The sequence below is a fragment of the Brugia malayi genome (genome assembly GCF_000002995.4).
Source record: "Brugia malayi strain FR3 genome assembly, contig: Bm_v4_ChrX_scaffold_001, whole genome shotgun sequence".
NCBI lineage: Eukaryota > Metazoa > Nematoda > Chromadorea > Rhabditida > Onchocercidae > Brugia > Brugia malayi.
Window position 1 is genome coordinate 7772362 of NW_025062479.1, and position 144179 is coordinate 7916540.

Here is a 144179-nt window from a genome sequence, read left to right on the forward strand (position 1 = left end):
CAAACCTAAGAATGCCTCATTCTCAGTCAAATTACTTTTTGGAATTAAGGATGAATGGTGGTATTCCATATTGGTTGTCATTGATGCAAATAAAATTGTTACTAACAAACGTCTTGTATATCATTTGGTTTTTGAATTCATTTTTAAAGTTATAAATTAATTTCATAAATATTCGGAATGGTAGATGGGAATCGTCGTAATCTGAGCATAACACATCAGTCGCATTAAGCTCCTCATTTTTTCATTGCGGTAGAAATATATTTATAGCGGAAATTCTTAGATGGCAGTGATTTGAAAGAAGGATGAAGTACTGTTGTTCTAGAAAAAAAATGATTGGATAAGAAAAGCTAAGTGAACATTGCAATGAATGTAGGTTGCTGTCCGGAAGAGAAGATGATTATGATGTGCTTAATGATTTATCACATTTCTATCCACTTGCAGACTTTTGTGAATTTTGTCATTTCATTGAATTAATGATTTAACGTATTTAAAAAAAAGTGATTCAGCGTTTTTTTTCACAACCAAAAGTTTTAATTTCCTGTTTCCTAATAGCATTAACTGACTGATCCAAAATTAAGCTTGGAATGCTGAGGAGTTATTATTTTTCATTTAACTGAACTTTTTTTTTCGAACATACCCTATCAGTTATCAAATAATTGTTCATTTTTTTTTTTTATCCCTGGATTACCAAGACCATGGAATTTCATTTTTTTTTTTTCCTCAAGAAAAAAAATCATTTATATGAACCTGAGGAGCAGTTATTTCAGTCATGTTTATCTTCAAATTACTAAATTTTCCACCTGAAATGCATACCATTTCTATTGAAGCTGATCCTACGATTATTTCTCTTGATGAACAAAATTTCCTATAAAGCGAGAATCGTATACCATGAAGAGAATTCAGAATTTTTTATAACAACCAATGGACAGGTATTCAAATTATTGTAAATTAAGATAATGACAACAGGAGAGCATGAATTGCAGTTAATCTGAAGACGACAAACTGTATTTACTAACATAGTTGATCCGGGTTATTTCAATGCTGTAATCTTCAGGGTATTTATCTTAAACAGACGGAAAAAATATCTTGCGGTACTTCAAGTGGACTTCAATACCAAAGCAAGTAAGTGCATGGTACTTCAACTTCTTGAGCAAATTTTCAAGAAATTGATTTTAACATAGTTTTCATAAGTATATTTGATTTTTAATACCGACCACCTTATCAAACATTAGGTCTGTTGTTGCTTTTGGGTTTATTAATTTTATGAAAAAAATGTTAAAATACATGGATATTGTGTTACAACTTTTGAATAATATTCAAATCAGGAAAAAAATTCTCAGTTCAAAATTATGTGTTTGAATTTCTATGTTTTCAAGGGCCCGAACGGTTTTCTCAAACGTTTATTCCTTCATTAAAATTTCTTGTGACATATATCATTAAACATTTCGTTTTTCTAATCTGAAAATTGTTAACAAACTGTATATTTTTAGAATTTAGTTAGAGTAACGTTTGAATTTCTTCAAAAATCAGTAAAACTAATAGATTCCCCAGAATTCTAATCAGTGTATTGATGGAACCAATTTCTTTCAGAAAGGTTCATAAATTTTTTGTTTGAAATGTTTTTTTCTTAGTTTTAGGATTATTTTTGACTCAAAGTGAATTAGTTCGAAATAAATGCTTTTGTTCTGTTCCTCTTTTTTAATTTCACACGTATAAAGAATTCCATCCGCTTTCTTTTTTGACCTATCTATCTATCTATCTATCTATCTATCTATCCTATCTATCCTATCTATCCTATCTATCCTATCTATCTATCTATCTATCTATCTATCTATCTATCTATCTAATCTATCTATTTATCTATCTATCTAACAATAGTAACTCGTATTATTCCTTAGATGAGAAAGAATTTGCCTGATTATCCAAAAACAAATTTTAATATTTCAAGCGCTTACTTGTTCATGTAAACATCTATTTGCTGAGATAACAGTAGATAGATGAACGAATCGAATTTCTCGTTGAAATAATCGGCTTAAAAATAAAGTGTTATAATACTTCCTATCTGTAATAGTAGTGGGTTAAATTTCATGGATTTCCAACAAATTGTGAAAGTAGCATGAAACGATTTACTGAGTGCTCCATTTCATACACTTTTTATCACTTCAAAGCATTATTTTTTCAAGCATTCAAAATTGGAAAAAAAAAAAAATTTAATGAATGCGGACTTAATCTCTGTTGTCTTTAATTGATTTTTCTAAAAAAATTTTGTTATATTTTTGGTTTCTAAATGTTTTGTTTTTTCTCATTTCGCCTTATTTTTTTATCCTTCGTTTTATACCATGATGATCTTAATAAGATTGAAAATCCTTATAAACTGTTTTCATAATATAAGAATTTATTTTGTTTAAAAACCGCAAAAAATAAAAAAAAATAGAATGAGTTCCACTAGTAGGCCTTTGAGTAGTAAAATTTTTTACGTTTTACCAGAAGGATTCAAGAACATTATATTCTATCAATGAAGAGAAACTGAAGAAGCCTAACTGCCGGATAAATTGTTTCATAATGTGTTTCTACTTAGGTTGACGTCACAAGGTTTCGACATCCACAAAATAATTCATGGCATATTTTCCGTTTTATTTGGATTCTAAGTTATCCGAATAAGAGCTGTAATGGTAGTGCCTATTTCTAATATTCCCTGTCTATAAAACAAGATGACGCATGGTATAAGCAGAGGGATGAAATGATTTCTCAAGAAACAACAGTAAGTCTGAGGAGATGAGGATGACAGGATCATCGTTTTGATTTTAGTTAACAATACATATGGAGAGTGAGAAATCGCAAATTTGAACGAGCGAAAAAAAAGTAGTTATATTTAGCAAAAGAAATTCGAATGCAAAGGTTGGACAGCTAAAAATTTGGAGAGAAAAACTGACTTTTAGTTTTGTCTGACCGTTCTCAATACTGATCAAGTGGAATTATGCAGACTATACTGCGATGTGTTACAGCTAATACTTTGTAAATCGCTATGGAAACATGCGGATTAATAAACATGGTACCGCTTCATAGCTGCTAGTTAAGAAATCAGTCGATGAAGCGGCACTTGGCATGTGCAAACTGAAAATGCCAAGTCGCTTTATTGTAGGCATGCAAAAAAATCGATCCGCGACTTTTATGGAATGAAAAGGTATTTTATAGTATACCTAAACAAGAGGAAGGAAGGAAGTAATACCATGATACGATGAAGACACTAATTCGATCACATGCTAAGAGTTAACCGGTAGAGAGACCTGACTCCTTTCTGGCCTTTTCTACCACCATCATTTCGATTTGAATTATTGCTCACTTAAGCTTGCATCGCAGTTTTAGTATTCCAGCTACTTCAAGCATCTTTCTTTTTGCACTCAGCCTTGTAAGATACTTTTATCTCTCCTTTCTCCTTTCCGTCTTACATTTCTCCTAGTGCACAGTGTATTTCACTGCTAATTTTTCATTATGAGACCTTTCCTATTTCACATGAATCTATTACTCTCTCTCTTTTCCATTTCAAAAAGTACTTGTATTTAGATGTCACGAGATTATCCTTTTAAAATCTTTAGGGATTTTAAGTTGTAAATTTAAGAGTATAGTATAACCATATTAAAAAGAAGAACCATGTTAGGAAATGTTCAAATTAGGCTATATCCGTAACACTTAAATATTCCGAAGTCCGTAACACTTAAATATCCCGATACAATGATACACCGAGTTCGCGTTTCTCTTCAAGAAGTGCTAAGTAACTGGTTGTGGGGCAGTAGTTCTAAAAGTGTTTCAAACCAAATTAAATAATAGCAAAAATGATCCCAGAAAAAAGTAAAGTCTCTGTTGCCAGCACAACCTAAGTGATCATGTGAGCCACAAAAAGTATATCTAAGATGAAGAATGACACTGATATTAATTTTATTTAAAAATGGTTAACTGCAAAACCTGGTAAGGGACCAGTAATCTTAATATTATCGAATAAAGTGGTCAGATAGGTGAAGCGTCTTTCCAACAACGGTCAGTTTTAAAATTTAGGTCGCAAAATTCAATTTCAAAGTAAGTTTTTTTTAACTATTTCATATTTTCAATGAAGCATTGCAAAACAAACAAAGTCCACAGAGCTTTTTTCACAATTTATTACTAATGAAGTACAACACCTTTTTTCAAGAATGATTAAGTTTTCTCCAGTACAAATAAACTTTCTGAATAACTTTTGTCATTTATTAATGCTATTTATGAATAAAACTGGTTGTTCTTGCGTTTTAAGCAAATTAGATGAATAGCATGATTTCTTAGAAATTTGAAAATCAAGTCTATAATAATGAAAAAGATCAACTAATCTATTTCAATTTATTTCGAGCTAAAATTAGAATTTGCCTGATGAACAAAAAAAAAAAAAAAAAAACAATAATTTAAAGACCGAAATTTAGGAAGTTCAGAAGTATAATATTTTATTTTAAATGGATGAATGCATTCAAAATAATTGAACTGAGCAATTCTTGCAGAAATTACTTCCAGAAAATGAAACAAGAAAAAAATCTTCCCGTACTAATCCTACAAAATTTCATATATCAGTCTTTTGAATAAGGTGGGAAGTAGTAAAACTAAAACTTGACATAAATGAAATTCTATATGATCATGCGATGATGGGAAACAAGCGGAAAACAATCATTATTTCTTTTTATTTTCCTTCATATTCTTTAAAGAGTGTTATGTTTTTCATTGCTCTGTTTGCTGCAATCAGTTCTTGCAAGAATTGTTCAGTTCAGTTATTTTGGATGCATTTCACGCATTTTCAATAAAATATTACACTTTTGAAAAAGCTCCATAATTTTTAATCTATTCAGAGTTCGTAATCCTGCAATTTATAAAATTTTTTTGCTTTGAAAGTAGTTATGAGAGGAAAAGAATGAATGTGTTTGAAGTGGTAAAGAAACAAATAAAATTGAACCATCAAGGAGAAAATTCACATCAGAATTTCGAATTATTTTATTTTTAGTGAAAATTCTCTTCACTCTAGCTCTTTCAATCGTTGCTATAAAAAAGATGAATATGCCTATACTACCATTCCACTATGTGAATTCTTTTAATGGCATGATGCTGATTGGGATTCCTTAACCACACTCTCTAGATTATACAAAAATTTGGATAATTTATGGAACGCCTTCAAGCAGTCTGTTTAAAAATTCATATTTGCTTTATTTCAATTAAATTTTATTTTTTCTCTGCACATATACCCGCAGTAAACGGCATTGCTGTTAAGGAATGACAGTGAAAATAACTGAGAATTAACAGTTAAAAGGAATGATAAAGAAACTGTCCATATCTAACCAGTAGCTCTTGGATTTTTAGGAAGTGGAGATGATTAATGATTGAATCAGAAATCGTTTAGCATTCAAAAAATGCACTATTTCTTTATTTAAAAAGCTCAAATGTAGAAGATTATATGATTTATATGAATTTCATGAAAATAGAAGTAAACTATAAATTAAAAAGTAATAAGACACCTATAATTAAACTGAACAGTAAAGAGGGAGGAGAATTTGCGAAATGAGGAAATGCTTATGTGTACATAATGTGGTATTACAAACCAAAAGATATTTTCAGTAGTTTAAAATATTCACTCCTTTTCAATTTACTTTTCCTGATACTATTTTTAACTGCTCAGTGTGCTATATTTCGCATACTTATTTTCCGAATATTTTCAATAGTTCATTTGCAACATCCCAACACTTTTCATTCCTACAGGAATAATAATTGCTGCATGCTATTTGCATTGAGAAAACTAGTACTTCAAACTCTCCTTTTTTTTTTTTTTTTTTCTATTTATTTTTTTTTTTCTGCAAGAAAATGCTTCTCGACGAAATTTACATCTGTTATACACACAATGATTCTTATTGATTTTTAAAATTCAGGGCACTTCTGATTTTTGCGTTCTTATAAACTTTTAGAAATGACAATTCCGGCAATAATGAAACTGTCATAGTAAAACTTGGTGATAGTGTTATCGGTCATGAAAAATAAAAGTGGTAATTTAGTGTTATAATAAGAGGTTTGATTGGCTCATATGAATTCTAATTTTTTTAAGTTTTGTTTTGTTATAGATTACATATATAGAGAAGGAAAAGATTTCTGTGGTGCTTTCAAAACGTTAACACAGCATACACAGAAGCATTTTTAAGTTCGGTCATTAAATATCATTTATAAAAAAAAAAATCGTTGATTGAGTACAAGAGGTGAAAATATCTTATAATGAACTGAAATTTCTTTATTCACTTGGTCAATTTATTATGTGCAAAATCGATACTTTAGTTAGTTGAAATTTGATTTTAGAATCTGCAAGTATTTAGTGATTTTAGACTTCTTTATTTTATAAACAGTATTTTTTTTTTCACTATCAGTGATATAACTATTGGCCACTATTTAGGTTAGTACATATTTGTTTATTTTTAATACTATACCAAATTATAGTTAAACATCATTAGAAATTATATTTATTCATAGAGTGAAGTACAAGCACATGCTTTCCCACTTATTTAGAGAAAATAGGTGCTGATCAACTTACTATAGCTTACGTAATAATCTGTTTATTCGATAAAAATATTTGGCTCTCTAAATGATTTCATTAAGTGGTAAAAAAATTCCTGATATCAAATTATGAATGCTTTTCGTCACTTTTTGAACTCATAAACTTTTAAATCTCAACTTTGGACAAGTATTTCATTCCTACGCTTTATTAGCCTTTCTGCTTTAACTATTTTTTAGACTAATCTCTTCTATTATATATTAGAAAACAGGAACTTAATTTCGTAGCATGTAAATGTTTTTAAAACCATAAATAAATGTGAATGCTTAATGATTCAGGAAGTTGTTCTCAATTCCTTGTCCTCGTCTTCTTTTTACTTATCTTTTTCCGTCTTTACTCCAACCCCTTCTCTTCTTTATTTCTTTTTAGACTTTTAAATTTCTTCAGGACTTTCATTTCTCAACTTCCATTTCTTCAGAAAGAAATTTTTTCTTCTTTCCCGTTTTCATTTTTTGCACTTATCTATTATTTTTTCCGACCTTCCCAATTTCTTTCTCTATCTAAAATCTCACTAGCTTCTGTTTAATCTTATTCAGTATTCTATGGGCAAACGTTTATGATATACATAAGTACTATTTCAAATCATAATCTAATTCCATCTGGTATTACTTGAAATACATACTCCTCGAAATGTTGAACTCGCTTTAAACAATGTGCCACCGAGTTATGGAGGCTACATGATACGTGCAAGTCATTTAATGAACATGACAACTAGACTAGTTTGTTGCTCAGTTGAAATTTTCTGAAAACATTTTTCTATCTCATGCTATGCCACTTATTCTTGATTATTTCTTTTTTTTTTTTGCTTTTGCTTTCAAAAATCTGAATCTGAACTTCGAAAACTTCGGCAAGTATAACATCATTCAACCTAGCTAAATATTTAAAAATTGAGGATGAAACAAGATAACATTTACTCCTCGTCAGTGCTGTTCAGATAGTGTTTGCAAGTAATGTGATCATAGTAAAGAGACTTAAGCAAGTGCTTAAGCTTTTGTTTTTGCTTTATACTTCTTAAAACGATATTGATGTAGAAATGTAATATAAATGACAGTATTGATATTTTTCAAATACAGAATGACTATCAATGTCTTAGTACCAGCGTGTTTCTTCATGTTAATTGTATCTCTGTAATATAACTAACTCTCAAAGTATTACATTTTAGAACAAGGCGATTTTCGCTATGATAATAAACAATTCTTTATTAAAATTATTAATTTTCACTTGACAACTTACGATCTAGCATCTTATTTTTTAAAATATAAAATTTTGTAAAACATTTACAAAATTGGTCTGGAATAAAATGAAGCCTCAGTTCACGGTTTTGTTGTTTAAAGTAGCTTTTGTTCACCTTCTCGTAAAATCTTACAACCTGCCTTATCTGCAGCAACAATTAATGAATTTAATTGTGCACTATGAATTAACCAACCATTACGAGATCGTTGTCCACTTACTGGGAAAATTACCAGTGAAGAAAAGCTTTGTTCATTGATTTGAAATGGATTTGTTGTTGGCAGGTTATGGAATATAAAAATAAATGTCTTTTCGATAGATCTCACTACTTTTCATCACTTAAATGTTATGTTAATGGATGATAATCTTTTCTGTTTCTATTTGTTTTTATGAAATTACAAGCAAGAATGGACAAACCAGTTGCCCTTTTTAAGAATCAAACGTTGTGTAGAACATGTAATTGGCTTCAGCAAAAATCGTGTTTGTTGGAAATCAGAAAGCATCTACTGGATGAGTGCTGCGTTAATGATATTTCAAATTCGTCATGCAAACTATCAATGGTTAGCACAGTAATTAGATGAATAACTTTATTTCAACTTACTATTTTCTTCTTCCCGGTATTTTTATCATTACTGTTATTGTTTATTATTGTTATAAATTATTACTAATTAAATATTAGTTATCATTATTACAACTAAAGTGTTGTGTGAAATGTTTTGGTTAACGTGGTACATATGCATAAGGATTAGAAAAAAAGCAAAAAAATTTTTAATGATGACATCAACCACTGTACTTGGCATTATAACAAAAATAACAGCAGTAACAACGACAATGACAACAGTAACGACGACAGTAACGGCAGCAGTAATCAGCAGTCTTAACATTTTGGATGATATAACTGTATCAAGCTCATTTGATAAAGCAGCGACTGTTGCAATTATTTGCTTATTAATTGGCATGATAATTGTTGCAACATTAGTTGGTAATTCATTAGTAATTATGGCCGTCTTATTGGTGCGAAAGTTGAAGATCCAGCCAGCAAACTATTTGTTTGTTTCAATGGCAGTTGCCGACTTCTGTGTCGGCTTATTTGTAATGCCCATTGCATTAATCGATTTGCTTACTGATCGCTGGATTCTTGGTGGAGTGGTAAGAGCTTTTTATTTTAGTTAAAGTTTTGGTCGATGGTACTTTAAGTAACGATTCTCTACTTTGTGCGGAAAATTTCATGAGTCAACGTAATTTCAATGCTGACGATAAATCATACCGCTGATCTGATGATCATTATCATCATCATACGGATTCCTAAGCATTGAGTGCACACAGCTTTTCATAAATGAAGCACTTAACGGATTTCTACTTCATCCATATGGAATTAACATTTCTTAAAAACGTTGAATCACCTAAATAATATCAGTTGCAGGTGTGCAGATTTTGGACATCAGCAGATTTAACTTTATGTACAGCTTCTATAGTAAATTTGTGCATGATAAGTGTCGACCGCTATTGCGCCGTTAGTCAACCGTTACGCTATGCCGCTCAGCGTACTCGTCAACGAATATTCTGTTACGTTATTATCGTATGGATTTTATCACTTATTGTCAGCATATCACCACTTGTTATTTGGCCAGCAAAAAATACTGAAGGGAAATGTCAAGTCAGCTTTTCTTCTTTTAATAATTAATCACATCAGATAGAAATTGACTCATATTCAATTGTAACAAATAATGAACTCGTAAGAAATTATTCAGTTCTTACTCCAAAAGAGTGTTCTACCATACTGCTATTTCCTATCATCTCTCCTAATTTATGCTCCATAAATATAAATGATTTTTTTTGAATGAACTAGGAATTGAATTCATGCTCATGAATTATGTATTATGGTTTTTATACTTCACACTGTTTTATCGTAGGAACTGTGAAGTCAAATAGCTGCAAGTGATCACGAACACTAAAAACTTTTTTTGGAGCATTTTTTGAAATACCAGAACATGAGGAGAACAGTGAAATTCAGTAAAAAGAAAATGCAGACCTTTAGAAGACAACTGCAGTAAAAAGTGAAATGCTTATTCTTAGAAAAAGTATCTCTTTGGTGGGAAAGAATGTGTGAAAAAAGAATAAATAAAATGGATTCGTAGGAGCATCATCTTTGGTTTAAAATGTTTTACTTCTTATATCAGATTTCAAATTGCTTCTTATTTTCATTTGTAAAATAAATGATGCAATAATCTATTTTTACCAGTCCATTTTTCTGAAAAGGCTTTTTTGTGTTCATCCTCATTCAGTGTGCTTGATGTCTTAGCTCCAAGAAATTAAAGAAGAAGCGGAAAATAAGCTTAGAGAAACCAATTTAAATCAAAGATGATGCTCCCACGAACCCAACAGATATGAGCGCTGTTAAGCTAGTTTAAAAAGCATGCTATAAATCACATTTTGATAAAAAAGAGCCGAGTTAGGGACGAGTTCTTCATTTCGAGATCTATGTGTTTTCACTTTTTGCTTCTCAAATTCTGTGCACTTGATTGTTTCACAAAGACGGTATATTAGAGACAGCCCCACAAAGGGAATTCTCGAAATATAGTTTGAAAATGTAAGTACAACTTTCATTTCAATCAAACTTCTGCATACATGTGAAACGCACCTTTGAATTACGAGCCATTTCATAAATTTTTAATTTAAAATCTTTAAAGAGAGAAAATCTTTCTAGTCCTGGGCACGAAATCTTAAAGTTACTTGTAACTGGCATTTAATCATCTTTTCGTTATTTATTAAGACATTTGGTAATTCATTCTTAAAGATCTTCAAAGGAAAGCTAAATTAAATCTAATCATTCCAAATTAAGATGGGATAGTACCGCTAAAACAGTTCAGCAGTTAATTAAACAGATATAACAGACTGTTAACTAAGTTTTAACAAATTTCTGAGACTACAACATATAGTGCATATCAGTGAGATGATCACAAGTCAATATCAGAGTTAATCGTCATTTGCTATAGCAATAGCAGTTACCTAAAGTGCATGCATAAATGTACTCTTTCAATTTTTAGGTCATTCAAAATCCAGTTTATCAAATCTATGCTACGATAATTGCATTTTATGGTCCTACATGTATTATGGTAATATTATATGCAAAAATGTGGTTGGCTGCTAAACGACTATCTGAACGTGATCGTCTTTTAATAGTTGGAACAAATCGAAGTGTTAATGGCACCATCCTTGCCAAGCCACATAGTCCAGCTAGCCTAAATGAGCCGTCAAGTCGGAGTAATAATAATAATAATGAGAATAATAATAATAGTACTGATAATAATAATAATAACAATAGTCGTCTTCATCATCACCATCATTATCATTATCGTCAACAGTATCATCATCATCGTCCCCCAGCCATTTTACAAAAAATACCAATGGTACTTTTTTATGTTTTAACTACTCTTTTCATATTTTTGACTAAAATAAGTAAAAGTGAAATAATAGATTTTAAGTTTTTAATTAAAGTTTCTGTTTCAGTAAAATTTTATTCTCAGCAAACAGTAACTAAACTTCATTTAACGTATAGCTTATCTGTTTCGCTAAATTCTAAAACAAACGAGATTAACACATTAGTTATTAACGATATCAGAATACGAGTTTCCCTTTAATAGGACTACAGAACTCAAAGTGCCATACACTATAAATCACAACTTTATTTGTCCGATGGCACGATGCCTAAGTCCGGTAAATGGAAACAATTCCAGTTCTTTTCCAGTACAGCTGAAGCTTCTTTTCTACAATTCCTCTCATGCGGTCAATTTCTTATTACAAAAAAAAAAAAAAAAAAACGAAATTCCCTTATTACAAAGCAGAAATAACGCAAGCCATTAAATATCTATTAACGCTATTTAGCATTGATCAGCATTTCATTGATCACGTTCTCAGCATATTTTACAGTCAGGTCACTGCCTGTCGAAATGTAGGATGTGCACATTTTCAAGGTTATCGTAAGGTTTTCCATCCATCAAAACGAAAGAAAAAGTACATTATGGATGTTTTTAAACGTCCTAAAACGTTTGCTGAGGAATACATTTAACTATGATCATTCTAATGTTTTGAATGCAACTTTTCCTCAACTTCATTTTTTCTCAAAAATTTATTGGCAGAGAAACTAATTTTTCTAGGTGCACATAAATAAATTTCATGAAAAAAGTGAAGGAAAGGCACGTAAGACGCTCGGTATAATGATGAGTGTTTTTGTGATATGTTGGCTACCATTCTTTCTATTGGCACTCTTGAAATCCCAGGGATTCCTGCCGCCAAATTGGTTGGATCATCTAGCACTTTGGCTTGGTTATTCGAACAGGTTTGTTGAGCGTTCTGTTTAGTACTTTATTAAAGGATTCACTGAATAAAAGAAACCACTTCTCTAATCCAATTAGTAAGCCTGAGAACTGAACGCTTAAAATTATCTTTCGTCTACGAATTATAATTGCACTATAAAAAAAGGAAACTTTAATGATCAGAAGAGGAAGGAAAACCACGAATATTCTTGAAATAATGAGATAAGGGACGAATTATGTGAAGACAGAGGTGGTCAGTTTATTTACCCTCTTTGTTCTATTTGTAACTTCAAATAAAATTTTCAGCCTAATGAATCCGCTGATTTATTGCAAACATAATCGTGAGTTTCGCATACCCATTCGCGAAATGCTGTGTTGTCGTTTTCGTACCTTGCATTCTGTAATGCGGAAAGAAAGTTTTACGAGTAAATATGGCCCTTCACGGTAATAATTCTTATTTAAAACAAGCCGAAATTCTTTTGCTTAATCAACAGACAGCACATGATTCTCACAAATAGCTACGTGGAAATTAAAACTACTAGTTTTTTAAAGACTTTCTTGTAGCATTTTAAAAGAATGGAACCACTCACTTTTTGTCTTCGAAAGTGATGGATTAACAAAAGTTCTAAAAAAACTATCACGAGACGAGTGTCTCGTCAATTGCTTATTTTACGAGAACTTGCACACATAGTATCAATTTTTAAAAAAAGAATAAGTCTAGCTGCTAAGCTAAACTTCGTTTCTACTTTCAAATAAGTAGTAGTTAATGGTATCCCTGAAGGCTACGTGAAGAAAAGACTTAAAGTCGTCAAGATTTGAAGTTAATATTGTGAATGGGTCAATATTTTCCAGAAAAGTAACGAGTAACCACTTCAGATTTCGAGCAGTACAAAGCACACCGATGATACTAAAAACATCTGCCATTTGAAAAAAAAAAAAAAAACAGTAATTATAAGCGAACTTAAAATTTCAAGAACTTAATTTAGTTATCTGTGTCTTACATAATCCCTACTATGCAAATTCTTCTTTAATTGTGCTAGTATTTGTGTTACCAGTTATGCCAGTATGACTTTGAATCAGATCTCAGCGAAGTGTATTTTATATAAAAATATTCAGTTTTTTTCTGGTTTCCAATAACACTCAAGAACGAAGACGCCGTTAAATATGAAATAGAAACTTCTTAGGAATCAGATTCACGATCCCCACAAATTCAGAACTAAACACCTTAACTTCATCAAAACGGCAAAAAGTCAAGAATTAGGCAGCAATAAAGGGAACAAATATTCCATAAGGTAAAATCGAAAACCATTCAACTACAAAACATTAATACAAAAATTAACATACAATAAGTCAGAGACAGCACAGCTTAGATTAGCTATGCGTGGTGAACAAAAAAAAAAAGTTTTGCGAACACCACCAACAATTTCCCTGTTAATTTTTTTTTTGGATTAATGCTCTGTGGTTGGATGGTTTTCGCTTTAGAATTTTTAGCTTTGAAATTTCTTAGAAGTTATGAATAAAATTTCGTAAACGTTTTAAAACATAGCAAAGAATCAGAGAATCCTTCTAAAATTATCTTATGCAGAACAACAAAAACATCTTTTTGTGACTTGCGCTAAATATTACTTTTGATTAAGTAATATCAGAAATACTAATAATACCTACAAATACTTCAAACAGTATTTGTTTGAAGAGTGACTAAAAAACGAATATTTTTTAAAATATTGCGGAAATAAATCGTCATTGTAAACTCATCCTCAGAGATTAAATAACCGCAGAATTTGATAAACTAATTAATAAAACAAAGAAATTAATTTTTATAAATGAAATGATGCCATGTCGTTATCATTAGAAACTATCCCCGTTACCAAGCTACCTCTCCAATATCTGCTCATAACTGGTAATTAAAAGTTGCTTGAAATTCAGCTTATTCCAAACCCACATCCATGCGAAAATTAAAAACCAGTGATGAGTTGCTATTCTGCTAGCGCAATAAATTAATATACAGATGAATAATTATTGACAGCAGCATGTGCAAGAAGTAACTCAGCAATAAAACGTGCTTCCAGATGTGTTCGAACATCATTTATCCAGCTACGTGCTACAAACCTTGCTGGGCCCGTCAAAAGCTGTAAAATCCGTACCGCCGAATTCAAATCCCCTTCTGCTACAAAACTTTTTGCTCTTGACAGTACTTCATAGGAATCCAATGTCATCGGATCAAATTTTGCCTGAAATATATAAGGCTTCGAATTTCATGCTCACAATCAACTAAATTTCATCTCGTGCGCAAATGAAAATGCAGTAACATACATTAAAAAGAGGTTAGCAGCTGCATCAGTATGAAACACATAGAGAAAAGTTCATGTTAAAGTCAGAGTTCGAAAAAGAACTTCGCTACCATTTTCGGAAATTTCCCAGGAGGATCGAAAGACATCGCATTCTGCAAGTATGATAAACCGTACTGGAATACCCCAACATTGCTTTCATCCATTTTGGCCACTCGGCGACAAATTTTATATAGCTGAAAGGATAAATGTAGAAAATGCATAGATATGTAATATAAGGTATAAAAATTAACTGCAAGAAATTTTAAACGACTACCTTAGTGAATCTTGCCTTCAAATCTTCTTCAGTATAAACACCATTATATATTGTTTCATCTGGAAGTGCATTAACCAGACACGCCACAAATTCATCATTACAGTCAGCTTCTCGAATCATTTGAAGCTACAAAATATTTTCTGATGAAAAAAGTGTACAGAAGCTTATTTATGAATGTAACTGGCTTATACTAAAAAAGTTGTAAAATAATTCAGCTACTTCAGTTGCTAATGGTTTACGGCGTGCATCATCATTAGTACCACTTCTTTCTCCATTTATCACAGAATCGATCAAATTATGAGCAGCTATCCATATTTGCTTAGCACGACGATTTTCGACATCCTTTAAATAATTTGTAATTGGAAAAGACAATTAACTGTCTTCGCAATTATTTTGTATTTCATTTCGTTTCTGGTATTGAATAATAAAGATCTTATGATAACAGTATTTTCTTACTGATATTACTGATAACAATCTAGTTCAAAGCACGATATTAAATGTTCCTTAGAACCATAAAGTTAATCAGAAACATAATGAACCTGATTAGCTAACCAAGTAAAACCAAATAAACAAAAAATTAGCAGTTTAAACAACGGTATGTGATTAAGAAACGGTTGCAATTAATTTCTTATAATTTACGAGGAAAAAACACCTGTGAAGTTCGTGATTTCAAAGCAGCTTCAATCCCCTCTAGCTTACCCTGTGCAGCTGCTAATTCCTTACTAAGTTCAGAACGCCATTCGATAATAGCTTCTTCAATCTAAAATATCAAAATGAAGCTTATATGTAAATGAAAAGAAAAAAAAATGATAACGAAAAAAACGGACCGAAATAATAGAAGACTCTACCAGCCAAATTTTTTTCCACTGATTTTCAAAATCACAAGTTTTTTTAAAGGCTAACCTTCTGCTTCTCTTCAATTTCAAAAAGATTTCTTTGCACACGTACAACTTCTTCAATATGATCAGAATGAGCAGCAGCTGCTTTTTGCAGTTTCTCTTCAAGTTCAGCTTCCCACTGTTCTCTTTGCATTGAAAGCTGAAAATAATAAAATCCAGAAACGATAACACCAAAAAACTATAAATTATAACACGAACCAATATGAAACCTTACCACTTTCTCAGCTTCTAACTGGATTTCTTCACGGGCTGCTTGTATCTTTAGATTTATTTCTTCCTCGGTTAGTCTACTTTGGGATTTTCTTTGTTCTTCTAAAGCACATGCGATATTCTGCTCTTCGCGAACCTAAAAATCCTTATTCTCCGGTCATAACTTCGGAAAAAAACTAAATTTTACGCGCTAAAATACTCACTGTAATGACGATGTCTGGCATTGCTAGAACATAACGAAATTTACTGATTACAAGTATGCAGTGGACGTGCGATAAGCACACAGCAGCAGACTGAGTCTGGATTTGCAAAAAACTAAAGGCAAATCACACTAATGAAGAAATTTTAATCGCGTAAACAATGTCTATAGCGAAAATATACCGTCCGAATGTAGACAAACCAGAAAAAAGCATACTTGCTGTTCTGCAAGTTGTTTCCTTAACTGATCCACTTTTAAATGTGCATGTGCAATTAGTGCATTCAATTCTTCTTCGTTCAATTTAGAATCTGTGATTGGAAAACCGTATGAAAATTATAAAAGTCGTGTTAAAAAAAAAAAAAAAAAATTAAAGATCACTTGATTCTAAAAATTCTGGGTACAGAAACGACCTGAATGTCTTAAATTTATCATCATAAATAAAATGAGTCACCGGCTACTCCATATTTGAATATTTCAAGTCATCTAATGAAATCCTTAAACTACCACAATTTTAATTTCGTCATTTAAATTCTGTTCCAAAGTGAAATTTAAAAAATTTTTTTTTGTTTAAATTGTCAAATAACTACGATAGGATGTGGGCAGATCCTATGCAACGCAAAGAAAAATGTTAATTAAATTCAAAATATATTTTTTTTGAATTGCAATTTTATAACCTCATTTTCACTTAAAACAAAATTACAATCCATTTCCTTGTTAGGAATTCACACAAACTGTAGGATTTTCATAAGAACCATTGTTTTTTTTTTTTTTTTTTTTAATAAAATGGTAAACTCGGTTTTCTAATCATTTTCGACAATCATCCAATATTTCTTTACTTTCCAAAAAAATAACCTTGCGCATGGATATCAACATTTGGAAGAACTGATTTCAACTCAGATGCAAACTGCTTCCGGCTCTTATCAATCAATTCTTTGTATTCATTGAGAATACGTCCTTCATTACGAGTTTTCCTGACTAACAAATTCATTTCATCAAGTTGTCGATCAAGCCTACTAATAGTCTCACGAGCATTTTGTAATAAAGGATTACTGCGAGTCGGTTCCGCTGCTTCTCCTTGTTCGATTATCTGCAGAACCTTCATACTGACATTCCAAAACAAAACGAAATAGCTTAACAAAATTTAGGGAAACTGCCAGATAAATAAAAATTCATTAAAAGCTGAGACGACCAACCTTCCTGACACTATCCAAATAATTTCTAGCATCATTCTCTTCTCTAGTATCATTATTAGCAGCTCTGTCAACTTTTTGGAGCGCACTTGTCACTCGCGTCCAATCTCCTTCCTAAAAAAATGCAATGACCATTAAAATACTATTAAAATAGAATAGTATTTTAATTATTCTCCATGCACGTAGAAAACTTGTGAATCAAAATCATAGCTAACTTCGCCTTCATCAATCGTTTGTTTCATCACACGCGTATGTTCATTTATAACATCGACCGTTTTATATTTTGCTTCTGTTGCTGAATGTACTTTTTCAGTAGCAGACTGCAAAGATGTCTTTAACATCTCTTCTATGGCTGAAAATTAGAACACTGAATGAAATTTTTATAGGTATTCTCAAGATCTCATTGTTTATATGCAAAAATGGAGGAAGAGGCGATCAGCACAAAAACTATGAACCAGAATCAAGCTGACTTATGCTCTTAACAACAAAGGCTTATAAATATTAACCAACAAAAGAATTTTGATGGCTAGCATTCGTTTTTAGCATATATTTCATAAATGCAAACTTCCATGCTGTATTGTTTGGGATATGGGTTTTTTTTCCAGGCTTACTGCTTCTTCAAGAATCTTAGATGTCGGTGCCGGTACTGCGGCTGTTTTGAGAAAAAAATCCGTCATGTGTCCACTTTTTTTCTTTCCGTTTTCAAAATACCTTGAAATAAAAAAAACTTTAAAAAAAAGAATGTTGCTGATCCGAAATCCAACAAAACAAAACCAGACATAAGGAAAGTCGAAAAACCAAGATCAGATTAGGAAAAAACGAAACTTTATAGAACTGTTTTCATACTTCTCGGCACCAAGCGAAGCAAAGGTCAACAGTTTAATAGTCGAACCTCATGTAAGCTTTTTCAGAATGTCTACATATGGCTGTCTCTCATCCTCGCGATTAGTTGTAGTGCACAACACAAAAGCAAACTAAATCTTGATGAAATGGATAATTAACCATACCAGTAATATGCAGCACCTCCACCAGAAATTACCGCCAGTAGTAGTATGACGATACCACTTCCACGTGGTTTCCGACCGGTATCGCTGAAAAGTAATAAAAAAAAATAAGCAGATGTACCGTTTTGAATCACAATTTTTGGCAGAAACAACTGTATGCTACAACAAAACTGATCTTTCATTTCTGTATTTTTCATTTAATTTACTTTTCTCTTTTAATATGTTTTTGTTACGAGAAAGACTCACTGTAAAGATCCTTTATTTCGGAGGGAATTTTGCCTACTGATTTCCACTCCATGAATGCGTAAAAAACTGGTGCTTAGGCCAGAGACTCTATAAGACTGACTAAAGCATTGTGAAGTCGTACAGAACGAGCTATAAGGTGGAAACATAAACCATAATGTTTGCTGAAATCTAGATGCCAAAGATTCCTGAAAATAATATTGGGCTGACCATATGAACTAAAAAGAAAAAAAAAAAAACTAAATATAAAATTCTGGTCCATAAATATATGCGATTGTTTGGTTCTTCAAGTGCAACTGGGGAGCACAATTCGAAATGATAATGGACTATAGTTTAGGGAATATGTACTAGAAGAAGAAGATTAATTAACATACGATGGATAGATGGGGCATAAGAAAGGGTTTCAAAATTTTTGTTTCAACTTTGGAGAAACTATCTGGCGAAATGAAACTAAATCAAAAGGTTAATATGTATATATTATAGGTCAACAAAGTAAAAGGTGGAAGAAAAATGCAGAATGAAATTGAAAGTTACTAATTATTAGTCCGTCTTTTATTAAGCGAATCTGATCATGAAGAAAAAACTAACTAAGAAGTCTGAATTTAGGAATTGTTGGAGAATAGTGAGGATCATAAAATGGTTGGGCTGAGCGAGCGTTTATAGACGAATCGCATTTCCCACAAAGCTACTTTCTCATCCAATTAGTCTGATGGAAATGATTAGGAATGTAATGCTTACGTTGTAAGATGTTTATTGTAAGAATCACGCTGATTTAAAATTTTGTACCTGTAGGATGCGAAGCATAAAGAAGATCAGATATGGGTGACAACCTGAAATGAAAGTCATGCTATATTGGCGGACAGACAAAAAATACAGGGAATGAAATCCCCGTCGTCATGTCCAAATTCATGATTATATCATTCAATGATTATGGCAATTTATATCCCAAAAGAAGGTCCGCTGGTAATAAGCTAACCCCGAAACATCCAGAAAAAAATGGCTCTGGAAATAATTGCTGGTAGCACAAGACAGATAATTTTAGGCAGTTGGAATAAAAGTTATGACTGATTAACAAATACCATCTGGAAACATGCCTACTACTGCAGATTAGCACACAGACGTTGAAGACCACCCACAGTGTATGTGAAGGGATTTCTAGTTTCACAGTGGCAATTTCATTTGGTGGTCGATGAGGTGTAGGAGCGTAGAAGTGGGACTCTGCAAGGTTTGTAGGGCAGTGATATAACTTTGTCATATAATTTTGTGAAATAGTCACATATCATTCATATAACTTTGTCATTTAGTAATCTTTCCATTTCCATAATTTCAGCGATTTGCTAAGAAAACATTACATTTCAAAAAGATCAAATGCCATTGGTTGTTGTGTGTGGGAAACCATCTTCTGGAAAGAGTACACTTGCTAAGTACTTGTGTAAATTTACTATGACAAGGAAATCTCGGCGAGTTGAAGTTGTATCCGATAACATAAATGCCTCATTTACAAGGTCGATATACAAGGATTCTCATGAGGTACTTTTTAAAACTTAACACTGCTTTTCCTTCTCCCATAGCTTGACTTCCGTCAATTTTTTGATTTCAACATTGTGGAATGCTTTAGTAATAGATCTTTGATATCGGTCGTTATGGAACAGCAAAAATAAGGTGAGGTGACTTGTCGAGAAGTTTATATGAAGTGTCTGCGTACCTTGTTTTAGGAACGAGAGCATCGTGCAGTGCTGAAATCAGAGGTGCAGCGCTTACTTTCAGAAGATTGTTTGGTTATTTGCGATTCGTTAAATTACATCAAAGGTAGGCTTCATTTGGAAAATACTCGTTGTATCACTTGCTTCATACTTATATGGAAAAATTGATGCAACAACATACTGTATTATATTTCAGCAATTTACAGGTTTCAGATATGAGTTGTTTTGTATAGCGAAATTGATGCGAACAACATACTGTGTTTTGTACTGTGATGCCAATGAGAATATTTGCCAACGGCTTAACCTAGAGAAAGAAAAAATTGAGAGGTAATTTTTATTGCTCATTAATAAACCTTTAATAAATAGGTGGAATATGTAATGCCTAGACCGACCGAAAATACATTGGAAATTAAAGGCTGTATTTGGTATTAAATATAGTTGATAAACTGGTTCGTGGACTGCAGTATGTGCAAACTTCAAATTCAAAATGGATTTCATAGTGAAGCTGAGAGAAGATGTGATAGCAAGTTTTGGGAGATTTCCCTCCTCATGATATCCTCCTAATGTAGGAATTTCTTTTTTTTTTGTGGCAAATTAGGCTGTTTTCATAGTTCTGATTTTTGTTGGTTCTGTCGCTATACACTTCTTGTTGCCAAGAGGCTTTTGATATATTATAAATAAGTTTCTTATAGATATAAAGCAGATGATATAACGGAATTGGCGATGCGTTTTGAAGAGCCTGCTACAACAAATCGGTGGGATTATCCGCTTTTTAAGGTTGAAATTAGAGCTGGTAGTGGAACTCATTGGAGATGTGATTCGAGTTTCGAACAGTGCTTTTGTTTGCTTAGACTGAGTGAAAAGAATTTACCTCTGGATGATATATATCTCTGGTTATTCGAGGTAAGATTAATTCAAGTCTGAACTTTCCAAGCATCCGCAATTACTCTGTTGCTACAATGTCTAGATTATATATCGGATTTTCAGGGTTATCTTTTCGTATTGCGTACTTCTTTTTGAAAAGATACATTTTTTATAGGGTAGAAGTTTGTCCGCTAATGAAAGTACTGAAAATGCGTCGCTTATGCCGGCAGATTTTCTACATGTTCTAGACCACGTAACTAAAGAAGTTGTAACTAGTGTTATGCAGCAACAGCGGACGGCCTTGCCAGGCGATACCTTCATTATACCAAATTGTATTTTGGACGACGACAAGGTTCAGTAATTTTATTGGTAGTGTGGACTCATGAAATATAAAATAAAACTGACTGTACTTGAAAAAAATTATTTCAGTTAATCTTGTTAAAACGTTTGGTTAAAAGGATTTTTTTGCGGAACTTTATGCTAAATTTTAAAAGTACGATTGTAGTAATCTATAACATAAGTGTTGTTCCCTCATTGCAACAGGCGGTTGAAAGTATTCATTCCTAGTAACTTAAAAAATATATTTTGAAGTGTGTATATTTTATATCGTTGTAAAGTTGAGTGTTTAGATATTGTTTACAAGACAGCGATCTTTTGCCGAACTCTCAGGACTGCGTCGACAATTCATCACTTATATGAAGATGCATCCATTGAATGACATGTCCAAATTTGCTTCGTTATTTATTAATTATCTCAATGCAAATCCCTAATTATTGTCTTAGTTTCACTTACTTTCAAAGATTAGAGCCCTTGAGATTTGCTTTACATACATAGGGATAAAGGTAGCGCATTACGCCATTGTGTGGTTGTACTGGGAAAAGCTGCGTAGTATTATCTATCTTACCCAAACGGTGATAACGAAATCTAATTTATTCTTTAGGTTTCAATAATTTTTTAGTTTCTTTGATAGGCATTATTTTTTTGACAATATTTTATTAACAGTAAGATGTTTTTGTTTTCATTGCTGTTAATTTGTACGTTGTGTTATTCATAATTTTTTTACGCTTGATTTTAATGTAAAAATTTGCTATTATATGTTTGCTTGTATGTATAGTTTACTTTGTTTATTGTAGTTTACCAATATTTTGTCGTCAGAAGCTTCAGTTTCTAGCCGAAAAAGTCGGATTTGGAGTATTTTTAGCATGTTTTTACCATCGAATATATTTAATTAATTAATTAGTTCATTATTTTAATCCATTATTATTATTTACTTATTACTTTGTTGTATTGTTATTCATTTTTTTTTTTTTCGCATTGCTGTTATTATTATATCATTATCAGTATTATTAGTTATTAACTAAGTTACTTATGTTGAAAACACCTTGTAGAGTGAAAGGGTGTGGAGGATAGTTTCTTTTGTGTTTTTTAAACCTGTGATATAATACGCTTGTTTTATAGTAAGTGAATAACTTTGTCATATTTACCGAATTATGTGTTTAAAAATTATATTCGATAATGAACTGAACACTAGTAATTTCTTGACAATTTTTATTGGTCAGTTTGCACCACGAAGCGCTCAATATTTCTGCGTAAAGGTAATAGGAGAAAGAGTTAATCTTTTTTGAAATATGTTGCGTTTATCAACAAAGTGATGCACTTTGTAAAGTTTCGTTTTTGTAGGCAGTCAAGAATTTAACTTTCGTAGTTCCTTAAAGTGTTATACGTTTCATTTTTTATTAAAGCGAAGTTTTTATGCTATGATAATTTTCTGTGTGGAGAGGGTATCGATCCAATTATCAAATTCACATAGTTTTAATTTCTTTTGGTCGGAAGTGTTTAAATCCAGTATATGGATTCGGTGTACTATTTTAATTTGTTTAAAACTTAGGTGGTTCGTGATTCAGACCACTTACCGTATTGTGGACGCTCGAGATTAGATTTTGTGAAATCATTAGCATTTGTTGAAGAACTTTGAATGGGAATGTAACTTACAAAAGTGTCGTCATGATTTGAAAGCTTGAATTGTGTAACTCGATTGGACCGGAAATTTCTTATGTCCGTCATGAATCACTTCTAGTGCTGTTCGATTTTTAGCTGAAGAAGCAATAATGGCGTTAAATATTGAAGTATAGATAATTTTCGAGTCTTAAAGATTTTTTCACCACACTTCTTTTCACTTTTCTTTATCGCTTTGTCGTTTAGTTTAACCTTACTCAACTGCTACAAATTAACATCAAGATTAAATGGGCGATGTTAATATGAAGGAGTCATTTGATTCTTCTTAATTCGAAATTGCTGCTTATAAGTCTAGGTTGGAGAGGCCAGGCTTCTAATCTATCAATATTTTGTTTGTTTAGATATCTAACTTATTTTTTTTCTAGGCAGTGGTGGCTATCACATTTCTGGGAATGAATCCGAACTTTCCATAATTCTAGTGAACCATGTCGCATGAAAGAAGCCGTGGAAACTTGTACGTTTTTTCAGGATATTCAAAGATTTCAAACTACTTTCATATTACATACACTGCAAGTTTTCTGTAATTCTATGTCGACCGATTTTATGAATTGTTTTCACTGTCGCTACTATATACAGAGTTGTCGCCTTACTACTTACTCTGGAAGCTGTTGTTTTCTATAGTACAGTAATTTCACATTCATGCTTTTTAACGATGTCTTATAAATTACACGAATTATTTAGGATATGAATTATTTCTTATCACATTTACGCCCGAATTTTGCTAAAAACTTTTTCATATTTACAGATCTCCAGTGTCCTATACTCTAGATACGACATCAAATTCAAGTTCACAGCTTTCTGAAGGAGGCGATCAGAATACGTTCTCTTCTTCTTCAAGCTCACCATCATTAACAGCAGCACTTCGTAATTTCGATATAGGCGGTACTAATTTGAACACAAACAGCAGTGCAGTAAGTTATAAAATGCAGAACAATCTCTAATGGCATGTAGGAGATATGTGCTGGATGTTTGCTTTATTAAAAGATTTCAGCCTTCCTCAGTTTACAATCAACATATGCTTTCAAATGATATGGAAAGTGAGATATGTAGAATATTATTCATTCCTAAAAATCATTAAGGGCAGCGAAGTCTTCAGGAATTGTAATCAAGGTTTTGTTCGCGAATTTATTCTTCAGGCAAGAGATCATACGAGAGATGTTTTCAGTTATCCTCAGGATGATTCATCCACACATATGGAATCTTATATGGAATATTTGTCCTTGCTTAATCATCGCCATGGTCAGTATTGTTTACTTTAACACTGGTTCTACAAGATTTTTAATGGTTTTCATTTACTGATAGTTTATTCTTGGGATCTTTTTATGAGGTCCACAAATACAACGACATTTCTTTATTTCAAAACGTTTGGATGTAAGAAATTAAATCTAATATTATATCAATAAGAGTAATACTTTTAAGCACAAGAACCGGTGAACGAAAGTAGCAGTACAGAAGGTTCTAATGCCGATGTAGTTACTAACGAATCGTTGTTCTTATTGACAAATACTACTAATTCATTATCATTTGGTGTGATATCGTCAATTAATGATGAAAACGGAGACCATAATGATGATGACAACAATCGCTTAAATGAATCAGAAAACAATAATGACGTCACTGATGGCTCATCAACTCAAGTGAATGAATTCAGTGATGTTGTTAGTTAACAGTTGTTTTTCATGTTAACTTAAAGCAAAGTATTTTCCATTTTAACGGTACTTACGAAAAAGGCGAATTAAATATTTTAGGAGTTGGTACTATTCCGGGACTTGTACTCACCATCAGCAAGTGACCGAAGTGCTTATAGCGAGCAAAGGGAAAGTGCACGTCAGTTTTCAGAAATTTTCATTCTCACTGTTTGCTTCTATCATGCCAGCCGTGCAAGTTTGTTTGTTATGTGAAAAAGAAAAAAAAAAAAAAGTAACACATAAAAAGAGACAACGCGTTCACAATATTATATTATTCTATTTACTCCAGTTATATCTAAAATATGGATGATGTATGTTATCTATGCTTGCTTAATGATTTTTTATCAAAGAATTATAAGCAAATTTTCCTAAAAAGAAAAAAATACTTCTGTTTGCTCCTTAGCCATGAAGTTGTAACAGTTGAAGAGGGGAGAATTTAAGCTCGTTGTGGGGCATATCTCAGCTGTTTTATTATTGAGATATGGAATGCAATAAAATGACTGAAAGGTACGATGATGATTACTGTAGAATGGGTATCTGTTTTTTTGTTTTTGTTTTTTTGTTTCCTAAAGATCGAAATTTCATTTTCACGTTCCAGAGAGTGAAGGTTTTGCGAATAGTTTGGGTGAAACAGTACAAGGCGGAAGTTTTCGTCTGTCACATCTTATGCAACGGGATTTGAATAGCAGTAATGTTAGTTTTTTCTGTTTTGTAGAGTGATATGATTTGATATGTGTCATCACTTCCATTTCTTGCGTACTTCTATTGTACCAAGAAGTTTTCTTTGTCCTTCTTTGTATTATATCTCTTCATTGCAGGACTTATGGTTATTTAGACATTTCATTTAGTAGACCGTGCATTTCTGAGATAATCGTTTCGCAGTCATGATGGGCTGTCAATTAGCATTAGTCATCAGTTGAAATTATATGAATGTATTTGTAGGAATCGGATATTATTGAGGGAAATAATGGCAGTTTCCAGAATCCTATTCATCATGATTCATCTTTATCCGCAAGGTTTCGTCCACAGCCATTGAAACTACCCTCATCAACTCGTTTGAAAATGACGGTGCTCAAGTGGAATGTATGTTTATGTAATTTTTTCTTTTTGCTATTACTGTTCGAAATCATTGAAAAATGTCTGAACGTTACTAAAATCAACCATTTCGTCTGTTCTTTCTAATTGGGCTGCTGGTGATTCAGATTATCTGGCCTTAAATAATTCCATATTCGTTCATGTGTTGTTGGATTCTTTGAGGCTGACTCTAATGAGACACATCGCATTCGGTCAGTATTTCAGCCAGTGCACTCCATATCTCGATAGGGATGTTCATTTCGGATTCCGCTAAGGTCTGTGCTCCAATATAAGAATACAGTTTGAGGATAGAGATGCGTACCAGAATTAACATCAGTTTAAAATGAAATCCATTCAACTCTATTAAGTAGAGTCAGGCCGCTAGTTACGCATTAGATGAAATCTAAATTATAAAGAAAAAATTTATTTTCCTTGTTAAATTCTAATGACATTTCTTGCTGAAAACTGAGCTGGTTGACCCTCACTGAAAAATTTACAGGTAATATCGATCTGCAGTTTTCTTTTTATATGTTGTGAAGTGGAGTAGAGAAGGGAGAAAAAGGCATCTAAATCCCGGTATTTTATTACATCAGTTTTTTAGGTAGCTGCATCATGGAAATGGATGGCGGGTGATGAAACTTGTGGGATCTGTCGAATGCCATTTGAGGCATGCTGCATTGAATGCAAAACACCTGGTGATGAGTGTCCTTTGGTATGTTTATTTAGTTTTCTTCCGTTGCAACTAACGAGTGTTGGAATAGCATTTTAATTTTTCACATATAACTCTTGGTGCAATTTTGTCAGGTATTTGAGCAAATGAGCGCTCTCATGTTTCATAGGAGATATTACAGATTTTGGGGAATATTTCTTAATATCTTTCATCATCTGTCCTGCTTAGCTACAGCATGAGGCTCTACTATGCGTTTTGTATTTCAGGCACTAGGGGAATGTAAGCATGCATTTCACATGCACTGCATTGTGAAGTGGACTGAAACTCAAAACGCAGCTCGACCGCAGTGCCCTTTATGTAGGCAGGAATGGAAATATGCACCCGGATAAATTTCTGGTTGTACATTGAGATTATGGCTTTTTGTCGATAGAATTTATATATTTAAAATAATTTTGTTACATATAGATTAAGCAGATTTACAATTAATTTCACCCTTTTTTTTCCAAAATACGAGCTGAATCTATTTTTATGGAACTATTCGAATCTATCTTACTACAAACTGAGCAGTATTTTGTTTTTGTTTCGGAATTGATGTGTTACATTACTTGTCGCATATTTATTTGGGTCTATGTCTGTACAGTGTTACCAGTCATTTTTGCCTTTCTCTGGCCTCATATTACTTCAGCGTATCATCCTTATTGCTCGCGGTGTTTCTCAAACATTTTCGAATTATGTTAGTGAACAAATTATCTTGCATTGGTATTCATATTCATGAATTTTAGCTGACAGAGTTCTTTTTTCTCTGGTGTCTCGAACTTGCCATATAAGCAAAACATTTGGTTCGAAATTCCAGTTTTGTCTGCAAAATTTAACCCATTGCACTTTTGCGAAGTAATTGGTTCGCATCACTTGTAAAAATCCCCAAATTACTGGTTCTTTTCATTCCTTTGTACTTCCGCTTCGTATATTTTGTTTTGGTTGCTCATTACATTGTTGAATGAGGCATAGAGTACAGTAAATATTGAAAGTGAATTACCAAATTTGTCTAGTAGTTACATTTTTTTTTGACTATGATCATATTGGTGAGCTGATTTATATGTATTTCTTGAGTTTTTAGTTTTTTAAACCAGAATTCTTTTTCACTTTCTAGAAGTAGGTATTGATTGATCCAAACTGATAAGCATTTTTCTGTTAAATATGAAAGGGAGAGTTTGGAAGCTTGCAGTGTTTTGTGATATCGGATCATGTTCTACAGTTTCGAATTCGAAAATAAATCATCACTTTCTTATGTTGGCGCTGGACATGTTACTTTCTTTTGCATATTTGCGATTTTTTTCACGAAGTTTACGTTCCGTCTCTTGCTATTGTACTTTTAGAAGAGTTTTTTGATAATCAGAAAATAGGTGGTAAAGAACGCGCATAATTTATCAAGCTGACTGAGTTTCCTTATTTTTACCTCCCTTAAGTTTTTATTGTGAAAAATACCTTCTCTGCAATGTTTCCATCTATCTTTACTGGTATGCAGGACTTGATTTTAAATTTTGATTGTAAATTACAAGTTGCAATCCTTTTTATTTTAGTAATGTCTGAAGTTCCTGATGTCTCAGAGAATCTGAGCGACGAACAAATTGGTGGATGTGCTGTTGTTCCACAAAACGGTGAAATTCGGTTGCTTTCAAAGATGTGTTACACTAGCATTTACCGAAGCTTCTAGCTAGTTTGCGTATTTTCACACTGAACCGAAATTTGTTGGAATGCGGAAGTTGGCCAAAATTTAATTTCAAAATAGTTTTGTTTTTTATTTCAGATGAAACTTTGTACATGGATACTGAAGATAGCCGTTCTACACCGTCATTTTCAATGCACGATTCTGCCAGTGTCAGCGATGTTCCATTCGTTGTCAGTATTTTCGAGTTCTCTAAAAGATAGTTTTGATTTACTTACTACTTTGTGGAATGGTGTAAAATGAAATTTATTTGGTAAAAATATTTGTTTTATGCTACATAGTTTTTGTTACTATTGTTAGGTTATATCTTTCAGTTCAATTTCCTTCTAGTAAAAGAGTAATTAAAGATTGTCTGGAAAAATTTATTACTATAAATACTATAAAAGTGTGATGTAGCCTACTAGTTCTTTGCTCGTTGGTATGAATCCTAATGTTAATTACTACAGTAATTCTTGGATTAAGTTTCTCATCTTGATGCTCTTTTTTCTGAATTTATGGAACTACTGGCTCTGCAGTGGTATCAGCTTTCAATTTCTTATCGTCATAAGTGGAAGAGATGCCAACTTTTATCAATTTCATTTTTTTTTTTTTCCTAATAGAGCCTGAAAAGATTGGAAGATTTAAAGAAGTAATCATTTTCCATTGTATGGTTTCTGTTAGTAGCAATTCTAGTCTTGTATTGTTTAGGAGCCTTCTGCTTTCGTTTCAAAATTGCGATCGTTCGAGCAGCGTGAAATTCAGCCCAACGAACGCGACGTTGATTTCGACTTTTTCTCACATTTATTGATATTTTACATGATTAAGGAAGATTGGCCAAAAGTTTATTTTTTTAACCTTGTTTTTAAAATCTGTAACATTAAGAACTAGTGACATCAGATTCCTAGAAACGGATGGGAGCATGGTTTGGTATAATAGGACATCTGCCATTTTACTAATTTCCACAATATTCTTACGTTAGGCACGCCAGTGCCGTCTCCGTGCTGAAGCAATTGCTGCAAATGACCATTTGAATACACTCATGCATATCTGTCGTCATCTGGAGAACGGTGATACTGGAACTGCTCTTCATTTGATCAAAAATTCGCACTTTGATGATCCGTTCAAGTATATTTTATTAACTTGGTCACATCCTCACTACTACTGTTTGTTGTAGAATTCAGTGGAGCAGAAATTCTTGAGAAACGTTCTACTAAATGAAGAGCTACTGAGGCTATGCTTGAGGAAAATTTGCTTCCTGATTTTTGGAATTGAAATTGCAGGAGAATAAAACAGATAGTTTCTTCGTTACTGCTTGGCCGGTCTTGTTTCTGCTGAATTTCCTCTATTATGTATTGGAATTTTGACATTGTTTTTTCAGAGATCTAATAATGGAAGTACATAAACGAATTACTTTGTCGGTGTTGCGAATGATTGAACATACGTACATTAATATTGAAGCAAATAAATTAGCTGAAATGCTTGATACTGAGTCGAATAACGAATTACAAAAGGTTGTTAATACAGGAGATATGCTTAAATTAATGAGATCATTGATTTATGCAACTCAGAATCTTTAAGATGCTGTTGTAAATTTCTTGGCGGAAAACTTTTCATAAATTACAGTAAAAGTTTCTGAAAGACCAAATGGTTCGATTCATCAAACATATAAACTTAGATAAACTGAATAGAACAGTGGTAGGGTATTGTCATATAAGTTGTCAGCAGCCATGAATGATCGGAGTTGGCATAACTTTAATACTTTGATCAGCCATAATATAGACACACAAGAAATAGCTTCTGATCCACTTCACCATGTTTTTAAAACGAAGGTAATCATTCCATGTTCTACTTTTCAGTTCTGTTTCATGTTACTTAAGGTTGCAGGTTCTGATTCGAGTAGGCTGGCAACTGGAAGATGCTTATGTGATACCGAAAATGACAGCGCAGTTAGAGCATAACATTAAAAAATTGGATGCTTCACCATATGGACCGATCCCTGAAATATCTGCTAAAATAACCTGTGGAGTGATGGGAGACTGTATTGATATTAATAAGCTCATTCAGTATGCTACATTTTTGGAAGTCAACACTTAAGTAATAACGTTGTTTGATAAGTTTTCTTTGCATTGGCTATCTTTTGGCCTATTTTATTTTTCTACATATTCAGAAGCTATTTTGGAATAAAACATTTAGAATTCAAGTCATTTTCTTGGCATAAAAATACATGGAGGAATATTGCGCCATATTTCAGTTTTCATTCGGAAATCACGTATGTGAACTATCATTTCATGTTCCTTGTAAGATAACTGAGTCTACGTATTATTCCATAGGAATTTGTACAGTTCTCTGCGCAACAAGTTTATGGAAATTGAAATACAATAATCGTTCTGCCAATCAAAATGAAAGCAGGAAAGTTCATTATGGAAATAAAATCAAAATTATTGAAATAGCAGAGTCAGCAATGGGAAGTAATCATGCAGGGTTTAAGTGATGTTTGGTGAATGAAACGATAAATTTATTTGGCCAGTCAGTTAAATCTTGGTAACTAATTGAATTTCGAGTCTGAAAGGTTTTTTGCAATCTTTGTGGATAGAAGTGAGACTTGTGTAGTGAAGATACTATGATTCAGTAATTGCCATCATTAAAATGTTGGAGAAGTGATTTCTGTTCACAGCGTTTTCATTTTACATGATTGAAATGCTACGTTGAACGTTTCAAATATATTAACATTTTGATATCAAAGAGCTAAATACGTCATAGAATGAACATATCTGGAATTCCGAAATCGGCAGATGTCGATTTAATAGTAATAGTTTACAGAACGGGAATATAGAACTTTACAGAACAATTAAATGGCATGTACTTCCTACTTTGCTATACGTACATGATATCAAATCCCTGAGGTATCGCTTGAAAATCGATCAAGGTGATATTTAGAAGATCAGGAAGCTATTTCAGATCTTTCACCCTCACGCACTCATTTGAGCTAACAGTCAGTGTCAGTGATTCACTACGGACATTGCTTTTGGGGATCCCTGTCTTTTATTGTTTCCCCGAATCTTCTCGATTCACGGTCAGTGTTTTTAAAATTCGTAACTTTTGGAATTGAAAATATGAAAATGTGAATAAACTTTTACTTTGAGTCTATATTTCTTAGTATTTTTATCTAACAAGAAGCAATACTAACTTCTCCTTCGAAGAAATCCGAAAGTTTCACATATCGATTAAAATTGCTACATAAGATTTCTAATCACGGAGCATTTAAAAAACAATTTTATATCGAATTTTTCGCGAATTATGTTATATACTTGATTTCAAACAAAAAGAGAAGGAAGCTGTAGATGAAATAGTTTTGAAGGTTTTTTTCTTTTTCTGACAGCAAAAGAAATATTTTTTCTTTGTTGCACTTCTTTCTGCAGTCTATGCTTTCTTTATCACATTTACTAGATCAATTCCCTTTATTGCTTCAACATTATATGTGTTTTTCGCTTAAATTTTATTGTAAATTTGTAAATTGAAGCAAAAACGGTATTTTAATTGAGCTTTAAAAATCACCTATTTTAATACTTACAGTAGAGAGAAAAAGTGAACGATTTATTCAATACAGCTTACTAATGAGCAGAATAGCTCTAAAGGCACATTCTCTGATTTGTGTTAAGCACACCTATGTGAACTTACATTCAATTACTTTAAGTTATTGATATATGAAACCTATGACTGACGCCTCAACCATGTACTAGGAAGCAAAAAGGTTACGGACAGGTTGTTGTTACTAATTATTCGGTTTATATTTGTTGTTTAATGTTTGACAAGTTAATTTTGCTCTATAGCAGTGTTTAAGATGGGATGAAGGACCAATTGGTTTGATGATGTCATTCGGTTATATGTTAATTTGGTTATATGTTTATTTAATGGGAGGATGCATGACCTGTACCTTACTCAATCTAATCAGTCAAAGTAATAGTTGCTCTTAAGAGACTTAAATGGTTCACTTAAATATTAAGTTGAGTTGTATGCCATGGTAAGACGATTTGATATTATTAGTGAATGTTTGTTCTTTCTTTGAGACCAACATTGATAAAGGCAAAGGAGAAGAAACCATTGGTATTTTAATGTTTTCATGTCGTATGTATGCTCCATTCAGAAACTACCAAAAATATTCAAATCACTTCAGATGTTAAAGCAGCACGTACCGTAACCACGCTGGCTACTTTTTGTCTTTGAAGAGCAGAAGTTGGGTAGTGCTTGGAATCAATTATTCCTTATCATTTGCCATATTAATATATTAAAATTGATCATTTGCATTGAATAAAACTCAACGAATAACATAAGAATTTGGAATATCGCTCCCAGATATTAAAAGATATCGAATTTCATTTCCTTCACATTCTTGAAATCCTCTTAATCGTTCTAGAAAGTGAGAATAAAAAATCTCATTATATTTCTCATGTTTACTTTCTGGAGCAACATTTAGACGGTGATATATTGTCTAATATGTTGTTCTACAATTGTTCTTTGAAAAGTCGTAGTACGTCAAAAAACGTCCAAACCCAAAATTGGGAATTTACAACAAGTAGAAGAAGTGCATAAACTAGGGTGATAAATTGTATTGTTCTGGAAATAATTATCATTCAAGAGATCAGTAGAAGTTGAGTCCTGCTAGTTTGCAATTAGTGAGCGTCGGCGATGTATGCCACTTTTGAATGAAGATGATTATTATCGAAATACGACAGCAGGGAGAGCGAAAACAATTGAAATGGGATAGATCAAACAAATTCGAAATTTTATTCTATTTGAATAAAATACAGGGATGACTCAATTCAGTAATAGCTGCCTTTCCCAGCGAGGACTTTCAGTTCTTAGGCAAATCGCATGTGTGTGTGTGTGTTTGTGTGAGCGCTTTTGTTTGTTTGCATGTCCAAATATTACTGAGGTGCAAATATCTCCGTTATGAAGCAGTGTTTTGTTCTGTTTATCATAATAAAGTGTCACGGAATATTGCCGAAGATTGATGTATTAATACGTTTTTACAATTCCCAGAATTTCCTGTGCGTATTCCTACGTAACTATTCCTACATATATATAGCTAAGCTATTCAAGATTTACTGCGGATTCAATTTCTTGAATAGTATAATAATTCTTCAAAATGAGCTTACACACACACATCTACTCTACTGAAAGACAATGAATTGACGACTTCGGTAACGGTCATACCACATTCAGCTGATGTCACTTGTTTCGTTATTTTTAAAATGATTTTAGTCTACCTTCATGACTAATCAAGTCTATTTATATGATAAAAAATGAAAGATCTGGAAAGACAAAGAGAAGGTGTTTTTTAAAACCAACAAATTTTTTGATTTGCTTTTACTCAAAAAAGCCGCAGTAAGTGATTGGAAATAACTTTGCATAGTTTCTAAGTAGTTTTTGTGTACCAAAATAACGCCATTGAAACATTAGCCGTTAGAAAAAAACCCAATTCATTCAAAAAGTTGACCGATCCTGCTTTAAAACTATCGACTCAGAGAGAATCGACTTCATTAAAGCCAGAGAATTGGTTGTTCAGTGTTGCACTGCACTAGGTAGATTAATAGATCACAAAAAATCAAGGGGCATTATTTGCGAATGAATACTGAACTTTGTGCTAAATTGATATCATTCCAAGCAGTCGTCTACCTTCATGGCTAATCAGGATTCACTGCATTTTGTAATCAATGAAATTTAAATTTACTTCCTTATCCATTTTACAAACTATTTCACTACAAGTGAAATTAGTTATATGCAAGAAAGTTTGCTCGGTTGAAGGAGGTTCATGATGAACAAGCTTCAATGACTATTGAAGCTATTTGAATTCGAAATAAATTACTTCTAAATTTGAAGAATTTAATGATCCAACAATGGATTTATAATCTGCTTATCAGAAAGCCTGCAATTAGATTGATTTGATATTCACCCGGCATGTTTGTTTGCTGCAGTGTATCAGAAATAAACAATAAGTCTTATCCAATATGCTCAATCATATTTTTCTTTTCTTCCCAGAGAATACGCTTGTAAACAGTAATAAAGCATACTTTATAGTTAGGTTCTTTTTCCAAGTAAGACCTGAAATTCTGTTTTGAGTAGAAATTTGCAAAAGTAAGAATTAGAATAGAGAGCTCTCAAAATCTTGCACAACTTTAGACTTAATATCTATCCCAACCATTATTTCCGGTGATCGGAACGATCGGTGTAATTACTATTTTAATCAATTCATTTCAATTTAGTTTACATTCGTGTTTATCAAATGGCCGATTCTCACACCCAGTACTTAACGAGACATTCAGTAAGGCAATGTCAAAACAGTAGATAGATCAACAGACCAGTGTAATTGTGTGAACGGGTTTTGTGAAGTAGTTCTGCAGGTCCTGTGTAATACCACTATTGGTGTCAGTGCGTGCATACACCGGGAAATATTATATCAATAGCAGTGCATTTTTCCAATCGTTTCGTTGTTTGCTTCCATAGTAAATTTACCAACTCATTTTGTAGGGATATCCATCTATGAACTTTTTCATTTCATTTCTTTGCATAACTTACTCATAATTTACTTAAACTGAGGAATGATATTAGCCTCATTTGTTGAACAATCTTTCTGCGCCCTTCTCCTCATTGTTTCTAATTTTCTTCATTGTGGGTTAAACTACTTCCAGAAAGTGGAACTTCAGTTAAATTAATATACAGTGCTAATCCTATAATTGCACTTCTAAATCTTATCTATTTCGAGATCTCAGAAATTATAGGAAAAACATGTAATTATGCATGGTGTAACAAATTTTAAGATCAAATTATTATTATTAATTAACCGAAGAGAGTTTTACATGACTGAAATGTTACTGATAATAAGCGATTTCATCGAGAATTTTAAGCCATACATTTTTTTAATCAAAAAAGTCACATTTTCAATCAAGAAAGTTTGATCAAGAATAAATTTCACTAAAGTATTTTCTAAATATTTATTGACATAGTGTCACTCCAACAACCACTAAATTCAAGTATATAGAGAGAGAAATGGTTTTGGTCTTTAAAAAAAGGATTAGAAAAATTTTTTTAAATTACCCATTTGTAAAAGTAACTTAAGTGATTCACAAAAGATAGAATGTGTCGTAAAAAATTTAGGATATTTTCATGATCATTTTCATGATTTAGGGTATATTTTCTACTATACACCTTTATCATTTCAATATTGGAATTTCCTTTCTGACTTTGTTTTTTTCAGATGATTTCATTTCTATATATTCTAACTTATTAGAAGCTGTATAAGCAGTTCCAATGCATCCATTCATACGTACTCCTGATTTTATCGTTCATATTACTATTAGACTAAGCTGTTTTCTATGTTGCTAGAAGAATCTTCTGTTTAAGCTCTTCTGTTTACTTAATGCTGTAATTACTAGCAAACTGCATGCCTTCACTTTTCTTTCGTCATTTATTTAGGAAATTTAGCAACGGAAAGGGAATGATACACAATCGGTTATATCCTTTTCTTTTTATCTTAGAATAAGCTTCCCTCAAATATGATTTATCCATTAGTCTGTCAATTTTCAAATGTCATATGCCTTCTGTATGTTGATAGAAATTTCTGAAAAAAAGGTCACATTTTCAATTTTTCATATAAGCAGTTAAAGAACCTAACAAGTCTAGGGAAATTTTCAAAATTTGCAAAATTCAATTCACTCAGGAAAAAGACTTTAAAGAAAATTAACCGGTGATGGCGTTTATTCTACTGTCGTTGCTACTGACTGTCATTGTCATTTTATATTCATCTTTGTTATGGTTAAATATGAAATTTGTATAGGTTACTAGGTGTTCCGCATCAGGAAAAAATTTCTCATTTTAAAACTCGGGAAAGTTCTAGTCACTTCATTATCATCAATCATTGGCCATCTATATCAATATTTTCAAAAATACGTTTAAGTGATATTGGACGGTCACAACTCCTTTGTCATTATTGATACAGCATAACTGAAGCTGAAAGTAGCTGCTTGCCCTTCTATGATGCTTAGATTGTTTTTAACACATTATCCATTTCCAGTAATGGCCAGTCCTGTAATTTAATCTTCCGCACACAGCATGACAATGTTAATTATTTTGATTTTAATCTACTTTTCGATCCTCTTCCAGTCAAATTCGTTGCTCATGTTTCCACAAGGTTAGCTTTTTATTTACTAAGTAATTTTATAAACGCATTTTGGCGATCTGGTCAAGATATCTTCGAAGCTGATGCTCTAAGCTTTGGTTAAGTAAGATTATTTTTAATGGTGATTTAACGGAATTGCATGACAGCTTTTCGAATTTTAAATTTATATGCCCGAAATTTCAGCTGAAACTTTAATGAAAATTTCGTAAAAAATAACTGAAATTTCGTCACTTAGATTCCTAAGAACTTTAGTGGAATTCCCAAGTGATTGTATGCGAGCAATGTGTGAAGCAGATTCAGGATGTGTTCCAAAAGGTTGCGACGAGGATATTCATGGAAGGTATGGATGCGGCTATTTTCGACTCAACATCTATCACTATAAAGTATGGGTGCTTGTCTCAAATGAAAAACTGTCATTTCCTTACTTAAAATATGGTGGTTTCTTTCTTTTAGTTTCATCGCTTTAGATTTAAGCAACACAAATGGGTCCCGCTACGTATTAATGCTAAGTGCCAATTTAATTTTAAAAAAACCAAGAGCATCTCGACACAGCTGCTTTTACATAATTTGTACATATGCATACTTTTCGGTTGCAGATTCATTATGATAAAATTTCTAGTTTTTGCTTCACTTACTTAATGCATCTCTGGGAACACTTGCCCTTTGTCAGAAAAAATCAAAAAAAAAAAAAAAAAAAAAATGCTCTGATCAGAACAACCTTTCCACAAAGAGGAATGTTATTGGAAATTGAAAGGACAGGCTAATAATTCGCATTATAGCAGTGTTATCAGCCGGGTAAAGAAGACGACCAGGACGAAGAGGAGGCATGGCTAACGTGCGCTGAAAATTATGAGTGTTCTCAGGAATGCTTACGGGTAATTCAATCTCCACCAAAGTTATTTAATCCCTTAACAGTTCTTTAAACAAGAATTCTTTAATCTCTGGACTTCTTAATCTTTCTGTTAAAATGATTGAAAGAATAATGGAGGGTAAAGTGCACCGCACTTGCATAGTAAGAAATACTATGAAGTTTCATTTTTTTCGCACATGATTACTAAGTTTTCCAAAAATTTTAGAAATGCCACATCCCTGGTCGGTTACTAGTTCGGTTTTGAACGTCTTCAGTTAAAAATAGGAATTTGGAACAGCTAGTTTTTTTTTTCTTTTTTCCAGCGACTAAGTAATCGCTATAAAGTGAAGTGTTATGGGAAAAGTGATTGCGAAACTCTAGCAAGAATTCATGATGGTGGTGCTAACGGTTGTCGATCCAAAGATACATTGCCCTATTGGAATATTGTGAAACAAAAATGTCCACAATGCTAAGTCTGTGAATTCTCTACAAATATATAATGGTATTTGTATTTTGAAAAAAGTTTTTTGCTTGCATATTGCTTCGATTTCTGATGTCTTTCTTTTTCAGTACTGCTAGAAACAAGCTTTACTAGTAGGCATCGTATCATCATTTCATTTTTAACAGTTTTGTTTATTTCTTCTGAACTTAACATATATTGGCAGGTACTTTTATCCTCAACGTTTCCCAATATTTCAGTGAATCTTGAGTGTGTCGTATAAAATATTTTTTCTATTTCAAAAGGTTTTTTTTTTTTTTGCTTTTCCACTTCTAATCAAATATAACTACAACGAAAGTAGATTACAAAGTTAGAAAGCAATTTAAATCTCAAGAAATAAAAACAACTGATGTTTTGTGATATGAATAATTTCCCTTGACACTCATAAATTTCATCCTGCCAATAAATTGTGGAGTTTAAAATCAGCTCACATGTCTTAACGCAAAAACCTCAACGACGCCCATAAATCCGTTTTCAGTAGTCTATATCAAACATTTTTATGCGATTCATGTGAGAAATTGCTCTTTTTCTAATTTCTAAGACATTAATAGATCAACTTGTAAATGAACTTAAACACGATTTGACCTAGCAGCCAAATTTTAACCAAAACTAAAAAAGTAATGAATACTCGAAATTCATCTATTCGCTTTTGATTTTGGGATACATCCATATTATAACAAACATATTCTCTGTCCCATCACAACTAATTGAAGTCTCTAGGTGTGACAAAAATAGGGTCGAGGGTCAGAAACCAAAACAGATTTTCACGGGATCTGGTACAAGAACATTAGCAACTTTTATGTCTTCAGAGTAAACATACTATAAAAATATTAAAGTAGACATCTTTAACTCAGTATAAAATAGTTATTAGAAAACGAAAAAATCTTCACAAAATCATTTCATAACTTTTCTTCAGGGATAATTTTTTTAAAAAAATAGCCAGAATCATTTCAAAAAAGCTAAATTCAATTCTTCATCCGTAAAAATTAGGATTACAATAGCATTCGGTTATGATTAACGCAAATTATGTAGAAGGAAATATAATATACCAATAATTCATAACATTTAGAATGTGAAGTATGCATTCCTTATAGTTCTCCAACTCTCAACAGAAGATACTGTTTTCCCATTTCAAATGGCAAAGCAGATAAACTCAAAAGGTAACTTATCGATAACATTCCTGAGAGTTTCCATGCTCATAGAAATTCTGAAAGATACTAATGATACAGTGTAAAAGTGAACTATGACGATAAATAGCGATTCAGAACTATGATTCAGAAAGCTACAGGCTAGATTTAAAAGAACAGAAAACATTCAGAAAAAAGCAGTGAAAAGAACCTCCATACAAAATACAATAGTCATCAAGGACTATACGTACTAACCATCAAACAATATTAACTTTTTGATTTGATTTTGAGCGATACGCATACCATAATTTTAGCAAAGAACATGCCATACCTGCTGAGGTTTAAGATGTGCTGTGTCAGATCCAATATACAACTACGTTAATATGTTGTTGAAACATTTGAAAAAAAAAAAAAAAAAATCGACAAAAAAAAGGATGAAAATAATAATACAATGAAAAAACATTAGTGGTGCAGACAATAGCAACAACACTCAAATTCCATCAGCCAAAAGTGTTAATGTCCCAAAAGATCCAAAGCACCATATTTTTTAAAAACTTTCTTTAGATTGTATATATGAATATTTAAGGAATTTGAAAAAGGGGCACAGCAAATTAAAATATAATGCCCCGACCCAGTCATATCAACTGTCTTAACATCTTACCTTAAATACACAATAACATTATAACACAACAGCTGCAGTATCACTACAACAAAGTAGAAAACTTGTTTCATTATTCAAAAAGAAAAAAATCTTATGATTAGAATAAAGTACATCGTACACATAAAAACAATGTCAAAAATTGCCAAAACAAAAAAGAAACAAACTTTAAAATAAAGGATTTAGTTCAGGCAAAACACTGCATACTCGAATGAAGCCAGTACACTGAATAACCATGATATAGAACATTAGTGTCAAACTATTTTAATTAAACTATCAGACTGGAAATTTAGTTGACAAATATTCAAGCATCAAGAACATCGACAATATGTTAAGAATGTGTTAAATTCACGGTAGATAGATACCGTTATTTCTTTCATAGCTGGAAATTTGGATGAAACTTACACTGAGAATTACTCAAGAGCTGATTTTTGAGAAATCGCACCTCATCCAATCTTTTCGTAATCTGTATTTATCACAAAGTTATGGGGATAGAATTGCAAAAATCTTAACATGTAAAGTGATATTTTGCCAGCTGAAAACATAAGTTACATAATAGAAAATGTATTATCAAAAATGCCTTAAAAATTACCTGGAAAGATTCATTGGACAAGGTGCATAAGTTCGCCTTAATTTTGCTTATTTTTGTATTAATATCATTCAAGCTGTCCGTCAGTGAACTTTCTTCTGCCACTAATGCCCACATTTTCCTTAGCTGCAACACATATAAAAAAAGTGTTATGTTACTGCCCAACTATCTTCACTAGGCATTTACATAAAAACGGAGTAAATGTAACAACCTTAGCATTATTGTTTGTCATATGAAAATCACAGCCCTCCTGAACACTACCACTGACACATTTCCTTAAAACCTGGAACACCATCTACTATTTTTATAGTTTAAAGATTTTTAAGAATCTCTACGTTATTAATCAAGACTTCTAAGTCAGCATCGACTACTTTATTGTTACTATTCTTCTCCAAATACCTTGTGAGCTGTTCAGCCAGCTTCGTCAATCTTTTGTTTTGACAGAACATCGTTAGAGTTTCAACCCTTTTTTAACAGTGAAAGTGAATGTTGGAGCACTTTGTGATTTTACCTAGCGATTATATGAGTGCTACAGAACGCTAAAAAATGATTTTGACAGGAAAAGTGATGTGGTTATTAAAAACTTTAAGACTAATTTTATAAAAAAAAATTATTAGTTGCTGAATTCACTGTTGACGGAAACAGAAGAAATAAAAAAAGCCAATAACCTGATTGGTACGAAAGTAGGAGCTTGCGGCTGTCTGAAGTAAAGCTTTTTCTACCAAAGATTCCACTTCTTTTGTTACTTCTATCTCTGTAGCTTCCTTAGTATGACTAATAAGGGACAATCCCTTTACTGCAAACAATAAGTTAATATGCATAAATAATACAATATCAATAATATAAACTCAATCAGTTGCTAAGTTAATTCCGAAACAAGGTTTAATATGAAAATGTTCTTTAACATATGGCATACTCAACCTGCATGAAGCATAAGAAAGCAAATAATCTAGTTGAAACCGAGTTTGAATTACCATACTAGATAGTCCTGCAGCAAAGAGAAAATACAAATGTTTTAAAATCCAAAATTTTAAAAATTACTACTTTCTCCTTATAAGATATATGTAAAAAACAAAGTCTAAGCTAATAAGCACGTAACCTAAATTTGGATAAGTAATTAACAACCTACCATTCATAACTTTACTACTATTCCCGTCGACTGCGGTAAGTGGTACACTTTTAATTAGAGAAGAGAATGGAATTTTTCTAAACCCCTGAAAAACTGAGCTTAACTTACATTTCTGACTTAGCACAGGACCATAATTTACAACAGTTTTCCATTTTTATCATCGATACTATATTATGATGAAAAATTGAAAATGCTTGTAATGAAATGATTCAGTACTTCAGTTTTTATAGTTTTTATATGACAGAATGTTTTAGTTTTCCGCTTTAAAACTAGATATTTCATTTTTTCTTTTTAGAATTCCGCTTGCTAAATTTAATCCCTATATACTGCATAAAAAAATTCTATTAAGTAAATTAATCTAAAGCAATGAACAGATGCGTATAAATGAGCTTGAATTAGCCCATATGAGGTCTCCAAAATCTTCATTCTGAGCTTTCTGCTTATAGATTCGCTGCGTCACATTCGGCAAGATTTTCTACGAATAAGTGCTTGTTTAAACAATGAATACAGATATCTCTATATATATCAGATAAATGAAAATACGGTCACTGAACATGACATCGAAATAAGTTTAAATCACCTGCATGTCAAGCTTTGAAATCCCATGATTCAAAATTCTTCTTGAAGGCATGTTTTTCTCCACCGAAGTCTCACTCTCATTACTTCCACATAAAATTCCGCTTTGTTTGACTTTATTTTTATTGAGATCACTGGAGAAGAGACAAAAAAAGTCTGAAAAGAAATGAATTTGACAATAAAATACGGAGTGTTGAAAAAAAAAAACAACAATAAGCAAGATAAATGAAAATCCAAGGAAATAAAGAGCGAGGCGGGAAAAAGTTCTATAGTATGTCAGAAGAAACAAAAGATTCTTAACAGATTTTTTATTTCATGATCATTTTATTTGCTTGGCAAAAAACGGTTATAAAAGATACGAAATTTGGAAAAAAAACAAGTCAATGAATACAAAGCCTCTTTCCAGAAACTTAACAATAATTTATTAACAAAAGAAGAAACTTCATCAAACTGGTAACCAATTAAATTAAAACTACCTTGATTAAATTCTCCTCTGTTTGTTAAATAGTGAGTTACTGGTGTTTGACTTGCTTCCTTTGCATCTGATTTTCCTTCGTAGTACATATGAGATTTCTGTTTTATTACACAGTACTTTTCCAAACGATCCTTTAGCATTTTCTGACTTCTCTGTTTCAAAAATATGGATCTACTCTTCAGTGCCAATTTTTCCCACCTAAATTATCTCTTTACTCTGTCAATCAAAACAAATGGCCGCATCCAAATGGTGGTTGTGTGGATGAGAATGACTAGTTAATTTTGACCAACTAGTGTGATTTGTAGATCCAATCCCATTTGGTTCTTGAGAAGAATAAAAAACCGCTATTTTCTCATTATAACTAAAACATGCCTCAACTGACATTTTAAAAAGTAATGAACAAAATATATTATTGCATACTCAGAGTTACGGTTTAACGCTGCGGAAAGACGCGATGAACAGATCGCTCCGGGGAAACATTTATTTCTATTTCTAGCGGCTCCTTCGTTTACAACAAGGGATGGTATCGCAGAAATCGTCTTTGCCAACACTACAATTTATACGCAAAAGAAAAAAATAGCCGAATAAACAGAAATAATCACGGATCCGCAGCAGGAAGTTAGGATTCACAGAAATCCTACAAGATAGAACCTCAGCGAATGTGTGACAATAGCAAGCAATTAGTTTGAAGAGATTTATTTTGCAAATTCTATGTCAGCTAAGGAGACGCGTTATTATTCTGCTTATCTCAATCTCGGGTTATTATCCCGTTAATAAATGAACCCCTCAATGGCCTAATGGTGGTTGATGAAATGATAGAACAAGTTCCTAACATCGAACATAGCACATTTAACATACCTGAGCATTATTAGGTCTAGGGTCGAATTAAGCTTCCACCGTCACAAGTTCTGCATAAGATAACGAAATATTGTCAATGATAAATACACAAGAACAGAACAGGACAGAACCAACCGGTCATTGATAAATATATGTGAACAGAATAGAACCAACCTTTTTTTTTCGAATCCACTTTCTCTTCCAACTTGGTAGGTGGTTCTGCATTACCTTCAACTTTCCTTTTTTTGGGATTCCATGAACAAGAGTTACGCAATTCAGACTTTAGAATGCATCCAGATGTATTTAAATGTTTCTCACTGAACGAACTCTGCGCTGAATTACTGCCATTCGATACCAAAGTTGTTTTCGTCGTTTCTAATACAGATTTTCCTAACATTTCCGATGAACTTCTACTTCGAACGATTATTCTGTAACTAAAAACCACTGCAAAAAGTATACCAAAATTTTCGCAGCTATTTAACATTCTGCAATACGTGACACTTTATAAAAATTGTCTGAAAGATAGCAGTGCTTGGAATTTAGTAGTAATGGCATTGCAAAACAACAATTACAAATCAAGTGGTAACCTGACAGGCGGCTTCAAATCTGTGTCACTGTAGTTTCTTTTCATCGAACTTACAATTAACTCGCCCTTCTTTATGTAACGCGCATTAGACACTTTGAACGAAAAACTGACATCCTGTTTATAGCTCCCAGCTTGTTTAAAGTGTTTAAAAAACATGGATAAGTTAAACTATACATACAGCGATTAGTGAAACTGTCAATTGAACCACTGAGAAAAATAATTTACGTTATGAAAGGATTTCAAGAAGTGATTTGGGTGCTAATACAAAATATTACCGCGGTGAAGTGAAGTAAAAATGAATACAATTTTATGAAAAAAAGAAGTTATAAAAGTCCCATGACTTACCTTATCAAAGGAAGGGTGTTCAAAATTGTAAAGCTCACTGATAGATGGCTCAAAACAACGCTTTTCTAAAGTCGTTTGTCGACTTAATAGCTCTGTAGAATCCACTCCACAGTAAGATCTCAGTTTTGGCCCTTCACTGCAAAAAAGTAGCTCCAAATAAGCCAAATTTCTTGACTTGCAAAAACTATGGTTAATTTCGTTAGAAAGAGAAAACCACAAATGATAAGCTTTATACCTAGAAATTGGTGCAACAGTAGATTTTGCAACTGCTGTTGCTGCTGCTTTTTTCGCTAAATCACGATTCCATGCACGTTTCCGTTCCAAAGCACTCATTTGTTTGTGTGCTTGAAAACGAACTGTAACAAGCAGCCAGTAATGCTAAATTAAAAATAAAGTTGTAGCTGCGAAACTACTCATGATACTAATTCAGCAACTACAAATATGCAAATTGGGTGTTTGATATTAGCACATCAACTACAGAAGCTTTTCAATTAACTTTCCTCACCAAACAATAGTTAGACATAACCAAAGAGACTCATTAAAGAAAATTATGTGAGGCATCGATTATAGTCTGTTTTCAAGATTTGTTACGTCTATTTAAATTTGCGAAATGCATGGATTAATCACTTGATTTGTTAAATGTTGGTAAAGCTAATGACTGTAATTTTAACAATCAATTACGCGTGCTAAGTAATAATACAAGTAAAAACTTTGCAGTGAACCTTTTAAAAACCATTCCACAACTTAAAGTTCTTGCCAATACAAGACCCACAACTCAACACTAAGAAATGACCAGATGCATCGGACTTCCCATTCTCGGGCGAGGTGCTTCTCAGCAACCTCCACAAGCTTGTATACCAGAGACACCAAACAACCTTATCACACCTGTTTTTACGGAAAAAGCCCTGCTGAACGCGGCCCCATTATGATCGTGGTTGTTGTCAAGATTATGGAGTGAAGCAGACTTTTGTAGCTTTACCTAATTTGAAAAACTCGGGAAATATTTGAAAGTGATTTTTCTGTCATTATTCATCTATTACTTTCTCTAATTCATTCTAAAAGTATCCTGGTTAAGCAATACTTGTTAGGTCATGTTCACCTTGAAACTTGACAGAGAATGTGCCATAATCGGTGGGAATTGCACCATTTGATATGGTGAAAAAAAAATTGACTTTTTATCATCGAAGGTATCTTTTCGTTCGAAAAGAATCAAGTTTTGAAATTAATGAGGTTTTTTATAAATCGAATAAAATGGACAAAAAAGATGATTTTCGAAGCCCTTTATGCTTTACATTTCAATGTTTTTCAATAAATGAAGAAAAAGATTCACCATCGGTTTTGCAATGATAGTATTAAGGTTTTTGTTGAAAACCTAGTTGCTTACTGCTTCCATATACGTCTAATTATTGAGTCTATACCAGACGGTACAAATTACCCTTTATCTGTTTTGAAAATTGTTGAGCTTTGAACAGTCTACAAACAACTGTCATTTTCGTTGAAAGAAGTTGAAGTAAAGCCTTTGGGAAGCAACATTTTTCTTTGTCTGAAAAGAGCCTTTTTTAAATATTTGTAAATGTGTTTAGTTCATTAAATTTGCATATAATATTGATTTAGTTTTAGCTGAAAAATTAAATTTGATTTCCTATGTTAGTAGAATTAAAAAAACGATCACTTTCAAGAATACAGATTTTAAATATCACGTTAACTTATGTCTACCATTCTCGTGTGCTGTAGGGCTTAAGGAGGTAAATTTTTGTAAAATCAATGTTCAGAACATTAGCAGGTCAGATAACACCATTAAATCCTCTTAACATATCTCTTATTTAATTTCATTTATCTGTCATGCCGTCTAGCGGTTGCTTATATCAATCTATTACTATTTTGATAAAAAGTCATGTATTGATAAGAATAGGTACAGGGTGACACTTGAAATTTGGTTCAATAGGACTTTCAAAAGAAGAAATCGGGTGAAGATGGGACGATACTTACGTGAATGATTATGACGATAGGTGAAGTGCGTTTTTACTTGTTTTAGGGAATGTCCAATGGAATCATTTCTGGTGGCTCCAGTTTTAAATTGTTGATGTAAAATATGCGATGTGCGCATTTTAGGTCTATTACAAAAGTCTTTTAGAATTCTAAAAAACATAAGCAAAAAATACACCTGCTATTTTAACTATGGAATCCCAATTGGATTATTATGTATTACTACCATAGTAAATCTCTTAACTGTGGTGTTTAAGATTGCTACAGATTTGAAAGAGCTATCGCCATTCGATGCGGAGTACGGATCATCGCTCTGATCAAGCGACCCCTGTCACGCGCTCAAAGGAAACATTTCCTGAAATTTCTCTTTGATATTGATAGATAATTTGAAACACCAACAAGTGTAATCAAATTTTGATCAACAGCAATCGTGCTCGAATCATCATCTATAGTGCTTTCTATGTTCAATGAACGTTTTACGATTTTGTATAGTTTACATTTTTTCTCCAATGATGAAAAAGTATCAGAAATATATGTAAACTTTTAATCTTCATTTATTTGGTTTCTAATTCTGTTGATTGAAATTTTCTTATAGGAGTTTCTCTTTTATATATTTTCGAGACTCCATTTTATTCAAGAAAGCAAAGAATTTTAGCTTTTAAAAGTAACAGCTTAATTTCAATTCGAGAAAATAATAATTGATGGTTTTTCTTAATTTTAATGCATTCAGTTATTCTTATATTTTACTATGTGGTTTCTTGACAGTCTTCTGTAGTGCCTGCCACTGTGGTTCTTTTTGATCGTAGAATCAATCTCTAGCTTTGTATAAACATGATAGCGCTGCTCCAGAAGAGTGTGTAAAACATATTACTCGTAATTCGGTGATATCTGTTTTGAGCTTTTACAGAAACAGTGTAGAAGCCAGAAAGAGGAAAGGAGAGGAAAAGAGACGGAAATTAACGGTAATGAGAAATGTGCTGAATACATTTTCAGCTCCAGCAGAAGTCCATTACATTTGTTCCTATGACTTTAATATAGCACTGAATACACCGCCAGTATGCTAAAAGTAATGATTGTTGTTGAATTTTGACACAAGGTAAAAAAGCTTTTATTATTATCCACGCTTAGACGTAAAAGCAACCTTGACTACGAATAATGCTTATTGAAACTTATATGATAATGGTAGATGCAAAGAGGAAGTGATAGTAAAAATGCAACATTGCTTAGGATTCATGTGTTTGCTTTCTTTATGTCTTCATTTTCAATACTCTTCATATTCCATCTCATAATTTTACATATTTCTCGCCATTTTCCTACTATTTGTCATGAAAACAAAGCCTTAATAAATGATTACGTTTTCAGTATTTCTTTTCTTTATAATTCGTATTAATGTGACACGAAGAGTACCATCCAAGAATGAAATGTTATGAGAATCTTATTACTTGAAAAATGAAGAAACAAACCATATCAACAGAACAGGATCCAAAGTCTTCTTGAAAATCCATTTCAGGAAAACAGTTTTAAGTTTCTATGCATAGCAGTTAAGTTGGTCGGAATGATGGATTCTGATTAACTAGATTGACAAATCGATTCCGAAAAGTTGAAAAAAAAAAAAAAAACTGAAGTGGGGAACCGATTTAAAATTGATTACGTTTCTGAAGTAAAAGAAAAAAGTCCAATTAAGACCTTTCAGGCAAAAATACCTATGAAGTACAGGAACCTATAGATGTCATCGAAACTGTAAATCAAGAAAAGTAGCCGTAGTTAAAAATTTTTTCTAATGAGAACAGTAGGCTCAAAATGTATTGAATAATGGAGAAAGTAAATGATACATAATTCTGACGATGTGCACCGAAATCAGTAAGTTCGACTTGCATACAACGAGAAAAAAAGTTAGTTTGAAATCTTATCACACACTTAGACTTTTTAGGATAATAAGTATATTCGTTTTAAGCGGTGTTGGTTTTAGTTTATGGAGATTTAAGTGTAAATTTGTATAACTAATTTTTGATTAGTAGGGTTTGAACGTTCTTTTTTATGTGTGGTATGATAATTTTTTAAGTCTGTGAAATTCATATTTATAGGTTTTATCATTTAGAAAAAATTTGACTTTTAGTCAGACAGTTTATTCTTTGTTTTTTTCTTGTCTTTTATTTTTGTATTTTTTTGTTTAAATGTTATTGAATTTTTATTTTATTGGGTATTGGATTTTTATTTTTTTTTTCACTTGTTTATGTTTTCTTTTTTTGATTCCATCTTATTTCTTTGTTTTTTGTTTTGGACTAATAGAGTTGTTGGTTTCATTATTATTACATAAGCTGTAGTATGGTAGAGAAAACTTGTCTGTGTGTTTTAAAAGTTTTAGTTTATTATAGAATCAAGAACCGTAAATTCCTTGAATTTTACTTTGTTTTTTTGTTTTTTTTTTTTATTTTATTGGAATTTTTATCATAATTTTTATTTTACAAGCTATTGCTTTTTTAGCTTTGCTAAGAGGTTGTTTTTTAAGAGAGTCGCAGTGTCATATTGGCCCCAATAAGATTATTTGTTCCGGCTTTTCTGATGGTGTAAAATTAAAAAAAGAACGACTTTTTCACTTTCTTCTTGGTTATCTTTTTTATTTTGTTTTAATAGTTTTTTTTTTTTTGATTTATTTTGATTTTTATATCCTTCGATTATCTTGATTTTGATTATTTTTTTTTGTTTTTTATAGGTGTTACTGTTTATTTATTATATGGTCTGGAATTTTTAGTGGTGGTAAGTATTCTTTTATTAGTAAAATACACGAACTTGTGCTCAGAATTATTCTTATGAGATTGCTTTTTCGGTGTATTATTTTTTTCACTTAATAAAAGTGTGTTTATCTTTTAGTCTTTGTTTTTTACCTTTTTTTTTGTTTAGTTTTGATTGATTTACATCGTGCCCCTTTCGATTTGTCTGAATGTGAGAGAGAGCTAGTTAGAGGTTTTAATGTTGAATATTCTAGTGTTGGTTTTGCCTCATTATTTTTGGGCGAATATGGCAATTTGTTATATTTTAGTTGTTTAACTTCTAGTTTGTTTTTTGGTATAAGATTTTTTTTTTTTTACGTTGTTGTTTGTTTGATTATTTTTTGTCGTAGTGCTTACCCTCGTTTTCGTTTTGAATATATTGACGTATATATTGTCGCGAAGCTGAAATAAATTTCTCGAACCTCGAAATAACTTACAAAAGATATTAAATAAAATTGAATTAACTCATAATACTAAAATTTTTCCTAATTGAACATTCTTTAAAGAAATATAAAACTGTTCCAAATTGCATCTCATCTAAGCAATCATTATTCCAAACTCTCCTCATTGTAGCTAAGCTTCTTCTGTTTGTCTAGGAATTTTCAACAGTTAGCAAAGGGCATGTGTATTGCTTGATATGTTAAAAATTACTCCTTTGTTCCAAGCCAAATTTGCTTGTAATGTTGAGATATTGTAAAAGTTTTCTAATCTAATAATCATTCTTATGAGCAACTGACAATACTAAAACCCATCTCTTACTATATAAAGAGTAAAAATCATTCGATAGCTCTTTATTCAGTGTAATCATGTATCTTTTACAAATCAATGCCTACTATACAAAGATTGAAGTCCTTTGTCTTATTGAATTTTTTGTACCAGCAAGTTATGGTTCGGCTACTCTTCCTCACTCATAGTTCATTTAATTTTTCTATGTTCCTCATCGACTTATTCATCTCCTTCATCTTATTCGTTGAACTCTAAGAAATTATCAGTGCACTGTTGCTATAGATTAATATCTATACATTGTGGTTGTTAACAAATAAAGTCGTTACAACAGACCTATCATTCAACGCATTCGTCTGTACCAACTACAATAACAAACAAGGAAGGCAAAACTTCAATTCAACTCTAAGCTACAAGTTATATTTAGACTGAACCCCAAACTTCACGGCATATTTTTTGGTTTTTCTTTCATTGCTTTTATGGTATGCTTATTTAGTTTCATTTTTAAATAATATTTTTATATATTTTTTAACGCAATTTTGTTTTTGTATATAGATTTTTTAGACAATTTTGTTATCATCTATTATTTGATTTTGGTTAGTGTTTCATTTGTTCATATAGAGTTGTCAAGGTTAGATTGTTTAAAAGTACTGAATTACTTTTTTGGGTTTTTGGTTAGTGGTTTTAGTCACCAGGGTATTCAGTTTAGATTTTTATTTAAAGTGTATTGGCTTTTTTTTTCCTTCTGTTTTTGGATACGTGGTTTGGTTTTTCTCTTGTTTAGTCCTTCAGCTATGTTCATATTTTTACTTTTTATTACTGTCTTGAATTTCGGAATTTTCGTTATATATTTTTTTTCGTTATGTTTTTTCTCATTGGTTAAGATTTTTGATGAGTGGTGTGGCTTTAACTTTGCGTATTAGTATTATTTTTTTGATTGATCATATCTTAATATTTATTGTTCAGACTTTTTTTATCGTTTATTATTTCCGTTGAACCGTTTTTCGCCTTTCAGAGTTATATTTCTTTCACTTCACTTTGTGGTTTTTTTTAGATATAATTTATTTTATTACAATAGTTAAAATTTTAGAATTTTATTTTGATGAGACAATAGTTCACTGTATTTTTTCTGGCTTTTTAGTATTTTTTAGGTATTTTTGTTTTCGAAACAAAGGAATTTTGAGCTAATCATTTATTTAGAAAATTACGTATTTTTTATTTCTTGCAATTCTTATGTATTTTGTTATTTTATTCATAATTATTATTCTTACCTTATTGTATTTTTGGTAAGGTTAGGTGTATATTTTTTGGGTAATTTTTTTAAGTTAAATTTAGAACGTGGGAATAGTTGAATAATTGCGTTAATTTTACAGATATTAGTTGTTAATTTTTTAGTTGTTATATCTGGTCTTGTTTTTTAATTAATTCATTGTCAGAGACGGATATTTCGTGAATCGGAGCTAACTTTAAAAGTTATTGGGCATCAATGATATTGAAATTATAAGCATGGAAATAATGGTGATTAAGTTTTGATTTTATCAATGATATTGAAATTATAAGCATGGAAATAATGGTGATTAAGTTTTGATTTTATCAATGATATTGAAATTATAAGCATGGAAATAATGGTGATTAAGTTTTGATTTTATCAATGATATTGAAATTATAAGCATGGAAATAATGGTGATTAAGTTTTGATTTTTTTATAAAACCTACAGATAATTATAGATGGTTCAAGTACAGGAGATTTTTGATTATTTGCTATTGATAATCGCTGTGTTTTTCTTTACCTATAGCAGTAAATGTTGGTGTTTATTCTACATCAACTGATTAACTCATTCTTTTGCTGTACCTAAGTGTTTTGTTAAGATGGATGCCTTGAATGGTTTATTGACTAAAATTACTTTTAATTTTTCTTGTTGTGGTTTGTTTTATGGCCAATGTTTTCAGATTTGTGATGTGAATCATAGGTTTATACTTATTGTTTTAGAATTAACTTCTTTAGAGTGTTGGAAGAGTTGGGTGGAAGTCAGTTTAATTTAAATATTTATGATTTAAAAGTTTTTGGAACTTTAATTATTCTTTGATTTTATTTTTTGGTATTACATATCAGTAAAGGTTTTTGTCACAATTAATGAATACTAGAAATGGGCCAACTATTTCAAATATGAAAATTTTTAACTTAATCACACGGTTGAATTCATTTTAATGCCATGATAAGCTCTCAAGCTTATTGACACTGATTTTTATGACTCCTCAATTTTGACTGTATGTGAAGGAACTGGACTCTTCAAATCTGAAATTTTAGTTACGTGTGCAAGAAGTGCTGGAAAATATGCAGAATTTATTTTCATTCAATACCGGCTTGTTATATGCGTAATAAAAACAATCTGCAATATTGTATCTGGTATATTCTGCAAGTAGAACGACTTGGTGGTATTCCGATGACGAATGAGGCCGTTCAAAACTATAATTCTACAGCTAAACTGTTCTAAATAAGAGTGACCCTAACTGACCTTAAAATGATACATATTATTTTATGAATCGCGAAATAATGACAGCGAATTGTATCCTTTGTTAACAAAGTTCATGATATCCAATTTCACAAAGTTCCTGGTTTTGTGAAAGTTTAGTAATGAGGATTACAAATGTGGTAGTTAACTATGGAATTGGAATTTCATTTCATAATGTTCTATTGATTTCAGGTCAGTGCAAGAACATCTTCGATTTCTAGCAAAAGCACTATTGTTGACTATCCCAGTAAATGCTATTTCCTTTATAGATTGCTATTTTGCATCATATCAATCTTACCTTAGTCCTATTAACCAAATTGGATGTTCAAGTCATGTTTCACTGAATATGTATGAACTATTTAAATTTGACATGCTATTTCCATAAACGTAGCTAAATTGGGTGAACACGAAGGAGTTCTGTGGTGCAATCGGTATGCCTCTAGTTTTGTTTGCTGATAAATATTCTGTTATCTAGATATATAAATGTGTACCGTTTCATTGATTGTTTACCACATGTAGTCTCAGAGATGTTTTTTGTAAGGTCGTATTAGTTGCGTAATTTTAGGCGGGTCAGCATAAGAACACGTTAAAATATCCATAAATCTGTGATGAGTGCAATAACTAGGAAGAAGAGTACTCTAAATTTTTGCACTTTTTTTTCACTTCTCTTCATAGGCTTTACTTCTAGAAAAGACAGAAAAGTTTTTTAAATTATCGGAAGCCTTTTTTTCAGAAAATAAGATATGTTTGCTAAGAACGGTAGCATACTTTTATTCACCATACAGTTTAACAGATCAGCAATATCGATTATTTTATTAGCCTATACTGATTACGTATCATTCGGACATGTGTTCATTTGTTGTTTACGTTTGTCTTCGATATCTTCATACTTCGGGAAACACAATTTACAGCGAAGATGGACATTCTTGAAGGAAAACTTTTTTAATAGCACAAAAGCACACTTTTTTGTTATGTGCTTCATTATCATTTACTTCTTTTTATATGATCAACAACTATTTTCATCTTGTTAACAAAAATCATGTCATATTCATGGAAGAATTTCTCTGCATTGTTTGTTAATGCACTTCAAGTACAACGAAAGATGCAAGTTGGAAATACTACTTAATATAATAATGTGCAATTTTGGAAACCCTGGAAGATTAATCACTTTTCTAAGAGTTGGAATTATTTGTAATGCTGAGAATATATAGTAAATGAATTCATATTTGATAACATAATTAGCAACAACTAGTAAGTGAGTCATTTTTTGGTAAATGCTATAGAGGCATATCCTTAAAAAATGCCTTATGTATCGTATTCTTTTTTGTCTATTGTCGTTATTCTTTATCTTTTTTTTTGATATTCGTTTTATTCAAATGACATTACACTTTCACAATTTCAAATTAGAATAAGGCGATGGATGTTGAAATGGTGTCAGAAAGATGGCAGAAAGTCGTTTTTTTACTTTACATCCGCCAAGCAGTGGCTGTAGCAATCTTTCTTTCACACTAATAAATCTGCACAGCGTATGTCGCATTAGCTTGCAGTCCTTATCTAATTTATCAAGAAACATTGTTTACTTTGTTGACCTTCCGATTCCCAATAATTACCATCCTATGTATAATGAAAAAAGGAAATGTGTCAATCCGTAGATGAAAACAAGATCGTTCAAACGTTATCCTTTTTAGAAATGTTCACATTTTGCGGTCTTATATTACTGCTCACATTTTGTAGTCTTTTATTGCTTATTATCTCATGCGGTTCTAACAAGTTCATTTCTATTATCCTAAAATGATAGGATTAAATGAAGTTATCTGGAGATCATATGTACTCTTGATAATTTAGATTTCCATTCCTTCAGTGAATTTTTTTTGTGTTTGAATGTTGTGTAAACTGTGGCTACGTTCTCTGATTGTACTATGTTTTACAAACTTTTCAGTCCTATAAGCTGATTGATTAGCTGCAGTAATTCATTTTCACTCTATATTTTCTGGTAATCTATTTCATGAGAATAAGCGACCTCGATACTGTGACTTTTTAAACAAAGAAATTATTTGCAAATATTTAGATTAGTATGCTTTTCTGTCCTTCTTTTTATGCTTTTATGCTTTGCTCAGTAGTTTACGTTTCTGCAGTTCATTTAAGCTGTTCTGTTGTTATTCACTGCAGTGACTCATAAATTACATTAAATCTCTTTTCCGAATATCAAAATAGCAGAGTTCCTTTCCTACAAATCAAATTGAATTTGAAATTTTGGTCAAATTAACAGTATATTTCTTATCTGAATATGATTTAAATTAAACTCTGAAAATTCTCATCTCCTGATGCATTAGTTATTTGGTGAATGAAATTTGTCACATTTTTAGATGGACATCAATTGGATCTATCAATGCCTGTAAACAGGAGCAAAAGTGATTAAAGAAACCAAATTTGCTTTGAAGTTTTCCAAAAGATTTGCGAAATCTTTTACTTGCTTATAAATAGGTTCCTGCGCAAATCTTAGAGAAATGACAAACTCAACTTATTTAGGTAACGTTATTTCATATTGTGGGTGCCAGTAAAAAAAAAGTTGAATGATATAAATGTGTGTGTTATTTAACAAGAAATGTTCTAGTATGAAAGGTAAATACCCCTCGTGTTCCCTTGTTCTCAGCCGAGCTCTCTAGCACGCGCATACCTTATTTCATAAGAAACAGTCACATCTTGTAATATATGAGGTAGCGATGATTGTGGAATGTACTTCATTTTCTCTTGATCATCAGTTTTCCTCCTGCTCTGATTTTACGAATCAGTTTGTTACTCAGATCATATTATAAAAGAGCAGCCATGAATATTGGAGAATTTATTTCGAATGATCTAGAATTCAATGAAAGATTACCCGAATACGACAAGGCTAATTCTAATAAAGGTAGTTTTCTTGGTATCAACAGGATTTATGAATTGGATGTAATTCATATAATACTTAAACCATGGAATGAAAAGAAAATACCTAAAAAAACTATCTTGCAATTTGTTGCTTCACATTATGACCCTCTAGGGTTTTTAGTCCCCTCAATGATTACACTCAATTTATTTCTTCAACTTTTATTTAGGATACAAAACAAGTGGAACCAGCCTTTAAGCTATCAAGAAGAAAAACAGTGGAAATCAATGATACAAAGTTGGCCAAAGAATATAATATGTAATATACCTACCTGTAATAAACCCATCAGATTAATTAGAAATACATGTATTTTCAGATGCTTCAAATAAAGCATACACAGCAGCAGTATATGTTCTCGACATCAAAAAATGTGGTAAAAATTCAACATTTCTCATTTATGCTAAATCACATATTGTCCCAATTAAACAAATTACCATACCTCGGTTGCAATTACTTTCAGTACTAATTGGAGTAAGAGCTACACAGTTTGCATTGAAGCAACTAGAATTAAAAAATATACCCTGCAACGCTTTGGTCTGATTCTAAATGCGCTCTATTTTGGATCAGAAATTATACGAGACTACTCCCTCGGTTTGTACAAAATCGAATAGAAGAGATACGAAGGGCACATTTCACCCTTCGATATACCCCAAGTGCGAACAATCCAGTGGAGGTTGCTACTAGAGGAATTTCACCAAGTAAACTTAAAAACTATCAACCGTGGTGGACAAGACCGCAGTGGCTAGAAAAGGAGAAAAGTAAATGGTCACAATGGGAATTCAAATATCAAGAAGACGATGAATCTAATAGAGAATTATGATGACTATTAGAAAGGTAAAGAAAACTTTTAAATTAGTAAAATTTCAATTCATAACTGAAAATTGGCTCGCATGTTAAAAGCAACAGTGTGGGCACTTCGGTTTATCAAATTTAGCTTCAAAACAGAACTACGTGGTTGGAAAAACTATCCACTCATAAAATTTACATGAATAAAGACGACTATGAGATAGCAGGAGGAACATTAATTTCACAAGCGCAGTCTGATGGATTAACTGAAGACCAAATTAGAATATGGAATTTATACTGTGATGAAACCGATAAATTATGGAAATCAACAAGCCTTCCTTTTAGAGAATGCGGAGTTAACAAATGAAAGTAAAATAATAAAATTTCTAATCTATTTACCAAGTCGTAATCATATTACTGAACTTATCATCAAAAAGAAACATGAAGAACCACATCATGCTGGAATTGCTCACACTCTCTGTGAATTAAAACCAAATTTTTGGATACCAAAGGGAAGATCAACAGTTAAACGGGTTATCAATGGATGCTTTGCTTGTCGAAGATGAAGAACTAAACCATATAAATTACCATCAGTGCCAAATCTGCCGGAAACGGGAGTTAAGAAATCAAAACCTTCTGGACAGGTTGGCCTTGATTATATGGGCCCAATTACTGTCGAAGATAACAATGGAAAAATAAAAGATGGGTAGCACTTTTTACATGTTTTACCACTAGAGCAATTCATCTCGAGCTTCGTCGATAACTTATCTGCAGAAATCTTGAAAGGAATGGTCTTGAAAAATATAATCCCGAAAGCACCGTGGAACGAAGGGGTTTATGAGAAAATGATTGGGCTAACCAAGAAAGCTCTCAGAAGAGCTATAGGAAGGAGATTATTATGGGAAAGAGAATTAATTACATTAATAGCAGAAATAGAATGTATATTTAAATTTTGATGATTACCTATCGATTTTATCTCTCCTAATGATCCATTAAATATACCAAATAATAATGATAGTGACCAAGAAGAATTTATACTCCATTATTAAATACTAGAGACAAACTAATTAATTATTGGTCGAATGCTCTCAAAACTGTAGATGTATTTTGGAAAAATTGGAAAAACGAATATCTTATTCGTTTGAGAGAACGTACCCAAAGGGAACTGGCTTCACCAAGACTAGTTCATAAGCATATTTTGCGTGTTGGAGAAATAGAACCAGATTTACAACCAGATATGTGGAAATTAGTAAGTACAGGAACACTTAAATTAGTTAGTGATTGAAGTATAGGAAAGGCAACTGTGAAAACTTCCAGCGGTAAACTTCTCAATAGACCAATTAATTTATTTTATCCCATGGAACTGAATGAAGAAGAAAGTGACGAAGTTCGAGCAATAAAACCAAGAGATGGAACTGGAGACGGACTAATAGCATCTCGTAGGAGTGGAAAGAAAACAGAAACTACAGCAAACAAATATCCCACAAAGGGCAAGTTGAGTGATGCTAATGGCCACCATTATTCTTTCAGTATTGCTACAAATTATTTATACTAATAGATGTAATTGGATCGCGGGTATTCCATTTAAACTCCCACAGAAATAGAATTGTAATGACCAATTTACACAGAACTACACTCACTGAAGTCGCTGTATATACAAGAACTCATGCATGAATACAAGCAATACAGTGTAGTAACATTACTCGAACGGTATGTACAAAGGCATCAGAATTCATACAAGAAGGAATGAACCAACTCACAGCAAATTGAAAGCTAGTTAGTCTTTTTATTTGTATTTTTGTTGTAATATCAATTCTAATTGTTGTTAATCTAAAACTAAAGATAATTTGTATACTTTTCAAATGTTTTAAGCGATCACAACAAAAGACGAGCCCTACTGAAATAGAACTAGTGCTTTGTTTAAAAGATGATCAAGATCAAAATTTATCATTACGACCAAATTCAAATCAAATAGATATCTTTAAACATATTCCTAAGAGCTCCTTTTTCCCTTGAGTAGAGAGTGTCGGAAAACCTTTATTACACGCTAAGTGTTTAGAATAATGCTAATGATCCATTACTACGAACCAATTCGTTATTCCTTTGTTATACTCCATTCTTTTTGAAACAATGAATTCTTTATGGAAACCTCAAATAGTAAATGTACATCTGTCTTCACTGTAAATGTTAATCCTCTAAGCTAAGTCCACTTCCTACATCTTTAAAATCTTCTCTAATCAGTTAATAAAAAAGAAAGGATCAGTGGCAGTCTTCTCTTCCTCCTCTTCAACAATACCATTTACTCCCTCGCTGTTTCAATTATTCGGTTGCATATTGTATCGATTCACTTTACAAAGAAAATAAAACATATTTGGGTCGATCTTGTTCGCAGATAAAAAGCAAAAGGTCAGTTCAAGTTCTACAAACTTAAAGTAAGTCAGGTGAACTTAACTATTCTAAATCATCTACTCTTTTGACCAAAAAGTTCTTCAAATTCACGACAAATCCTAAGCTAAATGCTTATTCCGGAAGACTAATTTCGATGAACTATTTTTCGGATATACCTAGGGTCAATACTACAGACATTCAGTTCAGTAACTTCTAGACAAAGTTCGGGAGTGGTTGAATACAAGGATAAGTTGGTTTCCTCAACCTTATTTTTATTAAATGCGGATTTGGATACATTACCATGTGTGCGCTTATTTCGCTACGTTATTTCCCCTTCCTTTGAAACATCTGACTGATAAATGGTACCTAAAGGCGTGCCAATATTTATTAACAAATATGAAAATTTTGCTTGAAATAGCGTCTGACTATTTTAACTGTTGCCAATTAAAGACTAGGAGACAGTAGGACAGCCAAGAACCAAGTTTTTGGCACCCATTGGCTACAGTAGATTAACCAAAAAATGAATGGATTGCTAAATCGCTGTAATATCAGTAATGCTTTTGATGACTTTTTAACTACATTGTAAACATGCAGTACTCGTTTATTCCTCAAACCTTATCTCATTTTATCAACAAGTTAAAAGAACCACAAACAGGATCAATATGCGAGCAACGTGCGGAGAAGCAAGTTGACTAGACGACAACTGCTATTTTAACTTTTCTACTGCTTTCACAAAAACAAAGACACTTTCTAGAGCTTACTAAGTCGCGACACGTGACAGATACTTGTCTATCACTGGTTCATAAATATTTTCCGTCTCATGTCCTTTTCTTTTTATTCTCATTATATCTCTTAACCTATGTCATGCCACTTTCGCTAATAAATTTTTAGTTTTCTTGGGGATAGGATGGCTAATAGGTGTGACGGTTGCGAAATTAAACTAAAGGATAGTGTTTCCAAACGTTGAATCACACTAGAGACATGATGGCATTATTCTCTTTGCTTCTGATGCCGTGAATTGACTTCCACAGGAGATACGTTCAGTACGCTTCGAGATTAAACGTTGGATAGTGTCAGATTTGTATGTTCAAGAAGGAAAAAAACTTTTCGAAACGAAAACTTATTATTCATTTGCTTTGAAATTGTGAATCTCGGTATTACAGAAACTACCTATTCCGTGCTAGTGAATTTTGTGATGCAGTCCAACACATCATGCTGTCACTACCGCGCCTAAAACTATCCAGTTGGCCATTACTGCACTTACTGACGCCGCTGACGAAAAAGGGAGAGGTTTTTTCTTCGTTTGTCACTCTTCCCAGTTCTCAGTCTTCCTTGCGACTCACATTTTATTGGTAGCTTCTGCATCACGAATCATAGTTCCAGATCCCTTCCCCCATCCCGCACTGCTCGGCTTTAATTTTCAGTGCAGCAGCACTTATTTGCTCTTCATGAGAGCACGCACCTCCCACTAACTCCTCTGCCAGTATTATCACTGTCATCATCCCAAGCAACAATATCAAAACCATGACCAGTTCCAATCAACATACTAAAGTAAAAGTTTCTGCTTAGTACTTCTTTTCCGTTTATATATTTTCTTTATGTGGCTTGAAATATTTAGTTAGGCTTGTCCACTTTTGAACTTCTAGTTTCTGAGAGTTTCCGGGTTCGTTTAGATGTTTTAATCCGAACAGTTAAGATGCACTCCTTATCAGCTTCTCTAATTTTACCATCCTACTAAGTGGTCCTCTATAAATTTTACCTTGGTAGAAGCAAATGTGAGGATGACTATGAATCTGAAATGCTTCATTCTTTATCTGTTATAGGGAATATTGAACATAAGATAAAAAAAAGGAGAAAGAGAATTCCTGAAATCGATCTTTGCTATTTCAAGCTGATGGGTGAGTAAATTAGTAAGAGGGCAACCAATGGTGATAGGTGACAGTTGCTTTGTAACAGAGAAGGAGCATAAACAGGTCAGTTTAGCTGCCCTTCTTTGATGTAGAGTCGTCTTTCATTCCTTTCTCCTTACCTCGTCTGCTTGTTCTTCCTTTCTTTCGCTTCTGTACTGAAGACATCATTTAGTGCTTGACCCTATTCTTTTCGCTTCTCCTTCCAAATTTTCAATGCTAATATTCGTTAACCAATTACAAGAATTTCCTTAGTCCAAAGTTGAAATATGTGAAGTAAAGGGGACTAATTCCTCATACCAAACTAGCAAATTGAATTTGTCGTGGCAGAATCTGATGATAAGCTTTGAAAGTTCCGGAAGATAGTACGTCATTAGCAATGAAGTAATGAATCCTCTTTGTCCGTTCAAGTTTGGAATGCATAATTTGCATGTAGGTTGGGTAAAAATTTTTAGACTACTGTATTTGTTTCCATGAGTAATTCTGCATCACTTCTGTGACTTAGTCATTTTGAAATATATGTATATCTGCTCTTTTCAGGACTGTTTCATCATGTTCTTATTCGGATTCACAAGAATGTCAGGAAAGTACTTGGGAATGTGTGGATTTCCAGAGTTTTCAGAATTATTGAGTGACCCTGCTTGACCCGATTGTTTGATTTTTTCTTCAAGTGTTGTCTTTGTTAAATAGACTTTGCTACCTTAGATTTCAAAATCTAACTTCCCAAGTCCATGCTAAGGAACAGTTAAAATCCTTACTCTCTACTTTGGAAAATGATTCGATATTTCAATTGCTTTCTTTGAGAGCTACATGCGTAACATTCTCCGCACAGAAATAGAAAGCTGGTAGCGCAAAATGTTACCGTAAGAAATGGTTAAGATTTTTGAGAGGGTCAGAATATTGCGAGCAGCTAATTTTGTCAGTAACCAAACCAAAAAACTATAAATCTCTTTTTCATAGCTTTTCAGAAATATAATACTTTTTTTCTGATTTCTGTCCTTAATTTTCATTTTTTCCCTTTATACAGTTGTTCAGCACGGATCACATTCAGTTGAGCTCAAATTTTAGGTTGCCATACCTGTGAGGCCCATAAAAGCGATTAGTTTTAAAGTGCACATTTATATATAGAGATATACACATGCAAATGTGTTTAGTAACTGATTATTGCATGATAAATATTACGCTTTGGTCAACATCTAATGTTTCTGCTTCCTTTATCGAAGTGGGAAAAGAATTGTTGGTTAAATCGTACGTTCATCAACTCATTCCCCACTCGACCATTCGTTTTCAACAAAATTGTCATTTGAAATTGCCGCATGGAATACACATCACTTCCTTCTGTTTACTGTTTACCCCGACTTCCGCTACTTCTGATTTCCATCATTATTTCGCTCACTCTTTTTTCTTTTTGTCCTTTTTTTTCTTGATGCAATATCAGTTCAAAGATTCATGGTAAATCTATTTATTTTTGACTTCTGCAGAAAGCGACTAGGCAAAGTGATTAGAATTTCAACTTCTGGATTATTTGATCAATTCGGTACTGATTAGCGCTGGAGAGATCAACCTAATACTGCATATCGCAATGTTGAACAAAAGTAAGTACCTGTATTATTGCGTGTATGATTACTATTTACTGAAATGTACTGCTAATGATATTCGCCAATAATATCGTGGTTGACTTTATTATCTTCCTGGAAATGATCTGTAGTAATAATTGATTTGATTCTATGACGATTTTCGAGTCATTAAGTTATACCGTTCGTGTGCTCTTGGCGAAATCATAAGATGTAGAAGAAGCATCCCGGAAGTTCCTCAAACCCCTGTGAGGTAATCGACTCGCGAGGTGTTCAAAACCGCTTTGTCCGAAACATGCTATGTTCCAGTCATCTTTATATCTTTGCGCCTCTTCTGATATTCGCCTGTACCTACGTCTTTCACTTCTTAAGCGTTTTTTCCGACCAAATCATTGCAACAGCCCTGCTACATTGGAAACATTGGAAAGGTAGTGAGAGAGAGGGTATTAACAGAGGGAAGAGGTGTATTTAGAGGTGGAAACATGGAAGGGCATGGAGAGGTGTGCATTACGTGTTATATCACAAAAGATGGAGCTGTCTGTGATGCTTGGATTGATGAGAAAGGGAAGGATGGGAATAAGAATGTTGAGACGATTGATTTATGGGAGAATAAGAGCGGGAGGAAGCACTAAAGGATTCATCATCCTGGACGGATGCATGCGTCCTTACAGGACGAGAATTGTTGAAGGAGTAATAGCGGTGTTGTTTGCGAAATGGGTAATTGTTCACATGTCCATCACTTGGATTGATAGTTGACTCATTTGTTTCATCTATCCAATTTGTGCTAATGAGCTCATAAGCAAACAGCCAGAGAGAAGAATCAAGGGTAGCACGCCAGCGATACTGCAAGGGGAAATGTTATGATGATATGTCTGTGTACGCGTATATGTATGAATGTATATATATATATATATATATGTGACATTAATTTTCATTAAAATATAGTTGGGGTTGCAGTTCATTTCATTTCACTTATTTTTTTAAATAAAACCGGATAAATTTTTGGAAATTGAAGGAACTGAATTACTTGCTGATAGCACAAATTACTTACAATATGTCCATAAATTTCAAAAACTGCATTTATCTTATGTTTCTGCATTCATCACTTTTGATCATCTGGGCATTATCGGGATGACTTCGATGTTGTGAATATACTATTTATTATTGTTCGTTCAGATAGTAAGTCGTTGGTGACGTGTGCATTCTGGGCTATTATTTCTGTTAAATATTTTATTCACAATTACTTTTAGGTATACGAACAAAAAAAAAGTTTCATCGTGCTTAATAGGAAGAAAAAGACGGATATAGCTTCACACTGTACAAAAGTCCTTCAGTTGAAACGGACATCTGACGTTTAAGCGTTTCAAGTACATGAGAGAACATAAGACTTCAGTAGTTAATTCTAAACCCGTTTTTGACGAACATTCTCACCTTTTTTATGTTATCTTGAAAGAGAGCATTAACAATAAGACAATTTTATTATATATCATATTATTTCATGCAGTGTGTGTATTATTTTGGACGGACTGCATGGAATAATGTTGGTACGAAAGCAGTACAATAGCTCTTTGCCCAGTTAATGGCTTCCAGAAAGCCTTACTTTGCTGGCAATTAAATTGTTCCATGTAATCTACTGAATGATTTGGTTTTAGATGGTTAACATTTCGCTTCTGTTTTGTTTTACGTACAGTTTTGATTGGTGTTAAATAGATTCAGCTTGAGTAATATGGATTTTACATCCAAAAAGAAAGCAGTTGTTGATTGAACTGGAACAAAAAAAAAAAAAAAAAATCGTATGCAATTGTAATAGGTGGTTGATTTGTTGCAGCTCAACTGCCAGATCGAAAATTGGAGTTGTAACAGTGATTGCTCTTGACAGGACCAGATCCATTGTTGTACATTGGCAGGCACCTTTTACTTAAGCAATCGATGTTTTGCTATTAGATTTTGATTAGTGCGCTATTTATTAACGAAGAGTGCACCTCACAAATTTGTGGGAAATTTTTTTTAGCAAGAATATATTCACGTCATGTATTTTGTCTAATGTAGTTTTAAATTTTATTTTCGGAGAAAGCAAAGATTACATTTATAAGAGCGAGCCATCGTCTCTAGCGTCAGGAATCATTTGCTCTGTTTAACAGCGTTCCATACTACGATCGCATAAGAACAATACTTTTTCAGCATATTGTCAACTTTCTGTACCATGCTTTTCATGACATAGCCAATAAAAATGAGAAAAAGGGAAATTTCAATTAACTGATGAAGTTTGCGATTAAGGCACGGAATAATTGATTATTTTTATATTATTTACAGGTAAAACTCATACGTCAGCTGCTATATTTATAATACCTCTTTTGTGTAAAAATGAACTCTTGAAGCCGGCGATATTTTCAAGATGAAGTTGGATATCACTTATAATCACGGATTCTAGTAAGTATTCCTTCTTTCATCGCGTCTTTTTGATGAAGCTTCCACCTCTCAACGTGTTTATAAAATCTGTTTATCACTGATTTAGAACGAAACACCAATTTTAGTTTGAAAAGAATGATTAAAGATGATGCTGTCTTATATAGTACCTCTCTGAACTTAAAATCCTTTATTGATCTTTGATGCTTTTTATTTCTCGCTATAAACATAAGCAGATCTTTTTATTAAATTCGTTCGCACCTAATTTTATATATGCTTTTACAATTTGTTCATTTTTGTTATTACTTTGTAATTATTTAAGTATTTTACAGTTTATCGAGAGATTAAAGATAGCCTGGTTTTTACCGATAGTAAAGTTATAAATTGTTGAATAAGACTTGCTTGGGTAATAATGACACGCGTTTTCAACGTAGTCGGCAGGCAGGAGATGGAAAAGAAAAGATAAAGTGAAGGGCGGAGAGGAAAAATGGGTGAATAATTTAAGGGATTGGTATGTTGAATTAGAGGAAAGTGGTGTATTACTGTCTTACTCGCATATATTATTTTAGAATTATTCCTTAAATTCAAATGATTTGATGACAAGAAGCTCAAGGTATGATAGTCAAGGGTCGGCAGTAATGATTCTAGAATAGGGAATGCTGGATTCACTGAAAAGAGGAAAGTTGAAATTTGAACTTTGATGATCAGAACTGGCGTACGTAAAAATAGATGGGTTAAATATAAGAAATGGCGTCCGACATTAGATCCTTTGTAATTTTCCGTAAAAGTGTTGGTTTTCATGTAAAACACATGTTTCTCTGCGTATCAAGCATGCGTGTGTGCGTGTTGTGTTTTCTCTGTGCAGTTTGATTTGTTGTTTACCGCTTTCGCTTCAAAATGTCCACAAAGGCTATGAGGAAGGAGAGTTTTGAATTAATCAAGGATTGAAAGACCATGGATATTTGTTCATATTCCAGATATAAAATTGATTGGTTTATTATGTGAACATGAGCAAAAAGAAGTTTGGCTAATTCATGAAGCATTTGATGAAAGATGCTTGATCTTTTCTCTGCGTATCAAGCATGCGTACTTTGGATACCAAAGTAGCTTTCGTCAAAACTGAGCACATTTAAAAACCTTGCATCATATGTGATATATATGTGTGCAAGAGTTTACTCAGTATCTTGGAGATTTAACATGTCATAAGCCTTCTTCATCCTCATGTCTGTTGCCATTCTTGAACTCTTCACTGCAATCACTGATTACCGCAGAGCTTGTTAAGTGATAGCAATTAGAGAGCAAGTGCAAGTGAAGGAAGCAAATCATAAATGTGGTACTTTCTTGCTGTCGTGTTGTTTGCCGCACTCTGAATTTTTTGATTACCGGATATGACACCTAAATGTTAAAAATTCATAGAACGACGGCCGATATACATTCGATATGAGAAAAATAAACAAATCAAAGAAGCACGTAATGTTTTAAAAAAGTTGCCAGTTGCGAATTCCTCTTTGCACTCAGGGAACTACATGGTATTGAAACTGAAGATTGCGAACTTTCCTGAGTGAAGATATTCTGAATAAGCCATAAGATCCGCTGTACACCTTGGATTGAGACGTTTTATAAACCCTAAGCTGAATGCTTATTCCGGAAAACCAATTTCGATGAACATATTTTTCGGATATCTGGGATCAGTAACTTTTTTTTTTTTTCGAGGATTCTCTAATATATGTACATTGTTGTTCAAAGACTGAACTTTTGAATAACTAAGTAACGTCAAATGTTTCGACATAGTTCATTTAGTGGCAGGTGTTATTCATTATTTACAATTAGTGATGTTATGCTACAAAAATGAAAGCTTTGTCGGTATTTCTTCAACTTTATTTATTTAGCTCCACTTGTAGTTTTCAAATTACTATTTAATAACAGTGCTTTTTCAACAAAAATTTTTGTTAAACAGGCTAAGGCAAAAAGAATATTTGTGATCCACAAAAAAATAGATTTTTTGATTTTCTGATGTGACATGTTTCTCCCGTAGAATCTGTCTTTTTTGTGTACAAAAATGTAATTTTGCTAGAACAGTTGGGAATTTCAGTTACTAATGTCATTATTTCATATGGAATAGGGCGAACGGCTTTATCAGGTTAACCTTCTTGCAGTCACTTATATATATATATATATATATATATATATATATATATATACATTTATATCTCTCAAAAGAATTGAGAGAATTTTATTATACAAGCAGTTTAATCAAATTTCGCAAGCAATTTTTATGGGAGAGACCATAAAATGTGTTACAATTTTATACTAATACTAGGAGCGATTGTGAGAATCAGTGAAAGATTTAACGAGAATCTCTTAATTTTGTTTCACATCTGGAATTGACATGATATTTCGGTATGACCGACAGCTGTTTATTTGACACAGCTCCTCCTTCTTAGACATAATTACACGCGAATCTTTTGATAATTTTGTCCAATAAGCCACTTTGTTTATGTTCTCACCGGTTATCTGTCATTAGTCTGCGCAACTAACCTTAATTGAGAAGACAAAGAAGTATAATTCTCAGATTGTCTCTAGCTTTGAGAAACATAGTATCCCTCTTGTTCTATGTATTAGGTGTACCCATTTGTTGTAATTATCGTACCGCATATAGAAAATTTCATTAAAAATTTCGAACAGTAATTTTTATGGGAGATAAAATAAAAAGTAAGTCTAAAATAGGAGAACAAAATCCTTACAAAGAGTATTCGTCGAATTATTTTTTGAATATGCTTAAAAGCGTTTTATTAAGAGCAATATGTCATTAGGATAGAAATTATCACTTTTTTGTTGTCTAGCATTTTCAAACGTTAGTAAAATACGTTGATCAACTCATTACCGAATCAAAGAGAGATATTAAAATGTAGATTTTCCACAGGAAAGTTTAGTCGAAAGCACAACATTAATAGAAATATTTTCAAAATTTCATTGCCAGGAGACCGTAAAGTTGAAGCCGCTTGCTAAGGACTGCTCAAAAATGGCCACTTCCGACTTGGTTTGTAATTTATTGCCTTTTATATTTATTCTAGTTTTCTAATTCAAAAAAAAAAAAAAAAAAAAGAAACTGCAAGGAGTAATTACATTGATGTCTATTATGTCGTTTATTTATTTTTCCACTTATTTGGCAGACTCATTTTCATATTCAAATTTTGCTTATCAGTGAGTTCTTTAGAACACTTCTGGTTTATTCCTTTAGAAAGAAATATTTTTTTTATTCAGGTAATTGAAGCAGACACCGGATTTGTGCGCGACATACGGTCTCCTGGCTCATCAGATCTCGTCATAAGGTTAACGGAAAGGAAATGAATAGATATAACGAAGAACGGGAAGAGAGTATGATTCGCGACTTTTTAGTTCCTTTTTTCTTTACCATAGACTCCAAGTTTTTCTACAAGATTAGTTATAAATTTAAAATGTACAAAATTTTCTATTTCGCTCTCGCCTCTTCAATTTAGCTTTGACAACTTACAGTTATGTTTCGCTATTTTCTTGGCTTTGGAAAGCTTTCCGTAACTGATACAAATGGACTGTGTTGTTAGGAAAATTATTATATATTAGTTTGGTGAATGTATTAGCTGTGAAAATTTGCAACGATTTATAGTGGCCGGAGAAGGCTTGTTCTCTTTCGATGAAGATATGCTGCCAGAAAAAGAAGCGGATAGTTTAAATGAGGGTTCTTCAGCTTTAGATCTGTTTTGCGATATTCAATCCGACGGTTTGTTTGTTCCTTTATATATATTTTCAAATTTAACATGCAAAAGTGTAAGTTTTCAGATGTAAATTTTCTTTCAGTTTTCTTGACTGTAGTTTAAAGAAATGACACAGCTTTTAAATTTTGGGTTTTCATCTTTCAATAGATACTATGTGCACCAAAAAATTTTCTTATTAGCGGTAAAGAGAATACTCTAAAAGAGCATTCACTGTAAAAGTCATACTTATAAAGCTATGATTTTCATGATACATGGTAGTCAATGGAATTTTCATGTATATATAACATTTATTTTTGAATACTTTTAATTTACAGATTCTGGTAATTTTGATATGTCTCAGGCGCATTTGACTTTTAGTGGAGGCAGTGCTGGTATAATTGGAAAAACAGGACATCCTGAAAATCCATGGGTCGAGGAGAAAGGTTTGGTTGACCTATTTTCTAATATAGTTTTGGAATTTAATGCTATTCAGTTCCGTTCATGTTCATGTGCTTTTGGTTTATTACCGATCGTTACTTCTACTGCTTCCAAGTCTTCAGTTCCAGGTTCATTTGGAATCTGGGGGGATCTGAACAAATTTACGTTTCAACTTCAGATTAAAGAAATGATATTTTTGTTATGCTCAGTTGTTTTCCAGATTAACCATAGATCTTGCCTGATTTGTAGATTTGCATACGAACTCAGTAGAAATGGAAGAAGATGTAGAAGCGGAAGCTATCAGAAAAACGGAATCTTTGGCATATGGCTGCTCACTTCCAATAACGATTCCTTCCGGTCGTTTTTGGCCACCGCGCAATGTTATTGATAGAAATGAAGGCAACGAGATGCTTGATTTTGATGAGAACTGTGAAGTGATTGACAAAACTGTAAGTTCTCGACACTTTCGCATAAATTCTTCCAAAAATGCTCGACTAAAAATTATACATAATGGTTCCGTTTTTTATTGAATTGTTCCATTATTAAAAATTTTTAACTCAACTTCAAGTTAAAAACTGTTGTTAAGTTGATGTTAACTGAATCTGGATTTTAGTTCTGGTATTTGCTGACTGTTAATATACCCTTATCAGACAATTAGCACTGAGAGCGAATTCAGGAAATTTTCTTCTAAAAATTGTTCCATAATACAATGCTCAGTTATTTCTAAATAATACTATGTGACGTTTTGATATTCTAAATAATACTGTGTCTAATTTTTGTAGGATGGTGTACTATGATCTATTTTTCTAGATTTTGCCTCAGCGCCCTCCAAAGGATCTCTTTAGCCAGATGCGTGCCCAGGCTCGTTCAATTCAGGCAATTGACAATCCGGAGCGTTTATTTGCCGAGCTTCCCTCACGACGTCGTTACGAAACGGGTCAGGGATGGTTTACATCTCAGGTGACTGCACCATTGCAAATATACCCTGAAAGTGCTACTGCTGCGGTAGATATGAAAGAACAAATGTCGTATTAATTTTTTTTTTTCTGATATTAAGTATTACTTTTTTTTTTCTATTATATTGTTTGCGAAGTGTTGAGATCACTAATTTTAATAATTTTATATTTTATTTATTTTCTTGCTCTTTAATTATGACAGGTGGAAGTTGTGCCTTTTGTAGAATATATCATCTTTTCTTGGGACTTCCTACATGGAAATGTAGAGTGGATATTCGTCGAAACTGGTAAGACTTCTTACATAATCTAAGTACTGTAAAATGATATAATAATTTTTATGAATCTAAATTTGTGTACAAGGAGTAGAGATGATATCATTATACATTAATGCATAGCCAGAAAATTTCAGGAGATATAAGCAAGTTCCAAGAACATACGGGTCCATAATTCATTGGCAGTGCTTCCATTACATTAGCCTTGTAACATTTCCTTGAATCATGCTGTAGTCATTGCACTAGGTTGAATATGTATTCTCATCAAAAAATATGTAGTTTACTTGTTGCTCAAAATAATGGTAATTACTTAGCTGTTCTTGTTCTAGCAAAAAATTGGTCAGGTTCACCTACTTTTTTCTTTCACAGGCTTCTGAAATGCTTATTTTTTTTTGGGAAATTATTTCTGCTTTTTCAGTACGATAAATTTTTATTTCTTCATTTGCTGTCTATTGTTTTAAGCACTATTTTATTTCAACTTGCAAATGTTCAGGTTTATTTAAAAAGATAAGTCAGTAATTTTGTTATACTTATATTTTTTCTTCAATTTTATTTTGATTGGTGTTGGGTTTTTTTTCTTATGTCAGTTTCTTACTTTTTTTTTTTTTTTGAAATTACTCGCAGTATGCTTTAAAGTAATATTATTACTTCCATAATTTGTTTCGTCCACAAATTCTTCCAGGAATAATTTTTGGACGTGTACTGTATCATCGCTGTATATGCATGCTAATGTATCCGTATGTGCATCTGCATGTGCCTGGATGTATGACGACTGGACTGTATTTACATCCACTCAGAGTTTTTGTAACTAATAGTCATTGCATTATTAATACCATATTTCCAAGAAATTAATTTCGTTTGTTACGATCATTTTTTTTCTCATTTCCAGTTATTATTATTGGTTCTGACTTGCCATCCACATTGACTAGTGCAATTGCCAAAACATTAAAATTATAACGGCTGCATTGTCCGCCCGAAATGATAACTTTACATCCTGTAATGTATCACTACTAGTTGCTATGCTTCTTATTCCATTTCGTAATATTTGCACATTTTGAATTTCCTGTGAAGAACCTGATTTATTCATGAAGAGAGTGTTGTAATATATCATCGTGGAACTTGAGTTGTTCTTTATTTTCTGACCTTAATACTTATGATATTTTTGAGTCATAAAAGCTCCTGATAAGTATCTTTGTTGTCAGTGGTAATTTTTTTTCATTGACATGATAAGTTTAGTATCAGGAGTAAAACGGTTCGTGGCAACAGTGATTGTATGTGAATGCGCGCTGAAAGCCTGAAAGTTACGTTAAATTTTTTCTTGCATATTAATGATTTAGTAGAGCAAGAGTGAATATTTTGTGCTTACGATAGTATTAGGAAGAATTATATCAATAAAAGATTGTGAACATCTTGACGGGAGAATTGTGGTGTTATGGTATTTATAATATTGGTTCGAGAATAAAGTTTTGGATTAGAACCTTAACTGGTTTATAAATTAACTAGTTGGAATTTACAGCGCAACATTCATTCCATTGTGACTTCTCAAACTAAATTCCTGTTGAAAATTTCGAGAAAGGCACAAACCTGAACAATGTGATTTTGTTAGACTTGCTAAAAAATTTGCTATGATAAAAGTCTTGCGGTAAAGTCGATTTCAAATTTTTATCCTTCAAATTTTAATATGAAGTGAAAGACTCCAATTTCAGTAATATTGGGTCAAGTACGGAATTATAATTTGCAAATAAATGGCTAGAAATTGTGATAGTGTTAAAGTCAGTTGTATAAATTCAGTCTTGGAGTTTTGGGAATGGCTAAGCAACTGGATGTCTTTTTAAGAAAAAATTTGAGAATTATTCAAAACTATAAGTTGAAGTATCTGATGAAGAGTTATTAATAAGCAGTCGTCCTCATCTATAGCAGGACTAAATGTTAAATGATTAAATTCGCATTCACAACCGTTTTCCAGTCTGAATTTTGTTAGAAGTAATATTTAAAAGAATGCAAATTTCAAGATCGATGGGGATTTTAAAAATAATTTCTTGATCACCATGAATGTTCATATGTGTTTTTGATTTAATGTATTCGACTTAAATTGATAGAAACTTATTTTAAATTCCAAGAGATGAAAGATCAGCTCGCAGAAAACGCAACTAATTTCATTTAAAAGAGCGAATAATTAGAATTTAAAGCCTGTGTTCTTATGTTCCAATTAATTACCGATGAGTGAACTTTTAAAAAATGGTACTTAAATCATCTTATATTTTCTGTAACCTATTTACTTATTATTACATATCAGCAGTAGTCATATTAACGATGTCTACCATATCTGGTATTCCCACCTCTATTCCAGTTATTAACCCAACGTGTACAATTTGAATGCAGCACTTGTTTCCTTCATCTTGCTTGACACTATATCCCAAAGTGTTACTCGTCACGCATGCTAAACCTTTCTTACTTCGCCACATTATTTAACTAACCAAGTATTTTTTCCAAGTGATACGTGATATTCATATTAATTAGAATATTTATCTGCGATGTGTACATAACTACAATTTCAAAAAAGTAGTAATGCAGAACAGCAGCCACGACCGCAACATGCAATACTTTCGTTGGCCAATTTCAATGAAATACTGGGAGACATAAGACAATGCGACAATGTCATCAAATGCATCAACAGAGTAAGAGACGTTGCCCATCATCTCTTCATTTCAAAAGATTGAAGATAACCTTAACCACTTCAATCACTACTTCCATTCTTCACATTTTTTCCCCTGCCTCTATTCGGCTATTTCCGTTATCCACATCGGTCTTCATCCATTCCACAGTTCGTCTCATAGATCGTCATGCGACATCTCGTTACAACCTTTTTGTCTTTTTTATGTCTCTTATTGCTTGTACTCTGCCCATTATCGATTCTCGTCAGTAGTTTCCACATACAACGCTGTCCATCATTGCTCTTGTCTTCCCAGTACGCAGACAGAAAAGGACCCGCATGGTAAACCGGAACGATCCGGTTCGAGCTGGCTCGCAAGCCGATCGAATCTGCCCAGCCATCCTTTGGAAGAGAAAGGCATAGAAACACACCATTAGTAGAGGAGGGATATGCATGTCTAAGAGCCGTATGGTGTGCTTGTGCACGACGTCCCTTCTTATATTGTGTTCGTTGAAGGAATATTCGTATGCACATTGTCTGTCCATCAACGTATGCAAACATGTGCATTTGCCTTTAACACACGGGGGTAGATGAATGTAGATAATCATCATAACGGGATAAGTTGATGTGGGTTAGTGTTGACCTTTTTATGTATCTTGAAGTTTCATCTACCAATGTCTATAAAACTCTTCTTATAACGGTCTCTTGTCGAATCTAGTCCCTGCAGTTATGGTTTACGCACTCTCATCCAGACTATGCACTTTTTGGATTGGTTCTATGATTAATCAGTACTTCTTCATTATAGAATGGCTTATTGACGTGATTTCAGCATTGTTAGTCCACTGTATAAATATGCTTAGGTCTGTTGTAATTACATGAATATATTTGATCAACTGCTTTGCAGATGGGAGAAGACTTTAACCGGTGTGATTTGTGTCGAGCCAAACTGTGTGGTTTCTCACCGCCTGCTGATTTAACTCCTGTGACAGCGCTACTCCCGTGTCTTCATGCATTTTGTCCGTCCTGTAAAACTAAATGTGAACAAGGTCTGATTTTTTATGTACAGCTCACTGCACTTTTTAATCTTTTCTGAAAACATAAAAAGCCAAGGAAAATGTTCATTTCATTACAGCATCAGTGAATCACCAGACGCTGATCTGCGAAGTTTGCCGTACGGAATGTCTTCGATCTCATGTACTTAATCTTCCAAATACAAGCGAATGTACCGTAAGGTTTGTTCCCTTGATTTTTGGACGAAGGCAATATATTTATTTTGTGTATTGATTTGTTTGTTGAATGAATTTATGAACGAGTTTTTATTAGTTCCTAAAAACTGAAGTTCACAAATAACTTTTGGTTGATTATTTGATTTTGTATTTCAGAAGGTGTGAATCTGCAGTTTGTCCAGATAGGCATCAGGCCACAACAAAATGTATTATTTGCAATGAGGCTTTATGTGCTGACTGCAGTTTAGCACATCAGCGGGTCACCGCAACATCTTCTCATTTTTTACAAACTGTTAGTTAATATTTCTTTTAAATTCAGTACATTGTAGGAAACTGCAGTCTTAAATAATCACTGCTCTTACTTCGGGACACGCGTCTAAATATTAATTTTTATGCCTTTTTCAAAAGATCTTTTTTTTTAAAAATTTTTTTAAATTGAAAACACAACTTTTAATTATTTTGGGCAAAGGTGATATGTTGAAGTTCTTTTTAAGTCTTTATGTTTACCAGTTTCAGTTATGTCCCGTGATTCCGAAGTGTGTCCGTTGTCCTCTCCACAGCAATATGAAAATTGTATCGTTATGTCAGTGTGGATCGGTAAGTGCTTGCTGTGTGGTGGTTTTACTTTTTCCGCAGTTATGTGGTATTACAGTTTTTTGAGAAATTATTTTACTGCTTATAAGTTTTCATCTGTTCTCTTCGTATTTACTGTCCTCATAAGATTGTACTTTGCAGTATGTGTGTATGACATGTGTTGCTAGTAGACTTCATGAGGGTCCTTCACATATGATAACACCCTTATCTCATCTACCAAACTCTCAAGTCGATGAAAGTAAAATTATGTCTTCAACAGCACGAGAAACAACACACATCGACTGCAGGTATGAATATTTTGCTTTTTAAATATTACAGTTAATGGACTTCCTGGAATTCGTCTACTTGTCAATTTTTATGGTTTTAACAGTTGTTATGTTTTGTTTTTAGTATCTCCTTCTTAATCTGTAAATATAGACCAAGGTTGATGTGGCTAGAAGTCATATATTGAGCGCTTCAAAAACCAATATTTTAATAATGCAAGCAAGTTTTCAGTTTATCAATGATACAAGTGCGTAAGAATGCTTTAAGTGAACGTGTTGCTAGTTTAAAGAAGGAAGTTGGAAATCAAGTTGTACATATTTGTCAAGCGGTAATTTTTGCTTTAAACGAACATTATATAAAGTCAATTCTGGTTGTAGAGTTAACCATATTTTCTTTTACTTCAGTTTTGCATTCATAAAATTTCTTCCTTCTGCGAAGAATAAAGACTGTCGCTTATTATTGTACGCTCCAAGTAAATTTTCATCGTCTGTTTTCAGAGTATTGGCAGTTCATGTTGAAAAGTCGTTCATTTAAAAATCGATTTAATCGATTTAGGGTTTACATTTGAGGCAGAGATAGGGATGAATACTAGTAGACATTTAAGTAAAATTTCAAAATAAATTACCCTTCCGATATAAATGCTCAGAAGTATCATTGTAGTTATTATTATTATTGTTATTATTATTTTCATTATTATCGTTATTGTCACTATTATTATTAATTATTATTTGTTATTTGTTACTGTTATTCACTATTACTTATTATTATTTTATTATTATTGTTATTGTTATTATTACTATATTATTACTATTGCTATTATTACTGCTACTACTATGCAAATTTTTATTTTATTTTTTTTTTTTGCAGGTGATGAGGAGGGGGAATGACCTGTTGCGAGCATTGGATGCCGTTCAGTTTTATAAAGGACAGGAGTATGACAAACTTCGTCATGAACTACTCTGGCAAAAGCGACGATTTAGTAGAGTAAGTGTCATTTATTTTAATGAATTGTACTGGAATTTCTCTTTTTTCTGTTTAGAGAATTATTCTAAACCTCAGTTCTGTCCTCAGCAAGTTTAGAGTTCGCAACAAACTTAAGAAATGATATGTTTTCAAAAATCTAGGTTGTAGATTAACTCATATGCGTTACACATCAAAGATTTTGACGATCTCAGTACGCTTGTGGTCATGCGACAGTTTTTGGAGAACTGTATCACAATTATTAAAGCAAAAAAAGTTAGCAGTGAGGTTTGTTGTGTTTAAGGTGTTTTTCAGCATCTTTTATATTTTTCAGAAAAATTTTACATAGATTGCTGATGAATTTATTCTACATATTCTCAAAGTTGTTTCAGAGAAGTTTGAATGGCCTTCAGCGTCCAGCGACGGTGCAATTTAAACCCGATACGGAACATATGCTAGCAAATATCAGCCAATGGGGGCGAATTTTTGCTGAAGTTGATGATTTGGGGACATTAAAAACTGTCAGTAGTGTTTAGCGTCCTTTCTATAAAAAGTAAAACTTTGGGATAGAATGACCGAAGTTGTTACCTTGAATATTTTTTCAGCATGAGTGAGGAAGTTATGATTATATATTTCTTTTTGCACTATCTTTGGGAATTCTTTAGGTGGAAGTTACACCAGCACCACTGTCTTCAAATCCCATAGATGTTCCATTGTTCAACACCGCGATGAATAGACCAAGAGGATCTTGTTCATCAGCAAATATTTGTACACAACGCTCGTGCTCTACTGGATCAGTTGGGCCAAATACCTCATATATTACCTTACGACCACCAGTGGCACAAGAGCATTCCCGGCTTTTACAGCAGCAGCAATTTCATGTCCAAGAAGTTGGTTTTTGTTCTCTATATAGAAGCAATTTTCAACATTCAGAAAATACAAGACTATAAGAAGTTTTAAATACCACTAATGTTGGGTTTGCATTTTATACTTACTGTAAGTTTTTAATGAACAGTAGTTGTGAGTGCATCTGTAATTTATTACAGTAATAAATTGCAGATGCACTCACAACTTTTATTTGTAGTTAGCAGCAAGACAAATGCAAAATGCTCGAAGACAAGGAATTCCGCAGTCTCAGTTTCTCGGTTCTTTGCTGACTGATAACACTCAACGTCCAAGATCTGTTCAGTTGCCAGGACCACGTTATTCACATCCATATGTTTGTAAGTTAATTTCTTTTTTTTTTTTTTTTTTTCATATACTCTAAGCACAGCATGTAAGACAATGTCATCAGTTTGCGAAATATGGGTTAACTGTTCTAAGATGTGATAATTATAAGGAATCTACATGCTGTTTTGAAAAAAATTGATGGACTAGAGTCCTGCCTTGTAAGGTGCCATATTTCTGAATTGGGGTTTTATCAGTGATTATTTATTTTATGCTTTGCTATTTTATGGCTCACTGCAGTCGAAATTCGATTTATAGCTGGACTGAATATGACCGAACGACCATGTATCTCTCCATATATTCCTGCTGGACAGATCCTCCCATATGCTTCTCAGCGAATGTTTTTGCCAGGTTCCATGCCAACTCAGCAACCATCAAATTTGATCGAAGGATATAACGGTGGGTTTTTTTTACAAAAAAAAAAAAAAAAAATAAGCATTTTAGAAATGCCATTATTGCATGCTTTTAAATAGTTTATGCTTAAAATTCGACAAAAATTAAAGAATGCTGTACACAGTTCGGCTGAACTTTACACTTTTGTTGCACTTAAACGCGTTTGTGGTTGACTGCTTCCCTGTTCTGTGGTTTATATATCTGCTAATAAAACAGTTGATTTTTAAAAAGCTTTTTCGCCATATAAATCAATTTCAATCACGACAAAGCGATGGTTTTGTTTTACATGTATTTTACATGTGTTAAATTTTATGAAATTGTTATGTTTGGACAGTTGATTGCTTTGCAGATATTCACCGAGTCTCGAATATTCAATTAACGAACTCACAAGCAGAAAGCAGCTTATCTGGAACTCCTTTCGCTCCAGGGACTCATGCAAGTTCGCTTCTCAGGCGATCTGGAGAATCATTGTATTGTTCATCTATAATATGAAATCATTTTTTTTTAGATTATAGGAAACCTAAGGCTTATCTTTGTATTTCTACTTCAGCTTTTAACAGATTACTTCCTCATTTATTGGTTCTAATTTAAATGATAACATTTTTTTCTCGAAATAAGAATTATGAAAGTTCCAGATCAATGAATATTATATTCATTCCTGGTTCTTGAGTCATTGGTTACAAAATTTATATAGATTTTTGGCGGAACTAATTACAATATCTTTTATAGGATGCAGACTAGTCGGCTTAATATGGCCAATCCTTTACCAGTTACGAGTTCAAATTCGGTTCCTACTTTCTCTTGTTCTTCTGCTGTGCAAACCATACCATCCAATGTAGTTACGGCAGATATCCAACGTGCAAACAGTTTAAACAACTCTATTGTGTGCACTCAAAATGATGGCACATCTGCACAACATGACAGATCTGGTGTATGCTTTAATTCGCCGGTCTTAAATCTCGGTGTAACACTTGCGACTCAACAAAAATGTGCACCTATCAGTTCTGAAGCATCAGTGAGTACATGGTAGGCTATTGTTGTGTTTTTTTTTTTTTTAGCGATGTTTGGCATATGTTATGCAGTCCTACCATTTTTGAGTATTCTAGTGAAATTTCTTGAGATTTCATCTGTAATTGCAGTATTAGCTCACCACCACCAAAAGACCCCGAACCAGCTCCACTGAAAATAACAGTTAGCATTAAAAAAAATAATGATGAGATTGCAAAAACGTCAAATATATCAAAAACTCAGTTGGATCAGATCAAAATGTCGAATTCAAAACAAATGAGAACTGGAAATGAGCAGCAGTTTCAAGGTTTATTTTGTAGTTTCTGTTAGTGAAGTTCAGTTTGATACTACATCTGTCTGCTGTAACATGCTGCCCTTTCAAAACATACTGTTACTAATACTTTTTTCTTGTCACGTTCATGAGGACCAGTGACTCTAAGGATTTGGATTCATTAGATGTTTAGCTGATAATCAGTACTTGTTCTACATTAATTTGTACCTGAAATGGATTTTCTGTAATAAATGGAGAAAAAAAAAAAATCATTTAAACAGATTTGGCAGATAATGATGAGTCAAGATGGGATGACTACTGCTATGTATGCCAGCAAGGCTGTGATGAAAAAACTGGTTCTCTTGGTTGCTGTGCACGTTGTCCACGAGTTTTTCATAATATTTGTCATATTCCAGCTATAAAAGAGCAGATGGAGAATTTACCGTATGTTTTTCTGGAAACTCTCTGATATTTTTCGTATGATGTCTGGTATTTTGTTTCAGTAATTATGTAATATTTCAGAGTACTGGAAATTTTTTTCCTGGTTTTTTGTGTACATTAATAGTAAATTCTGCAAAGTGACTGCAATTAAAACATGGAGCTCAGGTGTGTTGAGTAGACGTTTGACATAATGGACAGATCAGTCATTGTGCTTCGATTTTTTTTTTCGTAATCGTAATTGGTGCAGTTTATGTTTATTTGCCGAAATAAGCTGAACAGTTTTAGAGATGAGTGGGCATGTTCATTATGTATTGAGGCAGAACCACTGCACGAAAATTCGGTTACAATTGGACAACGCGAGAGACTGGTAAATGTTTAAAATTTGGTCGACTGTGAATGATATGTTTATATCTCTTTTAATCCAGTGACAAGTCGGTGACAGTTTTATTTTCTCAGATTTAGGGATTTGAGATAGTAATAAATATTAATTTTAGCTCTGCTCTAAGGTTTTGCTAAGTTGCTATGAAAAACATTTGGATGTGGAACCATTTTGTCAGCCTGTACCACGAACCGTCATTAGTTATCATGTGATCATCAAACAGCCCATGGATTTTTCAACCATTGCACGACGCTTGAGAGAAAAAGCAAAGGATGCATTCACGAACGTTGCACAGTTTATCCAATGCATGAACTTAGTTTTCGAGAATTGCTCTACCTTTAATGCAGTAAATGTTTTTCAGTGCCTTCATTCTTAATCTTATGAGGTATTTGGAAATGTAGAGGAGCTCGGTATGTCACTGCCACCGCATTAGGCTGAGTCCACTGTACAAAATTTTCCGTCCGTATGAATTTGTTTATCAGATTTCCGATGCACAGTAGATTATGTTAAACTAAAGATTTGCTTTGTAGAAAGTATCTACGTTCTTATTTAATTTCTACAGTCTTGAGAAAAAGGATAACCCGTAAGAAATTCATTGCGTATATGAACATGGAAGTCCTAAATGCTGTCTTCATAAATTATTCCGTTCTAATAGGAACTCAAACATAGGGAAATTCACTTGATTTTTGTTGTTATGAAATCGTGTATGGTTTACTTCGACTGAAGTAAACTGTTCACACTTTCAGCCAGGTGATGAAGTTGCAAAGGCGGGACGTTCAGTTTATCAGATATATAGTAGGGCTGTAAAAGAGTATCTTCCGTGTATGAAAAGTCAAGTGTGGTTATATGTGAATAGATATTCGGAAAATCGCCATGCAGGACTAATGCAAAAAGAGCAGGTAAATATTTGTATATCCGACTTATGTTGTCTACTTCAGTCAACCAGAATACTGGAATTGCACAGTATTTAAAAGCTGTAATTGATCTTTAAATTTCTTATCGATTATTGATAACATTTGAACTACATCGTGATACTTTTCTTGTATACGCTTATCTTTTTCGTTTCAAAAATTTTTGGAAATTATACATAATGAAAGTTTCCGTTTCTGGTTTACAGCAATATTCAGGAAATCACGGTTGTTATTGTAACGAGCAGATATTTGCAGAATGCTCAAGCCTCGTCTTCCACTGTACGAGTGCATGAAACATCGGAAGAACCTGTTGTTAAGAAGTTCCGCAAGGAAGTTAAAAGTGAATTCAGTGAAATTGCTACTTAATATTTTGCTACATATTTGTTCATTTTTTGTAAAAAACTTGAAGATAACATATACCTCTTATTGTAATTCCATGCTGAGTCTTGAATTATGCTGCAATAGAATAAAAGTAGAGGAGGTAAACCGAGGAAGTGATTGCGATGACGCCTGACATCATTTTTGTAAGTGATGGATTCACTGGCCTACTGAATCTTATTAATTTCTGAATAGTGTGTGATTAACTTCTAAATACAGTATGCTCATACGCGAATTGTTCTGTGAATAAAAGACGTGAGTAGATTCACTCAAAGCTGCACGCTGTAACCATTGATTTTCAAATTTACCATGGAAGTTCAGTGGAATTTCAAAACATGATTTAGGAATGTGGAGATTTTTTTCTCGGAGTTTGGAGATGTCTGTAAAGCTCTTCTTGCTCTCTTTGTCTTCATATTTTTGTATCGCCCGCTGAAGGCAAACATAACTACATCTTGCAAAGAATTATGCACATGTTGTATATTTGTTGAGCTTGGCCTGTAAAAAGTAACAGGAAGTGGGCTAACGAGTAGTTTGAATAATTACTATAGGAAGGTAACTCAGGAGCGCTATAAAGTTATAAAGGAACAGACGTCAGCGATACTATAATTTACGATTGAGGTAAAAAGTGAAGCATAGTTGGCCACTGACAGTGGGCTTTGTCGATGCTATTCAATGTTTGTGAAGTTTATTACTTCAATTGAAAAATGTTTCTGCTCGATGCCTATCCGATTAGAAAAATTCATTGTGAAAAGCGATGTAATATTTTATCAGAATATTTGATCTGATTTAAATGAAGTCATGTATTAGTAATAACGGTACTATCACTTGAATTGGTGGTGGTAGTGAGTGGCACAGTGAATGAACGTGCGGAAACACGTTCATAATGACCATCCAAAAGTGCACCACCTGACACACCACGTCGTAACTGTCGTACAACACCTTCCATCATTTCTGTTAATTCGAGGAATGTTGGCCGACGTTTCGGATCTTCCAACCAACATCGCCTCATAACGTAATGATATCTGCAACACGCATTTTCCCGAATAGTTCAAGTTTTTGAAAACTGATTTTACACCAAAGCAAGCTTCCAAACTTCTGTTTACGCTGTTTTTTAATACTCAGAAAGACATAATAATGATTTATATTAATACATAGTAATAATGCTTACGTAGTTTCAACAGTTAAGTCATTTAAAATGGATTATTATCAGAGCTCAGAGCTGTTGAAATGAAAGTTGTGAAATAGCTAACAAAAACTGATTCGAAAATGGTAACTAAAAAATACAGGTTATCAGGGCATCCTTTCGGTTTCATCAAACGATGTCCACTCTTTAGTAAACGAAGGATATCGATAAATTCAAGATCTGCATAAGGAATTAAACCGCGCGTAGCTAATTCCCATAGCACAATTCCATATGCCCATACATCTGCTTTAAATGTATACTGCAATATATTCCACCGACCATTCAAAATTATTTCTGTACAAAACAACATTTCTTTTATTTATAAAAAACAATTTGTTTGGATTGCTAATAAAATTTTAATTTCTCTTAGAATTAATATTAATTGAGATTCGTTAAACATTATACCAGACGAACACCGAAATGTATCTTGACTAAAACCAAAATCGACAATTTAAAAAACTTGCTACGCGTCTAGTCTTCAATAACTGCGAAATGAACCGAAAGTAGGGAGTATTAACGATGCGTAAGCACATATCATTTAATGTAGGCTAAGGAATAAGCTTGTAGATGAGCCCGGAATAACTTTCAGTGTTAGCAGTTCATCTGTTAAATGGTGTAGCTCATCAACATTAACTAGGTCAGTTCTTTGCTTTTCGTTCTTCATAAAACCTGAGTATGCTTGGTTATTTTGACGATAGAGAACTATCAAATTCTAAACTTCCTATAGTTAGCTTACATTCTCAAAAAGTTTTCTGACGTGAACAAATAGGAAAACCTGTTGTTCTTCAAGCGATTCAATAGGCATCCATCGAATTGGGATTCCGCGGTCTTTGTGTATAGCCTGATACATTCCACATCGTGATACATCCCGACTCAAACCAAAATCGGCAATTTTAACAACAAGGTACGCATCTAACCTTTAATGTATGCAGGATGAACCAAAAGTTCGGCTGTATTTTTCAAGCTATGATAGACTGAACGATGTCAAGACATGGACCATTTGATAAATATCTACAGATTTCAAGAAGTGCAGAAAATTTTTTTAACGAACATGCAATTTCGTGCAGCAAGATCTCGATGAATAAACTGTTTGTCATGCAAATAAGTCATTCCCTTTGCAATTTGAATGCCAAAATCAAGGAGACTACCAAATGTAAGTCTCTGTAAAACAAAGCATTAAAACAAAGAAGAGAACTGTATGGGAACAAAAGTACCTTCCACTGAATTATGATTAGAAAAAATAATTAGTGTTTCACAAGAATTTCAAACTTTGTTGAACCGTAAGGGAAAATAAAAGAGAAAGTACGTTTTCTGGATTAATAATATAATGTCGTAAATCTCCTCGAGCCATGAAATCAGTAACAATGATAGGGTAATTGTTGTTAGTTGAGGAAATGCCAATAAGTCGAGCAACATTTGGATGATCAAAATTAGCCATAATCAAGCCTTCTTGTAAAAATTCGCTAATGCCCATTATGACACCATTACTTTGTGAATCGATTGTTTTACATGCTACATTTACTAGTTGACCATCGGCGCTTCGATATAACGCCCGATAGACAACACCGAAATTTCCTACAATACACTCGTTGAAGTTGGCGATATACGGTAGTTCTTAATGAAAGAACATTAGGTAAAACTTACCTTTTCCAATTTCGCCACAAAATTCCAGATCCTTCAGAGGTATTTGCAATTTCGAATCGATTTCCATAAAAAGATTTTCATACGGATTAAATGTTTTTAATTCGTCAGCTTTCCTTTTAAGGTCATTGGTCACTAAAAAGAACTATTTAAAAAAGAAACATGTCCTTAAATGTGGAAAATATAATGTATAAACAAACAGAAATCAAAACAGATAATAAATAATAAGAAATCACTTTAGAATATAAAATGGACTAACCGAATGTAGCATAACTTGTATCAAGTGCTGTATGTGAGCCATTTGTGCGACATTGTTTCATTCGGTTTGGTTGACGCTGTAAGAAGAAAATCAACCGGGTATGAACACATTCTAAATACATTTCCGGATATGTCATCATAGGGTAATATCATTTCTTACAATAGTTCAAGGCTAACTTTATGGAACCGACGAAGAAGGCACAAAATAAATACGATGAGGAATGTGAGTACAGTCACTGCAAATATTGTTGCAACTGCTCTGATATGCCTTAAAATCAATATGAATAGTCAGCTTACACAAGCCAATTTTCAATTTTAGTAGGAAAGTGTTGACTACAGTCAACAATATTCTGCCCCTAATACTATCATCCTTTTATATAGGAAATGCGGATATAATGAACTTGAAACAAGTAACAGGAGTTTTTTTTTTTAAATAATGAGCTTAAAGTTTTAAAAATCTTTAGATATTCAGTTCTACGTAGCAAGGACTAATGAGAATTTGAAGTCCAGTTCAAAAACTACTTCGAATGTGAATGTGTGCTTGCCAAAATAATGTTTGTAATGTGAGAACTGCGCTTTTTCGGCAAATTAAAATTGATGCTAAATCGGCCAAATGATTTCAATTTCCCTTCGAGACAAAAAATGCAATCTTCCATAGCATCAATTGATATGTTCACAACACAAGATAGCCTAAAAACTTATCAACATGCTGAAATTCCACTAATAGAATTTCCACTGAAATAATCAAATCTTTTAAGAATACGCGGCAGAACAATTTTTTGTTAGTTTGATTTTCTATTTATATAACTAACTTTATTGATCCGAAATTTGAAATACTGCAGCTTTGATCGCATACTTTGGCAATAATATCTTGTAGTCTATCAAATTTCCTACCATATACTTCAAGCCAGGTGTAGTTAGAGAAATTTGACGATGGAATATTTACCTCAAATATTTTTATACTGTGAAGAGGCAGATTCGTTCTATTATATGAATTTTACTGGTAAACCAACATGTCTTAATTTTACACCTTATAAAACATCTTCTGTAACCTCTCCTTTTTGATTAGTCTATAAAAATTGGAGAAAAACAAGGCACAAACAAACAGGAAGGCCAATTACTATAACAGACCTAACTTATTCAAATCTAACAATTTTACATTGTGCTTCAATACGCTATAGTTTGATTGTATTAGAACAATGATAACTTACATGTTCAATGAATGGAACACAAAGATTGTCAACGGTGTAGAATGGACAACTATTGCCTTCTGATCGCGAAAATGCATAGCCGGAACCATTTTTCATAGCACACCAAAGGCACTGAAGCGGATCAGACCAATTTGACCGTTCCAGCGAGTCACAGCTGTCATAAAAATAGGAACATACCAGCTCTGCATAGCTTAACTAAAAATGGGAAGGAAAACGATTCTCAAAGCGGTAGAACGAATTTATTTTAAAGTTTCCATGTGGGCTTTTTGAGATTTAAAAGTCAAATTTGAAGAAATATACAATTTCAAAAAATCTTTTTTAAACTAGAATATCAAATCTAAAAAAAGTCACGAACTTCATTATCCTGAACGAAATAAATCCGATCACGTGACAGATCCGCAGCGATGTGATATTTAAGAGCACGAGGTTGTTCAGTGAACTGAGATTGTTGCAGTTGAAGTGACCACAGAAGTGACGATGCCACTTGAACTGTTTGGTAGGATACCTGAGCTTGCAGAGAATGCAGAAAAAATCTCAAAGCTTTCCATTTCTCTTAAAAAGAAAAAAAAAGTATAGCTTATGAACAACAGTAGAGCGTTTAAAAATAAATTAAATTACCCGATTTAAAATACCATTAGAATGAACAGTGAATAACGCGCCATCTTTATGAAAACGTTTCACTGACAAGATATCCTCGCCCGAACTAGGTAAACTATAACACATACGAATCTTTACTATAGCATATGGTGGACAAGGCGTAAGATATAAAAAAGATTAATGTAAGGAGATATCATAGTTCAAGCGTTTAAGCAATATGAACTTTGAAAATAAGGTTATCTATTAATTTCCATTATTTAAGATAATTTTTTTCAGATCACTTTCGTCAAGCACAAAAATTGGATATTATTTGTTTTTCTTTTTAGGTATTTTGAACAAAAATCGAAAAACTAGATTTATTTAACGTTAATCGCTCTTTTGAGAAATGTTCAGAGCTTTCATTAGATTATGCTATAAAATATTTACATATTTACTTCACAAGTAACTTCATACAATAAGTTACAATGAGACAAAGATTTGGACTTATTTGCTATTTATTTCATTTACGGTGAGTAATATGGGAATTACGCAAGAACGAGTATTTTCTGCATTATTAAATCAATTTCTTAATTTATGTCAACTTAGCTCTTCTTGAATTTCATATGGATTCAAAACAGAAACCATGGCGAGAAAAAAAAGTTTTCTATGATAGCTTACACAGCTATAAGTTGTCCTGAAAACGCATGGAACTGTTCTAACCATCCATAACGATATGCAAATGACGGGAACAATTCCAAATCACAATTATCTAACGGTTCCTTTATATAGTTCTGTAATATAAATATTAAGATGTATATGATCAGTGCTCAGCATAACTGTTCATATCATATTCAGAGAAATTCTACTTTTTTTTTTCCAATCGTAAAAGAGAATTAAAGTTACAAAATAATAAAAATGAACAGACTCACACCGCCAAATCTCGAACAAGTTCGCATGGTATGTCCGTCAGCACGCCGAGAAAATATAAAACAATGTGGAGGCAATTCTTCAGAGTTTTGAACTTTTTGACATTCCTGAAATTTTGATCACAACAGTTCAAATATCATTTAAAGAAATACCTAAAATTTCGTCTTGCGTCGACAATTTCAGCGAATTCTTAAAATCTAAACTAAATGAATCAGTGTGCAGTAGTATAGCTTTCAACAGAAATGTGAAAAGTTTCGGACATGAACAACAACTTGATCAAAAAATCAGGAAAATAGCTCATGAAAAATACAAAGAAAGAAAAAAACCAAAGAATTTCTTTGTACTACCAAAGAAACGAAAGTGAAGCTAAATTATATTTCAGAAATAAGCAAAATGAACTTTCTTCAAGTGATGACTTATAAGAAATGTTCTGACAGTTAATCCATATTTGATTGAACGCATTATTAACAAGATCCATTCTATATTTACACGCGGTGTTTCCAATTTTTTGAGAATTCTGGAACACAACAACCAACTCATCACTATTAGAATCGTATTCAGCTGCTAACGAAACAGCATTCGTCCATAAACCTAAAACACCAAAGCTGAAAACGCAAACTTTAAAAAACACTGAAGTCAGAAAAGATCAATAAGAAAAAACCCAACCCTTTCAATTAAATTTCAATTAAATCAAATAATCACGGCAGGATTTTAAACATTACAAGAAGAGAACTGTGAAAGTAGAGTTTTCGCTACAAAATTGACAATTTTCTTGTGAAAAGGAGTTAGAAAAAAAAAAAATAATTTTAATAATCATGATTAATCATCATTAAGGAACCTCAAGATGAACTACTCATTTAGGTGGCAAATAATAAATTTACTGAAATTTCCACAAGCAAGTGCCATATCAATGCGGGATTCCAGCTTTTCTGTACGATCTTTATCACACATTCGAGTTATTCGAACTGACATCACAATCATTTCTTCCATTCTGGCATTGATGTATGGTTCATAAGGTCGTCGTGCTGATCCCACAAAGAAAGTGTAACCATGTCTGTTGAATGCAGTTGCTAAACTATGCCTATCAATGATTCGTATGTCTTCCGCTGATTGTACGGATGTTAATTTGTCAGCCCTGCATAAGAAAATCATTGTTAAATACAAAATTATGAAGTAGAGATCCTTCAATCTTCTTCAGAAAGTTCCATATTTCAGTTTTGTAGATTTGCACAACATCCCATTACATTATGAACTCTGATAAAAATCGATTTACTTGCTAACAGCATAATATGGCGGGAATCTCAAGATGGCAGCTTGGTTAGCATTCTTAGTTACGACTCGTATGTTAACATTCTCGTTAGAATCCTTCACTGCTGTTGCATAAATCAATTCTTCAACTTTGTTTCCATTCAGTGCCAGCAGATATTCCATACATGATTTCTCCGGAGAAGTCAGTAAGCATAATCTAAAATACGGTTACATAATGCTTTTCTGAATTACTTGAATTCAGTCAATCCGAATAATTTATGTTGGCTGTTCAAATTTCAGATTTCATGGAGCAGAAGTGGCAAAGAATTGAAAAAGATGAAATAGTATTTCGAATATATTTTATGTTAAAAGTAGATGAACCTGCATGTTGAAGAGTCGCAATAAAGTAACATTTCATGACCAATAAATTTAAATTCCAGTAACTTCTTTCGGATTGACCTGGGTAGCTGCAAACTATGTACGCTCTCGATCCTTACAGAGGATGAAATATTATATACAACAATGATATTATCCAAAGCAGTTGCAAGAAGTTTTTCGTATACTGTAATACCATACACTGCGTTGCTATTTGCGTAATGTATCCTTGCTATCTGATTCGATTTATTAGTACCGATTAAGAATGTGCCACTATCAGTAAAGGAACTGTTTTTATAATCAGCATAAACCACATCAACAGTAAAATGAATGAATAGATCACTGATTAAAATTATTAAGGTTATTAGATACGCCCAGGTAATATGCATTCATGAAGAGCTCATCAACTAAAGCGAGTTCTTTCAGTTTATCTTTCAGTTACATCGATTCCTTTTCCTTAATGTTAATTTTAAGATGAAATACATTCTCTGGAAACATGTGTTACGCACAATAGCCTGAAACACGAAATGTTATGGTTTTAAAACGCAAAAAAAAAAATACTAAATTGTTATTGATGGATAAAGAATGTGTATACAAACCTAGATGACCATGCCTATATACATTATATGAGTTCCAAGTTCATTTTTTTCCAGATTTTGCATGAAGAAATCGAGAACTTAAATTCTATTCATGGATGAATGAAATGTGCACTAGAGGATCAACTGAAACAGCTGAAAAATATTAAGAGAAAAGGAATCATGACATTGTAACGAGGATCCTGTTAAAAGTGTTGTTTGAAAATAACCTGCAGTCTGCATGCATCAGATCGACTGAAGTGCACAAACATGACAAATCACATCCATAAGTGATTTAAAATGATCAACGACTTATAAAAGATATCTTCCAAATTCAGCATCGTAACTAGTAGTTTTGATAATTCAAGAAAATTAAATTTCTTAGTAAACTTTCAAAACGTATTACCAAAATAATTAACTGAAGTCGAAATATCTAAGTATTTCAGGAAGATGAATAAAAAGTAATCCCGTATAGCCCCTTACGTCATTTAAGTAATTAAAATTTCCTTTAAAAACGCTTATCACTAACTTAATAGTAGTTTAAGCAAATTTTTTCTTGCTTTAAGCAAAAAGAAAAAAATTTTTTTAAGCAAACTAGTTTAAGCAAATTAAAAACAACAGCGCTTAGACTCAGAAATATATCAGGTTTCTGCAGAACTGAGCATATTCGCACCGATTTGAAGGGAAGGGGGCACCACCTTTCGTTACTATCTAAACATTTCAGCTTTCATTAACATAATTTGTTACTATTCAAGAACTTCCCAAATAATTACCTAAAAGAATTAAAAGAAATGCATGCGAGAACTAAATTCAAGAATCGGAAAAAAGACTAAATGTACTTGGTATGACAAAGTGGTGATCACAGCTATCACAACACTGCTAAAATTTTCCCAACTAATCAAATACGAGCAGAAACCAACACTAACACTAACTCGATGCCAATATCAACAACATTCCCATATTCGTGCCTACGTACATAGCGAGTGTTTTATAGGTTGTTGGGTTGTTTGGTAGTGGACGATAGCCTTTGTATCGTTCCAGCAAGAAAACACTGTATCATCTATAAGTGAAGTGTTTTGTGCTGTAAAACAATTGAACTACTTATCAAAACTTCAAGTCTTCATAAAGAAATTTTATTCTCCCTATTATCGCCATTTTTTGATAAAAGAAAAATCTTTTCTTGCGAAATAAAAAAAAATGAAATCATAATCCACAAATTTCTGTCTCTGCTTGTGCACTAAAATGTAGATTCAAAATAATGTAGATTAGCTCTCCAATTCCCATACCTATCCCAAGAAGGGGGTAAATTTGAACAAGTACAAGAAAGTCCACTGGCTCAGTTTTGAAAAAAACAAGATCATTTCTTTTAAAGGCAAATGATGTTATATATATAATAACTGCAACTTTCTGCTATAGAAATTGTTCAGTTTAAATTAAATGGAGATATATACATTTTTGCAAGAATTTCAGAAATTTTGAGATAGATAAATACGATCGATCAGGCTAGTATATGCTCCTGTGTGTTCCAGACATCACTTTTCAAGGCGCGTGAACGATTTGAGATTTAGATTTTCTCATAAATTTGTAACATTACCGAAAAAGCTTTACCTTCTATTTCTCTACCTGCTTCTGAAGTTTTATCACAAGTCAAGAAGTTTACTAACAGTTGTATTATTTCGTCTCGCTATCTTTAAGACTTTGTAATTAACTCATTTTTAATGCATGAAATGGGAAACGTAAGTAATGATAGATGATCAGCAGTGTACAGATGTTTCATACAAAGAACTTTTTGGGCAAAGATCGCCGACATGAATAAAAAAATTCATGGGAAAAGCGAAGATAAACCAAGCAGGAGAGAGACCAAAGTTATTTAAAATGGGTATGGATGTGTCAGTGATTCAATCAATGGAATGGGCTGGTCTGTTAGTGATTTGGGCGTTTTAAAATATTGTAATGTTTGGATAACGTTTCGCAGCACTTCTTTTCAACGTCAATTCACATCACACACAGCATACTTCTGAGTGAGACTCAACTATTAGAACTAGTCACAAAAATTGTTTTCTTACAAGGTTACCAAAACATCTGGCACCAGACGATTGAAAACAATTGGAAAAGAAATGTCTTTCTATCCAATCTTGCATAGTGACATGGTTACAGCAGCAAATGTATTTAAAGTCAAGCTGAACGTCTTGTCATGTGAAAAGGTTTTTAATTTGTTTGTTTAGTTGAAAGTAAACCGCATAGCACCAATTTTAAAATGAGTAAGCAGTTCACTACCATAATTATTTGGCATCATATATGAAACAATATCAAGTCTCGTTTTTGTCCTTAATCTACTAGATAAATATTCAATATTCTGCAAAAGCATTGTAACATTTCGAAGGCTATATATGAAAGGCCACTTCAATAATCGTCACAGAAAATGTTTGGATTATAAAACATGTCATAATTACTGTCCTTCAAGTAAAATAAGCGTTCTGTTTTACCATTTGAAATTGCTTAATCTCTTTTCCTGCATATAGTCATATTCAGGAAAATCGCATATGTGAATTTATTTTAATGGAATTAAACACCTCATCAAAAACACGAATTAAAATTGATCTTGTTTTTAATAAATTTCAGACATTCAAATGTAGGAAGTCATAGCTATTAGCAAGAAGTTGTGGATGGAGGCGTGAAATTACTTATTAATATTCAAATTCATTGTTACAACTGAAATGATGCAGAGAGAAGCAATGGCGAAAAAGTCTGGAAGGCATAATTTTTTTGTGTTGCTTGTTCATCTTGGATTTATTAAGAATACTGATGTCTGAACAAGGTAATTTTGCTAAAAAGTTAATTTTTTAAAGAAATCATTTATATTCTGGTTCTACCGCAACACTACATGATAAAAACAGCAAGGCTTCAGAAACCTCAAATAAATCTAAGAAAATCTCTTACAGCTAGAAAGTTCAGCTGAACTTAAGCGCAAAGAAGTGCTGAGGAAGCATTCAATAATTTCGAAAAGCATTGAGGAATGCCAAAATGTAAACATTACGTTAAGCTTAAGGAAATGTGGTTCTAAATAGATAAATTAAGGTTAGTGCTAAGCCTAATGGTGGTATGGTGGTTGATCCTACGGGATTTCAATTAAAGGAAAAGACACGTAATGGAAGGTTGGAATCGACAAGGTTTATGGATTTCATGAGATGATAGATGAGGAATTCACCAAGCGGAATAAGACGTGAAATGTGTCAAGATAGGAATGTAAAGGTATGTAGATATCTGATATCACATCGCCGGCTTGTCAGCACTGCGAGACAATTGTTTCACGATAGTATGCTATTTAATCTGATGACATCTCATAGTAAGTATGAACAGTGGTAAAGAGGAGGATGGAAAAAGACTCGGCTCCTAAAAACACGAACGATATTACTGTTAATATCAGTGATTATTCCGCATGTCTGAAAATGCTACATTACAACTGAAACTGCAGTTTGTATTTGTATATCCATCCAAAGATTTTGGAATGCTAAAATTGAAAATAGAAAAAAATTGTTGTTCTGATTACAATTACCAAGGTTTCAACATTAGTAACCACATAAAAATCCAGTTAGTAATCTAAGCATTGATTCTGATCATAGAAGTCCAAAGCCTTTAAGTTGATTATAGGTCTAGCGAAATGCAAAAATCTGTTTGATTAGTAAAGGCGAAAAAACAAAACCGACTTGAATTTCATTTTTTAGAAATTTCATTGAAATGATCCCCATAAACAATAAAGAGGGTTTAAAAATCTTGGGATATATACTGATTGAAGCAACAAATATCACTTTTAGCTCAGATTTATAATAATTTTTTTTATTTTTCTTCATCTGAAAGTCAGAGGAAACGCATCATATTGAAGTTGCTCTAGTATTATTAAGAAAAGGAATTTAGAAAAGCCAATGAGTATAGGTTTGTGAAATCTCTCCATGGAAATTTGGAATAGGCACACATTAAAAGCCTTCATGGGGATCAAGCAAAAGAAAAGCTGACTGTTCCAGCGGCTTATTCTTTTGAGCAAAATACGTCGTCTTATCCATCATATACTACCGCTAAAGCAAAAAAATTTTTGAGGATAAAGAACAATGACATATATATTACTTCTTTTTTAAACTTAAAAAAATTTTTTAAACCAAAAATAGTTATTAGCCGGCAAATTCTATCCTGAAGTCTTAAAATCGTTTTTATATTAGTTGCTCTACTAAGCTTTAATTTCTCAAATTTAGTGGAAAATTTGCTTCCAATTCCGAAAAGAAAAGCGTTTGGTATTTTCTTCTGTTAACAAAACAGACTGAAAATCGAAAAAAGAAATGTTTTAAATCCTTTGAGACAACGTTTTTGCGTTAATACCCAATCTTAGGAATGCCTCACAGAACTGAATTAGTAAGAAGCAATACATACGAATTGATACTAGTTTCTACTGTAAATTAGTCAACATGTACTTCGACAAAATGGGTCAGCTAATATCATGTGTTGCCGTTCGCGAGTTGATGGATAATCCTTCTGAAAAAGTCAAGACTAACGTAAAGACGATATTTATGGAAAAGTAGGTAAAGGTTATAGACTAGTAGGCCTGTGCAGCTGTAATAAGTTTCAACAAGAATAAAGCGGTAAAGCAGAGATTCTTCCTTTTATTATCAAGACACTACCTAGTACATGGAAAGCAGTGCAGAAGGGACAATGGGATATTTGAAATTTCATAGAAAAACAGGAATGGAAGATTACAGTACTTACCAACTGAAATTAACCATATACTTCAATGATAAGCTTTCATTTCGGATTTATCAGTGCTTTTAAATTTTAAGTCTAAGAAAACAGCAGGTAGTTACTACCACTGTTTTATGCTCACGTGCAAGTAAATAAGAATTATGCTCATTAACGACTGACTGGGATACATGACATTCATTTGCTCAGTACTACCTTCATTATTCACAATCCCCTTGTTGTTGTCACTTACAGTTTATCTGTTAAGGACAATGGTATCATGTTAGTACAAATCCAGATATTTATCATTATTTAGTCGATATCTCCCATAAATTCTGTGATATATTAACTCGTTTAGTAAATTTTTAAAATTATATTTAATTTCCTTTGTAAAAAAACGCTGCCAGCGAAATATATTTCAGAAATAAAGACGAGCATAATATGAGCTGATTTTCGCTAATACCGCGGAAGAAAAAAGAACTGCAAAAGTTCAAAAAAATATGTATAATTTACCGTCAGTAATTTCGTGCATTGAGCTGCATCTACAATCATAATATCAAACTATTGTCGTCATTATCACTATGATCACTTCTTATCATTATAATCATCATCACTGCAGCAAGTTGTGAGTTATCATCATTATTATCACTGCAGCGATCACCTACACCAACAACATACCTTATATGGCAAATGATAATCGATCACCCGTCATTCAACTGCTTTTGGTAACAACTGCCTTTCATCCAAAATGACCAGACGAGCAGCCTTTTCCCTACTGTCATTTTGGCAAGACAAATTGCACAATACCTGGTCGAACAATAATCGCAATTTAGTGTCCATCCCTTTTATACTTCCGGCCCCTTCATAAGACACCTTGTCTTCCACTTTTCGTTCCACCTGCCTTTTCAATCCGATTGATAGGGGTGCCAATGTGGGCTGACCTCTTTGCTCCGTCAGTCTCGTCTTCTCATTTATCTTCCAATTACGAGCAACTCTTCGCACAGCATTCTTACCTTTTGGCTCGCCTACCACTAAGTTCTCGAATCTCTGACATTGATTTTACTGCACATTTTCTCTACACTATCTCATGCCATGTCACACTAACCACTAACGTACTAATGTGTCTCTCACATACACACTACTAATGATTCTGAATCCACAATACGGTTTTTCGAGCTCGTTCGATTTCACTTGGATTTTAATTCCTACTTCTTGTTCTCAGGTTCGCCATGAACGAAAAAATAAGTGCTTCACTGGAAGTTAAATCTCTTTTATTATGTATGGATAATAAACGAAACTAACCACTGCGGCATGCACATTTAGCAAAGTTGTGCTCCCATATCGGAATACCTTGTGTGCATGTTCATGTTACGATAGTCGATTTTCGAAGCTTAAGCTTTTAATAAAAATTGATAAAATAGCTGAAGCAAATGTGATGTCGAAATATGTTTAAAATTGAAGAGTTTTATTGCGGCAGAACAATTACCCTATATTCCTAAGTGAGATAGATTTCAATCAACGGAATGAAAGTCGAAATCTCTTTAAGAATGTAGATATATTTATCAAAACTCTCTTGCTCTATCTATTTAGCATACGTTATCAGAGTGAAGTTCTCCACCAACGCACCCTAATGATACTTCTTACACAAAATTCCTCGAAAATTATTTCGAAGAAGAAAGGAAACTTAACAATCCACTCATCATTTTCTGTTTTTGTGAAAATGGAGACGAGAAGAAAAATGGAGGAAGATGAATGGAAAAAAAAAGACGGAAGAGTCATTGCTATCACTGCCACACGATCACTGTCATCACTTTACAAAACTGCCATGCATATCTCTCTTCTCTTTTCTTTCGATCGAATAATGAGCGATGTTTTTGTACTCTTGTGCATTTCTTTTTTGCAAGTTTCTCTGTTTTCTGCGGGACAATTATGTTTTTATTCGTTTGAAATGTTTAGAAATTTAGATAGGAGAAGCAACATTCATACCATCAATCTGCTGATAAAAACTTTTTTTCGAATCATTTGGCAAAGTGTGTTGTTTCGATTAACAAAGAGTTACCGGTAAAAAGTTGTGGAAATTCATGTTGGAGAAGAATTGTCTCTGTTCTTAACGCTTTGGCAGTCTCCTTAATTAGTTTTTGATTATGCAGTCATGACTGTACAGAGCCATGTTTTCTTAATGGTTTACTTTGTACTTATTTGCACTAATTGTTTTCTTTCCTACAAGTGCTGTCAAGTATCTTGAAAGAGGTTTTTAAAAACTTCAGAGGCGACGGGAAGTCGATTTTCATTCTTGATTCCAATAGTTTTTGCAAGGGAAAAAATGTTGATTTGTGATAATTAAATTTTGAAAGTTGTTATCGCTTCGACACTGGAGAGTGAATCAGTCCAGTCTTTACTCCTTCACATTGTGATGAAGATTGAAAATTATGGATTATCCAAGAAAATTCTGTTTAACTGCATCCATTGTACGTATGGTTCGGAAGTCGTTTTAATAACAGTGGATTAGACTATGCAGTTAATTGAACTTACTTTAAGTGAACAATTCTATTTTTAATAGTGCTGCGATTGAATACTATTGAGTAAATCGATTGAGTAAAAATTAAATATAAAGTATACAAATAACATGAAATTGCTAAGCATGTTATTAGATGCTTGTAAACTGGAGTTCGATATATTATATTAAAATTTAGCTTGTGAGTTAATCTGTTGCATTTTTTAGGTTTTTTCCTATATTCTTTAATACAACTTTCTAGATAGTCACAAAAACTACACTAAGTCTAAAAATAGCTCAGACAATACGAAGTAAGGTGGAAGAATAATAAAAGAGGGAGTCATGATGGAATAAAAAGTAGCAAAATAAAGAAGTACGTTTGTTTACAAAATATATCTAATTGTTTTTTTCTATTTATAAATAGATGGTGGTATATGTGGATCAACGTCGATGTTGAAAATGCTTTAAAATTGCGCTCTAAATTCTTTCCATGTAATCTTTCTTAATTATTCCGTAGAAACTTCAGTAGATCGCGCCGTGCTTTTATCAAATCCTTCGCTATGGTCTTAATGCAGCTAAAGATTAAATAAGTGATCTTGTTTAGGGTTGTCAAGTTTACTGAATTACTAACATTCCGCAAATGAAGTTATCTGGATTTTTGCGGTACGTAGATATATAATAGATTTTGCATTATTTTAAGCTTTTACATTAGTCCTTTTTTCAGGACTTTATTCTTAAGCAAAGCTCGGTTTGATGTTTACTCACCTCTTTCTTGTTTCTCCACAGGAAATTTGTTCTTTCCTCACTGGAATTTATCTGTCAACATCAATCATAGAAATATAAAGAGCAGTTGGATAGCTTGCATTTTTTTTTTAAGTGTTTTCATACAAAATATTCGTAATGTTAGATGGTTGAGAACTTCAAGTTTATAATCCCAGAATATTTCCGAAAGGTTCTTTCCTTCTGAGCAAATTATTTCCTGTGGTTCAAAATTTGAAAAATCGAGGATAACTAAAAATCATGGTTATCTTTGCTAGGAATCAAATTTCTTTTTCTTTTCACAACCATCATTGCATGCACTTTAAGTTGTTTGGATACTCTAATCTACTTTCCACCGTTTGTCCATTTTCCGTTCCTCATATCTTTTTTCCTAAAGATATTTTAAAAACAGCCTTTTATTAGAATTAAGCGAGTATCTCTGTTAAAAAAAAAATAAAGAACAATTACATCGGATTAATGCGTTACAAATTAAGTGTTAGTTATCGCCAAGTCACGTAGTTATTTCTTGTTTTTTGTCTCTATTTTACTGTTTTTGTTAGACAAACGGGCAAATGCTTCGAAACTATTTAAAAAATTGCCAATAATTGAAATCAAAATATTTAGATTTTCAAGAAATCCACACTTTGCTGATTATTTTGATTCCTCCCAAATTTTTGTGTTAGAAATTTCAAAAAAATGCTTATTTAAAGAATTCGAATTTTCCTTATATGGTTAACTGTGATTTCGATACATGTACATCGTTGAATGTCATGAGGAGGGAAAAAAGAATTGATGGAGCTTTATATTACAGTAGAAGATCTCATCTCAAACCATGGGATAGCATTTCACCTTTTTACTGATCTTGAGTTTGTCCAGAGAAAAATAACGCATTACCTGAAAAATTTGCAACTGATATAATTCTAACAACTTCGAAATACTTTGAAAATTTCATGTTTTTAAGATTTCCTAACATGTTAATCTGATATTTTCGTGTGTATTCTTGCGTGTTCGAGTTATAAAATACTGATTATGAAGTTGATAGAGAGCTATGTAGCTAACGTATAAGTTATCAGCATAAAAACTGTGCAATTCAAATTTGAGCTATCTGATAAATCGTATCTTTGTGCATGAAACTCATCAAGACTACACATGCGGTCATTTCGCTGAATGTAAAAGCATGCAATTGAAAAAATGGCGATTTAGTGCTTCGAGTACTTAAAAATTGCTTGTTGAACTTTTCCCAAAACAAGTGGTCGAATTTACTTTTCAAAAGGTGTAGCTAGCGATATCTTAACGTTTTGATAGCCTGCTGAGACTGATATTCAGAATTTTACTGTCTATAAATTTGTAATGCATTTTGAGACAAACAGTCATGCTTGAATTTTCTCGCTATTACTCTTCTTAATTTCTGTACTATATGCAAAAGAACAATCGAGATAGTGTTATCCTAAATTCCCGTCTCGTCTTTGCATAGTAAATCTTTTGGATTCTTCATATAATATATAACATTTGTCTTAGTGAAATGGTAGCAATGGATATGTGTAGCAACCCACGAATAATAGTGCAATTTGCTTAGGTGTCAACAATTAGCAAGGGGATGATCTCTACATTGGTGAAAGGATTACATCCTTTACCAACAACGTCAGTCTTTCTACTCTTTTTTTAAAATATTAGTTTAAAACATTACTTACCTTTTATTGGGACCGTTTATTTTGTTTTGTCTGCATAGTCAAGAAAGGAAGTGAAGGTTAAGGAAAGGAGGAAAGTTATTTATTAGCTATTTGGACATTTTTTTGTCAGGCATGGAATGTTTTCCTTTTTTGTTTGAATCTTCAAAGCCTTCCCCCTCATTCAGTTGCTAGATATTTTTATCACATCTGGTTTTTCCTTGTTCGAGTTCGCATATTGATTGTCTGAGAATTCTTAATTGTCATTTTTCTTTTTCTTTGAAATGAAGTAGTAATGAAACATTGATTGCAAATCCACAACTTTTTCGACATTCCCTGGAATTTTTGGTCGGTTTAAAATGATTGCTCTAGTTGTTCAAGATTTATTGGCTGTTCAACATTAGCCTCTAATCTTCGATTTCTTTTATTAAGATTATCTATGCTACAAATGAATTTTTTTAGTGTTGCTTCATAGTTGTAATTTCGTTACTTTTCACATCCTTCTTCACTCTACCTTTTTATTGAGAAATAATTTCCAGGTTGATTTGAACTTCGGATTACATGTTTACAAAGCCCTGCGAATAGGATGGAAATTGTTCGCATGTTCATGTTATCACTTGTTACTTAGTAAAATGAGTTTAGATTTTCATGGAAGAAGCAGTTTGTTTCATTATTTATATTTATTATATTTCATTAAAAAAAAAAAAATTGACCTTTTGAAATTCATTGTGTTACAGTTTATGTTGAGAAAACGTTGATGAATAAACGCTAAATGAAATGCGATATTAAGATAATGTGATAAATGGTCTTGAAATAGGTAAAAAAGAGTATAATCTTTTACAGCCACCTGAATTTTTTTCACTTCATGCGTTTGGTGAATGCCATTTTTCCTTCTTTCCTAAAATGCCGAATGTTCTGGTGAATTGGAAGGAATTTCAGTTTCTATAATTGGGAAAGTGTTTTTCTTTCTGATTATTCAAACTACATTTGTAATTTATATTTGCAGCTAAGTGGAAGATATCAGACTACATTAATTTATGTTACTATGGATCTCTACATCATGATGCTTTATCATTTCGCCGGCTGCAGAAGTTGTTCTTTAGCTTCCTTTTGCATTTCGCGTTTTCAGCAGTCGGAAATTTGTTAAACAGATACACAGACTACCAGCGGTTCCTTTGATTTATGTTAAATTGTTTATCTTGTGTGGAAATGCTAATTTCGTTGATTAAAGTTGCTGGCTATGCTTATGAGCGCATTTTATAAACGCTATACTTTTTCTGGATGTTTCTGCTGGAATTTCACATTCGTTGAACTGTGTGCATTGAGAATGACTGTGCTCCATTCTACTGTTCCTTTCTTTTTTGTCCATTCCTGATATTTTTTAAAAATATTCTTTTTCTTGCTAGTGGATTAGCAGTTTGCCGGATTCTTATTTAGCTGTTAAATTTTGAATTTCATTACACTTAGTTATCGATCTCATTGACTAGATCAGTAAATTGGTCAGTTTATGAATGGTATGGCAACAGAAAAGCCGAAATGCAGAAGTTCATCCGCCTTTCATCGTCGAATCGGTTTGCTCCTCTTCTGTATAATAAATAGACACAGAATAATCGTTTTTTCAGTGCGCTGTAATGTAGAAAGTTTGACATACGATGGAAAGATGATATAAGACTTATTATTAAAATTGCAGTAAGAATTGGAAATAGACAAATATGAATTCATTTATCACGCAACAAGAAGTAACGAAACCAAGCAACAAATTATACTGTCCATAAATTCCAGTCCGTTTTATCTCTATTGCACCCCGTGCCTTTAGTATTTTAATTTGAATTAATGTACTGTCTGATGTACAAATATTGCTCAGTTATTCTGCTACTTATAAACCAGATGTTTCTTGCTTTTCCGGAAAATAGTAAGTTTGATTCTGTAAATTTTGTTATATAGACATTTCCTGGAGTTTACGGCTTTGAAGTGTAAAAAATAGTAAATCCAAATTGAATTCAAACTGAAACTAAAGTTCAGATTCGCATATTTGGTAAAAATGATATAGTTTGAGGCCATTTGAAACTATATTAAAAACTAAATACTCTTTTGATTATCTCTAACAAGGATTGTGGGAATGTGCAGCTTAACCTAAAATGATATCTTTATGGATTAGTGATAAACACAAATTTAATTGGTAAAAATATGTTATAAATTCATTTGAGAGCGATCACGTTTACAATTTAGGAATCTTCAAATTACCGCGACTAATACTTCATGCAGATCAGTACTATTTGGTTAAAAGTAAAGTTGTTGTTATGTCATGTCAGATAGAACCAGGTTGGCGTGGGGCAACAATGGCCGATGTACATTGGATCAAGGACGGTGTACCTATCGGCGAACTCGAAAATGAAAATATGCGCAACGAATTGCTTGTCGATGGACCTACGTAATTTTTTCGTTTCTGATTGGAATCGTATGCTTAAGTTGAGTGAAGTCAGTCTTAGAACTTGATAGAATAACATTGTAACAAGTTTAAGGACATTATGAAGCAAGTTCTTTGGCTGACGTTACAGTATTTATGGATTATTCTGAAATCGACTTCAACTTGTAGCTTGAAAATACAAAATGGAAAGCATCATACCGAAGGGGATTATCAGTGTTCGGCTTTAATACGGGGTGTGCGATTGTCTAATGGGAAGCATGTTGATACACATCTTGTGTCCGCACCAGTAAAATTTCGTCGTGCCAGGATTACCAAATTTGAAAAAGTTGCACCAGAGGTTTTATTATTTTAAGCTTCCATTAGATTCTTATTGTTATTTCACTAGTAATTGAAGGTAATTATCACTTTATTAATAATTAGAGACAAGTTGGTAATTGAAACAAACGTTTTGTTCAGAGTGTAGCTGCACTTCAAGGACAGATTGCTCGTTTACCGTGCTCTGGAATGCCTGATGTGGTTCCTGGCCCTCCGGAGATAACATTCGAGAAAGAAGGCTACGACGGACTCCTGGGAATACCGGGTAAACGGTTATCGAAATTTTGGTTTTGTGAATAATGGAACAAAACTTTTCTTATTCTTTCATAGAACTTACTTTTGATTAGCTCTCTCTCTCTCTCTCTCTAAAGACTAAATCTCTGAAGACATATTAATTTTTTTGGTATTTTTCGTCAAATTCTGTAATTGATGTTGAACGTTATTAGTGAGATTATCTGTCCCAGCAAAAATTTCAATCTGTTAAAAAAGCTGTAAAAACCGACACCAAAGAAAAATATAAATATATAATTCATTCCACAGGCGATGAAAGATATCTCTCGACATCATCCGGTATACAAATACCTTTGTCAAAGTTGTCAGATTCAGGCAATTATTATTGTGTCGTCCGTAACACTTTTACCAACCAAACCCGAAAATCACCACATTTTGTTAAATTAGAGGTGAGTTTTACAACTTTTTATTTTTTCTTAGAAATTTTCTAACTGTTACTTACTTGTATTCCCAAGCTGTTGGTGTTTTATTCGGTGTATGCTCGTGAGTCGTTTTGGTTCGATAATGTGTGTTATAATAAAGGAATAGGAAGAGTGGTGTTCAGAAAGATCATCTTTTCAATAAACTTGAAGTAGTGTATAGTAGTTGTATGTTTGAATTTGATATGTGTGCATGTATGGAATTAAGTTTTTAATTACTAATCCTATTTTTCATTATCTTATATATATATATATATATATATATATATATATTTTCATTATAATCTTATTTTTCATTATGCAGGTACTGACAAAAAGGTACAGTAGTATTGAACCTGCACTTGTTTATCCTGTAACATCATCCTCAATCAACGGACCCATAGTTGTTGATGTTGTCAAAGGGCAAACAGCGCTTCTGGAGTGCATCGTTACATCTACAAAGATTATTTGGACAAGAGTAACCTCTTCTACACTCTTCGTATTGAAAATGAGTAACTTTAAAGATAAAAGGAAAAAAAGAGTGATACTGAGGGATGATAGGTTCCTTGTGGAACACGAAACCTAGATAAAAAAGACTTATCGCGACTGCAAAGTTTTATGTTTAGTATTTTTTGAATCAATCTACAGCTATATCCGGGAGAAACAGCAATATCAGTAAGTAGCGAAAAAGCACGATTGCGTCAAATTTGGGGCAATTTACAAATTCAGCAAGTGAATGAAGCAGACACTGGTATTTATATTTGCGAAAGTATGGCGCTGTTTTCTCCTCCTACGGTTAAATTTCCTAAAGTTTACTACAATTTACGAGTACATGCACCAACTGATGTACAGCTTATGTTGGGACAACTTGCTACAGATAAGAGTTGGAAGGTGAACAAGATTTCTGTCTGGAATTTTATCGTTTTCAAACGTTCTCCTTTACCTATCGTCTTTCTGGAATTTAATGTAGTTTCAAGAAAGTTCTTAACGTAAAATGATTCTGGATTGGGTTATTCTGCTTTAGATCCATTGTTCATATTTCAATTGAATTTGGTTTTTTTGGGATTAATGATTGCTTTAGGTATAGTAATCATAAGCTATTTTTCAATATTCATAATTTTGAGCCAAAACTACTTGGTCAAAGATTTTTCAATTTCAGCTGAGCTGTTTGGCATTAAATTTGCATTATGAGATTCCTATGGTGTATATGAATGGATTGGCACTGATTGATGCAATGGTTAAGCTCGGTGTTCCACCACATACTAATTTTTTTACGAATCCGATAAATGCAACATTAACTTCTAGTGTTGCATTGTCAGGCAGTGTACAGGTACGTTCATACTTTTTTGTTATCAACTGTAAAACGACCCAGCTATCATATTACAGTGTATTTCACGTCCAGCAATGGATGAAGCAGAGGTATACGGAAATGGCTTGGAACGCGGTCGAGCGATGAATTTATATGTTGATAATCGAATCAGTCAGCAGGTTAATTTAATTTTACAAGGACCAGAAAATTCTACCAAGATAGTTGGTGAAACAGCGCAGATGGTTTGTTTGGTGGTACCACGAACGACGAAGACCATTTGGACCAAAGGTTTTGTGAATTCCAAGTATTTATAATAGTTGAAATTAAGTGCTTTTATATATCAATGCTTCAAATTCAAATGTGCTTTGCTTTTAAGATCTCCCCAACCTACATTTTTTCAAATTTACTAAATTCAGATGGTAAACGTATGGCATTAATTGGAAAAAAACGTATCCGATTGGTTGGGACAGCCAGTTTGCAAATTTCCGATGTACAACTGGAAGATGAAGGGTGGTACACTTGTGAAGTGACTGATAACACAAATCATGTGACACGTTCCAGTTCCTATTTGAAAATCATTCGTAATCATTATTTAAATTAACTATTTAGTCGAAATCTTTTTAGATCTTTATTCCTTTAGATTTGTAAAACCTCCTCAAATTCTAAGAACTATAAAAAGAAAAATTTTCAGCGAAGGAAGTGTTTTTACAAAATGAGAAAGACAGTGGGATGAAAAATCAAGATATAAAGAACATCATGTCTAAGAACGCTGCTACCCAGTATCAAGAAAAAGTGGTTCATTTTGTTAAATTATGGCTTAAAATATTTAAATACTCAGCAAACCAATTTAATATAAAAATCCATTGATACTTAAAATGCTTGTACTTTGAAGTTTACATGACAATGCACATGAACAGCAAGCAATTTTTTGTGCATTCATTTGTCATGCAGTAATGATAGTAACCTACAGTTTCTGTTCATTCTCTTTTTATTTCTGTCTTTTTGATTTGGACTTCTTGATTTTTAAATGAATTTGTTTTGATTCCCTTAATTTCAAATGAAAAATTAAACTGCAAGTTTTTGAGGGAGAGGGAAAACTGCAGTCAACAACGAGTGGATTGAGGGAACCTTTAATGGATGTGCCACGAGCATTCATTTCCGGAAGAAATGTGCAAGTGCTTTGGTCACTACCCAAGAATTATGCATTTCCAAACAAAATTACTTCATTTCAAATTGAATTTCGAGCTGAAAGCAATAAAAAATGGATCATGGGTGAACTGGTAGACGGGCATGTACGCGCTGTTACCATCAAAGCATTGCTTCCTGGAAATAGGTTGGATTATTTTACTTCTTTCAAGTACAGAAGACTACAACTAAGTGTAAATTCCTTCACTGACCACCGATATGGACAGTGGTCTCAAATATGAAAGAAAAAACATTGGAAATTTTGAAGATTAAAATTATGGAATAACGAGGCCTTAAAAAATTTCAAGTAAAACTTCGCTTTTGGTTTCCGGTTTTTGTCAGATAGTCATGCTATCTATATCTAATAAAAATCTCTAAGCTGTTAAATAAGCAGTATTTTGATGGTTTGCAGAATTTCAAATATCTCACAAAGTTTTAGCATCAGTTCTGAATATTCACACTTCAGGTACCAATTTCGGGTTTTAGCGAAAATGCTGGATCAGAGTATTGTACCAACTCAGCCTACGAATTGGCTGAAGATTGAGCAGGTGCCCGAAAGTAACGAAATCAATGCACAAATCAATATTACCTTCTTTTCTCCAGTTTCGGATACTGTTCTTCAGCTGCGTTGGAATTACACTGCTTCGAACTACATAAAATCTCCCGAAACTTTTCTCGTTTCATATGCTACTGTTTCTGATAAAAACTATACCCATACGGTAATTTCACATTAGATTAGACAACGTCTCAAAAACTTGAAATAGTTTGAAATCATGAAACACATCACTGTTTCAGATACGATTGAACAGTTCATTTTCGATGACTAATTTAAGTAATTTATTACCTTCTACGGAATATCGAGCCATTGTTGAAGTTGAATTTGCTGACAAAACGAGTCAAAGAAGCGAACCATCTGTGGCACGGACTTTAGGTTGCACTTTTATCCAGTGTAACGAATTTTTTATCCTGACTTTGCAAAAAATATTTAATTTTCTATGATTTTAATTTATTTCCGTAATTCTTGTACTTTTCTGTTATCTATACAGATAGAAGGTCACAAAATTTGACGGCCAACAGTTCCGCAAGTCTTCTGACACTATTTAACCACCCTTTCTCATATGTGACGTCAAGTTGGAATACTCAAAGCATCATCCTTTTCCTCATTACCTCATTTCTTTCATCAGTCGTTTTCATCATTTTTGGCTTACTGTTATACAGTCTTAAGCAGCGATATACAAGAAAAATTAGTAGAGGTAAGTTGCCTTTTACGTAATTTCGCTTTAACAGATTGATATAACCAGTCATATGTTTCTGATTCTGAAATGTCTTGAAATGGAGGGGGAAATGTTTTCTCCTTCCTGGGTGGCTCTATTATTATTTAAAACTTCTGTTTTTTAATAAAGGTAGTCTGTTTTTATTTCAAGATGCTCGTGATAAATTCATGGATGCATCTCATAGAATATTCAATGAACAACGAGTTCAAAAATCACATCTTTACTGCAAGGCAACAGTAGCAATGTCGGCCATGAGTGATGTGAATGAATTTACTCTCCTGAAGATGAAGGTTAACAATAAGAATTTTGACCGGATTTTCTTTTGTTGACCAGAAAAAAAAAACTTCTAAGCACATTTTGAACAATAAAGAGATAATAATTTGATTGGGTAACAGCATGTTGGAGATGAAAAAATTGAATAAAGAAATTGTTTTTAGTGAAATTATACGCGAAAAGCTTTGTCTATAGTATGTGAGATATCTGCATATAAATCAATTACGCATCCGTTTTCAATCAAAAAGAATGGAAGAGATTTGTTTTTCAGTCTAGTGAAGACCAACCACGCTCTGTTGTATCTTTGAAAAGTTTCTCATTCAGTAAAGATTACGGCATCATGCCCAACTTGTATGGTGAAGAGGATAACTTTTTGGAGGAGAAAAATACTCTTACTTCATTCAAAGGTTTAGAAACTTTGTCGAAATATTTCAGCATATATTTGGTTTGATTGATCTTGATGCTAATGGACGGATGACTGTACAAGATTTGATTTTTATCTTATTTCGTTGTGAAAGCCATCTCCAAAATTTTATTTATTCAGACACACCGTGGACTAATGGAAAAATATATGAAAATGTCATCTCAGAAGCTAGTGATATTCAGGAGCCAGTACAAAAAGCTTTACGAACCAATGATAGCCATGAAGAATCTTTTTGGTTAAAAGGTTAATCTTTCATCATTACGTTTTTCCACTCTAATCATACTTCTGGGAAATACTGTATCCTTCTGTGAGTTCACCGTCACTAACGCTGCTGACTACTTTTCCAATGAATGATATGATTGACAGTAGCAAGTCTCTTTCAAGTTTCAGTACCGTGGAACAAATGCTAATGCTCATGAAGCTTCTTTTAGTATTTATAGCATTGATATCCAGCAGAATAGCTGTATCTCAGAAAATGGAACTCTCATAAATCAACTAATGTTCTTCTGAAATAAATTATTTCTGAAATCCCAGTTAACGCTAGAGCTTACAGGAATCATGAATAACGGCCAAATGATGCAGCCAAATGATGCCCTAGTTATACCTCTTGGAATACAATTGTTAGCACCAAGACGGTAGATGAAGTTCTTTTCTTTAATTTGAATGTTTTATATAATCTTCTGAAATACTTCGCTTTCTTTTGAGATAAGGAATATTCATACTCCTCTTCATCTTGCCAATAATTAGCAGTGTTTACAGATTACTATATTTCTGGTTAATAAGAATGATTATTTTAAAATCATAAAGTTTTAAATTTAAGATCACGAAATATTGAACCCTTTGAAAGCACGAACAAAAGTTGGTTGCTTCTAAATTTTATTGCTTTAATTCAAATTTTTTCAGTACGGAAAACAGCACACAGTATACTGCACTGCCTGCGCTGTCTGGGGCAAAACGAACAGCTGACGTCTCCTTGAGGAACAGTCAGATATCTTTCTCGGCAGATGGTTGTTACTTGCATACATTTAAATCACAAGCCTCAAACCCATAGAATAAATGGAGAACAAAGGCAAACTATTGTCCGTCATTCCATGAAATGAGACCCATTGTTAATCATAAGAATTCTACTTCATAAAAAACTGATAATAGTGGTTAAATTTCTCGATCTTTCATTCATATCAATAACAAGTGGGATGTGATGCGTTTCTATTTAATCGAATAATAGAAGATGTCACGATGACTTAGACGGCATACTTAGCGTAGCTTCATTTGGTTTCACGTCTAGATTTCAAAAGTGGATTTGTCAAATTTTTCTCTGAGGAAAGATAAAGCATAGAGTAGCAGACAAATAATGATACTTTTTTTTTTCAGGGTTTTCATTTATAATACACTCTTAGTAAAGGATACTGTACAATAAAAAGTTCTCATGATTTATAAAGTTTGTCATCTCACTGTGCTCTACTTTACTGCTAATCTTAATAAGGTTGCCAAAATAAAATGTGTAAGAACTTCCAAGTAGCATGATTTCGTTATATCTCCAGTTGTTTTGGAAAAGCCTTCTGTGTTTTGCTCAGCTTTGTTTTAATCTTTCAATTTTTATTTGTTATACATTATTTTGATCCTTAAGCTGGAACAAAAATATCTAATCTCTTAGTCTGCCTGAAAACATAAAAACCATACAGGAAAGTCCCAATTTTAATTTCACGGCAGTCAGAATAAATAATTTAGGTGCCTCCAAGTCAAAAATTATTCTGCTCAACTGGATTCATAATACTTCTTACTGCAATTCCGGCAAATAGTATATTCCATTCTACGGATGGACTCCATTCGTCAGATAATGCAAGCTGTTAGACCTCATCCCACTGTGGAAACCTGAATTCCGGAAGCCTCAACACTACTAGCAGTCTGAAAAAAGGGTACTAAAGGAAGCCGACCCAGGCCGGCAGTATTTCTCCTTTCATAATAGATCTAATAGAATCTTACATTACATCTGCAAGGAAAAGATTCTCGATTTTTATATGGATCAAATTACTAACAGCATTCTATCGAAAGACGCCGTAATCACACATCAATGAAAATAAACGGTGACAGTGAATTTAAACCTTCACAAATGAACCTAATGGCTCTCCTCCAATATAAATTTGAATATTTTGTAATTCCCAGTAAGTGTTCAAAACTTAGACACTCGAAAAATAGTGGAAAATGGATGAAACAGTGAATTCTCAAAATGATTAAACTGAGTACATTTGAAAGAAACCGAACATACAATCACTGTAATTTGCAATTTTGCAAATGAGCACATTACTCAAACATGTATTACAAAACACAAATACAGAACAAGTAGCAATTGATCTTTCCTACCAAAGAATATATCCACTGAGCTGTTATAGCAGGGTTTTACTCGCAAATAGATCAGTATTCAAACGTCATTCCATGTACCACCCGAATAATACACTGCAATTGACTGCTTCAAAAGATTTTTAGAATCCAGTTAGTATTTCGAACCATTTGGGATGCGCGACAATAAAAGTTCCCATTTCTACTGCATCAGTCAAGGAATACTTCTACCAAAATCGTTACAAACTAGTACAACCATAACCATTCTAATATTCTACGACAACTTTATTAAACCGATTTACCACCAATCCGACCCACTTTTGAAGCACTATCTTCAGGAACTGCAACCACATTCTGCGCCTAAAAGTATCATTTCTGCATTATAAATATGCCATTAAACTTCTTTAAATTAATTGAAATGTCTGATGTAACCGCATTAAAAATGTTGCATTGTTGAGTAGTGAGAAGCGAGAATTTTATGTCATAGCGACAAAAACTGAGCATATCATTAGAAATTCTTAAAATTCACCGCTTCGACCCAATTCGAAACTAGGAAAGAACAATCGAAGTATCCCAAAATGCAATATGATAGACCCACAAGCAAGAATAGAAAAAATGTTACCTCGCAATCCTCGTGAATTATTTTTGGGAAATGCGCTTTAATCCAGTCTTCTGAAGAAATTGCAGTTTTAGTTTCATGAGCTTCGCTACCGAAAATGCAGTCAATTTACCATGAGTGCATATATAAACATTGAAAGTTCTAAAGAATTTTAGATAAGGACTTACTCCACAACAGAAAGCCCATATCATTCTTTGCATGAGGTGCACCAAATGTTGAATGATAAATCCATTGTTGCCCGTTCCAATCAACATCAACAACAATGTTGTCCTTAACGAAATCTTCCGCTTCTTTTGCATCCATCGCAAATTGCACGTACTCCGTAAGAGGATAAGGTGGACAGCGTATATAGCGATAAATGCGTGATGGACGACCCATATCTACTCTTCCTAAACCATAAAAATTTAAATAGTTTCAACTTAGTCCTTTCAACTTTATACACATGACAAACCCGCAGATCAAGAACAACTAATATTCCTGGTACAACGGAAAACCCAAATCATTCTTTCTATAAGGCCAAATGTTGAATGATAAATCCACTGCTGCCCGTTACGATCCACATCAGCAACAATTTGTCCTTAAAGAAATCTATCGCTTCCTTTGTGTCCATCGCAAACTACATTACCGATCATTGGGATCTTTTCAATGGATAGTCGCTGTAGTTCTGTTTTATTCGAAAAAAAAAAAAAAAACTAACTAGGGTATATTAATGATTTTAACTTTACGTACAATTACTTTTTTTTACACTTGGAGCAGTAAAATCTAACAATATAATGGAACTAACCAACAACAGGACGTGGAGGTAAGATAAGAGCATAAAAATTTCCATTAGTATAGCCGAGTAACAAAGGTGGGCACAATCGGTAATTGTTCAAACCAGGCAATTGTGGGTAAAACCCTTCAACCGGATGTTTCCAACCACCAGGACGTCCATCTCGAGCGGGAAATGGGTTTAATTTTGACGATTCAATAGGAAATACAATGATTGGACGATTCAATACTTGTGCCAGAACGAGTACATGAATCTGAAACATTACTCAGATATAGACACCTGACTTAGACAAGTGTAACCAAGTCTTGCAAACATTCCCTTCAATTTCGCTATAACAATTAATAGTAATAATAATAACATATAAACATATAAAAAAATTGCAAATACCTGCTCTAACGGGAAACCAGGGTCACTACACTCAATAATGCTTGACCAATGACGTTGCATCATCCAAATATCAAAATTTAATCCAAGTTTCATTAAAGAAGCTGCCCACCGACCACGAAAGCTAAAAATTTGATGGAAGAACGAAGGCGCTATTTCATATTTCTATTTCAGTTTAAAAGGTAAGTGTACCTCCTGATGGAATTAGAATTAGTCAATGAAATTAAAAAGTGGAAAAGGAGTAAAATTTAGTTTAAATAAACTTACTTGGTTTCCATTGCATATAACGTGTGGTATAGTGCATCACGAAGCGTATTGCTCTTGTCAATTACACCCCACAATGCCTGAAAGAAAATAAGCAATAAACTTTTAAGAAGTTTCATTAGCTCTTTACATCACTTTTATTAGTTTGTTCCAACAGATATCTTGGCTTAGATATTAACAAAATTATATACAGATAAACCTGTGAAACCGCATCCACGAGACTATGTCCTCCTCCACGATTTCGTAACAGTACTGGTGCATAAGTTTGACAGCTTGTTGGTCCTGACAAAGAGTACGCATCCATACAACACACTGTATCAAGAACTTCTAAAATTGAAACCACAGGTACATTACAAGGTGTACCAGATTTTCGTCCTAAGTACTTTCCTTTTTCATTTTTTAACTCCGAGATACTAGTAGTAAAAACAATAATTCTCATGATGAACTCAAGACTTTGAAAAAAATTATAGAATAATGCTTACTGTAGCAGATTCATTTGTAAAAAACAATCATAATATTCAAAATCTTACGACGATCGTCGAGATCCATGAGGACGCGTAAGTTACTTTCACCAGAAACTACCCAAGGTCGCAAATCATAAATCGCTGAAAAAATTTTTGGGAAAAAGTCTTTCACGTTCAAGGTAAATCAGCTTAGTACGAATTTAACCCAGACCGTCCAAAATAATGATACCGATCTATCGGCTGCGATAATAACTGTTTCCAACTAAATAGTTTGATATGCATCACAGGTAATGGTGATGTATCAGCAACAGGCAGAATACTGACATTTTCATTAATAAAAAAATACCATTCGGTAAAGTAAACAAGGCATTATTGTTGGCGACACGTGTCATATCATAATCTTCATACATACTTTCGCGTATTTTCTTGTGGATTTCATCAGAACAATCACCACTTGCTCCAAAAAATAAATAGTACGATAATTATAAGAATGTAATAATTGCAGTGCAATTCATTATTAATTTTCTTTTTAAAAGTAAGAAGAGCATTCTTAATCACAACCCACAAAGCAAACGTTTGTCAAGAAAAATCAGAATAATAAAGGAAATAACAAGTTAAAGGAAAAAATTTACTTAATATAAGGTAATCTATATTTTCAAAAAAAAAAAAACTCAAAACGTAGGTGGTAGGTTCTACTTATAAAAGCCAATGTTTGGTTTACCAGATGGAAAAGAAACCGATGAATACCTAGTCCTGGGATTGCAACTGTGCAAGATAAGGAATCAGTGAAAAATCTTGGCACACTTGCCAAAGTCCTGCTGTTCTTGCTTCGAATGATATCAATAATTGAGCGATTGACAACTGTTAATGCACTTTCCTCATCAATATCGTTCAACAACATCGTCTGAAAATGCAGTGATTAAAAAAAAAAAACCCTAAAATAGTATTTTAGTACGTATCGTAAGAAACAAAGCAGAACTCTATATACAGCAAAAAGATTCGCACAGAAAAATTCTCATAAACTTCATATATCACTTTTTTTTTCGAGTAAAGAGTGGACAGTAACACGAGGAATACGTCTCAGAATATCAAAAGTTCCAGTTAGTGCAATTTAAAACAATTACATGTTGGTTACATGTAATTTTAGAAGTCTTATGCAACTAATGGACAAAGTAGTAAAAACGCATTACGACAGGAATTGCTTCATAAGCATTGCTTTGTTCTGTCTTTATATGCAAATGTACTTCTATGACTACAGTCAGGGAATATGATAAATCAAGAATCCTGGTAGTTGTGATTCTGTTGATAAATAGCATAAACGTATTCAGTTTTGGCCATACAGTACATGTGCAACAGAAACAGCAGAGAATGCGTTAGACTAAATGTTGGAGACCATTAAAAATTAACCTCAAAGCCATTAATTCTTCGATTGCCTTCGCCATAATGATAAATGTAATGAATAAGTTTAGCTTCAGCATCACTACTTTGTCGGAGGATTTCAGCACATGTTTCCAAAAATGATGCACAACCCGTATCAACCTGCATGTTATTTCAGCTAATATGATAATGATGAAATAAAAGCAATCAGTCAGAAAACAGACATACTATAAAACTGAAAACTTCATAACTTACTGATTTATTTAGATGACAAAGGTACATATCGAGAAAGGTAATTCGTTTATTTAAATTTACATTAATTGCGTTTCCAACCCCATGATGGTCATCACCCTCTACTCCAGCAAAATCTAAAATACTGTCAGTTATGGAAATTGTAATGGTCTTGGACAAAGGACAACATGAATTTTATTTTCTCGGCAAACTTGATAGAATGAATTGTTATGGGTAAAGCACTCATGTCATATGGTCGGAAAATTATGCACATAAAATATATGGTAGGATTCATTATCCTACAGTAATACTTTCACAAAGACTGGATTGTGTAAGAGTGCTTATGCTAGAAAAGGAAAAAAAAGAATCATCAATTAAAAACCTTTTGTAGTTTTTTCCGCATATTCTGGTAGGTTATCAGTTTCTTTCCTGATTAAGGAACGACATGCTGCAATATCGCTTTCTCCTCAAAAAAAAAAAAAAAAAAAGAAACTTCCAACTATCTCATATGGGTGAGCAAAAGTATTTTTTACACAAGTATTCAGTTTTCCTAATTCTATTTGATATCACAGCTTACGTGAAAAAATAAAAAATGAAATCTTTTTAGAATGAAATATGTGTAAAACTAGGTGAACTGAATAAAGTTTGAGTTTGGGAAGTACCACTACATAAAACTTGAATAAAGTTACACTACATATAACGTAAATAAAGCAAACCATAAGAATCCTGACCAATGATGTCGCTTCCAATCCCCACAGATACATAATCCTTTGGTGTACCACACATCGTGCAGTGTTTAACGTTTGGCCAGTTTTTGTAAGTACATTGCGAACAATCCCATTTATGCAGAGCTTTTCCTAACTTTTCAACTTGTTCAAAATCGATTGAACATTCATCTGACATTTTATAATTGAAGCTGGATAAAATGACAAGAGAAATTAAAGAAAGAAAAAAAAAAAAAACACTGCCCCCAAAGAGTTATTGGGAAATAATATGAAAATCACTTTATTTTTCAAAACTTGTGACCTTTGCAGGCAAATTCTTTCTCATCTTCAGCATCAAAAACAGCAGGGCGTCTACACATACACACCGCACAATGACGAGATTTCAGAACATTCATGTATGTGCAGTCCGGACAAGGCCATCGTTGTTCACTTTCTTCACCACCACAAACAGCACTGGAAGTACAGGGTGGCTCAGTAATAAAAACTGAATGTCGTGGAGTGCGACACATCGTACATGCCCTTGCCGTTTGAAAATTCGCGTAAGTACACTGTGAACAGGCCCACTTTTCTGTTACATCACTTGCCATTTTGTCCTGCAAAAAACCTTAAGTTTGGGAAAGTTTTTTTCGTCTCATCATCATTAATTTCTATCAGCACAGTTAACAGATATAATAGCAGTAATGAAGTGAGTGAGCTTCCAGATGACCAGCGATGCATGCTTCAGTTCATTGAATATTAAATGTTTCATATCATAATTTTAGAAATTAAATGAAACATGCTTCATAGACGATAATGCTCTTTCATATAACCACCTCCATTTTAGTATCTATCACCGAATTTCGTCTAAACACTAGTAAACATAATAAGCAGAGAACATATAAATATTTCCTTCTACAGAGTCCAGTTTTTTTAGAGAAAACATAAGGGGGGAATAATAAGTCAGTTTGGTGAATAGCAAAAATCTGAAACGTCCTCGTCAGAAAATTTCCTTTTACAAATTAAAAACATAGACAAATAAAAAAAAACTCTCTAAATGCCAAAAGAATACATTACACTGACAAAATAAAAAATTTATGCCTCAGAGCAACTCAACAGACAGCTAACTATCACCACACTGAAATCCAAAAACAAGGAGTCAGTATTAAATCGAGACCTTGTGCATATTCATACGAATGGACAATGCGCATTGTATTTCATATCTTTAAAAGCATTCTAGAAGTGCTACACGTCAAATATATATTGCTCTAAGTACATTTTTACCTTCCAATCATGTTCAGTTCCCATTTATTATTTTGTACCTTCTACTAGAAATTTAATCCATATAACTTCTGCGTACATGAATCAGTTTAGCTCAGGAATGCAAGATATGTGCGAAACTGCTTCCAAAGAAATGTAAATCATGTTTTCTTTGGAACAGGCACAGTCAGTATGTTATTCCTCTAAATCTGCTCTGAAAACAGTTTCAGTCCACATAAGCGCAAAATGCGCTGAAGATAAAAAATGCAAGTACGATCATTCATAGTTAAAGCTGCGAAGTGGAAAACTATTCCTAAATATATTTACGCCTTTACCGATCGATTTCATGCCTCACTCCATGATATTATCGCACGTATCAATCACGATCTTTAATGGAACTTTATAAATGATTTCCTAATGACCACACCATGATAATTTTGCAATATCATCGGAACCCAAAACCTTCCAACAAGTCCGTTCACAAACAACGACTAACTAGAATTAACACAGGTATAATATTTAACGCGGCCCCGTAGTAAAGGAACAGCTTATAAAGGCGGATGATGGGTGGTTGATTGGAGGGTGCCTTCATAAGTGGCATAGGTTGGAAGTGGTAAATGTTTTGTGTGAGGATGAAGGTTTGTATCTCTCAAAAAGTTGTAGTGGCAAGTGCATCGGCGACGCTGATATTAGCTTTATATAATTAGTCTTTTTGCAGTTGTCACCAGTACCTTCGAAACCACCAAAGTCATTGTAAGCATTTTCACTGTATCACGATTTTTTAATCATCCCGCTTCTGGCTCAAATTTATCAGATCGTTTACACATCCTTGCTGAAAATTATCAGAAATTTGTTAACTATTGGAAGAAAGTTGTAACCGTTATTCCCTCGTCATTTCTTACTTCATCTTCACGCAATGTCTTCTTACTAAAATTTCTAATCTTTCATCGAATTTTTGTGCCTGTAAGCTACAATGATGAAAAGTATAGCAGGAAAACAATACTGGGGCAAAAAAGAGTACAAAAATGTAAAAACCTACCTTCGTTGAAACAATATGAAATTGCGAAAAAAAGTGCGCAAGGAGAGTTCAAACAATGACAGTTATAATTGAGTTGATAATTTTACTCCCATCTTCGGCACTATTTTGTCGCAGTAATTTCTGTGGGAATAATCGCTTCAGTCAAACAGTTGGCTTAGTAAAATGTAGATGCTTTTTGCTGCAACTAACAACGTGGGTAGTTAGCTTATTTATGCACGCGCAGTTTTTCACGTGATATGTCATTTTCTGAGAGAGAGAGAGAGGAAGAGCAAAAGTTGGTTTTTTCATTCGTCTTAATTTGAAAGCGTCAATGTATTAGTTAGTGATCCTAAAAAGCGGTCGACACCTGCACTCTGTTCATATACGGTAATATATCTTTTATATAAACCATCGTTCCTCCACAAAATAAATGAAGTTATTGAATTCGACAAGTTAATATTAAATGAATTTAGTTTGGTGAAGGGTTTTCACAAACTAATATGGAGCATACTTGAAATGCTGACGGCAAAATAACTGTCTTAAATAGTTTCATCTTTATGATATACACTTACTGGAACAGCTGAGTCCATCAAAATTTTTTGGTCGTCTAGTGCTAGACATAATAATGACAGGTTTTTAGTTGCAAACTGCGTAGTATTCTTTTAGAGACTGAATAGCTTCCAGTCTACTTAACTTTTCACCTGCAATACTCCTGATCATTACCGCTAACTTGTTTATTGTTTTGTTATGAATTACAAAGTTTTTTTTTTTTCCTAGTCAACAAATAATTTGGCTTTTCATGCAATGAAAATTGAAAACTGCCCGAAAGATTGTTTTAAAACTTAGTAATATTATTAGTAATGTCTCATATGATAAGAGAAATAGATAAATGTTATGGAAGGGTAATGAAATTCCATCCATCGCCACTCAATTAAAGTCACTGGTAGCTCCATATTCCATAACCTACGCATTTCAATGTTTGGGAAGTCCGCATTCCCATATATTGCGGGCGCGGCCAATCTGTTATCAGTGGCTTATTGAAACTTGAAAAAGTTCCGGGTTTGTGCAAAACGTGTATATATTAGGGATTTGTTTTTCTTATGTTACGGTATATTAAGCTACGACAAGTGAGTTGAAAGGTGTTAAGTAAAGTAAAACATAACAGATCTTAAATGCACTGATTCCGAAAATGAAGTTTGTACTTCGCGATTTTATTATTCAATTCCACACTTTCTATTCTTGTTTTACATTTAGATCATTTCCAGATTAATTTTGTATTTCGATGTTTGCTCCGTCGCGGTCGAACCACGGGACACATGCGACTCATCTGCCTCATCCAAGCCAGTCGAGCGCTGCGGGAGAATTGCAAGCTATTCTCGCTGTTTGGGAAGCTGAGAATGATAATGCTTCATTCAGTGCCAAACTATCTATTATAAGGTTTCCGTCGTTTTTTTTTTTAGGACCGAGAAAACGGTGTTTATTTCTTGAGAAAACTTCGAAATAATTTGGTTGTTGGGGTTATCACCATTGCTTTCTCGGCCAATTTTATTGGTTGATTTTGACTGAATCATTTTGACTCATTAAAAGATTGCAGACTTTCGGAATTAATAGAAGAAGCAACTGATGATTTTTTGAAGCAAGATCCTGACCCTTTGGATGGTCGTCATCCGGCTAAAACATATCCTTCTTGTATCCTGGGCCACCTGCTAAAAGTTATCAGTCGCTACGAAGAATTCATGAACAAGGTTAGAAAAAGTTGTACTGTGTGATGAATTTCATACAAATTATAACATTCTTTGCTAAATTTGATTGCATGATTTTTCATTCAAACATTCTAAGTGCACTTTGTAATTTCATTACTCGTTTTTTACGCTGCTGATTCCATGTATCTCAAAACTTTTCTTCTAGCTTCTTGTGTCTTATCTGATGTCGCGCGATGATGTTGAATTAAATATTGCCTCCGCAAGATTGTTGCTCAATATTATTCCCGGTTTAGATTCTACTGTCTTATCCGTAAGTTTTAGTAACTGATACTTTGTCCAGAACTTTTAATTGATATTTCTACCTCCTCATGAAAACATAGTTCAAAAATACTTCACAAAAGTTTTCGGAATTTGATTCGTATATGAAAATATTTCAGGAGCCAGAAGGTTTGATACCGCAACTTTATAGATGGGCAGAAAACGATGCAACCAATTGTTATTTGAGGGCGTACTCTTTTGGTCTGCTTGCTGCCGCCTTAGATGTAACAAGTGTTGCAAGTAGTCTTAAATTAGAAAATTCTGCTCTCATTCCAATTGCACTACGGCGTTTAAAGGATTTGTTTGTAAGTTATTTTGTCTTTTGGTAGTAGTTTTACATCGTAAAAAGTTATGATTAATATATTAATATATCTGTTAAACTTGTAGACTGTTCCCTTTATTTTTATTTTGTACGTTTTCTAGGAACAAATGGAAAAAGAGAAACAAGAAACTGCGGAAATATCAGAACCAGATAAGGAAAATAAAGAGGAAAATGTTGAAGATAGTGGTCCATTTGCTGGTATGTCCCGAGAAATATTCCATAGCGGTGAAAGACCTTCACTGGCTGATGTTGGTTATTTTTTAAAGTACTGCATGATAAATGAAAGAAAGAATAAGCAAAAAAAAGTGAAAATATTAAACGAAGTCAGCGTATTCATAAAATATGTGCAGAAATAGAATTATTACTAGGAATCGCTTGCAGTGGAACGCTAATTGCGGTTATCAATGTGATGCGGCTGAAATTTAAATCACGTGTTATAAAATGTAACTAAAATACATCAGTGCTTGCCGGACAGTTTCTTTATGTTAATAGCTATGTTTTCGTTGGGTTGCACTGAAAAATCTTAACAAATTTAATTTTTAAAAAAGTTCAATATTTTTAAGAAGCTTGATTTATCATAGGTTTTAAAGGAACGCGAAACAGCAAAGTACTGTGGAGAGGAAGCGTCAGGGCCATCTTTTGCCGTTATTGCGAACAATTTTACTGGATCATTGTACAGTGAAGAAAGAAAATCCATCCTAAGAATATGGTTTATTTCAGTGTTTTTTTTTTTCTTTGTTGTTGTTGTTGATGTCTTATAAAAATTTTCTTCAAGATAAGAAACTGTTAAACTTCTTTGTTGACAGTTTGTGTAGTTTTAGTGAACCGATCTACGAATCTTCTGTATCCGAGAATCTAGAACTATCCGTACCACCGCGGAAAAAAGTTAGACTGGATAGAGAACAACACGCTAGTTTTTATGAAGTTTGTACAAATTAGTTATTTTTCTGAATAAATTTCGCATTTTCATTCATTTTTCATGTTGCACTTGATTTCTCTTACTACCTGTTCTCTTGATTTTCTTATTGTCTTTTTTTTTTCTACCCCTCGAAAAAGTTGTTTTTTGATTAGATTAAAGATCGGTTTGTTTTCGACAAATATTTAAACACATAAAAAGTACCTTTTACATTATTTATATGACACTGGAAGATTCATGACATTAATATGACTTCTAATTTTTTTGTCTTCAGACTCGTAGCTCAAGCACATCGCTGGGATCATTTATTGAAGGAAAGAGTAATAGTCAGTGGGCTGTAATGCAAAAACGACGTCTGGGAGAATACCGAATCTTTCCTTTAACAACTGTTATGGAACAGCGCCTAATTATTCAGTATCTTACACCTATTGGAGAATATCAGGATGTGCTGTATTTGCTTCTTTCTTGCGATAGTTTACTACCGAGTATTTCAGTTTTTTTTTTTTTTTTTTTTTTTTTTTTTTGTAGGGCAAATGGATTATTGGTATTATACTGTTATTCTTAGCATAACATAGAATTTCTTATTTTTTTGTTCTCAGCACTAGTGTAATATGCCAGAATGCTTTGGATAACAGCACTTTATTTTAAACATTTCAGCTTTTGAAAGAAACTTATGAGAATCGTTCATTGGATCTTGTTCTGCGCTATTTGGAAGGTGCTCGAAATCACGATAGCCGTCTCATATTTGATGTTTTAAAGGTTCCTTGTGATTTAAGATGATGGAAATTCTTTTTGATAAATGGTATTAGTCTGTCAAGTGTTAACACTGGATTTTCAACCTCATAAACCAGAATTTTTGTATCCTGAAAAAAGAAGTTTCACAGGTAATTTTTCTTTAAGTGTGATCTGTTTTCCAGTATCTTGCTGGTCTTTTGGTTCATCGTAGACTCGCGCTGGATTTTGTGGCCGCTGGTGGTGTAGATCTTTTGATTCGTATAGAACGTGATTCACTGGCATCAGTTGTTGTTGGAACATGTCTTTATTATTTGGCTTATAATGCAGATGCAATGGAAGGTGTTTGCCTTTTGCCGGAACAAACTCTTAATGAACTCGTTCAGTAAGTTCATGTATTTTGTTGTTATTTCATTGGATTGAGATACTATCATTAGGACATTATGATGATGTTTGTGTTTGTAATAGCGTGGTCCTTGAATCCGTGTGAAATATTTCCTGAGTCACTGGCAGATCTTTCAATCGATTAAGCATATCAAAAACCTGACCTGGATGATTTTCATTTGACGACCCCAAACCATCCTCGAGAAGAAATTAGATGTTTATTGCAAACCACCTCTTCACACTCAATACATTTAGGATAATTTAGTGCTTGTTATAAAATTTCAAATCTTTATTTCCAGCTACGCGTTGTGGCTTTTGGAGCATAGTTATGAAAGTGGTCGCGCTGGATCGTCAATGTTTTTTACTCATGCATTCCAATTTCGACCTGTACTTGAACGATTCGATGATTATGATGGGCCTCGACGCCTGTTTAATTATGTAAAAATTTCAAAATAGCATCATACGATCTGAAGTACTCTGGTTACAAATACTTATGATGGCAACAGTTTTTAATTTCTGGGTGAAAGCATCTGGAAGCATTCATTCTGTCGCTCATATCTTTATTTTTCTTTAATCTACCGCTAAGCTTGTAAGAGAAAAGTATGAACGAAATTTAAATAATATACACGCGCTAATTTTCTTAGTGATAAAGTACTATTTGACAAGCGAATAGATCTGGATTCCAGTTTGTTCATGTTTTTCTGTTCCAGATTTCGACCTTAACCCTTTTGCAAGAAGATTCGGATACTGTTCTTTCTGATGAACATCTCTATACTAGTATGCAAGCTATTCGAAATACTTGCATGGCTTTTAGAAGGTATATTCATTTATAAAAGCTTCCAAAGGTTTTCGGGGTATTGTTTGATCAAAGCAATTATAACTGAGTGTTAATATCAATTGCCTATTTTTTTCTACCTAATGTTTATGCATTTTTTTGTGATGTTTCAGTTATATGGCTGCCCACATTTTTGTCAAAGTGGAACATCTGAAGCGAACACATGTATCTCGATTACAGTGTCTCAGGGATATCGTCATCCCTTCGTGTGTTCATGGTTTGCCGGCTAACAAGGTTGAATACTGTCATAGTTCTTTAGTTCAAATATTCTCTTTGCTAAACAAATATACTGCATTTCTAAGTAGAAATGCTGGTTCAAAAAATTCCTCGTTTTTCCTGTTGCACTTCCTTTTCCGTAAGAGTTTAGTTACAGGGGATGCATCTGGATGACGAAAATTTGAAAACTTGCGTTTGGATTCTGCTGCATACTTTGAGTTTGCATTCATCTTGGCGACCTGTTGATGAATTGAAACGTTTAGGAGTTATTCGCACTATGTATTTCCTAATCGGTACAGCTAATTCCTGGAATGGTGGTTCAAAAGTTGAAATTCTTAAAATGTCTCTTGATGTAGGTTCTTTTTTGCCACATATTTCAACCTTTCTTCGCATTAAATCACTTTCATTGATTTCATTTCCTGATTGATTGGGTTTGCTGCTGTTATTTGAATTGAGTAATGTTTTTTTTCATCCATACATCAAGGGAACTGGAAATGATGCGAATAATTTTGCGAAGGAAATCAGCTTTTGCTCTACAGTAGGCACAAAGCATTTAATTTCTGTTGCAGTAATGTGCACTTAAATTAATAGGAATTTTTTACTCAAGGTTCTGTGGATGTGTTCTGCCGTCCCTCGGATTCAGATGGATATTTGCGAGAGTACATTGAAAATACGAGACCAAAATGTTGAATCTCTCGGGTAATATATTTCTTTAAGCAGACATGTTCGGTGTGGTTAAAGAGAACTGCGGATGAGATCATTTAGATTTTATGTGTAGTTGAATTGAGTTTTTTGTTAATGGTTTCATGAGCTTTGAATTTCAGAGTAATTTTGGAACTTTGCGAAGGCGAAATGATAGCAGACTCTGAAGTTCAGTTCGCTGCTTTGAGGGTGATAATAAATTGTGTGTGTGCTCCACTGGAACGGGTCGGTTTGAATTTCTTTAAAGTGTAAGAAGTGTGTTCAGTGATTCAGTAGAATTTATTCGTCATCTGAAATGTTTTGCTTATTTCTAAGTAGACGTATGCAGACTGAGTTAGCAAACCACATAATTAAAATAAAATAGCATGGATGTTTGTTGCGGTTCCAAAATTACTTATATTTTGTAAGGAGGAATAACGTGCAGATGAATAAGTGTTTGCTGTCTAACTAACTATCGAGGATTAACAACTTTTGACGAGGAAGGTCATCCTTTTCAGCATAGTGGACGATTAGCTTTATCGCCTTCAACTAGTGACACTTTAGTACACGTCTCTGATTCTCGAATAAGCTGTCGAAGTGTCGGAACCCCTTATAAAATACGAAAACAAAAAAAAGCACAGATGGAATTTTTTCTGGATAAAGTGTGGAGTGCTATTCGAAGAAATAATGGAATTATGGTGATTTTTAATCTTAATACTCCATTGAAAATAGATCTATTTTATGTTATATCTTATGCCTGGAGTTCGTTTATGTAATGTTGAGTGTAACCAAATAGATATTCTGAATTCTCTTTCTTTTGGGAGGTGTTTCAGAACAGCGAGTTGTTTTGTTACTCTCTATATTTCAAAGTTTTCTATTTGCAGCTCCGAGTTTCAGTTATGCTGCTAAAGTATTATACAGAAAATATCTGTTGAAAATTGTTAGTTATTGCAAGAAGAAGAAAAACTGTCTAATCCTTTTTTTCATTTTTGTTTCGCGGTTTTTCTATTTTTTTTTTCTTTGTAGATCTTGAAAAAATTATTGTACACAGAAACGCCAATCACAGAAGCGGATGCGCTTCGTGGGATTGCGTGTCAAATTCTCAATGGTTTAGCACGTTCCGAAAATGTTCGTCAAATCCTCGAAGTAATGCCACTCATTGCAAACAGCGAGCTTTGTGGTACAATTTTAGCAAATTTTTTAATGTACAGTTATTAATACGTGACAGTTTTTTTGAGTATCTTTCGTCTTAATTTTAGGTCTAATGCGTGAGCCAGTTCTGCAGGAACGACGTGCTGAACACACTCGGTTTTGTGAACAAGCTCATTTGCTGATTGAGAAGATCACCAGAAAACGAATCCATGATTTTCCAAAAGATATGACGAAAGTGCATGTTTTGCTGATTTTATTTTTTGAACATACTGATAATGATAAGATAAAACTGTACGCATGAGAATTATGCTATGATTCAACAGGCTACATATTTTCATCAAAAAGATTTTGTGAATATTACAGGAAAAACTTTGGAAATGGCATATCGTTGCTCATACCAAAGTTGTTTACAACGACAAAGAACTACTACAACTAATACATCAACATCTGATTAAAAAGGGTATGCTCAAAACAGCGGAGAATTTAAAAGAAGAAGCCAATTTACCTGATATACCCGCAAGCCGTGTCTCCACTCGTCTGCTTTCTATTGGTCCATTGGTAATTTTGTTTTGCTTTTCGTCATTGAACTCTAATATCGTTCCGTAATAGGGAAAATTTTTTCAAATGTTTTTTAGCCAAAATGTTTTGGGAACACTTTTTCTGATGTCGACAGCGATATTGTGTCAGGGAAAACTTTGGTTTTGAGCACTTTCGATGGCAATAATCGGCGTCGAAGAAGTGAGCGGTTAACAGCACCCATCATTACGTAAGATTTTAAATCAAAGTATCTGGCACTGCAATATCTTTTAATATACTTGCTTTTAGTTAAAAGAAAAAGCCTGTTCCTGGAACTGTATATTACTTGCAAATTTTGTTAAATGCAAAAATTTTATTTTTTCATTCCTTCCGTGTCACGGATTAACACTTGTAAAGTTTTGCAGAATGAATTGATTAAGCTTAATTAGTTTGCATAAATTGTTCACCTTTATCTTTTTCCCAACAAGGCAGTCTTATATTCTTTACTGAGTTACGTATTGCTAAATATCGAAATAATGAAATGTTTATTAAATTATGTTTTAAATGAAACTGTGGAACGATATGTTCATTGCATGTAGATATCTTGTTAAAGGGCAGAACACATGCTTCTTAATGAACAGCGAGATCAGATAGCTTCCTTATCCTCGACACCCATGTCAAAATCAACAAAGGTGTTGAATATTGCTGGACGTAAGTTTCTTTTTTTAGTAACATTGCGTATCTGTGATGCTCAAAGCTACTGTGTAGGAATAATAAGCAATGTTACTACGTGTTTTTTCAGTGGAAACTGTTAAAGCACCTATTTTTCTGTGATTTCAAAAACTGACATTTCGCCGGTACTATTTGTCTTTTTTACTGTTATATGTTTGTTTTTTCAGGTCGTCATTGTGATGGAAGCTCACCAGGAACATCTTTTCTAAGTTACTATTCAACAGACCTTAGGAAACCTGAGGTTACGGACAGTACCGAAAGCTCCACAAACCCTCAGTTGTCGGCAATGCCGGTTCCTCCAAAAGATCTTGACGAAATCGTTACAGATTTTTTCAGGTATCATTTGACTTGGTTTAGTCCCAAATTTTTGGAGTGAATCAGCGATAGAATCATAGAATAAATTCTAATTTTGGAGTTATTTTTCAGAAAGCAACATTCGGCATGTTGTAATCCGATATCTACATGTCCTCCCTTCTCGCTTTACTAGTATGTTACACTGAAACTGATTTATGTAGTTTCCTTTAAAAAAAAATCCAGTAAGCTAATTTCTGTTAAACAACAGTTTATTTTTTATTCAGAAAAATTCAACAAAGACTCTAATATTTTTGTTGCAGTCCACACCACTGTCCGGAACCACAACGTAAACGCTTTGCTCCAAAAAATATTGCTAATCGATTTTTAAGCCGTCCGGTAAATTGTTTTCATTGAAATCAGCATAAAATGGGATATATTGAGCGAAAAGAAATTGAATTTATATCCTAAAACATTCTTAATATTTTCTGTAATATTGTCAAATGTTGTAAATATTATAAAAAAAAAATAGTGTCAAATATTATAACTAGTGACTTAATCAATTAAATGTCTGCAAAACAAATGCTGTTAGTAATTCATCATTTTAGTTAATTTCGGCTGCGTGGAATCGGGAAAGGTTCAGAGAGGACATTCATTTTGCTTTCAGTCGCTTTCGTCCAGTGCGATCATTTACGGAAAGCGAGGAGACATTTACTTGCTGCAGTTTTTCGGTAATTTTTCTGCAAAAAATTTAGGGGAAAATGGATTTGTCTCCTTATTTTTTACTGCAAAATACACAACGTGTTTTTTTTTGCGACTTGTCAAGGGATTTCTTCATTATTTTTCAGATTGATGATGAACACATACTATTAGGTTCTTATGCTGGAGCATTGAACTGGTTTAATATACATACTGGTGCTGAAGAATCGAACACCGAGTGCCATCACAGTGCAATTACTGGTATCGAACAGTCAAAAGTGAATCATATTTTTTCTATTTAATTTATCGTATACTCGGATATTTTAAACATTGATTCTCGATTTCTAATTTTCGACTGTTATTACGAAATATTTCAGGATGGTTCACTATTGCTTACTTCATCGGCTTTTGTGAAGCCACTTTCTTCGCTTTGGCGTATTGGTGAGACACAGGAACATATGATCAATTTTCCGGATGAATACTTTGTTGAGTTCAATAAAACAGTACAAGATCGTATCATCGGAACGCAAGGGAGTAAAGCAACGGTATTTTTCTTACAGTAATTACAAATGATAAACTGATTTACAATTCTTTTGTATTATGTAGCTAAAACTCACTTTAGATTTATGATACGGAAACTGGTCGAGCTGTGGTTCGCCTTTTTGATGAAACTTTGGCAAATAATTATACCCGTAACAAGTTAGTTCATTATTTAATGGAAAATAAGACTGCGTATATACTCAGATCACTGTTATGATCTTTTATCAAAATATGTTGATTTTCTTATGCCATTCTAATCTAAACTGGTTCGTATCTTCTTTGCAATATTTGCTGAACATGTACTAATTTTTGGATAGTCAACAATATTTGATACATATTATGTCCATTTTTCCTCCACTTTAACTCTATCCATTAATGGTCATTCGCACAACACAATGTGGCATTTGAATTTCCAAGGCAGAAGTTTGTATGAAATTTTTCTTCAGTATAGGTTACTAGGACATAGAAAAATTTTTCTGCCTAGTTACAAGGTATTCTTGAGTATCTATAAAATAGTGAGTTTAGGGCAACATTTGACCCGAGAGATGAATTGATATTAAATGATGGTATATTATGGGATCCGAGATTGGGGACAAAAATAGTGCACAAATTCGACAAAATGAATGCTGTTAATTGTGGTATGTTCCACCCACGTGGAAACGAAGTTATCATAAATTCTGAAGTGGTTCGTCTGATGTCCATTTTTTGTTTTAGTACAAATAAAACGTGTTCAGTAGTGTTAGGTATCGACTTGTTTCTCATTTATTTTTGTTTGTATTGAGTCGACAAACTCTTTTAATTCCCGAGCAATTTAAGAGCAAGATTCTAACTTTGCAACATCAATTCTCCTTTTCAAGTTATTATAGGCAGCAGAATTTTTTCCACCTTTCCAATGTGCAGTAGTTTTGCTTTCATTCTGATTGTGTCATTTCAAATTCGGATTGGTGGGATGAAATCTAAGGTGGTAGAAATCTTTTTAGTCCTCATAAATGGTGCTCATTTTTTAATGATGAAATTTCTAGTGGGATGTGCGAAATTTCAAATTGCTTCATAGTATCAGTGCACTCGATCAATGTAAAATTGTATTTAGCGGTGGTACAGATGCTATTTATGGATGTATGTTCTTTTCTATGCTGAAAATTCAACTAATTTTATTTTGATGAAGAGTAAAACCGCTTCGGTTTATACATTAATATGATCTGGATTGAGATGCCACTACAACTATTAAAATAATTGTGAAGTTTTTCAGCTACATATTTGGATGTAGAAGAAATAGATGATCGCTTTCGTCAAACATTCGCTTGTTCATTTCGAACTTTCGATTCCACTACCTACAAGGTATAATTTAGAATTAGTAGTGACCGTACATACTACTATGTTGAATATATCTCCAGTTTCATTCCTGGTATATGGAGAGCTAGTGTGATGTAAAGTATAGTTGTCTATTCTCTTTATCTTTATCCACATCCAGTACTTTTGATTTTAAGAAAGATCAGATTTTTTGCAGGTAATTACAACAGTGGATGCAAAACGAGCTTTATTCGATTTTTGTGCTGATCATAACGATCAGTATATGGCTTTGATTGAAGCTCATGGAAATGCTGATGATTTGTTGGAGTTGCGAGAAAATGTTTGCCGTGTCTACGAGGTTGGGAAACGCCGTGAAGCAGACGAGTGTGATGATGAACAAGTACATATTTTTTGCATTTTAGTGAATGACAGAACTGTATAAATTCTTCCAGAAATCGTCCATATTTTTTAATTCTTATAGTTCCTTGAAAATGTTCAATTGGAATTAACAGCTGTTGCGAACTTTGTACATGTTTAAGTTGGTGGTTGCCTAACCGGACATTTAAGTGTTTTAGTCTTTGTTAAATGCTTAACAGTGTTGAAAGAATTCCTTGAAGGAAGAAACAGGTGATGATAATGGAGATGATGATATGGGCTCATCGAGTGAAATGGATACATCGCTTGGTGATACAACTGCTACGGATTCTTCATCAGAAGAGAATTCTGATGAAGAAAGTGATGAGTCCTTATATGAATCAACACATAGTCTTAATGGCAGTTTAAATGATGAAGATGAACAGGTATGTTCTTTCCACAAAGTTTGGTAATGAATATTTTATAATTTCAAGATATCTTGATGGTGTTCATGTGGTCAGTAAGAAGTTCTAGTTAAAAAAGAAACTACCAACACTTTAAGGATTAACCAATTATTTTTTTCAAGTAACAATTGTTGAGTTTCACTTCAACGTGAATTGAGAAATTTTCCTGTTTTTAGTGGGCAGATGATGACGGTCACATTTCGGAAAATGGCGAAAGTTCAGAACGAAGTAATGGTGTTCTGCTGAGGATTGGTGATCGTGAAGCACTAAACATTGTTTTTGATCCAGGCACAAACCGGCGAGATATTCGCTTACGTATGTTACCATTATGTAGTTTGGAAGGGGCGAAAACATTTTAGTACTTCGTCTGTAATCTTTGAGAAAATGTCCTATAATTTTTTTTTTAATCTGGTTCCCTAAAGCTCGAAATGTTTGCACTGAAGTCGAGTGGTAAATTTTTTAAGTGCAAGCTTTGGCGGTGGATTCAGACAGCGATACAGAAGTGGATGTGAGCTACAATCCTGACGATGACTCAGCCAATACTGATATGCATCCAGGTTCAAGTTCAATAGTTTTAAATCCGATACTTCGAAGACAGCGAAGAGCTGAACGGGAATAATAGTTCACCACTTGTATAGTAAATTGAAGGGTTTATGTCTGTGTTAAGTACTTGTGTATTGCTAGCTGTCGTTTTCATTCGTTGTCCACATCTGAAGCTTTGTTTACAAGCTAAACGTTGTACTTGAATTTTATAGTAACTTTTTTTGAAAACGAGTGTTGGGTTTGGTTTTGTGCATGCATTATATTTTGTTTCGTTGCCTATTTCCTCCAGTCCACTGTAACACATACCTGCTGTAGTTCTCGGACGAGACTACCTCTGACCCTCGACTTTTATATTACATTCTTACTTGCCACTTTTATCACATTTGTATACAAATTTCTCATAGTTATTTTGAAATGTTAATTCTAGTCCACATTTTCGTTTCATGCAATGGGTTCCACTTATTAATTGAGGAGTACCTTTATTGCAATTTAGGGTAGACATTTTCTCTCGATTTGATTTTTTTTTTTTTCGAGAATGAAAGGCACAGTACTCATGTTTCAAACTATCGTCTGTTGAGATTGCATCGAACCGACTTCGAATTGTGAGAATATGTAACATGTACTCTTCCATAAGATACGTAGGCAGTTCCACGCAATGATTTTTGACACTATGTGATCATATATTTGTCTTTTGATCGATTAAACCTGGTAAAAACTTTCTATGTTATGTCTTATGTGGAAACACGCTGATAACAGTAGTCAAATAATTTATTTGCTATGAAATCAGAAGTAGAATTCTCACAACCACCATAAGGTTAGGCACTTTTTTAACCTTGCTAAGATAGGGGACTGTGTACCAGGAACCTTGGGAACTGTAAAGGATTTATGAAGTGGAAGTCTCCTACGCACCCTGCAAGATAGCGTAGCGTCTACAATGATATCTAAACAGCTGTTTTATTGGCGGTTTCCAGTAAGGTTTGTTTTCAGTGAAATATAGGAATAGAAAGGTAGTGAAAAGGGCCAGTACATCTTTGCATCTCTCCGCTTAAGACAACTGAATTATAAACAGTGCACATACCAATTTCGCTTGGTGTTTTGAAAACTATGAGAAATGGCGAGAAATTAAATGGTGATAAGTTAAACATAGTGCGGACTGTTCAATGGTAAAGAAACTAAAGAACAAGGAGTAATTCAATGTAGCAAATGTTTTCTAAATCTTATTACGTACTCACATCTTGTATCAAATGATTCTTAGCGCCATCGAAAAGTGCCATCAAAGAAAAGGCATCTGCTGTTAACTCACATATCTGCTGATCTCCCCAGCTATGCGTCGGAAGATTTTGTAATAGCAGCATTATTCCCTGCAATTTAGTACTGAATTCATTAACGAATTCATTAATCTCAAGATACATGACACTTTTTAGAAACCTGAAAATCCTTTTCTGCTTGCAATTGCTTAGACCACATTCGAAGAAAAGCTGCACACACATAGCCATGAAATTGCGAAAAACCATTCCTTTCACTCTGAAGAAATCTGGACATCTAAGTAAAAATTTTCAGAATCCGGCGAGTCTGGTCAAAAGAAACAATTTCACCAACAAACTACATCTTCTAATTACCAATAAATTCTTTCAGGACTAAACTAGTGTAACATATTGCCTAATCAGACAGGAGCCCACCAAGAAAGTATCCCAGAGGCGAATTGTGGCTCGCAAAGGGATTTCTCTCATGAGAACATTATTCATCCAGCGAAATGCAAACTGTAAATACTCAACACCATGTGTTTCCAAATGACGATGAAGCTGCTCTGAAAGTAAAGGGAATGTTATACTTTGAAATCTGTAATTACTCATGACAGAATTTCATGCAGATTTATTCATAAATTCGGAAAATATAATCATGCAAGTGAACTTACTGTCAACACGACTCATCAGATGTCGTAACTGCGACACTTTACGCTGAATACCTGGTTGTGCAAAGGTATAGTTATCTTGGATTTTATCCAACAATGCTGTGACGCACCAAAAACTATCTGCTTCAACAATTTCAATTTGCTCTCGTGGTAATTGACTTACATCATATGTGCCAACTTCTGTATCTAAAATTATTCTTCATTCAAAGCACTTGTCTTTCACTACTTAGTTTTTATAAGATTTCATTTCAGTAATGTTAAAATTCAGTTAGTGAATTAAAAAAATAAATTAACCGTCAGATACGAATTCTGATAGAAACACAACAAAAAAAGGTGTGACAAGATCATTTATCCCTTGCACATAACCACTTGCTGGGTGGCGAATTGCCCAGATATACAAAATATGTTCAAAGATCTGCAAAAATAAGAAAAAATAAGATCAGGAAAAGTTAGAGAAAAAAGTATCCAAAATTTGGAACAATCACAGCATACCTCCTGCACTACTTTTTGCTGGAACAGTGGTATCAGGGGACACATACGTGGAATATCAATGTGTATCTGTAAATCAATTCATTTGACATTCCATTTTTAATAGCATTTTTAATGAAAATGCAGAAAACAGTGGACTAGTTTAATCTATAAACCTGTCGAAATGTATCCTGATGCTGCTCGTCGTACCGAGTATGGAAATATTGTTCCACATAACGCCAATACTCTTCCCTTTTTCTCGCAAGTGTTACTTCACGACGCTCAAAATTTGTTGGAAGATATCCCTAATTTACAGAAAAAGTATTAAGCAAGATGAAAGAAAAAACTCAACACTAAAAAATGATAATTATGCTGTTTGTGATATTCTAAATAGCAATGTTAAACGAAGTCATGAAAACACAAAAATAAATATAGATGAAAGAAAAAAAGTTGAAACAGTTAGTGACTATTTACCAGTAATATCCGCCAAATAGCTGGTCGTAATTTATGAGGTATACCTAACCAACAGTCCTTACGCAACTGCTCCAAATCAATATCTATGGTTTTCAAAGACTGTTCTTCAGTTTTTGGACTTAACGACGGGCTTGTATGAACACCGAGCTGGGCGCGTAACCGATCAAAGCGAGCATGGTCACGCTGAAGAGCTGTAAAAGAGCCATAAATTTAGGAAAAAACAACTGTTTCATTATAATCGCACCGATCAACTGACTAGAACTGCTGCATCAGTATGTGTAGATGGAAGAATGCAGTTATTATTATTATTTTTTTTTTCATTTGTTATTTGACTTTAGAATTATGCACAAAAATTGCAAAAATAAAAACCTAAGGTATGCCCTCGAACTGTCGGTGAATTATGTGCCATCGTCGGAGTACCTACTACTGAACTTGATGGTGCTCTTCCGTATTCAACCGATATCTGCAGCTTTTCCAAGAAATAAAAAATAAAATTCAGTCCCAATTATTCTTACCATAATCTCAAATCTACATTAATACTAATGGGTTCATGTATATCTGCTTAGGCATTGCGCATAAATCTTCTGCCATAACTCAAGGAATCTCATGTTCATACTTTTCAGAAATAATATTCCGGATTTTTAAAAAGCAAAAATACTTACTTCTGGTAGTCGCGGATATAAATTTATAGACAGATGCATACCACTACTCCCTGCCGGCACTATTGTCCCTGGTATTGGTTCTAAAATTTGAAAAACACGATTTATAAACTTCCTAATAAAAAATGAGATGTATAACACGAAACTTCAATAAAAGAAAAAAAAATCTATCTACCTTTCTGGATAGCCAGACGCTGCATGGCCTGTATTTTACTGTTTCTTGAGGGAATTGGATTAACTGGTGGCATTATCAAGTCACGCGCTACCAAGTTGGCATGTCGTTCGAGAACTTTTGCAGCACTCGTACAAGCAACTCGCTCATCCAGTGTTACAGATACATCCCAAGCATCCGATACGCTGAAAAAGTTGCTCGCTTTATCCAGTTATCCATATGCTGAAACCTAGAAAAAGATATTTGCTTTTTATATGATTGTTGAAAAGCCGCTCACCAAATCGAGCAAGTATTGTAACATTAAAACATTGTTAAGCTGAACTCAAAAAATTAGGTTGTTGAACTCAGTTAAATAATAACACAAATAGAATTTCGGGAGAGAAACTAATACGACTTCCTTCCCTCAGACTTTACTTGATGAATGACTCTAACCCGCCCTTACATTAAACGTCTACAAATTAAAAGTGATCGACTGCCTAGTTTACCATAGCTCGCTGATTCAATTCAAAGTGTTTAACAGGAGATGAGGGAATGAAACCACGAGTGAGGTCATGCAATAAAAAAAGTGCTATACGATATCACTGAGAAAATAAGCCTGGTGATTAGGTAGTAAGAATCGCTTAACCATGACCTATATAGAAAGCTCCTAAACTACTCAAAGCATTTAGGCATATTTCACGATGTTAATGAAGGTCTAATCTAGAATGAACTCATATCTCCAAATGGAATGTTTTATAAACACAGATTCACTAAACAGTCAAGTGAAAATCGTCATCTACCTGTCCACATAATTTTGGAACTTTGCTCCAGAACTTGAATGCTGATTATCTGCACCATCAACTCCGCCGACACCACTTGCAAAATCATTGTATTCCGTTAATGGAGGGTACTGAGCACCATAAACAGGCCTGACACTATAAAATAAACTTTACTAATGAAGTATGGAGACCAATTATATGTTCTGGTTTGTAAAGAAGAGAAAGTTGCAAAATGACCAAACCTTCCAGGTATTGCTGATTGTTGAATCCAGTTGTGACTCATTGCTTTGCAGGCTTAGTTCATTTCCATCTTGTAACATTAAACTTTTCCTTGCTAACACCACATCAACACTTAAAAAGTAACGCCACCAAACAAAACTGCTTCAAAATAATGCAAGCAAAGTAAAGTAAACACTACACAACCACAACCAACAACACAATACTAATTAGCCAACTTTGACATACTGGTATATCAACGAACCAATAAATCGGAGACATTACTGTGAATGGTCAAAGTTTTAGCAATTCTTGATACTCTAAAATGAGGAATCAGGGAAGAGTGGCGGACAGTTTATAAATCCCATTTGCACCATGCATCCTGCTGTGCACCTTTTGCCCCGACCAGTCAGTGGCCTTCGCGAACATTGCCTTACATTTGCACTCGACTCGGTGAAAATTCGGTTGCAAACGGACAGTATCTTGGCCCGTTAAATCATGATATCTGCTAACTGTGTTTACACGAGCAATGATGAGGGGAGAGGTATGGTAGTGTGTATGATTTTATGTGGTGGAAGACAAATTCATTGGGGACGGCATTCTTTTCTTCGTTTAATACAAGCACAGGTTTTCTATTACATGTGGACTCAGATCAAATCCATGATAAGGTCGATTTCGAGCAATCAAAATGTGGTTAGTGCACAGAATTACAGATCTGGCGGTGATGATTATTTCAGAGGACTTGTGATATTTTGTCTGCCTCTCGAAAGAAAAACATTGGTAAACCTCTCGAAAGAGGTTTACCAATGTTTATAGCTCTACTGCTACAGCGACGCTACATAATTCTGTATTTAAGGTCATATTTAATTAATATTAAATGAAGGCTGAACATAATGAATGATCATTTAGATAGAAAATGAATTGATTTCAGAAACTTCAGGACAGAAATGAACAAAAAGTACTATAATGGACTGAGAGAAATAAATCACTGCTCTTTATCAAATGGTAACCAGCGCTGCTGTCAGATCTAGATAGAACTGTTAGCATGTGCCACGCATCGCATTCTTGGAAAATGAAATATTTATTTTACGCCAATGTCTTTTTAAATGAGTGGAAATATCCAAACCGATTTAATTCCTTGATTCATTATGATCAAAATCATTTACGTTTACGATGCTGAGTATTCAAGAATCTTTTGTGAGTTCAGATTTATCTCAGCTATATGAAATGGACAATGATTGATAGTAATACAAAAGGAAAAACCAAAAATAGTGAGAAACCAGAAATATTCACCATTAATTGACCACCATATAAGCGAAGAAATGTTTTTCAGCACATACAGAAGGAGTGCTAGGAAAGATGTATCCATGTTCAACTTTGTATTTCCTGTCAACTTTTCCTTTAAAATTAGACTGTTGAAAGAACTACAGTTGTAGTTGCACATCATCCATTTCAATTTATTTCAGGTAAGATTTTTCAGTAAGTTATTTTTTGATGACTGAATTGCAAGTATTGAGGACCGATTTAGATAAAAGGACTTGTGATTCGTTATATTTTTCAATCCTAAATTTTTATTAATGATAAATGCCACATTACTTGAATCAACGGAGCATTTGTAATTTTTTTATGTCAAATTTCAAATCTTCCAACCTACCCCAAAATACATGCAAAGAACATTAGAGACATACTTGCCACGGTACGGCTATTCAATAAAGTATGTATATTCTGTTTCTGCAGATACCGCTTCCCTATATGTTTGGATGAATAAGTATGCCTTATAAGTGTTGCTACGGATAATCGAGGTGACACAGTGCATGTACATAAACGTACGCTTTTCTTTGAGGTGTACGTAGTACAATATAATGAGAAGTGTGCTTCTTAAATACCTTATGTAGACATATAGATTCTATTGTGTTTATGTGAGAAATTATTTCTCTTAATATTATGACTTTCAAAAGGAAGGAATGAGAAGCGCGCTTTTTAATAATTTTGTAATAGTCTCTTTGGGAACCAAAATTCCTACAAATGCTGACATAAAAACCTAATATAAAGGCTAAGCAATAACAATATATGTAAACATACAGAGATACAAGCATACAGACACTTATACAAAATGTTTCACAAGATTTTACTACCACATTTATGGGTTCTTTGAATCTTGCGATACAACCTAAATTCCGATTCATTTCAGTGAGTGAAAATTTACGTCTCACTCTTATTAGGCGCTTTCTGCTATATATTCGAAAAAAAGAAAGGAGTACCGCAAATTTATCTCTTAGTAAGTTATAAACTTGAGAATTAGCGAATGGGACACCACAATCGATTTTACACATATTAGTGGCGAGAATTTGTCAATCGTAGAAAATTGAGTAGCTAGCAATAAAATAAATTCTGCTTTGCTTCTAGGTTTTATTTGTAACTTTTGGATCAATTTAGATTATTTGTTTATCCATGTCCATGGATTGTGAAAATCCGGTCCCCTGAAAAACTAACTACTTGCTCTATCAACCATCGCATGCTAGTAACATGAATGGATCTCACGTCAAAAGTCTGAAGAATTTTAACGATCGTAACATGTTTGAATGTATGAAACTATGAAGACTGTTAAACAACTTAACGTTACTTTTATCTATTTGCTCTTAAGTTCTATTGATCTTGCTTGATGCTTCAGCAAAAGCAACAAATTTAAAATTGATAGAGCAAATAGTTAGTTGTTCAGGGCAGTTACTCGATTTTTACAGTCATATGCATTGAAACTGTAAATAATTTTGAAATTGTAAATAAATAATCTAAAGAAATGATCCAAAAGTTATAGCACAGAACTTAGAAGCATTATATATAATTTATAGTCCAAAAAAAAAAAGTTAAAAAAAAATTGTCACTTGAAGAAAAGTAACAATATTTTTTTTTAATACTGAAATAAAATCGTGAATATCAGAAAATTTAAGTCACTGCAACTATGTTGTATGCTTTATTCATGTTTCTCAAAGCTGCTGACATTTACAACAAAGCATGCACGATAATCTGCAGTTTATTGGTAAAGTTACAATTTGATCAAATGTTTTAAAAGCTTTCGTTTTTTGAGACATCGTATGTTATATCATTTTTTCCAACTGGATATGAAATGTCTGATATGCTTGAAGTGTAATTAAAAGCCAAGAAGTTCATTGTTAGTGCGAAATAATTCTGAAAAGCGAAAACAAACTTTGATTTTATCCTTTCAGTGTTATTGACAAGTCATAAGAACATTATTGTATCAATAAAAAGACCGAAGTCTACATGAAGTGGTTTATGTAAATTTCTCTACATCCTGTGTTTATAAGTATAACGCATTTGCGCGCCTTTCTGTATCACCATATTCTTGGTACACATCTGCGCCTACAGCGCTCCACCGTCATTATCTTTAAAATATGAGCAATAATTTTCATTAACAGATTTTTATTCGCAGCATTTTGTGCTCTTTTATTTAATAACCTAAATTTTACACTCACAACAATCAATATTTTGTACACCTTGCTTGTGAAATTTCCTTTAAGCAGCATAGGTCTCATTCTCTCGTAATTACAATTTCAACTCATTAAAATGAACGCTCTAATAGAAACGTTGGAAAATATTAAATTAATTGGTGCCTTTCATTTACATATATATAGTCATTACAGTTAATCGAAAAGATTTGTTGTGTAACTTCAACTTCTGTGCTGTTCCGGTCATCCTGTTGTAGCTAAAGGCCAAATACCTTCTTTGAAAAGAGCGCTAAATTCATTTATTCGAGAGTCACGAGTGCAAATTATGCTCCTTAATTGATTCACCACTAGCTATGCTAAAAAATGCAAGATGATGACGTTTTTGTTTTCTATTTCAAGTCGGCATTCATGGAGCAGTACTAAATTTTTCTCACTAAAGGTGTGTTCTACATATTTCTATGTGAGGTGTTTGCTCATGTATAAAAGATGAAAGAAAGTTGCTCGCTGAAAGTTACTCCTTCAATTCCCTGTTCCCTTTTCCTATCTTCCTTTCATTTTTTTGCGACCTTGACGGCCAGTATCTAAAAAAACTCGGATCACACTTTTTTAAACCAAAATCCATTGTTATCGCTTAGTATATTAGTCTCCCCACATCACATTGTTTTGATAAGTCTCTACAGTTAATGGTTGATTTTTAAAGCATGCAGATCTTTTGGTTTTTGACAAAGAATATATTAATAGCATGCTTATACAATTAATATATCGGGATGATGGATGAAGTTGAATATGTTTTAATAGTGATTTTTAAAGGGAGATTCGAGTCGAATCCTAGAAAACCTACAAACTTCAATCATCTTCTATACTAAACCAAGAATGAAATTACTATCAAAAGAAGGTCTAAAATGAATTTGTTCGAGTAAACTAATTCCAGATTTGTCATAACCATTATTCGTGAAGAAATTTGAAAACGCATTTAAAAGAAATATTTTTTAAAGCTTGACAACCACAGAAAATCGGGTGTTCTATTTTATTAACCTGTAATTTTCTACATGAAGATAGGATCACTTTACTGTTCAGTTTTCTTGAGTGTTTCTGCATTTCAAATGGAAGTATTTTGAAAAGGAGTTAGCAAATCGGAAGACAGAACATTACGCTGTACTTGTGTGTATTACCTTAACAAGATTGCCTCAATTGTTGGTGTGAATGCATTACTGATGTGATTGCTACCAACTGCTGCTTAATCAATTTTCTAGGCCTATCATTATGTCCGCTTGTAATCGATGTGATATAATCATGAATTAGAAGTGAGGTTCGTAACTGATAAATATGTATTATTCAAATGATATTCTTAAATCCACTTAATTTTTTAAATATTTTTCAGACCTATAAATACACTTGCCTCATTTAGAACTTTTTAGCTCAATCTTAATACGATTTTCCGATCCTGTTCAATCTATCTTTTTACCACTCTTCAGGATCTTGAAGCCACACTACTGCATTGGTCATTATCATTTAACCACCGCTTTGAGTTGTTAAATGCCGAGTTTTTATAGGGGACTACATGAAACAAGGAGAGTAAAAGCTAATAGCAAGACAAGATACAAAAGAAAAGCGCTTGACCTTCAAAGAATGATAATGCAACTGAACGAATATCACTGCCAACGCTTGCCTGACCATTTCTGGAACTCATTTGATTTATTGGCTTTTTTTACGACCAGTCCATTTTTCAAATAATAAAAACATTAAGACATTGGGTGATAAACAACCTTTCCTGCACTCACCCACCCTTTAGGATATGAAAGCGAATTAATGGCCATCCATTTACCGCACCCATTTCGGTTCCCATCCAATGATATGTTAGACACTGGATTTTTGAGCAGTATAGTTTTCGATACATGGGTTTTGCCTTCCACCTCATCTTCTACTAATCATCGATTGACTGAATGAACCTCGACCGTAAAATACTGGTCAAATTCACTTTCATAAAAAGTAAACTACTGGTATATATGTCTCTCTCAAATCTTTCAGTCTTTCTTGTCCATAAAGTTCTAATCAGAATTATATCATCAACTACGGCTATCACCAAAAAAAGTACTTCAACTAAAGATTTTGTGTTCGAACTGGTCGAAACCGAAGTTTACTAAAAGTTTCTACATTCAATTAATGAGTGAGTCATGCACATCCTTTAACTTTGTTTGAATAAATAAATGGAGATTGCTGCTGCCTTTTTTTATCAAGCAAGTCAGAGAAATAAATTTAGCTACCAGCTGTTATGATACAAATTTACAATTCAAATCGTTTGACGAATTGATAACAGCTTTTATTACTTTCTTTTCACTTTTTTGGAACGATAATTTTCCCACGATACAAGCGCTTTTCATTAAGAAATACTGAGGATTAGTTTTACATTCAAGAGAACCTAAAATCACTGAATCACTGATATGTTTATCATTTGTTTCACCAATAATCTAGAGGTGGATTTAATAAGAAATTTTACAATTCCAGAGGGGAGCAAGTTTCTTTTACCATCATTTTTCAAGGTACTTAAGAGGATCTATAGATGACTCCTTCAGTTCAAACCTAATAATCAATCGCGTTGAAATCGTACCGTTGCCATATTGTGCATTAAAGACGATACAGATTCTTGTTTGACATTATTGTACTTTTTTAGCAGATATGTGACGACCGTCAATGTTGTTATGTTAATTCACCAAATATATTGTTGCAGTTATTCTTTGACTGATTAATTTGATAAGGAACTGTTCTTGCATTGAACATGTGACTTATTGTTCGGTTTATTTTCATGTTTTTCTTCTTTCTTTCTCTTTATTTTTCCGCTATAAATCAAGAAGGAGATATTTGTCAACAGTAGAGTAATGGCATGCAATTGCACAGAATGATGCACAAAATCGAAAGCTTAGAGCTTTAAATTATTTAAATGATTCAAATCCACTTTCCTTCTTAATTTGGCATCCTATTATCGCTAGCAGAATATAATCATCTACTGCAGAATGCAGCATAAAGAAATGGCAACTGCGTTGTTGCATTCAAATTACAATATGTATCATCAATGCAATCGGACTGCTAATAGTACTGTTTAAACTATAATATTTATTTTTTCTGCTTTTTTCTGCTTCATACTTAATTTACTCATATATTACTAAAGGGATGTTGCATTTGGATAAGACAAAAAAAACTGCATTGTAACTTCAGCAGAGCTGGTTTTGCATGATTGCAGTCATAGCAAGGAAGAGGATTTATGTAATTATTTTGCGAGAAAGGGAAGAGGAACAGGAGTGAGACTGGGAAGATTGAGTTTATCAGTTTGTTGTAAATTAGCGACCCGATGATCAATTTTAAATTAATTAAATGAGTGATCGTCCTATCACTTCTGACAATCATTAACTGACGATTCGCTTTCAGTTTGCCGCAAGGGTGCCATGTTAACATTATCCCAATGTCCATCTGCTAAACTTACTCATTTTCAAATAGTTCGAATACGTGACTTTATAACAGTCTGACATCCATCATCAAATCAATTTCACTCCTCTTCCCTTGTGCTCAACGAAAGTCCAATCGCTGATAAACACGAACTGCAATAAGTTTTAACTGGGATAAGTGGACCAATGATTGCAGCAATGATTATGCCAGTTATAACGATAATGATAACAGCGATAACAGTGATTATGATCACAAGACCACTCAGCGCTCTTTCATGTCTTATTCAACACCATTTTTCTTCGTTTCAGCAACAAATTTAACTTTACATATGTTATTTTACATTGTTGATCAATATCCTATCCAGTCCTGCGTTTTCATTGTGGTTTCTATACATCCCTCACTGATCAAATCAGAATTTTTTTACAACAACTGGATAATATCATCACTGATCAGCGAAATATTCTGAAGGGGTTATTCGAAGAAATAGTCAGTTACTTAAAAGAATCAAAAAAAGTAAATCTGAGGCTGTTTTTGCAGTAAACTGATGCAAGAATAGCTTTATATATTAGAAGTGACAAGATAATCGTTCGTTTATTTAATCTAAAATTGATCATCGGGTCGCTAATTTACGACTAAACTGATAAATTCAATCTTCCCAATCTCACTCCTGTTCCTTTCGTCTTCCTCGCAAAATAATTACATAAGTCCTTTTCCTTGCATTTTACTGTTACTCCACGAACTGCTTTATTGATTTTACACAACATTACTCTAGGTGCAAAAAAGTTGCTAAATGCTTATCAAGTGCTTTAATAGTGGTTGGTGAAAAAATAGTGTTGAATTCTTGAAGATCCCAAAAAATTATACATAAAGTAATGTAATACATACAATATATGGCATAACAAATGCAACAGTCATTCTCTTTTAAAAGAATGAATAGGTGGTTTCTAATGAATGGGATTTTCTACATTTTCTATTAGTGCTATTCTTGCTTAAGATAATGTTTCATTTTTACTTTACATGCGCAATAATTTCTTCCTACAAAATCTCTTAGTAAAAGCTATGTAATTATTTTGATTAGTGCTTTTATTAAAGTTTCTAAAAGCTTTGCAAATTTTTTTTTTTTTTTTTTTTTTTTTTTGTAGCAAGTAATATAAGACAATATCTCTAAACTGACTTTTAGGAAATCGTATTGTAAATAATATAACTTGGGGAATTTGTGTGCAATCGGTAAGTGGTAACTGGCAGTGATTTATGCACTTATTTTATTTTAGCAATCCATAATTTTTTCTCACTGGAAATCAAAAGTTTTTGTAGGAAAGGTCAATTTATAGAACAAAAAGGAAAGAGCATTAATTGGATACAGTTGTCATGAATTTTTCAAAATCTCTTGCTGTCTCAGTAACTGTTATTAGTCTATGCTTACTTCCTGAATAACATCCTCGAAGTGAGAGCATCTTTTATTTGTTCATGTGCATAACTTTCCATTGACAAGATGCCAATCACTATCAAAGAGTTTAAATCAGAAGCAACAAGTCACTCTCTAAAACCAGCGCCTCTCATTCATTTCTTTTAATTAACTCGCCCGTCTCATGCAGATGTGCTATCATTTTCCTTTCAGGTAAGTCCTGAATATAAAACAAAGTAACAACACTTTACAGAGATTGTGCAGCTATTATAAAGCATGAATGGCTATGACATAATATAAGAAGTTTCAATTTCACTAGTTTGAAAATTAAGTTTTATAGTAACTATTTTTTGATCTTTCTTTCAAAAGCAAACTTCCGAGAGATTTTTTGGTTTTGCTTGAAAACTAATCTTTATCATAATTCATAATACGTTGCCATGCATTAATTTTGATTTCAAAATAACTTTCCATATGTTTTCAAATTGAAATAAAATTTATCGCCAAGTGACCAACAGAAAATGGTCCCCAGCTTGAATGAATCTAATTTACCGGTATAACTGGAATCAAAAACAGTTGTCAAAAAAGTCTCATCGCATTATCCACCCAAAAAAGTTGTTACATAGGGATTTTAAAATGTTTTACGGGTTAATAGAAAAAACAATCCAAACCTAGTTAGTTTGATAAAGTTAGGGAATAATTTTTTAGTAAGATACAGACTAAATGCTTTCATTATTACATAAATGGAGTAAACTGATTATAAAGTACATTAATTTGTGGGTCTCCATCTGAAAAAACTCTTAATATAAAAAGTTTATGCAACTTCGTACTTAAATCTTTATAATTTAGCATTTGTAGCACCGAGCAGGGAAATGACTTAATAAATTTTCAGTAAAACGATGCGCAGCTTCGTGCCAATGTCCATTCTTTGATATAATGGTTTGCCTCGGTTTGAAAATATTCTTCTCCACTATTTAACCATTTAACTTCCCCTACAGTTCCGCATGATACGTCCTTAATGTTATTGATTGAAGATTCATTTCATCATTTCAATTCTTATGTGCATTTTCGGTTTCATCTATATTCAACTTTCCTCTACTTCTGAACTGATAAATGAATGCACATATTTCTGTGTACAAAGATGGCCAAAAAAGATAGAGCAATAAGTATAATTGAAAGAGTGGTGGTGAGAAGGAACGAAAGAGTCCACAAAATACCATAATCTCACATCTCATAAAAAGAAACATTAACGTTAAAAAAAGAGTTTTGATGGGACAATTTACGAGCGTTTTTTGTTGATGTAATATCAAAGAGCGGCCGCTACGCTTACGAGAATGGCCTCCCTCGTCATAAATGCCTCTGCCGTTGAATTAGTTGGCAGCAAAATGCAAGATATATCTTCGAACTTTATGACCCCGTTCTCCATACTCTTGTTTCTCTCTATCCTCTTTTACCTGCACTGCTCATTGATACTTACGATGATGAAGTAATGAATACCTCTTATCAAATCGACCAGTTCATATTTGTTTCTTCTTCATTTAAAACCATTTTTCTTACAAACTTCCCGTGGCACGCAATACGCAAACTTCATTTATCGAATCCAAGAAGGTGCCTAGCATAGTTTTTGAAAAAAAAAATTCCGTCTGCAGTCTCACGTTAATGACCAAAATACGTGCATTTCTACTGCCACTTCTGGCAACACATGTCTGAATAGCAAAACAGTATTATATACAAGATTTTTTTTGAACTTGAACATTCACTTTTACTTAATAATTTCTAATTCAACTAGGCATTAAAGCGATCTCGAATGCTAATTACTCAAAAATTACGAAATGAGTTTGAAATTAGAAAATTTCATGAAAACAAATTCTGTTGGAAATTTTGTGAAATTTCTAATGCACGGTAATGAAAGTTCGCGGAAGTTTATCGAAATATATTTGCTACAAATATTGATCACGTTGTTTTCTGATTAGCACTTCCCCATTTTTTCTTCATTGTCCACTTTTGTTTCCTCCTGTTGATTGGTGAATGACCTTATTCTTAGTATATGGAAACTTGAATTTGTATAGGACAATTAGTAAACTTGACTACTTTCATTTATATTAGACGTCAGTCTTCTCTTTTGCCAATTTTCCTCTCTATATCCTTTTCCGGAAATAAATTTTTTCTTTTTCCTTTTATAGAAAGTCTATGCCGAATTTTTGAACACATAAGAAAGCAAACAGTGTAACAGCAGAATGTAATCAATACTTAATTAACAGAATCCGATTTTTAAAATCCACATTTCCAAAACACACCAGTTTTTGAGAATTTAAATTCTATTTCTGAGAATAAAATTTCTGAGTTAATAACATACTTGCATCTTGATATTAGTTAATAGCATACTTGATATTAGTGCATTCTTGTCCATCTTCCCTTTTTTCACTTTTGATTTTCTCGATTTTAAATAAAATTTCATCAGCTTAATAGATTTGAATTCTTAGAATTCATATATATTCAAGCTAATTTAAAGAACAAAATGCTATAATATCAATTTTATTGAAAGCATTAAATACGCCAGGGTCTATAAGCAATGACGCAATATCATTGAATAGCGTGCCTGGTTTCTTGTAACTTAAAGCTCAGCCCATAAAATTTAATTATCTATTATTGTGTATTCAAAAAGTGGTGCAATCAAATATCTATTTATGGTACTTATGATAAGAAGCTATTGAAAGGAATGGTAAAAAGTGTTGAAAAGCTCTTTGAAGCCGAATAGAAATTAAGGAACCTCTTTCGCTATGAAATCAGCCTGAAGATAACAAGAAGTGCTAGTATGGATTATTCTTATCCTCTCTACTTTTGTGTTTTTCTATCTCAGAGAATTGCTCCAAACAACGTGCTCAAGCATTCCTTCTTCAAGTTCTTTGCATTCTTTGCATCAGCGTATACCTTTCCTTAGTATTCTAAGGTGAACATTTAGTCTAATTTTGTGCAAATTTGGTTAGGATTGAAAGACTTGATATAGATCAAATTTCTTTTAAGAAAGCTTATTTTACATTTACCATTCTTCTTGATTATGCTATTGTATTAATTAATCTTTTGTTCTTTCATTTACCATTCTTCTTGATTATGCTATTGTATTAATTAATCTTTTGTTCTTTCATAGATAATTAAAATGAGGATGATTAAACTATTTAAATCAAAATACTGAATGTCTTGTTCCTTAGGCAGTATTCCCAAGTAGATAAGTTAAGATTGAGGCTTTGCTTTCAAATTCCGATTGATGGCATCCCTAGCCTTCCCTAAATTCATATTATAGCTTCTTTTCGGTTCTTTAAACATTTTTTAGTAAGGAATAAATCAGCATCCAAGAAATAAAATACAGTATTTAATGAAAGTTTATGTAACATATTTTATCAGCATCGTGAGGCA

The 144179-nt window shown here is 33.1% G+C and overlaps 16 protein-coding genes across 24 annotated transcripts; 10 read left to right on the top strand and 6 right to left on the bottom strand.

Annotated features, from left to right (window-relative positions):
* Nucleotides 1-8608: 8608 nt before the first annotated feature.
* On the top strand, nucleotides 8609-13078 carry Bma-ser-7 (Uncharacterized protein; the record flags this gene model as incomplete). The annotated part of the gene is made up of 6 exons (XM_001898943.2): nucleotides 8609-8983; nucleotides 9258-9491; nucleotides 10882-11244; nucleotides 11992-12173; nucleotides 12457-12594; nucleotides 13027-13078. 6 exons carry the CDS (start codon nucleotides 8609-8611, stop codon nucleotides 13076-13078), a joined length of 1344 nt encoding a protein of 447 aa, XP_001898978.2.
* Nucleotides 13079-14147: 1069 nt separating this feature from the next.
* Bma-immt-1 (Uncharacterized protein) lies at nucleotides 14148-19591 on the bottom strand (the record flags this gene model as incomplete). Its single annotated transcript, XM_001898942.2, has 16 exons — nucleotides 14148-14381; nucleotides 14552-14674; nucleotides 14755-14880; nucleotides 14974-15096; nucleotides 15407-15514; nucleotides 15658-15792; nucleotides 15868-15999; nucleotides 16279-16370; nucleotides 16915-17149; nucleotides 17256-17366; nucleotides 17468-17604; nucleotides 17818-17963; nucleotides 18260-18343; nucleotides 18503-18687; nucleotides 19286-19329; nucleotides 19579-19591. The coding sequence occupies 16 exons, from the start codon at nucleotides 19589-19591 to the stop codon at nucleotides 14148-14150; spliced, it is 2028 nt and encodes a 675-aa protein (XP_001898977.2).
* A 276-nt stretch (nucleotides 19592-19867) lies between these two features.
* Bm6917 (Uncharacterized protein) lies at nucleotides 19868-21836 on the top strand (the record flags this gene model as incomplete). The annotated part of the gene is made up of 6 exons (XM_001898940.2): nucleotides 19868-20029; nucleotides 20215-20308; nucleotides 20409-20529; nucleotides 20895-21105; nucleotides 21242-21418; nucleotides 21696-21836. 6 exons carry the CDS (start codon nucleotides 19868-19870, stop codon nucleotides 21834-21836), a joined length of 906 nt encoding a protein of 301 aa, XP_001898975.2.
* Nucleotides 21837-23507: 1671 nt separating this feature from the next.
* Nucleotides 23508-30313, top strand: Bma-apc-11.1 (Uncharacterized protein; the record flags this gene model as incomplete). 2 transcript variants are annotated; one of them, XM_043074020.1, is made up of 15 exons in its annotated part: nucleotides 23508-23536; nucleotides 23828-23993; nucleotides 24219-24321; nucleotides 24502-24740; nucleotides 24831-24909; nucleotides 25369-25463; nucleotides 25713-25853; nucleotides 26446-26556; nucleotides 26781-26871; nucleotides 28095-28172; nucleotides 28322-28413; nucleotides 28928-29059; nucleotides 29199-29344; nucleotides 29598-29730; nucleotides 30104-30313. In XM_043074020.1, the coding sequence occupies 15 exons, from the start codon at nucleotides 23508-23510 to the stop codon at nucleotides 30311-30313; spliced, it is 1845 nt and encodes a 614-aa protein (XP_042929954.1). The 2 variants fall into 2 exon arrangements, with proteins under 2 accessions (XP_042929954.1, XP_042929953.1); XM_043074019.1 differs by having other exon boundaries at nucleotides 24502-24719.
* Nucleotides 30314-36394: 6081 nt separating this feature from the next.
* On the top strand, nucleotides 36395-37718 carry Bm2961 (Uncharacterized protein; the record flags this gene model as incomplete). The annotated part of the gene is made up of 4 exons (XM_001898937.2): nucleotides 36395-36407; nucleotides 36648-36778; nucleotides 37175-37270; nucleotides 37569-37718. The coding sequence occupies 4 exons, from the start codon at nucleotides 36395-36397 to the stop codon at nucleotides 37716-37718; spliced, it is 390 nt and encodes a 129-aa protein (XP_001898972.2).
* Nucleotides 37719-39905: 2187 nt separating this feature from the next.
* Nucleotides 39906-44399, bottom strand: Bm9664 (Uncharacterized protein; the record flags this gene model as incomplete). The annotated part of the gene is made up of 12 exons (XM_001898936.2): nucleotides 39906-39995; nucleotides 40122-40244; nucleotides 40330-40401; nucleotides 40787-40914; nucleotides 41248-41332; nucleotides 41828-41979; nucleotides 42300-42496; nucleotides 42719-42848; nucleotides 43310-43563; nucleotides 43723-43835; nucleotides 44067-44202; nucleotides 44302-44399. The coding sequence occupies 12 exons, from the start codon at nucleotides 44397-44399 to the stop codon at nucleotides 39906-39908; spliced, it is 1578 nt and encodes a 525-aa protein (XP_001898971.2).
* Nucleotides 44400-46308: 1909 nt separating this feature from the next.
* Nucleotides 46309-46437, top strand: Bm1284 (Uncharacterized protein; the record flags this gene model as incomplete). The annotated part of the gene is made up of 1 exon (XM_043074021.1): nucleotides 46309-46437. A coding segment is annotated over one exon (129 nt), but the record flags the coding sequence as incomplete, so codon positions are not given.
* Nucleotides 46438-59322: 12885 nt separating this feature from the next.
* Nucleotides 59323-59701, bottom strand: Bm9674 (Uncharacterized protein; the record flags this gene model as incomplete). Its single annotated transcript, XM_043074022.1, has 2 exons — nucleotides 59323-59386; nucleotides 59619-59701. 2 exons carry the CDS (start codon nucleotides 59699-59701, stop codon nucleotides 59323-59325), a joined length of 147 nt encoding a protein of 48 aa, XP_042929956.1.
* Nucleotides 59702-67065: 7364 nt separating this feature from the next.
* Nucleotides 67066-69618, top strand: Bm9673 (Uncharacterized protein; the record flags this gene model as incomplete). The annotated part of the gene is made up of 8 exons (XM_043074023.1): nucleotides 67066-67083; nucleotides 67308-67375; nucleotides 67664-67803; nucleotides 68113-68220; nucleotides 68465-68664; nucleotides 69026-69220; nucleotides 69374-69458; nucleotides 69581-69618. 8 exons carry the CDS (start codon nucleotides 67066-67068, stop codon nucleotides 69616-69618), a joined length of 852 nt encoding a protein of 283 aa, XP_042929957.1.
* A 3382-nt stretch (nucleotides 69619-73000) lies between these two features.
* Bm9671 (Uncharacterized protein) lies at nucleotides 73001-80136 on the top strand (the record flags this gene model as incomplete). Its single annotated transcript, XM_043074024.1, has 20 exons — nucleotides 73001-73142; nucleotides 73229-73328; nucleotides 73479-73614; nucleotides 73839-73919; nucleotides 74058-74203; nucleotides 74412-74508; nucleotides 75048-75164; nucleotides 75312-75428; nucleotides 75533-75661; nucleotides 75806-76030; nucleotides 76225-76363; nucleotides 76626-76766; nucleotides 77110-77230; nucleotides 77490-77786; nucleotides 77900-78075; nucleotides 78321-78483; nucleotides 78766-78847; nucleotides 78975-79205; nucleotides 79606-79758; nucleotides 80026-80136. The coding sequence occupies 20 exons, from the start codon at nucleotides 73001-73003 to the stop codon at nucleotides 80134-80136; spliced, it is 2904 nt and encodes a 967-aa protein (XP_042929958.1).
* An 808-nt stretch (nucleotides 80137-80944) lies between these two features.
* Nucleotides 80945-87956, bottom strand: Bma-svh-2 (Uncharacterized protein; the record flags this gene model as incomplete). 6 transcript variants are annotated; one of them, XM_043074025.1, is made up of 19 exons in its annotated part: nucleotides 80945-81170; nucleotides 81433-81590; nucleotides 82107-82248; nucleotides 82383-82492; nucleotides 82638-82906; nucleotides 82976-83107; nucleotides 83232-83307; nucleotides 83408-83498; nucleotides 83753-83920; nucleotides 84043-84176; nucleotides 84442-84636; nucleotides 84797-84946; nucleotides 85060-85153; nucleotides 85696-85808; nucleotides 85947-86051; nucleotides 86414-86535; nucleotides 86826-87079; nucleotides 87218-87409; nucleotides 87574-87956. In XM_043074025.1, 19 exons carry the CDS (start codon nucleotides 87954-87956, stop codon nucleotides 80945-80947), a joined length of 3114 nt encoding a protein of 1037 aa, XP_042929959.1. The 6 variants fall into 6 exon arrangements, with proteins under 6 accessions (XP_042929959.1, XP_042929960.1, XP_042929961.1 ...); XM_043074026.1 differs by having other exon boundaries at nucleotides 87574-87605; XM_043074027.1 differs by lacking the exons at nucleotides 80945-81170; nucleotides 81433-81590 and adding an exon at nucleotides 81620-81625.
* Nucleotides 87957-90259: 2303 nt separating this feature from the next.
* Nucleotides 90260-91490, top strand: Bm14774 (Uncharacterized protein; the record flags this gene model as incomplete). The annotated part of the gene is made up of 3 exons (XM_043074031.1): nucleotides 90260-90346; nucleotides 91221-91312; nucleotides 91403-91490. Coding segments are annotated over 3 exons (267 nt in total), but the record flags the coding sequence as incomplete, so codon positions are not given.
* Nucleotides 91491-99294: 7804 nt separating this feature from the next.
* Bma-rig-1 (Uncharacterized protein) lies at nucleotides 99295-106735 on the top strand (the record flags this gene model as incomplete). 2 transcript variants are annotated; one of them, XM_043074032.1, is made up of 21 exons in its annotated part: nucleotides 99295-99358; nucleotides 99652-99699; nucleotides 100017-100218; nucleotides 100384-100552; nucleotides 100672-100795; nucleotides 101071-101210; nucleotides 101545-101697; nucleotides 101868-102110; nucleotides 102379-102549; nucleotides 102606-102816; nucleotides 102945-103109; nucleotides 103220-103320; nucleotides 103614-103861; nucleotides 104180-104432; nucleotides 104509-104644; nucleotides 104760-104966; nucleotides 105138-105277; nucleotides 105532-105667; nucleotides 105805-105927; nucleotides 106238-106319; nucleotides 106588-106735. In XM_043074032.1, the coding sequence occupies 21 exons, from the start codon at nucleotides 99295-99297 to the stop codon at nucleotides 106733-106735; spliced, it is 3264 nt and encodes a 1087-aa protein (XP_042929966.1). The 2 variants fall into 2 exon arrangements, with proteins under 2 accessions (XP_042929966.1, XP_042929967.1); XM_043074033.1 differs by lacking the exon at nucleotides 99295-99358 and having other exon boundaries at nucleotides 99675-99699; nucleotides 103220-103323.
* Nucleotides 106736-108309: 1574 nt separating this feature from the next.
* Nucleotides 108310-113444, bottom strand: Bm9669 (Uncharacterized protein; the record flags this gene model as incomplete). Its single annotated transcript, XM_043074034.1, has 15 exons — nucleotides 108310-108381; nucleotides 108644-108693; nucleotides 108808-109029; nucleotides 109425-109665; nucleotides 109800-109920; nucleotides 110064-110140; nucleotides 110260-110387; nucleotides 110591-110665; nucleotides 110871-110981; nucleotides 111272-111428; nucleotides 111932-112063; nucleotides 112157-112269; nucleotides 112515-112598; nucleotides 112849-113028; nucleotides 113159-113444. 15 exons carry the CDS (start codon nucleotides 113442-113444, stop codon nucleotides 108310-108312), a joined length of 2049 nt encoding a protein of 682 aa, XP_042929968.1.
* A 2949-nt stretch (nucleotides 113445-116393) lies between these two features.
* Nucleotides 116394-127875, top strand: Bma-dcaf-1 (Uncharacterized protein; the record flags this gene model as incomplete). 2 transcript variants are annotated; one of them, XM_043074035.1, is made up of 36 exons in its annotated part: nucleotides 116394-116548; nucleotides 116706-116856; nucleotides 117020-117124; nucleotides 117252-117437; nucleotides 117556-117702; nucleotides 118036-118163; nucleotides 118276-118378; nucleotides 118645-118815; nucleotides 119028-119129; nucleotides 119288-119487; nucleotides 119786-119924; nucleotides 120197-120303; nucleotides 120435-120555; nucleotides 120695-120889; nucleotides 121145-121236; nucleotides 121362-121464; nucleotides 121737-121916; nucleotides 122245-122398; nucleotides 122478-122605; nucleotides 122734-122928; nucleotides 123006-123136; nucleotides 123500-123597; nucleotides 123786-123954; nucleotides 124045-124104; nucleotides 124233-124308; nucleotides 124518-124640; nucleotides 124758-124886; nucleotides 124986-125153; nucleotides 125231-125307; nucleotides 125674-125833; nucleotides 126171-126264; nucleotides 126398-126486; nucleotides 126656-126838; nucleotides 127056-127238; nucleotides 127433-127571; nucleotides 127721-127875. In XM_043074035.1, 36 exons carry the CDS (start codon nucleotides 116394-116396, stop codon nucleotides 127873-127875), a joined length of 4896 nt encoding a protein of 1631 aa, XP_042929969.1. The 2 variants fall into 2 exon arrangements, with proteins under 2 accessions (XP_042929969.1, XP_042929970.1); XM_043074036.1 differs by having other exon boundaries at nucleotides 118045-118163.
* A 1144-nt stretch (nucleotides 127876-129019) lies between these two features.
* Bma-tbc-3 (Uncharacterized protein) lies at nucleotides 129020-132525 on the bottom strand (the record flags this gene model as incomplete). Its single annotated transcript, XM_001898926.1, has 13 exons — nucleotides 129020-129160; nucleotides 129228-129323; nucleotides 129479-129606; nucleotides 129715-129897; nucleotides 130006-130126; nucleotides 130204-130269; nucleotides 130356-130484; nucleotides 130654-130844; nucleotides 131023-131116; nucleotides 131316-131395; nucleotides 131488-131669; nucleotides 132264-132398; nucleotides 132485-132525. The coding sequence occupies 13 exons, from the start codon at nucleotides 132523-132525 to the stop codon at nucleotides 129020-129022; spliced, it is 1587 nt and encodes a 528-aa protein (XP_001898961.1).
* Between the last annotated feature and the right edge of the window lie 11654 nt (nucleotides 132526-144179).